The sequence below is a fragment of the Camelus bactrianus genome, chromosome 33 (assembly GCF_048773025.1).
Source record: "Camelus bactrianus isolate YW-2024 breed Bactrian camel chromosome 33, ASM4877302v1, whole genome shotgun sequence".
In the NCBI taxonomy this organism is placed as follows: domain Eukaryota; kingdom Metazoa; phylum Chordata; class Mammalia; order Artiodactyla; family Camelidae; genus Camelus; species Camelus bactrianus.
Window position 1 is genome coordinate 14,853,537 of NC_133571.1, and position 121,896 is coordinate 14,975,432.

General features: G+C 53.8%; 2 protein-coding genes and 1 long non-coding RNA gene across 6 annotated transcripts; 2 read left to right on the top strand and 1 right to left on the bottom strand.

The window, feature by feature from the left end:
• Nucleotides 1-24,761: 24,761 nt before the first annotated feature.
• TRIM29 (tripartite motif containing 29) lies at nt 24,762-50,224 on the bottom strand. Of its 3 annotated transcripts, none has more exons than XM_045515556.2 (10): nt 49,217-50,224; nt 41,502-41,597; nt 40,491-40,724; nt 39,166-39,364; nt 36,486-36,587; nt 33,969-34,052; nt 31,814-31,909; nt 30,400-30,501; nt 28,808-28,884; nt 24,762-26,004 (listed from the first exon to the last, which is right to left on the bottom strand). In XM_045515556.2, the coding sequence occupies exons 1-10, from the start codon at nt 50,021-50,023 to the stop codon at nt 25,942-25,944; spliced, it is 1,860 nt and encodes a 619-aa protein (XP_045371512.2). In that variant the 5' UTR covers nt 50,024-50,224; the 3' UTR covers nt 24,762-25,941. The 3 variants fall into 3 exon arrangements, with proteins under 3 accessions (XP_045371512.2, XP_045371513.2, XP_010951700.2); XM_045515557.2 differs by having other exon boundaries at nt 24,763-26,004; nt 30,400-30,498; nt 49,217-50,223; XM_010953398.3 differs by lacking the exon at nt 30,400-30,501 and having other exon boundaries at nt 24,763-26,004; nt 49,217-50,223.
• A 31,887-nt stretch (nt 50,225-82,111) lies between these two features.
• Nucleotides 82,112-91,898, top strand: LOC123616432 (uncharacterized). Its single transcript, XR_006724414.2, has 3 exons — nt 82,112-82,430; nt 84,126-84,243; nt 86,138-91,898. It is a non-coding gene; the product is annotated as an uncharacterized LOC123616432 (long non-coding RNA).
• A 10,737-nt stretch (nt 91,899-102,635) lies between these two features.
• Nucleotides 102,636-120,239, top strand: OAF (out at first homolog). Of its 2 annotated transcripts, none has more exons than XM_010953397.3 (4): nt 102,636-103,456; nt 116,855-116,989; nt 117,839-118,019; nt 119,179-120,239. In XM_010953397.3, exons 1-4 carry the CDS (start codon nt 103,184-103,186, stop codon nt 119,442-119,444), a joined length of 855 nt encoding a protein of 284 aa, XP_010951699.3. In that variant the 5' UTR covers nt 102,636-103,183; the 3' UTR covers nt 119,445-120,239. The 2 variants fall into 2 exon arrangements, with proteins under 2 accessions (XP_010951699.3, XP_074213129.1); XM_074357028.1 differs by lacking the exon at nt 102,636-103,456 and adding an exon at nt 103,881-104,257.
• The last annotated feature ends 1,657 nt before the right edge of the window (nt 120,240-121,896 follow it).

Consider the following 121,896-nt stretch of genomic DNA (forward strand, 5'->3'; position numbering starts at 1 on the left):
TGGTTTGGGCCTGTTTTATATCGGCCCAGCCTCTCTCATAGCATTGAGATCCACATGGTCATTCCACTAGTCCATCCATGCGGATTGAGATGTTCCATCTCATGTGGCTGACCTGTCCTTCCTCTTACAGAGCAGGAGTCTGGACAGGAGAACACAGCCCTGGGGCCTATCACCAACATTCCTGGTTTTCTGGATCATGGAAGAAGCAATAAGGAGTAGTCAGGTCTGGCGAGTAGGGCCTGGGACTCTCGGATTAAAACTCCCAAGGAAACCAGGGAGATGGTAGGTGCTGCTCACCTCTGAAGCTGGGATGCTCCAAGTGGGCATGGAGGTCACGCTAAGATCAGAGAGCCATGATCCCTGACCCTCAGACAGATGTGAGTTAGACACAGGGAGGTTTTTGCTCACACTCCTGCAGTTCAGAAGCAAGAGCTATAATCCAGGCCTGTGTGGCGAGCAGCAGCCCTGAATGGGGCCCCACGTGGTGGCGGGGAGACGCACCACGGCGACCGGAGGTGACTGTGGGGCACCAGAGTACAAGGGGGCTTGGGCAGCTTTGACCAGGGCAGGAGCCTGGGTGTCAGAACTGGCCGTGTTGGCGCTCCTAACACCAGGCCAGGTAGAAAAGGCCAAGATCATATCCAGATTGGGCCAAATTGGCCTCTCTTTAACTTTGCCCATTGGTACAAATTTGTGACACATTCAATTCACTGTTTTCCTAGAAGTATTCTGGTCCCAGTAGAGTTTAATCTGATAGTCATGTAGACCTTCTCCAGTCCAGTGATAAGGACATAGTGAAGACCTGATCTAAGGAGACAGGGTCTAAAATTTAATATATTCTCAACACAGCAGCCAGAAGGGTCCTGTAAGTGTATCTACATATCTGTAGATATGTAGAGCCTGTAGAGTATATCTACACATCCCTCCCCTGTCAAACCTCCCCGTGGCTTCCCATGGCATCCAGAAAACTCTTACAGTGGCTACAAAACCCCAGTGATCTGGCTCCCTGTGACTTCTCAGGCATCGTCCTCTGTGATTCTCCCCTTCATCACCCCATTCCAGCCATGCAGGCCTCCCCCGGTACCCCCAGCACTCTGGGCCCTTGGGCTCTGTGCCTGCTGTTCCCTCTGCCTGTGTCTTCTTCCCCCAAGCATCCCTATGGCTCTAACCCTCACTCCTGCACTTCTTCACTGAAGCATCGTTTTCTCCAAAAGTCCTGCCCTGACCACCCTGTTTTAGGTTGCAGCTCCCCATACTCCCTCTGCCCCTTTCCTAATGTAGCCTTATTACCATCCGGCACACCCAGTGTTTAAATGATCTGCTTACTATATGAGACCCCCAGTGGAAAGTAAGTCTCTATTAGGGTTGGCATTTTGGTCTGTTTCACTCACGACTCACTCAGTAAGGTCTTAGAACAGTGCCTGGCAACTTGTAAATACTCCAAATAGGTTGTGGCCTGAATGAAGGTGAAGAAAGTGAAGACTACTGGCTTTGAGCCTGACTGCCTGGCAGCCTGGGCCCCGAATCCCACCACCTTCTCACAGGGCTCCTCCTCCAGATTTGCTTGGCTCAGCCCAGGCTTCTGACTTCCCTACCTGCCGTCTGCCCTCACTCATTGCCACTGAGCCAGCACGAAGAAGAGCCCCTCTTTGAGCCTGCTCCCTAAATCAAAGGAACGTTTGCTTTCAGAATCATAAGGTACATGGAAGGGAAATTCAGCAGACACCCGTCCCATTCCGTCAAGGCAATTCTTTCGAGGCTCACGGATGTTAACAACCAGAGCTGGTGCCTGAACAGCCCCACAGAGACGCAAGGATTTCTCAGAGCAATAGAGCAAAACTGAAGTGCCGGTCCTCTGTCTCTTGATGTTTTCAAGAAAGGGGAACCCCTTAGCTGGGAAGACACATTAAGGCAGGTTTCACATCTGAAATACACAAGCCAAGCTGGGGTAGCAGAACTTTCGAGAGGCCTTCCGTTGGATGCTGTGAGTGTGAAGAGGGCAGACCTCCCACTCACGGCCGGCCCCTCCTCCCCCAGTGGTCACAGCATTTCTGGAAACCCAGTGGAGGGTAGGAGGATGCTGATGGCAAACCCTGCCGAGCAATGTTCCCAGTCACTCTGGGCCAAATGTAATTGAAATCAGACATTTTTCAGAAACAATTTCTGAGTAAGTGGTGGAGAAAATAAGATCACCATGAACATGTGGAGGAAAAGAAAGAGCAGTGTACCCCCCCCAACACCCTGCCCCCTCCCCCGTGCGGAGAGCTGGGTCCTCGTCACAGGTGGGGCAAGCCAGCGAGGTTCGTTCTTCACACACCTTAACAAAGAGGCAGTGGCTGGGACAATGACTTGTGCGGGTTGTCATGACGATGAAATTGAAACAGGGATAAACAATAGCCACTCAGCCAGCCACCTAACCTCAGAGCTGACCTGTTATTACGATGGCAGCCGCCTGGGCCTCACGCAGACATCAGGAGATGAGCATCTCTGGGCAGCTTTCATAACAGGTGGCAAAACAGGAGGCTGGAAATCAACTGGGTCTTTTTGCCCTTTCCTGAGCAAAACTAGGGAATCGAGCGGCACCCTATGAAAGAGCCTGTGGAGGAACAGCAAAGCCCTGAAAGCTAATGGAATGGACCCGGAGACCCACAGCACATCAGCAGAAAAGGCTAAGCACCGATCCTCCATCTGAAGTTCAGATCCCTCAGAAACCATTGCTCATGGAGGGTAGCACTTCTAAAGCCCAAAAGAGGCTTCCTGGTGTTCCTCACCAAATAGACCAATGCAAAACTGAACCATTGTCTCTGTTAGAACTTGAACGTGCCTTTGTAGCTCCAAGTCACATGCAAATTGCCCAGCTCCTGTGGCACTCCTTCCCACCCTCCCTTCCATCTCTGCTGCTTCAGACATGGAGCCTAAGCCCTCTTCCACAGCTGCAGAAGCAGAGGACCAGGAAAGAGAATAGAATATGCCCCAAAGGGCTCAACTTGGCTTTAAAAAATGGTATTGTTATTTATATTTAATAGCAGCTTCAGAAAAAGCTGCAAATCCTAGGGCATGGCAGAGATGTAAATGCTAACTGATTGTTATTCTTACAGAAACTTAGAATTCAAAAGTTTAATCATCCTCATTAGCATAATTTGGGCGACTCTGGTCCATAACCTTACCCTGGAGTTGATTATTTATGACTCCCCTGAACAGAAGACGAAAATTAACTTTGATTTAATGTAACAATTCCATCCCCAATATAATTCTAATGCAGATACGTTTGTCAAAAATAAATCAGGCTGCTTCGCCCATCTCAGAACAGGAAACCAAGAAAGGAATAGAAAGAGAATCCCTAATCTTTCGTTTCTGTGGCTGTTCCCACTCTCCCTTCTCCGTCAAGTCTGTGCCTGCCCAGGGACTGGCTTTGGAGGCTGCTGAGAGCCTCAAGAGTGCGGAGAAATCTGTGGATCAAGACAGACGGGTCAGGAGGGAGTGGGGTTCCCCAGGGATGGACTTCTTGCTTCTCCTGAGGGTTTTATTCAAGTAAGCAGCCTTCTAATAAAATCGAATGAGACAAATGATCACAGGGAGCTAGTCTGGTGGAAGGGCTGTGTTTGAGGTTTCTCAATTTGCCATCACCCGCATTACTGCTTTCAATCCTCACGACGATAGATGGGGCCCATGGAAACTGAGGATCGGGGAAGTTAAGCAGCTTGTACACGTCTCATGGCTTGTGCAAGGCGGTGCTGCCCTGGAAGGCGGGTCTCATGGCTCCTTACAAAGTCCTTTCCTTCTGCCAGTGGGTGGAAAGGAAGGTGCCTGGCTGAGAAGTCTGCCTCCCGGCCAAGGAGAACAGAGTCCTTATGGACTCCATCAAGGGCTCGGGGTGACAAGGAGAGACAATGATCCTAGGACAGGCAGGAGACATCCTCAAGGCATCGCCAGCTCACCAGTTTCCAACAGCTCAGAAATGGCATTCATCACTCCTGCTGGAAAAGCTCTGAAAGCGGATAGAATGTCCCAGAAGGAACCTCCCCAGATGATGAGGTCATAGCCATGCTGGGATTCTTTTTACCCCTCTTCACATACACTTGCCTCCGAGATGTACCAAGCTCTCTGCCAAGGGAGAGATCTCCTTCCATGGGCAGCACCAAGGAGCCAGACTGGCAATGCCATGCAGGCTCTTCCTCTGTGCTATATCTCTGTCTGGGCTGCAAAAGCCACCCAGACGTGCCAAGTTTTAGTGGCAACAGGTTTGTCTGCCAGGAACCAGCATCTTCGGCCTCCTCCCACAGGCACCTACCAGCTGGGCAATGCCAGCTCTCCCGTCCCGCTGCCAGCAGAGCGGATGTGACTTCACGAGGGGCAGCAGAGCCAAGTGCCAGCAGCCAGAGGCTTGACCAGTGGCTGGCAGGAGAGTGACCAAGCTCAGACTATGCCATTTGGCTTTTTGGCTTGTGCCATGGAAAAGGACTGGCTGAAAAGAGGTAAAAGCTGTTGGCAAAAATATAAGGTTTGGGTTTTCTTGGTCCCAGCTCAGCAGGAATAATCATGAGCTGGCTTGGCTTCTGTGTGTTTGTGTGTGTGTGTGTGTGTGTGTGTGTGTGTGTGTGTGTGTGTGTCTTCATGCTCAATCACATATTTTTAACAGTTAGAAAATGAAGACAAAATCAGGCCAAAAGTTTCATTGTGAAAGAGAAAACATCCAGGACCTTGGATAAAATCATGGTCAATCTTAGATGGGGTCACCAAGATGCCAGAACAATTTGATTCATCCAATTAGAACAACCAATTGGTTCATCCAATTTAAACAACCACCTGATCCCACCAATGGAAAAAATAAATGTCAGTTGTTAGAGCTTTTGTTGACCAAACACTCAAGGAGCTGGCTGAACTGAGGTTTTACCAACTAAAGGTTGTGATGCGGTACAGATACAGCTTTGGGCTCAACTCTTCCAGGTTGTCATTTTGCTGGAAAAAAAAGATCTCCTGCTTCTATTTCTGAATATGTAATATTCATAATAATAATAACATAATGAGTATGTGGGTACATCCACCATGAGCCAGTATTCCATTGTGTATTTCCTATGCTTTCTTTCAAGTAATCCTCACAACCCTATGAAATAATATTATCATCATCCTGACCTTAAAGACGAGAAAACTGAGGTTCAGCACAGTTAAGTAACTTGCCCAAGGTCACACAGCTAATAAATAACATACCCTAGGTCCAGACCCAGTTCTATCCAGTTTTTCCTCTTTATGCTTGCTCACTTGTATGCAGCTGTCTCCCCAACTAGATTGTAAGCCCTATAATAGAAGGGAGCTGGATTCCCACATCTGAAACAGTGCCAGCATACAGGCACAGAAGAGGCTCTCAATAAAAGCTATTGAATAAGTGAATGATAGAATGAATGAATAAATCAGCATCACCATAACTGTGTTATGAAACCAAACAGCTCCGAATCCACCTCCTGACCTGAAGCCCACAGCACAGAGAGTAGCCAAGGATGGGCGTTGGGGCGTGGCACTCCCAGAGGGCAAGGGTGCGGTGTGCCCAGGCTCTTTGCTGTCAGCAGGGTCCAGGAGAACAGAGACTGCCTGCCTTCCTGTCTCCTGGATGTTTATTTTACCTTATGCCAGTGCAAGTTTCCCATAAGTCACGTGTCTCCCTGATAGGCCCCTGTGCTGGGAACACCTCATGCCTCTGGGTACCCATTACCATGACATTGGCATCCATGCTCCATCTTGCTAAACAGCTATCAGAGCCAGGCAGTGGACGGCCTTGACAATCTTGGCAATCCAGCCAGACGAGTTTCTACCTGAACTTTGGCTCTGCCAGTGACTAGATGGAGGAGACAAGGAGATCTAGATGAAGGAAAGTGCCTTCTCATTTCTGATTCTCAACCACACAAGGCCGGGGGAAAGGGACATGCTGGTGGTAGTGGGGAAACACCAATGAGAAGAGACATTCTTTGGGCTGATAGGAGCTCAGATCTCTCATTCATGCCCTGGCTGCCAGGCATGCCTGCACACAGCTCACCCGGGACAGACCTGTTCTTCCACTGCCCCCAAACAGGAAGCACCTCTAACATCGCATCTGATCTGCCACATTCAGAACTGCAGGCCCTCCCGATAGGCAAAGGCACAAGAGTGGAGAAAACCAACAATCTGATGATGTCCCAGGCACAGCATGGAGAAAGCACCGATTCTCAACCTAGCCTCTCAAATACACGTGCTGTTACTGCAGCTGTTTCCAAAGGCCCTGGCCCTATTTAACGCCTTGTCCCTTGCTCTTCCTCCTAGGACATGAGAAACTAAATAAATAAGAAGGCAGGCTTAACTGGTCCCTTGGCAGGGATCGGAACTTGTCAGAGATGAGTAGGAGTGAGAGTTTGCAAGACAAATACCTCGGGCTTGCAAAATGCTTTACATTTTAGCATTTGAGCCTTACAGCTGTGATATAAGTAAACAGTATTAAGTCCTTATTACAGATGAGAAAACAGAGGCTAGGCCAAGGCCACAAATGTTGTTCTGAGCTTCTTTTCCTCTCCTCCTTACCAGGGTTTTAGGTCCCTAGGTTCTAGGACAAGAGAAATGGTGGTGCTAGCAGGGCATATGACTGGCAGCCTTGCCCAGCTGTTGAAGGTTGTGTGTCACTCAGGCTGCTGCATCCTGCTCTCCCTGTGAGGGCTGGGACAGGTGAAGGGCCTGGGATGGTTCATTTGATATGTCGAACTGACTGGGCCACAGGGTGCCCGGATATTTGGACAAACATTATTCTGATGCATCTGTGAGGGTATTTCTGGATGAGATGAGCATTTGAAGCAGCAACTGAATAAGGCAGATTGCTCTCCCCAGGGTGGGTGGGCCTCACCCAATCAGATGAAGATCTGAATAGCACAAGAAGACTGAGCAAGAGGGAACTCCTGCTGCCTGGCTGTGGAACTGGGACACTGGGTTTTTTGAGGTTTTTTCTTTCCTGCCTCTGAATCTGAATGGAAACATCGGGTCTTTCTGGGTCTTAAGCTCACTAGCTTTCAGACTGGAACTACACCCCCAGCAGCCCTGGGTCTCCAGCATGCCGATTTCAGGTCTTGGGACTTGTCAGCCTCTGTAATCACTTGAGCCAATGGCTTATAATAACTCTTCCTGTATCTATACAGCTACACTTATAACTCTGTGTTTATCTATTGGTTCTGTTTCTCTGGAGAATCCTGACTGAGACTGGGCCCCAGACAGGCTCTGATTTGGGAGATGGGCTGGAAGCGGGCTGAGCTGCAGCAGGCAGGCCTCCCATCCCTGCATCAATCAAGAAAAGAAGGGTTTCCTGTTCTTTTGCACAGACTCCTCTTGAGAAGCTGTCTTTCTCCCACAAAGAATTTCTTCAAAAATATTTATTGACCCGGCCATGTGGTAGGTGCTATCTGGGGAGGTGGGTCTATCAGTGAATGAAACAAAGATCCCTGCCCTTATGACACTCAGTCTCCATTGCAGATGTAATAAGGTAACTAGATAATCTATTACAGATGAGAAATACAGTGAACAAAATAAAAAATTGCTCAGGGGGTGGGGGGTCAGATATATTGGGGTGAGAGTGTTGAATTAAGGAAGGCCTCAGTGGGGAGGTGGGATTTGAATGGACTTGAAGGAGGTGAAGGAGCGATGTTTGGAGGAAAAGCATTCCAGACAGGGAACAGCCAGTGCAAAGTCCCTAAGAGGAGAGGTGCTGGTGGGCACAAGGAACCACAAAGAGACCAGCCCGGCTGGCACAGTGACTGTGGAGAAGTGGGAGTACAGGGGCTGGGGGTGAGGGAGCGGGAGGCTGGAATCTGCAGGGCCAGGGCCATTGTAAAGACTTGAAGGAGTCCGTGGCAGGGCTTCTGGCAGAGGAGGACGTGATCTGATTTAGGCTTTTACAGGGTCCTTCTGGCCACCTGTTGAGAATAGACTGTATAGGGGGTGAGGATAGAAACAGGGAGACCAGTTATGAGGCTTTTGTCAAAATCCAGACAGAGATGATGGTGGCCCTGCCCAAGGTGGTGTCAGCAGTCTGATTCCAGATGGAGTCAGGCAACATATGGAGACAACCCCTCAGAGCAGAGCAGGCAAGCTCCGGGGCCTCCATCTTTCTGCTCTCTGCCCAGGGATGTTCTCTAAAAACACCTTCTCTCCTGAGACCCCCAGTGGGCAATGCCTAGGCACAGCTAGGAATAGTCTTTCTATGGAGAGGGTTGCAGGGGTATGGGGGGAGCGGGCAGGAAAAGGTCACATTCTATCCCCTCCCCATACATCTGGTACAGCCATTAAGGGCTGATGACACCATACAAGTCTTAAAGCTGGGGTGGGGGGCAAAGAGGAAGGGGAGGGTAGTCTCCTCTGTGAGTACAGTCAGTGGTGTCCTGGTAAATGCTTAACAACTGGCTCTCCAGGAAAAAAAATGTGCCTGAGTGTGTGTGATTTTACTGGTATAAAGGATGCATTGCATGTATTTGACAGACAATAATAAAATATTACAACACCTTTTATTGTGAATTCCATATAGCCAACTGGTCCTCACAGAATGCTTCTGGTGATTTTTGCAGAATTCTTATATCCATAGCCAACCCATGGATGCAACTGACAACAAGCGTAGTTCCCATGTGAATGTTGGTTGATATTTGCGTTTACATTAATGGGTAAAAAGAAAGTGAACCGACGGAGACATTTGCAGGAACTTCCTTCATCAATGATGTGAGTGACGTCTTTGCTGCCTCAGATAATAGCCTTCAATTACTGCAAGAATATTTCCTCAATTTTGTGTGCTATTTACAATGTAATAGCTACACACACTGCATACTTTTAAGTTTAATCTGCATCATTAAGACTTTCTCCATCACTGTTTTAAGTCTAAACAAATAACAAAAGAATAAATGAATTCCTGACTTAATGGCATTTGCCAATTTTCGTATTACAAATACCCCCACCCTGGCTGCTTTCAGGCTACCAAGTTGACATCATTGAATGTGAAGTTGGGAAGAGATGCTTAGCAGCGAGGCGTTATATAGTATTTCCAACAGACAGATACAATCGATGTAAATAACCTCAAAAGAAAAGATAATAGTAAAATAATTAGGAAGCAATGAGTTTTGAGTATTTATTAAATTTTGTTTAATGTATCTTATTTAATTGTAAGTTTGTATAATTTAATTTTTAAAAATAGCCTTGTTTATCAACCAGCTTGCAAAATCACTGAAAGTTTAACAATCGGCTCTTGTGAGCTGACACCAGCCAGCTCTGGCACCCCCACTCGCTGTGTGGGTGCTTTCACAGAAATCACCCATCTTCCCAGCTGGGATACTGGGTAGCTACATCTACCAAAAATGGGGAAACTGAGGCTCAGAGGGGTGAGGTGAGTTGCCCAAGGCACCTGGTAGCTGATGGCCTTGCAGGAGGGTGGCCTTCCATGTCTGGTGTGGAGTGAGAGGAGGGTGATGGAAACACCAGAGAGTCAGATGTCGGTTCATACAAGGGCAGGGAGGGGCGATAGAGGTTGTGGATGTGAGGAACCCTTGAGCCCACACTCGCTTCGCCACCACCGGCTCCCACACCTGCCCGGGCCAGCCTCTCAGGATGGGACCTTGGTGGATCTTCAAGGAAAGACAGTCACACCCAAGTTGCAGAGGCTGTGGCTGATTAACAGATTAGCTGAAAATCATTGGCCAATCGACGTAAGTAATGAGTTTGTCCCTAGGATGGAAGGTGTGCCAGTCCCAGCCTCCTTGGTTGGGCTAGTTATGGAGTCAGCATGTGGGGATCAGGCCAAAGGGTCAGGTGCAGGGTCTGGCCCCCTAGGCCCAACGCACTAGTGTTTCGTTGTCCCAGAAATGAGGGGTTTCTGGGAGGGGCCAAGAGAGGCATTGAGAGGCAGGAGGTAGCCTCCAAGGATCCCAGACTTTTATTACCTGCTTTCCCCCAGGATAGCTCCCCTTACACTCTTAGGTCCTCAGAGTCCTGGTTTGGTTCTCCAAGTCCCTTCTCTACCAACCAGTGACTCAAAAATGACCACTAGATCCTCTTGGTCCCAGAAATGAGAGTTCTGATAGGAAGGTCTCCTCGGCCTCCACAGGCCCACCCAGGTCCTGGACGTGGAGGGAGGAGCAGTGGGTAGTCCTGTACCCCAGGGAGGCTGAGCGGTGGCCTTAGTGTGGTCACTCTGAGGGCAGAGCAGGCGTCCTGAAGTTGGTGATGCTGTGAGGGGAGAGGGCAGCAGGGGGAGTATAGCCAGGCACGGGCCAAAGAGTGGCCCACATCCTAGCTTCGGTGCTCAGGAGAGAAAGCCCACCCAGCCCAGAGCTGTCTTTTCTGAATCTATTAGCTGTGTGACCCTGGGCAAGTTAAAGAACCTCTCTGAGTTTCTGTTTTCACCATGTTAAACAATGAGTTAACAATACCCATTGTTAGTGTTAAATGGTTTTCATAAGCTTACTATTCGGCTGTTTGTTGTTGTTTTTAACTGTTTAGTGATCTGCATACTTGCCTGGGCAGGGCCCCATCAGGGGCCCCGTTTGCCTTCCCAGAAGTTCTTGTTCTACTGCTCCACCAGCCCTGATGAGAGCTTGGAAAGAGGATCCAGTGTCTGCTTCTAGCCTCCTGTCCTTGACTTCTCAGTCCATAAGGGACTGGTGGCAAAGCAGCTGGACCTCTGCACAGGGGTCTGCGTGGCCCTGCGGGGGCAGCTCTGCCCATTGTCCTGGTGTCCAGGCTTTGTCAGTCCTGGGGATGGGGATCACAGAGGCCTGGGAGTCCCACAGACCGAGGCTCAGAGCTGGTTCTGCCACTGAACAGGTGACAGGAACAGAAGCTCCCAGGTCCCCTTCCTCCTTTTCTACAAAGGGCCTCAGGGAAGCTCTCCCAGGGACAATGGGAGGGGAAGGTGGGGGGTCAGGGAGCTGCTCGTCAGCACTTCCCCATCGGCCCGCCCCACCCTCAGATCTCCCGGCTGCTAGTGACAGCTCAGTCCCAGAAAGGAGCTGAAATTAGGCCCAGCTCAGCCTTGGGCAACTCGGGGAGGGGAGAAACGGTAAGAGGTGAGAGGCAACTGGTGAGAACTGCACATAAAGGGGGGCAGAGCCCAGAGTGGGAGGCAGGAGGGGAGGGAAGAGCTGACAGCACTCACTCTGCACATTGTTGCCGTAAATCACTCTCCTGGGAGGCCTGGGAGGCCTGGGAACCCTCACAGCGGCAGGACGCAGAAGACATGGAAATCCCGGATTCTGAGCCCAGGGAATGTTCATTCCCCTGGAAGCCTGGGGGACCTTGGGCAGCCCTTTGTTCTTGCTGGGGGGGGGGCTCAGTTTACCCTACTGCAAAATGGGAGCATGACCCCCTCTTCTTAGGCCCTGTGCAAAGACTGTGTCCTGGGGACATCGAGGCCCCCATGCAGAGATGCTTGGACAAGCGATAGAATCATCATTAGCAATTATCATCCCTAAAAGTACTAATAAAAAAATTGCATGGAGCCCTGGAACACGCCTGCTCTGGGCTGTGGAACAATAACTAATGTTTGTGTAGGGCCTCAGCATGAAAACCAGTGTGTATTTTTCTCCTTCAATTCCCACAGCACAGAAATAACGAGGGTAAGGTTCTCTTTGTTTTACAAACCAGGACTTTCCAGTTCAAAGAGGCCCGGGGCTGCTCTGGGCCACAGAACCAGGTAGCTGGGGGAAGTGGAAGCTAGGCCCCACCCTTGCCCTTCCCGTGGGCTCACGCTGGAGAACCGGGTTAGCATGACTGGGTCCTGGGAAGGAGAGAGATCGCAGGGCTTCCCAGTCTGGCTCCCAACTGCGCCACTTACGAGTGGTGTGGCCTCAGCTTCTTCCTTCTTAAAATGAAGATAATGCAGTCCCCACCCCTAGGGTTGTGGGGGCACATCAGGGGAGGGAATGGGTTCAAAGGGCTTAGCAAAGCTCCTGCCATGGAGTGAAGTCTCAACACGAGCAATGGATTTATCATTCCTAAGATTCCAGGAAAGGGGGCTTTGCCCTTCTGGTTTGCCTGCCACCCAATGAGCCAAGAGATGGACATGGTGACCCCCCAGAGATCCCCCAGGGTGAGGGGCCTAGTCATTTCACCTGGAGTCCCCGTCCCGTGCAGCCTTTAGGGCTTAGACGCCCACAGCAACTGGCATCACCAGACAGCCAGGGGTCATCACCAAGGTGATGGGTGTCCTAAGCTCACACCAAAAGGCAGGGATCTGGAACCTGGGGAGTTAAGTGGGTTCCACTCTGATCTTGGGCTTGGAGCCCACCTGAGCCAAAGGCAGACCCAGGACAGATCTGCTCCTCAGCAGAGCCATGGTTTGGGAGGAAGCTTGGGGCATTGCTTGGGGCTCTGGATCCCAACAGATCTGAAGCCTAATTTTGCCTCAGTTTCCTTAATGGTAAACTGGGGTTATAATAGCCATGGTGGGGATTAAATGTGGTTATCAGGGTTAGGAGTTCCCTGTCCCCTCCCTTCCCTCACCGTGGAGGCCAGAATAAGGCCCGGGATGCCAGCCCACTAGGCACAGCCACCTGACTTCTCTGTGTGAATGCCCTGAGGTCAGGTTCCCTCAGGAAGCAGGACTCTCCTCAGGCAGGACTGGCAGGTGGGGTGCTGGTCACAGGAGCATCCGGACCTCTTCCTTTTCTCTAAGACTGGCAGCTGCCCCAGGCTTCTAGGATGTACCCACCACCCACCTGATGCTATGGACCCTCAGAGACGGCCCTGTCTCCCTTGATGGCTGCCTGAGTGCCCTGGCCCCCAGCCCTCCTCCAGGGTTCCCTTGAACCCTGAGCCGCACAGGAGCACCACACGCAGCCTCCTCCTCCCTGCCCTCACCCCTGCAGCGGGCGAACAAGTCAGGTGACGCGTTTGGAGGTTTGGAGGGCTCGGCTGTTAAGTGGTGTAATTTAGCATGGGTTCTGTGTTTTGATTTTGCCCAGCTGCATCTGTGTGCATTTAGATTAATCCTGTTAGCTAGCGGGAGCAGGGCTACCTGCTGTTTATCAAGAGTGCTTGTGCAATTCCCGTTTAATATGCAGCCACCTTCCCTGGGCGGAAAAGTCTCCTGTCTCCTTCCTCCCACTGGAGCAGGGAGGGGCGGAGGGGTCCAAGGAAGGGGCTGCCGGGGCCACCCGGGCCACCCATACTCGGCCTTGCACAGACCCACCTCTCAGCCTCTTGCCTCCTCAGAGTCTCCCCTGGGCTCCACTTTAATCACAAGACCTTTGATCTGCTGCATCTTGGAGTTTAGAAGGCTCCAGGATCATGGGTGTGGCTGCTCTAAAGCCAGCAGGGGTCTGGGGGCTCTGAAAAATGTTTGGAGGCCCGTCCCTGACTCAGTTTTCCCACCTGTAAGATGGGGCTAATGACACCCACCCTACTTATGCAGAAGCTTGTCCTGAAGGTGAAATGGGAGTGTTTGTCGACAGTGCTTTGCGAGGTGTCGGCCCTGCTGCCCTGTCAGGTGCAAGGCATCATTGGAGGCTGGAGGCAGCGTCCAGTTCTGCTCTCCCTCTCAGCAATGTGTCCTTTGATGAGCCACCAAGGTCCATGGCCTCTGTAAGGCCTCCTAAAACCTGCCCCATCTACTCACAGTGTTGATGCCAAGAACAGCTGAGATCAATCTTCACCCATCACGTGAACTCTTACCACGTGCCCACAACACAGCATCTAATTCCATGCAGGGCAACCCAGTGAGGGGGAAATGACCATGAAGCCCACTGACCAAGAGCCTGAGGTCAGAGAGGTCTGCAGCCTCCCAACTCATGCTCCCATCATGTGTGCTCCACTGGTGGGGATGCTCACTGGGTCAAGTTCTGTCCCTCTGCACAAGGCCACATCTTTGGCAATGAACAGCTGGAGGTAGACCAGTGGGCAGGGCCACAGCCCTCAGAGCTGCAGGTGCTTCATCAGAACCCGAACTCCCCCCACCCCAACACCGACAAGGCCTCTCCTGCTGGAGGGTTTGAGGGCTGCCGGAGGCCACCGGTTCAGTCCTCCCCACCCCCACGCCAAGACTTCTCAGAAGTACACCCACCTGAGTGGCACCTCCTCCCCAGTGAAGGCACTCCCCCAGGTCCATCCATCCATCCCTTGGGAAATCCTTCCTAAGCAAGGTCACCCACTCTCCTGGTCTCCAATGGCAACTACCCAGTCTCTGTTTTGCCCCATACCTCCCCTCTCAGCCTCAGATTTTTTTTTCTGAGTTTATTTCTCTTTTTTGAACAGCTTTATTGAGACAAAACTCAAAAATCCTCTAATTCACCCATTTAAAAATCTGCAATGCAATGGTTTTTAGTTTATTCGCAAGCATGTGCAAGCATCACCATGATTTACTTTAGAACATTTTCATCAACTCGAAAATAAACTCCATACCTTGTAGGCATCACGCCTTTATTTCTCCAGCAGCCTGGCCAACTCCCTAAGCAACCAGCCACTAACCTACTTTCTGTCCCCACAGATTTGCTTATTCTGGACTTCTGTAGGAACAGAATCACATGCTGTGTGGACTTTGGTGACAGACTTCTTCCACCTAGCCTAAAGTTTTCGAGGTTCACCCACTTGGCAGTACATGTCAGTACTCCGGTCCTTTTGTGGCTGAATACACACATTTTGATTATTCATTCATCAGCTGGTGAACAGCTGGCTTGTCTCTACCTTTTAGTTATCATGAGTAAACGTTAGCACACAAGTCTTTGTGTGGATCAATGTTTTCTAGTCCCCTGAGTACATACCTAAGAATGGAATCACTGGGTTATACAGTAACTCCACGTTTAACCATCGGAGGAACTGCCAGGCTGTTTTTCAAAGTGGCTGCACCGTTTCACACTCCCACCAGCAGTGTCTGAAGGTTCCAATTCCTCCACATCCTTGGCAACTCTTGCTTTTGTCTGTCTTTCCGATGATCACCATCCTGCGGGGTGTGAAGCCGTATCTCGCGGTTCTGACTTGCGTTTCCCCCGATGGCCGACGATGTGGGCATCTTTTCATGTGCTTGTTGGCCACGTGTTTATCTTCCTTGGAGAGACAGACATTCAGAAACTTTGCCCACTTTTTAATTGGGGTGTGTTTTTATTATGAAATTGTTGAAGGGCTCTTTATATATTCTAGGTAGAAGTCTCTTGGTCTCAGATTTGAACACCTAACTGGGCCCAGCTTTATGGTCCAGGAAAGGACCATGGCCTCTCGAATGAGACCAGCTTGGGTTCAAGTCCCCATTCAGACACTGAGCAGTGAAGAATTTATTTAACTCTTCTACGGAATAGAGATAATAGCACCGGGGAAGTGACACACGTTCCTCGTGTTTCACTGGTGCCAGGCATGGGGCTGACAGTCCTTACAATGTTCCTCTAAGACAGGTTAGGAACTGTTAGCATTCCTGTTTTGCAGGTGAGGCCACGGAGGCACAGAGACCTTGCTAAAGGCTAGGGAGTGGTCAGTGGCAGAGTGGGGAGACCCCCACAGCTGCAAGCCACAATGGTGGATCACCTTCCCAAGGGAGACCATCAACGTGTGTTAAATGAATGGGTTCCCTGACGGGGACCTCACTGCTCACAAAGCGGTCTGGTCTACCACTGGATACTTCTAGTTACTACAAAATCCTTTCTTTCATTGTGTAAACATTGCCTGCCCCTCATCACAACCCTCTCCCACTGGCCCTGCTTCTGCCCTCTAGCTGTCCTCTAGTCATCACTGCTGACTCCAGCCCTGGTCCAGAAGAGGTCCCCTCTCTCCCGCACTCTAACACTCTCACACGAGTCCCAGCTCTGCCCACCAGACCCCAGGGCTGAGTTTGGGGAGTGACCACTCCCTCTGGTCTCTCCGGCCCTCCCACTGGGTGCAGAGAGAGCCAGACTGCCCTCCCCAGGAACTGGGGGCTCAGGCCTCCGCAGGAGATGAGGCCCCTTGGCAAAGGTGATGTGGGAGCCGTTGGATGCTGGCTTTGGGATCAGGTCAGGTTAAGGCAGGCGCGGAAGCGTGAGAGCCATAGGGGCCTGAGGCTGGCTGATGGGAGGGGTGCACGTGGGGGAGATGTGCTTTCTAGCAACCTGAGCAATCCCATGCTTGGTTAGCTCTGCAAGTGACGTTGCTGCAGAGCGGACCCGTTGTGGCCCCGAGGCTGACCCAACCAGAGGGCCGTGAGACCCAATCCAGACAGCCTTGGGGGGCAGTGAGGGGTACTTCAGTGCACCAGCCTCCCCCGCCCTCCCCCGCCCTCCCCTGCGGAGCGCAATCAGCCTGCGGTGCAGTCAGGCAGGACAGCGCACCTGAGTCCCTCTGCCAGCCCCCCAGGCAAGCAGGGAGCCCCACCTCTGTCTACAGGAGGCAAGTCCCTGAGCCCCTTCACCCAGCAGGGGTCCTAGGGTGGGAATCCTAATGCCTGCCCTTGAGAATTCAGGCTGGGCTGGGCAGGCTGGGTCTGTGACCCCCGACAATCCAGGACCAGGACCTCCAGCTGTGGATGTGGAGGGAGCCTCTCTGACACGGAGGGGCTGGAGGGCCGTCGGTTCCGACGATATCAGCCAGTCAGGGTTAGCTGAGAGGATGACCTGAGCTTGAATCCTGCCCCTGCAAGTTACTCACTGCTCTGGCTCCACCTTGCATTTCTGTGAAGTGGGATGGTGATGCTCACGTTGCCAAGGTGTTGTGAGGATTAAGTGGGTCCTTCAAGACCACCCCCAAAGGTTACATACCCTATGATGCCATTTATTTGACATTCTTGAGAACTAAATGCTAGAAATAGAGAACACATCAGGGTTTGGCAGGGGTCAGGGAAGAGGGAGGAAGGGGGAGGTGAGGGAGCCTATAAAAGGGTAACAGAAAAGACCCTTTTGGTGATGAAGATGCTCTTTGCATCACACATACCCTGTCCACATCCTGGGTGTGATACTGTACTAAGGCTTTGCAAGACATTACCATGGGGGGAACTGGGTACAGGGTACACGAGATCTCTCTGCATGGTTTCTTACAACTTAATATGAAACTACAATCACCTCACAATTACAGGTTTGATTTTTTTTTTTAAAGAGAGCTATCTGATGTCTGGTGAAGAGTAAGCATCCACAATATTAGCTATTTTTGCTCTCCGCTCTCCTGGGTTCTTCTGTGAACTGGTGTAGCCTGCGAGCTGGCATCATGGAAAGCTGTCACAGCAAAAGAGGGGAGGGGGTGAGAAGAGCCTGACTATGTGTTAGCATCCTTTGTTTGTGTCTGCCATGAGTGCCTAATAAATGCACAGGTGAGTAAGGGAATGAGTGAACGGCCACTACAACCAGTGAACCATTGACCTCCCAGGAAGTGAAATGGGCTTAAAGCAAGAGATACTTGGGGTAGACACAGGGCCCACCTTGCAGCCGCTAGCTTGGCCAGCCCAGGACCCTGCCTTGCCTCGTCACCCCGGGCTGAGTGGTGGGGTGTGTCGGGTGGGGGCAGGGACAGCACTTTAATTAGTGCAGGAGTCAATCCCATCAGACGAGGATGCCCCAACTTCTCCCAGCGGCGCGGAGGAAATGGAAGCCTAGCATTTTCAATTTAAGGTTTAGTTAGCTAATGCCTATTGGTGCCAGTAGATTACAGAGTAGTTATTAAATCCTGCAGGATTTGGAATCGCAGCGTACAAGTGGAATCCATAAGTAGGGGGAAGGAGCTGGCCCATCGTCCACAGCTAAAGCCTCTGTGTGAACGAGCAGCTGGCACAGACCTGGATCCTGCAGCTTCCACCAACGGCTCCAGGACCGCGGTGACGGGTTGGTGATCACTGAAGTTTTAGGGGCTGGAATCGCTTTCCTCACTGGCTCCCTGAGCAGACTCTTCCCATGTTTATAGACAGGAATGCTAGGGCCCAAATGCACCCCTGGTTTTGCAATCAAAATAGGAACTCACACTTCAACTCTGTCCAGCCCTTCCCTCTCCTCTCCATCTGGTCAACTCCTTCACTACCTTCAGAGTGGCCCAGGCCTGCCCCCTCCAGGAAGCTCCTGAACTACTCACTGGGATTGCTCCGTGAGCCCAAGGGCTTCAGGGCACTGTGGTCTGTCATTAGCACCCAAGACTTTCCTCGCTTCTCCTGCCCATCTTTTTTTTTAGGTATAGTCAGTTTACAATGTTGTGTCAGTTTCTGGTGTACAGTATAATGTTTCAGTCATATATATATATACGTACATATATTCCTTTTCATATTCTTTTTCATTATAAGTTACTACAAGATATTGAATACAGTTCCTTGTGCTATACAGTAGAAACTTATTGTTTATCAATTTTATATCAATTTTATAGTTAGTATCTGCAAGTCTTAAACTCCCAATTTATCCCTTCCCACCTCCTTCCCCCTCAGTAAGTTTGTTTTCTATGTCTGTGAGTCTGTTTCTGTTTCATAAATAAGTTCTTTTGTGTCTTTTTTTTTTTAGATTCCACATATGAGTGACATCATATGGTATTTTCCTTGCTCTTTCTGGCTTACTTCACTTGGAATGATGATCTCCAGTTTCATCCATGTTGCAGCAAATGACATTATTTTACTCTTTTTAATGGCTGAGTAGTATTCCATTGTATAAATATAGCACCACTTCTTTATCCAGTCATCTGTCGATGGACATTTAGGTTGTTTCCATGTCTAGGCTGTTGTAAACAGTGCTGCCATGAGCATTCCTCCCGCCCATCTTTGAAGGGAGTGTCAGGACTTACCCTCCAGCGTCTCACTCCCAGGCACACAGGGGTATCCAACAAACATGTGGATACAAACAGGGTTTTTATATTAAATTTGTATCTGTTATGAACAGCTTTTTGAATATGTGATTCAGTCACATCGTTCAAGACTCAAACGAATAGGAGGATTAGGGAGAAAGTCTCCCTCCACCCGCCTTGCAGCCCAGCCTCCCTGGGGGTAGCCAGTCTCCTGTGTATCCTCCAAGCAAACTTGTGACTCTCCCTTTCTTAACAAAACAGCAGAATACAGCACACATTATTCCCCCTACACTATCTTCACTTCACCGCCTTTCTTGGAGGCTGTTTCTTATCCCTGCACAGAGGACGTCTTTCTGTTCCCATCATCTTTGTACCAGACCCTGCAGCTTCAGGACAGGGAACCAGTGGGGCTGGGGGCTGCGAGGATGGACTCCCAGCTCCCCCTTTACTCCCAGAAGGTGGTGAGGTCACTTGGGCCCCTTGAGATGGCCTCTGAGGTTGACCTGGACCAGCAGGCTCAGAAGTGTGGACTCAGGGCCTCAAAGCCTTGGGATCCACAGGATGGCAGTGGGGAACATGGGGGCTTCCCTGGGACCAGGATGACATCTCTGGAAGGCCCAGCACGAAGGCTCAGGCTCAGGCTCTGTAGAGAGGGAGGATATAGAAGCTTATTAGTTTAAGCAGGATGAAGTGTGTAAATTAATTACCCCGGTCACCCGTGCATGGAGCACCAGCCCCGAGTGCCGGGAGGAGGCGCATTAGCCTCCATCCTTCTTGTAGGTTGCCTCCCTGCCATATGCAGCTAGAGGACCCGCGGCTGCACGCTCACATGGGGAAGGAGGGGTCCAGGCTCAGCCTGTCCCCAGGAACCAGAGCAGTGGCTTTGAGGGATGCACAGGCCCTACCCCAGATTGGCGAGGTTGGATTCTGCCATACCAGCAGCAAAGGGAGGGTCAGAGGAGAAGAGCAAAGGCTGGTTGCCCATTCACCTATTTATTGAGGAGTACAAGGTGCCAGGAACAGTGGTGACCCTTTCCTTGCTTCCTTTCCTTAAATCCTCACAAAACATTCAAGTGGTTGTGATTACTTCTAGCTCATTTTCACAGATGAAGGAAACTGAGGACCAGGAAGAATAAGTAACATGTTCTGTTGCCCCAGTTACCAACTGGCAGAGTCAGGATTCAGGTCCAGAAAGGCACACTGCCTCCCACGAACGCCCCCTCACCCCCGTGAGGGCAGACAGACAAGGAGCAACTTCTGGGATCCTGTCACCCAAACGTGCCTTCCCTGCTTCCACACCCCATGACAGAAGTCCCCCCTCCAGAGCCAGTCCAGCCAGAGCCTCAGCCTCCCTCCCCGTGAACTCCGCCTGCAGCTGGGACCTGCGCTCCCCCAACCTTCCCCGCCCCCAGGCCCTCTGCTTTTACCGTTTCCCAAACTGCCACACCCTCCTGTGCTTCTTGCCTCCATGTCTCCCTCCACCTGGGATGCTGCCAGCACTTCCACATGCCACAGTAGACCCCTTTGTCCGTACCTCCAGGGCCATCCTTGTGCACCTGGACCACCACTCCTGCTTCCCCCATGTCCATTCCAGAGCCTGCTTCTTAAAGCACTAATCTAATCTCTGACCTTCCCGCGGAGGCGGGCCTGCATTCCCAGGAAAACCCCACCTTCCTCTGGGACCCTGTGTGATCGGACCCTGCCTGCCTGGATGCGGGCTGTGTCCCCGACACACCACCCTCCAGCCCGGCTCGGCCCTGCCCTCCTCACGCACACAGAACTCACTCTCCGAGGCAGGTCCCTCTGTCCAGACATCCTCACCCCAGACCTTCTCACCACCATCATCAGAGGAGTCCCCACCTCCCCACCCCTCTCGCCACTTCACCATGTGCTGTGCGCTGGGTGGCACTTACCGCCACCTAAGTCAGCCCGCGGGGTCCCTGGCGACTTTGTCCTCCCCCTCCCGTACTAGCTGTAAGTTCCATGAAGAGCGGTGACTTGTGCCTCTTGTACCCACCGCGCCCAGATCTTGGGACACCACGAGTACTGGGAATGAGCGAAGGAGCCCCCTCCAGTCCTGCTGTCACAGGAATCCCTGCTCTCACCCCCTGCCCTCACCTGGGCCTGTACCGTGGACCTGATCTTGGGCTCAGGTCATCTAGTCCAGTCTCTCCCTCTAGGCAGGTCCCCACCTAAGCCACCAAAGACCCACAGCCTCATCTCTCGAGGAATAACAGTGAATTCTATGCCTTCTGCTTCCAGATCCGCCTTTTGCAAGTCGCCAGTCAGTACTTAGGTTTGCAGTCCATTGAGAGTCTTCATATGAGGACAGAATCCAGTTTGCTCCCCAAGGCCAACTGCAAGGCCAGTGGGGAAACAAATTACCAGTCCACTTAGGATTAATTTCTTAGTAACCGTGAGCTAGCTAAAAGCCAACTCGTCCTCCCTCACCTGGCTCTTTGCCCTCCCTGGAGAGCCTCAGGGATGGAGGGCATCATTCTCATCCCCTGACTTCCCCTACCCACTGCCTCATCCTCTTGCAGGAGGGTCTAGTGGTCCAGGGTCCTGACCCCACTCCCTCCTCCTTCGCTTTGCCTCTTCTCAGCCGCAGCCTTGGTGAGGTGATGAACTGGGGACCAGGAGTTGGCACATCCACCCAGCAATTAGCCTTTATCTCTCTTGTTTATGTGGCTGAACAACAGTTCATTTTCAAACTTAATTGTTAATACTCAGAAAGACCAAACTGCCTGGGTCACTCCTGGGAGGTGATGAGAGGGTTTGTTGGAGGACAAGGATGGGGCAGGAGCTCAGCCCACATCTTCGCTTCCAAACGCCCACCCCTCTGCAGAGCTACTCCCAGGCCTCAGACCTCCCAGCACAGCCAATCAGGAGGAAGGTACAAATTCTTCCCATACGTAGGCAGGAAATCTGAGGGTGATAGAAGTCAAGGGACTCTGCCATTTGCAGCCCCTCGGTTTTTTCTCACCTTGAATTTCCCCTTCCTCAGGCCCACATGCCCCCAGAGAGAGCCCAAGGGCAGCAGCTCCCACCTGGAGGGGACCCTCCCAGGCCCCACCCTGCAGCCTCCGTGCCAGGGTGGACAGGGTTTGGTGGGGCGAACAGCAAGGCCCTCCTTCCTGCTCAGCTGTGGTCACACATTTCACAGCCTAGGACTACAGGGTCTATTTAGCTAACACAAAAGGAGGGGAGAAAGGGGCTCCGCTTGTGGAAGGGCTGTGGGACCAGTCTTGACTGCTGGGCCAGCGGAGGGAGGCCGAATGCCCAGTAACTGCGGTGAAATTCTGCCACCTGCTGGCCATGCCTCAGAACTGCAGGGAGCCCTGGGGCTGGTCCTGGGGCTGGAAAGGAGCCAGGAAACTGCCCAGTGGCAGGGGTCCCTCCTGTCCAAGAGCGGAAGGTTCAAAGGACTGGAAAACCAAGCTTGGTCCCAGGTTTGGATGTTGTTGATTTGCCAATAACAATCATATTATCATGTATATATTATCATGTATCAATTATTGAGCGTTTGCTGTGCCGGGAGCTTTGCATACATTCCCAACAGTCCTATAAGATGCCCACCTGGGATTTACCCTCCTACAGGCTGGGTAGCTCCCCAAGGTCCCACAGCTGGTGAGCGGCACAGTCAGGACTCTCATTCAGACAGTCGCTCCAAACTCTGTACTCCAAACTCAGAAGCCCACGTCTCAATTCCCCACATGTTGGAATGTCCCAGATACCCCCTCACTGGACCTCTCCCCAGCTCCCCTGTGTCTTTCACCACCACCCCCGCCACTCCCTCTCCCCCAGATAGCTGCTTCTCAGCCCTCATTCTTCTAGGAGGACAAAACAGAGTAACCCCTGATATCCGGGGTCCATATTCCACTGGATTCTGAAGAACCAGGCCCAGAGAAGAGCTCAATGCTTCTGAGGCCCCCAGCCTCCCCTCTTCTGCACAGGGAAGGCATCTCCTCGGGGAATGCCCAAGCCCCCTACAGTCAGGGTCTAATTATGACATGGGGCAGTCGGGCTGGGTAAGGGTAGCCTCAGGGAGTCCAGAGTCCAATCCGCCTGGCTCTTAACTGGGTCCTGATCACAGCGCCCCAACGTGGGCCCAAGCTCCATTTTCCAATCCCTTCCAACCACCCTTGCTGTGGTCTTTGCTGCACAGACTATCAGAACTGGGGAAGGATCTCAGGATAAGCCAGTGAAAACCCCTCATTTTGTAGATGGGGAAGGTCAGGACCAGAGAGGGCAAGCAGATCACACAGCCCAGAGTGATGGAGTCAGGAATCGCCTAAGGCCCCGAGCTGGTGAGGACGGGGCACCAGGGAACATGGACCTGAGAGGAGCAAGAACAGAAATGGAGTCTTGCTTCTTTCCTCCTCCCGCTCTGGGGTGAGACGTTCCCTGCAGTCGTCCTGATGTTTTCCCTCGTGCTGAGGAGGGAGCCATTCTAAGAAGTGGGAAGAAAGGATTCCCCTGACTGCTTTATGATCACAGCTCTGATGGTTATGGAACTGGTGGGGAGGGGTGGGGGGAGCACGGTGCTCAGGGGACATCCCCACCCCAGCCCCAGCAGAGGGCCCAGGGCCCCCAGACCCTGCTGTCCTGTCTTCCCACCTTGCTGGCCTCCAGGCTTCAGATGACTGCATCCTGTGACACCCAGGCCTCAAACAGTCAGGGGCCCAGCTGCCCCCATGGCTCTCAGCCCGGGGAATTCAGCGGGACCTGCGTCCCTGTCCCCTCCTCTGGAGCTGGTGGCTTGGGGAAGCGCCCCTCATATGGGGAACCAGGGCCTTTCTCAGAGAGTCTGGGCATCCCTGGAGCCCAGGAGAGCGACTTTCTTTACCATCCCAGCCACAGGGACTGCGGGTCCTGCAGAAGGTCAGGGAGGCTGCAGAGCACTGGCTGCCCACTGAGAAGGAGCTGCTAGGGATGAGGGGACACTCCTCAGGGGGAGTTGCTCCTGGAACCAGGACCCAGGGCTGCAGGGAGCAGCAGCCAGCCCCAGGGATGCTGCCAGATCTCTGGAGGGCTCTGGGGGTTGGAGCTCGCCACTCCCGCTCCCGGTAGGCCCTCCTTCTTGCCGAAGCTGGAAGGTTCTCCACCTTCCCTTCCTTCCTTCCTCTGCTTCCCTCTGTTCCCATTCTGGGAAGTCTGGCTGCTGGTTTGCATCTCCAAATTCCTGGCCTAGCAGGGTGGGGAGGGGAAGAAGGTGTTGCCCTCCGTGATGGACCAGCAGTGAGCTTATTAGGTAATTTTACTGGGTGACTGGGGGACGGGGTGCTGCTTCTCTGGTGTCATTTGGCCCCTGGTGGGGAGCAAAGAAGGACCTGAGAATGGAGGGGCCCCAGGGTCCCTGCCATACCAGGAGGAAGGGTGTGATTTCATTGCACCCTCTTTCCCTCCCTGCCAAGCCGCTTCCTTCTGTCTTGCTTGCCTCTTCCAGGAAGCCTTCTCTGACTGCCCCCCAGGCCTCTCTGGTTTCCCAGGGACTGGAAGGCCTCGTCTTGTTCCTCCATGGCCCAAGCGCAGGACGGCCCCATCCTCGGGAGCTGGACTCTCCTGCTAGGGCTTGACTGTGACCCCCTTGCCCAGGAAATCCTCCTACTGCTATGAAGACTCTCGGGTCTGAAGCCTCTGCTCGGCCTTCACCTCAGCCTCTTTGTAGCCGCTCCTGGGCCCTGCTCCCCTCTGGGGACTCAGGGTAAGCTGGCCCGGGGGTCAGAGTTCTCACAGCCCTCAGGGTATTCAGCGTATCCCCCAGACTCTACCCCGCTGTCTTCCTTTCTGCTCACTGTTAACGGAGGCCTGTTTCAGAAAGGTCCAGTCTCCTGCACTGCCCCCAGGGGTCAGGTGGGGGTGGGTGGGGAGGGGTGGGAGAGAAACCCAAAGGAGCCGTGTCTCTGGAGAAAAGAGGAGAGAGGACCACCTATTCAGCAGAGGTGGAAAAAGTGTGTCCAGAAGAACTGCAGCCGGTCCCTCTGGTGACCCTCCAGGAAACGCGTGTTCAATACAAAGAAGTGAGCGACCAATGGTTTATTCAGGAGGGGAAGCCCAAAGCTGAGTGTCTCCCTCCCCTCCCACCCCTCCCACCCCTCCCCCTCCCTCCCCCGCACCCCTGCTAGCTGGCCCCTCTCCCTGTAGCCCCCATGGGCCCTTGGGAGGGGGGGCGGTGAGAGGAGAGGTGACCCCCGCCTCACTGCTGCTGCTTTGGGCTCCTCTCCAGCCCCTGGGCCCTGTGACAACATGCAACATGGAGGGTAGGGAGAGGGAGGAGGAGGAGGACCATGATGGGGGCAGTGGACGAGGGCACAGGCAGGGGCAAGGCACCCTTGTAAATAAGCACCGGTGGTTACCAGCCCCACCACGCTCCCACCGGCCAGCTCACTTCCCATTGCCGAGGAGAAACAAAATTATAAAACTAATGGAATTCCATGGGTAAATTCCATTTCCCTCAGGGCACCTGGGCCAGTGGCTGCTTTCATGGGTGGAGTAGATCTTGTCAAGGGAACATCTCAGCAGGTAGAAGAAAGGTGTATTTTGGTGAAGATCATCCTGCCAGCTGGGAGAGCGGGTCCTCAGGGACCGTGGACTCAAGGTGGACGTGGGGGGACCCGAGGCCAGGCAGGATGATGCCAAGACACTGAGGTTTCCCTCTGCAGTGTCCAAGAGCTCCAGGTGCTGCCAGCCTGGGCTTTGGTGGGGGGACCAGAGCAGGGCACACGGGGCCAGTCTTCTTCCTGGGGGGGAGCGGGCTGCTGGGAAGAAGTGGGCCCATGTGGATGGGACATGGGCAGCTGTCGTGGCCAGGTTCCTACTGACCGCATCGCGCAGTCGGGGCTTGGAGAGAAATGGCCAACGGGCCTGAAGACCGCAGGGGCCTGGGCAGGGCAGGCAGGCTGGTACGATCTGGGCCCCCACCACTGGCCCCAACCACCCCAGCCAAGAGGAGAGGGTGGTGAGTTAGGGGAGAGAAGCCCGCTATCTTGCATGCCTGTGAGGGTTGGCCTCTGAGCGCAGGAAAGACGGTGACCGTGAGTCACAAAGCAGTGGGGCGTTCCTGGATGGAGCGTGGCTAATGGGGAGGAGGGGGCAGGCCAGGTGGCCCTGAGAAGCGGGCTGAGGGCTGGGGGAGGGCAAGTGCAGGGCAGGCTCCCCCACCACACACAGATGAGAAGAGTAGCAAGAGCCACAGGGCCGGTGGGGAGGGCGGGTGGCGGCTCCTCGTTCCCGCCTTCCTGGAACTCACGGGGCCTCGTTGGACCCGACCCCGTTGCCTTTGTTGACGTAGAATGGCCGGTAGTGTGACTGCGGGGGAGACAAGAGCAGTTAGGGAGGTGGGATGGCAGTGGAGCAGCCAGCCAGACCCCTGCACCTGCCCCTCCCCTGGGAAGCAGCTGTGGTCTGAACCCCAACAATTCTAGGGGCCCGTGGCCTCCCGCAAGCTCCACCTCCCCTGTGACTGGGGTCGGGCCCCAGTGCTATAGAGTCCTGGGCTCACATCCTAATTAGAATTCATTCCATCAGTCAACTGGCGAGCTTGAACCTCAGCTTCCTCACACTGTCTCTCCCCTCCCAGCATCCTAGCTCCCATTCTGTATTAATATTGGTAGCGTTTTCTGCTCTACAGAACTACACTCACTGGCTTTATGTAGATGGTCTCGCTGAATTTTTACAACCACCCAATTAAGCAGGTTACTATTATCATACTCATTTTATACATGAGCAAACCAAGGCACAGAGAGGCTAAGCAACTTGCCCAAGGTCACCCGGCTGGTAAGCAGAGGAGCTGGGATTCGAGCCCCAGCAGTCTGGCTCCAGAGCTCAACCCCCACCCCCACGTGTCAGTGCAACACTTCTGAGTTTCAAGTGTTGGCCTCTGCTCCCTGCATTATCCTCCCTGACAGAGGGGCTGCAGGGGGCACAGACCACCATCCCAGCCCAACACAGACTGAGGGGCCTCCCACCCCAGCCCCTCTGCTTCTTTCAACCCGGCCTCCTCATCGGGATTCAGGGAGCATCTCTGGGACAGCGCCGGTGACAACTTTCCTGCCAGCCCTGTGTATTACGTCCCACAGCAATTTCACAAAATCAGAGCTCCCCTCTCCTCCCAATCACTTCATCAGGGCGCTGAGAAATTGCTTGCCAGGCTGCGACGGAAGAGCACATCTGAGCCACCACTTGCCCCCGCAAGCACCCTTGGCCTCTAGGGAGGTCTCTGGAAGTGGCTTTGCCCCTGAGCTGGGTCAGAGCCTGGGCCCACCTCACATCCCACTGGTTCCAATACAGGAGACCCCCAAGAGTGATCCCAGCCCTGCCCCTGGCCCTGCCTGCCTGGAAATTTGTATCTATAGTAGCTCCTTGCCTACGTCTGGTCCACAGCAGGACGACGGGCTGAGAGTCCTTAGCTCAGACCTTGGTTAAACCACCTATTAAAACAGTGGAACTGATGGAGACCCAGGGAGGGAAAGACATAGCCAAAGTTACACAGCTCCTCTGGGGCAGACCAGGGCCTGGACCAGGTCTCCTGAGCCCTTACTTACAGCCTGGACCCCAAAGTAATCAATAAGGCAAAGTGAATAGACCCAGAAATGGCTGAAGGCTTTCCTACAGGAAGGCTGGGTCAATAAAATGGATCGCAGGTCAGTGAATGGTGCAGTTTTGTTAAGAGCCCAGGATGGCAGGTGGGCACAGCATCAGGGCAGGCTGTTTCCTGCCCACACACACACACACACACACACACACACACACACCCCTGCGTCCTCCCTGGCTCAGGGTCACAGCACATGGAAGTTAGAAAGCTATGAAATCATCTAGGCCCTCCTACTTATGTTACAGATGGGGAAACTGAGGCACAGAGGAAGAATGACTCATACAGCAAGTTGGTGAGAGGGCTCGGGCCAGGCCCCCTGCGTCCTGACTCCCAGGCTGGCATCCTTCCACATTAGCAGTGCTGGATGCCAGCTGAGCTCCCCTGAACCCTGCCCTGCCAGGTGTCTCAAGGTGGTGATGAGCCTTGTTTCCTGGGACCCGGGTTCTGGGAGGGTGGGAGAGTACGTGGGAGGGAGGGGAAGGACCGAACCCAAGAATAGAAACCTTCCTTTTCTCTCCGTATCTGCTTTTTGCAGTCCTGCTGTTGCAGTGCCCCTGGGCCCAGCTCAAATTACACACACCATCACTTAGCTCCATCGCCAGCAAATTAACGAGTCCCTCCAATTAAGCCAGCCCAGTCACCGCAGCCGGGAGCAAATCCCCACTCCCTGCTCTGACCTCCAAGTGCAAAGAGAACACTGGGCTCCAGCCCCCGTGCCCAGCTGGTGCCACCTACATCCCAGGGCAGCTGGCTGACTCCTTCAGCAGGGCCTGGCCTTCAGGAGAGAGCTTTCGGGGAGGTGGAGTCATAGCACGTGAAGAACAGCCCCTGATCGCCGAGGCCTCGGGCAGGGCTCAGACGAGTCTACAGGGTACGAGAGATCGCCTCATCCCTCATTATACAGTAAAGAAGAGTCCCAGAGAGGGATCTGACTCACCCGGGACTCCGCAGCCAGCAGGTGGCTGGACCCCCAAACCGTGCTTCCCTCTAGCGCTGCCCTTTCATGCCCCCAACTCAGGGTCACTAGCCATTGAACCCTAAATATATCTATTCCTAATTTTGCAGCCAATGCCTCACCTGCACTATCATCCAGATGGCCTCCATGCTGTCAGAGCTGGAGACTCGCCCCCAGGAAATGGGACTCATCTCCAGGATACCTGTCCCCTGGACTCAGCTGGTGTTGCCGGGACACCATTCCATAAGCATAGGGGCCCAACAACCATTTGCAAATAAAAAAAGAAACCAGGGCTGCCCACTTTACAGATTAAATGACTAAGGCCCAGAAAGCATGTGCTTACCCAAGCCCCTTGCCTAGTAGCCCTGGGTCTTTCTTTACTGCTCTTTGGAATACCCAGGTGTTCAGGCCACTGCTGCCTCCTCCCTCCATCCCAATGGCCCAGAGACCATCCTCCCACAGGCCCTGGGCAAGTGGTGGCCGGTTGCCCCTGGGAGCCCCATTCAATGCCCATTCTGGACATGCTCGTGCCCAGGCAGGCTCTCTTGGTGGCCCTCACTCACCAGAATGGTCTGCTTGCCAGATTTCCAAGTCTGAGGCTGGGCCTTGGGGCTCTGGCTCCTGATGAGGGAGGGGTAACCTGGGGAGACAAGAGGCTGGGGTCGGAGAGAGCACGGGCTGGCGGTCAGGGCCCAGGGCCGGAGCAGCACAGACGCCATCTGCAAAGTGGCCGCCAAGCTCCATCCAGCCCATCACCAAGTGCAGCCATCCCTGAAGAGGCGTGCAGTAGCCAGGGGGGTCGACATGAAAACTCCCAGGGAGGCGGGCCAAAGGGAAGAGGCACCAAGGCAGACAGAAGGAGGAGGAGCAGGCCAGGTGGGCCGGGCCAGGCAGCAGAGGACTGTCACCCCCAAATCCAGGTCAGGATCATACTACTTGCAAGGAATTCCCCCCTCTCCCCCAAGGCTCACAACATAGACCCCTTCCCTCCCCAAAGTCCTGGAAAGCCACTTTATAAGCACAACCTGCCAGGATTTCCACCAGGAGGTGCTCATTCCAACTACCCCCCAACCCCACTGCCCACCTCCCCGACCCCCGCACTGCATAGATGACGCCCCCTATTCACTGGCCCTGCTCGTGCCAAACACCATGCTGGGACTCCACATGGGCTCTCCCTGTTTCTGTTGCCCTGAGCTGCACAGCTGATAATCAGTGGGCAGCATTTGAACCCAGGTTTGCTGGACTCTAAAATTCATCCTCACATTCCTCCTGCCCAGTTCTGCTTCCTCTTCCCTGCTTCACAAGCAGGAGGCTGGGGCCCAGAGAGGGGGAGTCATTTGTATGGCAGCAATCCAGGGTTAAAACAGCAAGCCCAAGGGCTTGGGAGCACGTGGGCACTGTCTGGGCCTGGTCCCGAAGGCGCTGGTCTTGGGCGGCGCTGCCTGCGCCCACCTCCCCGCCCAGTGGGACCTGTAAGCAGCCCAGTGGGACCTGTAAGGAGCTCCGGTCCACAGAATTGTGAAAAGTCCTCTCCGTGTCAGCGCTCAGCTGCAGACACCGGCAGTGGTGCCTGGGAGGGAGCAGGCTGTGACCTGGATTTAGACAAGCTCAAGAAAGAAACAGGGTCTGTCCTTGGCAGGAGCCGGCTGGAGACGCCCTGGCCTGCTGTATGGTGGACGAGCTGGTCAGGCCCAGAAACCACCTGCAGCGCTGCCAGGCTGCCAGCAAAGCTGGCCCTTCCCCGGGGCTGGCACTTGGCAAGACGGGGAGACAGAGCAGAGAACCCAGTGTCTCCCTGCTTCTAGGGGTGGGAACAGCCTTGAGAAGAGAGGTTCCTCAGGTCCTGATGGGAGGTTGAGAGGGGAGAATTCAAGTCTCACTTCTCAATTCCCAGAAAGAAAATCCCAGGTAAGCCATGAGAGAGACGGGGACAGGGATGGGGCAGGGGAGTGGTCCAGGACACCAGCCTATACAGCAGGCAGAATCCAGGGGAGGGTGGGCTAAGGATGGCAGAGTGGGGGCATGCATCCTCTTCCAGGAGGCTCTGGGAGGAGGCACCAGGACACCCTAGAAGTGGCAGAGAGCCCCATAGGATGTCCCACTTGCCCTGCTGTGGGAGAGAGAAGGGTTTGGGGGATGCAAAACAGGCAGGTACCAGGATTATTTTTAAACAGCCCACTGCCGTCCAGTGGTTTGGAAAACTCTGTGGTGGCCTGTCCCAAGGTGGTGAACTGATAGGGGACTTTCCCAGTGCCTGCTGGGAGAGAGAGAGGCATTAGCGCTGGTCCCAGGAGGGGCCAGAGGGAGCCACACATTCCGTGGGCGCTGCTGCTCTCAGAGCCCTTGCTCAGCCCTCCCCAGCGCCCTGAGCATACTCCCTGCCTCCTCCCCACCCCCAGAGTAGATGCAGGTGGGGTCAGTCCTCCCATACCGGTGGCCCCTGCCCAGAACCCCCATCCACGGCCACCCCCAGCGGATCTGGTGAGCAGATCTGTGTGATGGTGACAACAGATGTCCCTGGGCTATTCCCAGGGTCCTAGTGTATTTGAGGAGGGCAGACCTAGGCCAAAGCCTTCCCCTTTGGAGGCTCTGCAGGCCAACAGGGAGATTCTGGGGAGCATTAACACTCCAATTAACAGCTAAGGGTGGCCGTCCTCCCTGCTGGGTGGCCTTTGATCCAAGCTTGACCAGAGAGCAGAGAGGATCTGCTGGAAGCCACACAGGCCAAGGCAAGTCCCAGAGCTTTCCAGGCCTGGGAATCCCGCAGGCTGGGACCTTCTCATCTTATCCCCCTGCTGGTAGTTCCAAGAGTCCCCATGCTGGGCATCGGCTGGGATCCAATCCGGAAGGGACAGCTGGATGATAAAGCCATTGCCTGAGGCCACTGCTTGGGGGTCTGTCTGCCCCGCACAGCCCTGTTCCCACTCCCTCCCCCTGAGCCCACCCACCCGTGGCCAGATGTCTTGCGGGCTAGAAGACAGACAGGTCTTCTCTTACCACAGCCCACCAGAGCTGCCCCTTGGACTTTTCGGAAGGAATGTGGGACCCAAAACTGGGTCTGGCCCAGTTTTGACCACTCAAACGTGTCAGAATTGCTCTGGGGGACAGAATCAGACTTGGGAGATCGTAGAGGTCATGCAATCTGCCTGTCCCAAAGGGCACTAGGCAGGACTCTGGCTCCGTGGAATGCTGATAAATGTGGCCACAGGATTCTAGAGTCAGCAGAGGCTGGGAGCCACTGGGCGACAAAATTAAAGATTTCTGCAGTTGGAAGACTCAGAAGTTAAGCCTGATGGAAGTACCCTGGGGATGTCTGGGGTGGGGAATGTAGAGGCTGTGGCATGTCACCACCTCCCTGACCCTGAGGCCTGTATCACAGTGCATCCTGAGAGACCAGAGTGTGGTGGTCAAGCTCTGAGAAATGCTGCTGTGGTCCAGCCCTCCTGGACAGCAGAGATGTGATGGAGGCAAGGCTCTGACTCCTACAAGGTGGGACTGGTGATCAGAGACCAAGGCCCCAGGGCTTGCAGGGCACCTGGAAAAGCAGAGTCGGACAGAGGGGAGCTCACCTTTCAGGGAGAAGGAGGAGCTGCCTTGCACGGCAGGCAGGTCATCGGAGTTCTGAACAGTGGAGGAGTATTCCCAGACCCGGGAGGTGTAGTTACCTGGTGGGGAAAGAAAGAGGTGTCAGCCCTCAGCAGCCGGGCATGGGGGATGACAGAGGCCGGGAAGTGGCCATTTCTGTGAATCTCTCCAGCCCCCACCATGTCTCAAGCCAGGATGCTGCTGGGCTGCCACCCATCATGCCTCCAGCCAGTCCTTCCTGCCATCTAAGCTCTCCCTCTAAACTATAAAGTGTCATCCTGTCCCTTGGATTAAGGTACAATGTCCTTAACACAGCCCTTAGCTCTTCAGTGAGCTGCTGCCCCACCCCTCACCACTGCGTCTACTTCTTGGCTTCCCCCCATCTCCTCCTCTCCATCACTCAAGTTTCCAACCAGGCTGCGCTGAGTTCCTGACACACACCAGGCTCTCTCTTGCCTTAGGCTTTTCCCACAGACCAGGTCCTCTGCCTAGAATAGTCCACCTGCTCACCCGGCTCAGCAAGTTCTTGTGCCGGGTCTTCAGGTGTCAGCTTCCCAAGTCTGCGTGTGTCTCAGCCCCCTGCCCTGCATCACATTGTAATTGCACGTTCAATGGTCCGTCTCCCCCAGTGGGCTCCGTGGGGGCAGGTGTTATGCTCGTCTGACCCAGCATCACACCCAGAGCCTGGCAGCCAGCCTGGTTCCTGGAAGGTGCTCATTGTACGGCTGATGGATGAACCGATGAGCAAAGGAACAAGTAAGTACAAACGCGCTAGAACTTGGAGACGGCGGCAGCTGATACAAGCCCTGAAATTCTGTTTGCCAAGTTGAATCGGCTGCACGTGTCCATTTGCAAGTACGCCCCTGCAGTCTAGAGGGAAAGAGGCTGCGGGGACGACGTGGAAGGAATAGCAGGGGTACCACCAGGGCATTCCATGCAGCCCCCAGCGCCTCCCTCTCGGCAGCCCAGAGTGTGGGGGGCTGCCCTCAGTCAAGCTCACTCCACACCGGAGCCCACCAGCCCTGGCGATCTTCTGCAGCTGCCTGCAGCGGGCCGGTGGTCAGAGACGGCTGGGGCTGGCCGCCTGCCCCATCATGGACCCCCTCCCACAGGGATCTCAGGCCGGCTCTGTAGCAGGAGCCTCACAGAGCACTTCTAGCCAAGGCTCCGAGGGCCCATACACCTGCCGTTTCTTTCACCCATTCATTTGTCCCCTCTTCCTCTCGTGCAGCAAATGTTTGCCGAGTTCCTCCTTCTGGGCCTTGGGGCCACAGCAGGGAACAGGACAGACCCAGCCTCTGCCCTCGCGGAGCTCACAGCCTGTGGTGGTAACAACGTGAACCCAACCCTGGACACAGAGGCCTGGCTACGGTGCCCGGAACTCCAGACCTCCGGGGGCCTTGTCCTCACTGCAGAGCACCCTCACTCCCTTCCTCGCCTCTTCAGACCTCCTGCTATTGTGTCTGAGGGGGGCCCTGGTGGAGCTCACCCAGTCCCTGCCCTCCCTGCACGTGGCTGGCATGTCCCAGGAGCCCCTGAAATCTGGGCTTATCCAGGGCTCAACCCTGCCCCCAGCACAGTGGTGCCCTCAGTGCTCCGGGCAGAGGGGACCCTGTACTTGGCAGCTCTCTTTGGGGAAGCCGCATCTCCACCCCAACGTGACCTCTTCTGGGTCTTAATGGCTTGTTCCCCGCTCGCCTCACTGGCAGCAATATCTCCTGGGTTTCCAGGGACAGCCCACTTCGTACGGCTCCTGACTTCTCATTTACTGCTGCACTGGTCTGTCTTAACCACTGTGTGACTTTCCGACACAGGAATCCCACCCAAATCAGTAAAGGTCCTGAGGGTGGTCCCCACATCTAACCCCGGGGTCCACCTTCCCCTGACTCATCCTTCAGGGAGAAGATCGTGTGGACTCAGGGATTTCCAGTGGTGCTGGCGTGCCCGGCAGGCTTTCCTCAGCCTAAGGATGTCACACACATGTACACACACAGACACAGACACACACGTGCAAACCACACACACACACACCTGATGCTCGTAGGACCCCTCCCCTCCGCACCCCATCCCAGCTCCCCACCCCTGCCTGCGGGGCCCCCACACAGGCCCTGCCCACCCTCGAAACACGCCACCTCCTACCTTTGGTTCCATAGAGATTGTTGAAGTTCTTCTCCTTGGTGAGGCGGCTGGGGGATGCCGGCTGGTACGCCGTCCTGGCCCCACCTGTGAGGCACACAAGGAGGGGCTGTCATCACAGAGAGGTGGGCCTGGCTCAGCTGGGGGCCTGTGGCTCTAACTTGAGGGGTGTAACACCCACAAACAGCCCCTACTGCCTATCCCAGGACCTGGATTCTACCACCAAGACAGCTCCCTTGGGTCGCGGATAAGGTGACCGCGTCATTTACCATTCAAATCGAGACGCTTTCGAGAGTGAAAGGGGTGCTATTGATAGTTATGCCAACGGGGGAGGGCATGGCTCAGTGGTAGAGCACACACTTAGCATGCACCAGGTCCGAGGTTCGATCCCCAGTACCTCCGTTAAAAAATAAATAAATAAACCGAATTACCCTCCCCACTGCAAAAAACAAAACAAAACAAAACAGTTATTTCAATGGCATCAGTAAACCTGGAAAGTCTTGGAGTGACCGAGATGTGTGGTTACCCTATCTGGGGGCTTTGAGGGTCACCAGAGGCTGGAAAAGCAACGCTTCCCTCCTGAGCCAGGCCCTGTGTGACTGACACCCCAGAGGCTGGGAAATGGGGTGCCCGTGAGGAAGGAGGGCCATGGCCGCCGTTGGGGAGGAGAGGCATTGTGCCCTTGGAGAAGTGAGGGCCGCCACCTGCAGGCACCTGATGAGCTGGTGCCAGGAACACCTCCTCCACCATGGGGACGCTCCCGCAGGGACAGCCCCCAAACAGCACAGGTGTCTCCCTCCTCCCCCATTCGAGCTCTACAACAGCCTTGGGAGGAAGGCAGAGTGGGCTCCACACTTCCGCTTTACAGATGAGGACAACGCGCCACCCACAGGTGTCCGAGTCCTTCATCGGCTCCCCGCCTCCTGCCTAATCCGCCCTCACTCCCATCCTGGCCGAGGTGCTGGTCCTTCTCTAAACCTTTGCACCTGCTGTCCTTCCTTCTGCCCATCACAGCCATGCCCTCTACCGAGCACATGGCCCCTGCTTCAGGGAGCCTGGACACTAACCTCTCCTGGAAAGTCTCACTGCCCAATCCCACTGTCCTAGGGCTCCCAGACTCAGGCCACTGGCCTTCGGTGGCCCTGATTCGTGACTCCTCGCTGACTCTCCTTGGCCCATCCCTTGCTTCCATCCCCAGCCTGGGAGCTCCCAGAGGGCAGATTTCCTCCTCCCTCCTGTCCCCAGGACAAGGGCGGAGACACCAGAAGAACCTGTTTTTTCTTCTACCTACAAATGTCACAGCCTGACTTACAGTGACAGACCTGGAAGCTCTCCTAACAGCTGAGTCCAACCTCCTCCTTCTCAGACGGAGACAGTGAGGGGGCAGCTACCAGCCCAGGGTGTCCGGGCCTTGGCTCTCTGAGTGACATCTGGGGGAGCTCCACGCTCTTTCCTCAACCCCTCATTATTGCTCTGCTCCCCTCCATCTTCTGCAGAGCAGGCGAGCCAAGCAAGGGCCAGCTGGGGGGCTCAACGCCAGGTCAAGGTCTGGAACTCAGAAGATGAGGAGCCAGAAGGGCCCAAGCCGGGGCCAGGGACGCTGGGATGGCTGGTCAGTGCAGCTCAGCCTCTTACAGAACAAGGCGCAAAACACAGCACCTGGGGGAGGAAAGGGGGTAGGACTGGCCAGCCCGGACCTGGCCCCAACCAGGAATGTGGGGCGGGGGCCCTGGGGGCCAGCTGCCTCCCCGGAAGCCCAGGTGTTGTTTTCAAACTGGGTGGGGCAGCTGAGGTTCCTCTCTGCTGAGCTCATCTCTCCAGATCCCCGGGGCCCTCCCACTGTGTCTGTGTGTGAGTCAGTGCGCAGGACCTCAGGGCTCCCCACTCTTGGCTCCTGGCATCTCCCCCGTGTCTTCTTTCTCCCCTTTCCCTACACACCCTCTCTTCTTCTGATCCCCTCCCAACACACACACCTGCACACACCCCTCCTTCCACCGGGCACACCCACCCTTATGTAACGGACATTGCTGTGGTTTGTTTCTGGCCCCAAAGAATGTGACAGGCTGCCCCAGGGCAAGGACTGGCAGGCGCTGGTCTATACCCTCACCTGGCCGCCGCCCCCCAGGCTGGGCCTCCTGAGAGGGAGGGCTGAGGAATTTAAAAGACCAGCCATCCATTCTCCTGTCTTGAAGAGCAGGATGGTTCTGGAGGAGCCAGCCCTACCACAGGACTACAAAAACCCAAGGGGAAGTGAAACACAGCTCAGTCTGGCGGATGGGAGTGGGTGAGACCAGTAGCCAGGAGACCCTCTGGAAGGAGAGAAGAGGGTGTGGGCTGAGGGGACTGCCTGAATCACAGGTGAGCAGATGCTAGACTGAGGCCGGAGGGAGGAGCTGTTCATTACACTGGGAAACAGGTATACACCGGGACCTCCCCGGGGGCATCCACGAAGGTCACCGTGGGGGAACCCAGCTGAGCCTCCCCGTGGACCACGCGGCATGATCCTCTCCCTTCCTTTACCCTTGGGCGTGAGGTACATGGAGTATCTCTTCATGGTGTCCGGGGCGCTCCACTCGCTCGTGTAGCTGTTGCTGTAGCTGTTCATGAAGCGATGGTCACCCCCTGGGAAGTACAGAGGTCAGGTCAGTGGAGGGGCAGGTGGGGAGGAGGGGCTGACCCACAGCAGGCGTCGCTGGGCTCCACTGAGTCAGCCCACAGCCCCTCTGTCCCAGTGAGAGGCGAGGTCCCCAACTTCAGGGCACCCTGCCCAGCATCCCCTCTGCCCCCGAGCTCCTGAGGGGTGAGAGAGGGTCTGCGGTGGGCCATCCACCCTCCCTGGGACTGGCCCTTGTGTGTGGGACAGTGTGCACGGCACTCTGCAGTTTACAAGGCGCTCCTGCGCTCCGTCTCTTGTTTGATGTGTACATCAACCCTTGGGCTGGTATGAAGATCCCCACGTGATAGATTAGGAAACTGAGGCTCAGGAGGTGAATGGAACCACTGCCCAATGTCACATGGCCAATAAGGGCAGATTTGGGGTTTGAGCCCCCATCCCTACTTCCTGGCTCTGTCCCAGCCACTGCTGGCAGCCCAGGGGGTGGAATGGGGACTCAGAGTTGGCCTCCATGCCTAGAGATCAAGCTAGCTGAGCCTCTGCAAGGGGCGTGAGCTGCTCTGGAGGGTCACTGCTCCCTCCCCGCTACCCCCACCAGCAGAGCCCTGAACTCAGACAAATCTGTGGCTCCACACTTGCCTCCCCCAGCCGCCCTCCACCCCGTTCCTTTCTCTTGCTGCTTCCTCGTCTGCTTTCCCTCTGCCCTTCTCCCTCTCTCCTAGGCAAGAGGAGTGAATGACTCCAACCCCTATCCCACATCTCCAACACGTGGGCCGAGCAGGGGCCAAACAAGTGTCCTGCTAGGTGTGGGCCCAGCTCCCTCCCTGCCAAGCCCAGGGTGAAGGTGGTCTGGTTCCTCTCGGCCCCTGGGGTCTTTGACAGTGGGGTTGAGTCCTGGGTCTGGTGGGCAGGCTGCCATGAAGGAAGAGAGGATGGTCACTGCGCGGTCTGATTCATCCCCCATCTCCCACAGCCAGACACACTCCCAGTGACACAAAAGTGACAAAACACCAACACGGAGGCCCAGGGTCCCAGGCAGAGGTGTAGGGCAGCTGACATCAGCTGCACCCACACTGCTCCTGGCGGCCGCCTCCCTGCACACCGTATACAGGGCACAGGGCCACACCTGCGCAGAGGACCCCGCCAACACAATCATGACCTAGAAATGGCACAGTGGGCGGGCAGCAGGAGGTGGGGGGTCTCTGCAAGGCTCACAGGCCACCCCAACTAAGTCAGGGCCATCCTCACCGGTCTGGCCAGACCTTAGCCAAGGGGATCCCCCACCAGGTTTGTACCCCAGGGGCTGTGATCATCACACTCTCAACTCCTCTACACGGCCACCAGCCTCAGCAGCATCTCGGATATGAAGATGCAGGGGACTGAACAGCAGTGTGAAACCCAGCTCACCCTGCTTAGCTCTGTGCCCTCTGAATAGCTCCTCCTCTGAGCCTCTGCCTTCTCATCTGTGAAAGGCAGTACATCCTGCAAGGAGACTAGGGTAAGGCAAGTGAGGAGCTCACACGGAGCCTGCACTCAGGCCCGTCACTGTGGGCCGTCACCATCAGCATTATCCCCACTGTCATCAGGAAGATTTCAGGATCTGAGTGCTACTCAAAGCCAAATGATTATCTTGATGCAATGGCTCATCTGCCCTTAGGTGTGACTGACTGTCCCCCACATCTTACAGGGACGCTCTATGGTGTCACCATCACCAAGATGTCCATACACCCCCTGAGCCCTAGCCTGTCTGTGCACGTTACCCACTTCTCAACCCCCAAAGAATCACATGCTCCTTTCAGAGACCAAAGACAGGAGTTACTTCCTTTGGGGTGTTGGAGTTGGAAGTCATTAATTAGGCCATATCCTCAAGGCCTGGGCCACCCGGTGGGGTTTGGGGAAAGTGCCCAGCTTCAGGCCCTAAAGGGACTGGGCTGGGACTGGTGGAAAAGGACTTAATGGGGACAGTTTCTCATGTTAGGAGGCTTTCTGGGAGATGATTCAGTTGGCTTTGCAGAAGACATTGTTATTCAGAAGAGACACTGGCTTCAGGGGAGCTGGTGAGTCACCGAGACACACTGTGCCCCAGCCTGGCCACTAGGCCAAGTCCAGCCTCTGGGCTCAACACTGCTCAGCACAGTGATGGTTGACAGGCAAGTTCTCCCTCCAAGCAGGTGCAGTTCTAGGTCATGTCCACTGGAGCCTGCAAAGCCACCAGGTTGGAGTCTGGCCCTTACAAGTGGCAGCACCCACACAGCTGCTGGGTTGGGGCCCCCAGTCAGATGCAGATCTGAATGAAACCAATCCCTGAGTTGGAAGAACAACCCATGGGAAAAAGACATTTGTGCAGCCAGTGCCCAGGATGCTCCCTGCCCTGGGGTCCCCTTCTAATAGCTGCATAACTTTGGCAGTAAGTTCAAGGGAAGGGGGTACCATCCCTGTATCCTAGTCCAAACACCCTTCAGTGGGATGGGTGGCTGGGGACAGCGAGGCACCAGCTGGCTGGATGCCAGCCTGCACCAGGCAGCAGGAACTGACCTGGGAGAAAACATCCATGGCCCTGGGGCCTGCCCACCTGCAGGGCCTTACCGTTCTCCATGTGGTTCCTCTCGATGAAGTTACGGCTCAGGTCCGCCTTGCACATCTTCTCAACATGGCGCATGCACACGTTAAGCAGGTCGTCCTTGAAGTTGCCCAGCGACTGCCCCAGGCCCTCCCCCTCCAGCAGAACGTGATAGGTGGGCAGGGGCGGGGGGAGGGAATAGTTGCTCATCAGGGCACCAAATTCCTACCAGGAAAGGAAAGAAGCCATTAACCTTCCTGGTCTTTAGGAGCTCGGGTGACCCGTGTCTGCAGGGGCAGACTCAGCACTGGGCGCCAGAGGAGCTGGGTCCTAGATCCAGCCCTGCCCTTAACTAGCCCCACTTTTCCTCACTGGGCATTCATTTATTCTTCTGTAAAATGAAAGGGTTCAACTAACATCCACTGGATGCTCATATCCCTGATGGCACGAGCATCAGATGTGTGACTCCATGGCTCCCATCTCTTAAACTGGGTGCATCATGCCTACTTCGTAGGGGTTTATGGGAGAGACACCAGCTGTGAAGTATTTGGGAGTGAAAGAAATGCAAGGAGCTACAGCGTCGTGGGTCGGTTGTGGCGGTACCTCCCCTGCACACGCACTCAGTCCTGCCTCTATGCTTTGGCACTTCTCACTTTCCTTCCCCGTCCCAGGAGAATCCCTCCTCCTTCTCAAATCCTGACAGGACTTCAAGACCCAGTTCAAATTCCCCCTCCTCCACAGAGCTTCCCTAGATCACCCCAGCCGGCTTGCCCTTCCCAGAGCTTCCACTTATCTCCTGAGCCACACGCTCCGTCACTTAATTACACACACTTCTATATTGTTCTCTAATTGTACGTGTCTTATCTTCCCAGCTGGTATGCAGCTCCTTGAGGGCAAAAACCATGTCTTACACCTTTCCATTCTCCACAGCACCTAATAGAGTATTGGGCACGCAGTAATACAGTCTAGCAGAGGGAAGGATGGATGGAGGAATAGACAGAGCAAAGATAACAAATATTCAGCACTTATATGGCCCCCCATACCCAAAGCAGGCATCACAAATCAGGCACAGAACTTTTTCTTTCTGAGCCTAGAGCACTACTAGTACATATCAATTGAAGTTGGTACAAGGTGATACTTGTGTGCCATCTTTAAAGTAGGGAGGGAAATGGCTTGGATGGAAAAGTTAAATGGACAGATGGAATGGAGCTTGGATGGAACGAGTGGATGGATAGATGGCTGGATGATGGATGGTGGCTAGATGGATGAATGGACAGACGGACACTGGATGAGGGTCTGGGTAGCGGGTGGAAGGAGTGAGGGACTGAATGGCGGAGGGGTAGATTGTTACCTGCAGAAACAGCACCGAGTCGCTGATGCTGTGCAGCTGCTCCCTGGTCTGCTTGTCCTCATGCAGCAGCTTGGCCCTCTCGTCCAGAGCATCCACAATCACCTTCACTTGGTCCACGGCATCCTGCTCCCGCTGCTCCAGTGCAGCCCTCACTTCCTCCTTTTGCTTCTCCAGGTCCCGCACCAGATCCTGGAAGTTCTGTTCCAGGATGGCCTTCTCATTGGTGGTAAAGCTCTGGATCCAGAGTAATTGGAAAGAGGAAGGAGGGTTTCAGTAATTTAAAGACCTCCCCAGTGGGTGCATCTTTAGGTTCCCAGCACAGAGTGAGGGCATTTCTACCACCTCGACCCCACAAGCGTATTCAGGCAAGAATCTCATTCAAAGACATCACTGAGGTATGCCATCTATTGATAGAGACAGCCAGGGGCTTTTACAGCCCACCTTTCCTTAATTATCTGAAGCTTCTGCCCTTTGGTGGGTTGACGTGAGCCATCATTCCACCTTTGGACAACTCCATGGACCCAGAAGTTCCCACTTCTGGGAGTTAGGAAAACCTCAACTAGAACCAAACATCATTCTGAAAGTGAATTGATGGGCTGTTTCTGTAGCCAGGGTCAAGAGTCAATGATTTCAGATTGTAGTTTACAAGTATCCAAACCATGGCAGGCGTACATCTAGCCACACAGGCACAAGTAGAGGGGAAATGGCAGGTGTTCGGTGGCTGGGTAGTCTGGTGGGCAGCACAGACAGCGGAGGACACTGGAAGACACACTGGAGGACAAGCTGGTCCAGGGTTTGATGGGATGATATAAAATGAGCGTAAGGTGCTGGACAACATCTCGCCCGGATGCCTGGCCCAGACTTAGAAGGGGAATTGGTGGAAATGCCGAAGGGGGTAACAGCATCCAGAGGAAACAAGAGTGCAGTGTAAAGGTGGGCCCGGGACCGCGGACAGGGCCCAGGCCCACCTCCTCCAGGCTGCATGGCAGGGGGTGCCTGGGGGCTGTTCACCTTGATGCGGTCCTTCTCCTTCTGCCACTTCTCCGCTTCATCTTCGATCTCGATGATCTTGAGCTGCAGCTGCTCCTTTTGCAGTGACAGTTCCGTCTGCAGGGAAGGGGTCAGGGTCAGGGTCAGAGGAGAGGTCAGGAGGAGGGGGTGGAAAAGAACCAGAGAATCAGGGAGCGGGCCCACCCAGGGGACAGACTGGGGGAGGGTCCACCACACATCATTTCAGCCCTTCAGTCAGCAAACACTCATTGGGCCCTCGGATATGCCAGGCATCATGCCAGCCACCAAGGATCCAGCAACAAGTCAGATGCCATCTCACCACAAACTCAGGGCTCTGGGGCTGGGCAGCCCAGTTACATCTTTATAGGGGCTGATCCTCTGCCAGGCCATCCACCCAATGTGAGCAGGATGGGAGCTCTGAATGGGGTTCCCACTCCTTTCAATGGATCTGGAGCCACTGCGGAACAGCTTAGAGGAGAATGGGGACCCAGCCCAGCCCAGGGAGTGTCCGGTGGCAGTAACAATGTGCAGCGTTTCTATGACATGACGTGAGGCCCGTGTTGCAAGCAGAAGCCTGCGATGCTGCCAGCAGGGACTCCGCCTGGACAAGCACGGCTATAAACCTGTTTGTGAGAAAGGAAGTGCAGTCGGCAGTTTGGGCAAGACCGGGACTTTATTCAGGGCCCCTGGGGGAGGAGAGAGGCTAGTGCATGAGGCGGTGAAGATGGACAAGAGAAGAGAAGGAGATGTTCTAGGAACCTCGGCTCAGGAAGAGGACATGGGCTGTGAGGTCCGGGGTGGGTGGGGAAAAGGACTTACCAGGAGTGCGCTGGGATGCGAGCTCTGATGGAAATGAAAAAATAGTTTCCTTCCATTGGAAAAATGCCCTGCTTTGAAAAGCAGCTATGACAGAGTCAAAGGAAAGGCATGAAGCTAAGGCCAATCCAGTTCAGCCAAGAGGCACCCCTTCTGTTCTGTAGGTTCCCCACTGGTGCTCCCAAAGCAACTTTCAGATTAGAAGCCAGGTGGGTGATCTCCGTCTAAAAGCAGGAAGCACAAGGCATCTGAGAACACCCCAGAGTGCTCAAGATCTCCTTGCTATGCTGGGTTTTGAAAACAGAGTCCCACCTCTCTCCAGCCATCTCCTTGAGGAACCCACAAGAAGAGTCAAGCTGTGGAAACCACAAACCACTGGGAATGTGAGTTCCGCTGGCAAGGAGCCCTGAGCAGCTGGGTGCAGACTTCACCACACATCACACCCACTGGACGCTCTGCCAGGCCGGGGTTGCTGATGGGTCCCTGGGGCGGACAGCCAGGGAAGTGGACTGATGGGAGAGAGAGCTTCCTGGCTTTCTTGGGAAAGTGCCCAGAGGGCCAAGGAGCTGGTGGAGAACCGGGACAGAAAGCCCCGTGTTCCAACCCCTGCACCCCCCACTCGCCCACACCCCGGGCTCTCCAGGCAAGAGACTGAGTTCTTCTCAGGAAGCACGTGCCCCATCAGCAGTGGGCTGGAAATTCCGCCACACGGAAAATGCCATCACCAGAGACGCAAAACGGTTGTCAAGAAGAGGGGAATAGAAGTAGTCGTGGATGAGGATTTGGCCTGGTCTCTGGACAAGGGCTGGTGATGTCAGCTGTCAATAGATGCGGTCACGGGAGGGTTGGGATCAAAGGCAACCAGACCCACATGGGACAGAGCCAACAGCCCAGAACACAGAGGCTGGCAGAGCCGGTAGCCTAGAAGGTTCCTGAGAAGCCTGGGCTCGATAGGCAGATCTGAGCCTCACCCTGTGGGCCCCCACATCAGCACCCAGAACCAGGGAAACAGAACAAAAGCACATTCACTCCCACCCCCAGGCCTTGGGGGGCGGGAGGGTGGGCAGGGCATTCCCTCCATGAAAGGAGCCTGGGTCATCTAGGAGGGAGACCCCCAGAGCCCAGAACTGGGAGTCCAAAGGTGTGAATCCAGTGACCACCGCCTCTGGGGAGATGACCTTTGCAAGTAACTTAACCTCTCCGTGCCTCAGTCTCTCCATCTTTCATGGAGGTGGTAAGAGGGCCGCCTCCCAGCAAGGTTGTGTGATGAACTGGGAGCAGGCAAGTGAGGCTCTTAGAAAGAGCCTGGCACAGAGAAAGCACTGACCAGTGGTCCCATCACCACTGTTGTGTGGGGCACTTTCCATGGACCAGGAGCCAGGTAGGGAGGGGAGATGACGGGGTGGTGGGCACGCCAGCAGGGCACAAGGAGGCAAGGGGAGTGGGCAGGCACGAGCAGGTGAGGTCTTGGTGGTGGTCGGTGGTAAGGATGGCATGTGCCGCGGTACTGGGTCCAGGTGTGCTGTGTGCACAGTTGGGATATAGAGTGAGGTGTGCGTGGCAGGGGGCAGGGAGAACAAGACTTTAGGCTGAAGATGCAAAGTTGGGGCTTAGATGTTGGATAATTGAAGATTGAAGGATACTAGGGGAAACAGAATGAAGGTAGGTTAAAGTGGGTGTGGGCGGGTTAACCATCTTCATGTGGGAGGTTTGCCTAGAGAAGGTGAAGGAGGAGCCAGCCTAGTGAGCAGAGATGCTGGGTGGGGGGACCTGCTGGCAGCTGTTGGGGGAGGAGGCGGGGCTGGTTTGGGGCCTTCAGGTAAAGAAAGGTCTGATGTGAGCCAGACTCACTGGCCAAGAGGGAGGAAGAAGGCACCGAGTACAAGCGGTTTAGAACAATGGAGAGCCTAGGCCAAGGGCAGAGGGAGTCAGCCCCTGGGGTCCAGGGAGGGAAGGGGGAGGCTTGCAGACAGGAGCCAGAGGTCAGTGACCTGGGAGGGGCAGAGGGAGAGGCGGCTGATCTGGAAACATTCAAGGGCAGGCTCAAAAACGGAGACGTGCTGTCTACAGCAGAGGGTGGAGGCATCAGTCAGGGCAGAGGAGAAACTGGTCTCTTGATTTCTCTGGGGCGCTAGGGAAGTCAACACCAGCTGAGAGCGGGCCTTGCAAGCCCAGACCTGCAGGACACAGCGGGATCTCAGGAGGGAACTTGGGCTGGGAAATCTCTGCTGCTGGAGGGGTCCGTTCTCACCTCTGGGGTGAGCGCTACCCTGTCAGGAGAGGAGCGTTTGGGGTGAGACCTCTGGGGATGTGTCCAGCATCCATTTGGCTCCTGGCAATTTTCCCCTGCTGGCAGGGCTGCACAAAAGCTGGAAGAGGCAGGATATAGGAAACAATATAATGTAGGGAGCCTTCAAATACTGGGCTCTCCTGCAGCAGTGGGAGAAGGAAGGATGCTAATTGCCTTATTGAGCATCTCCTATGTGCCGACATTTCTCCTCTCATCTGCAAAAGCCCCTGTGGAGATAAGCGGTTTTATCCCATCTTACAGATGCAGAAACCAAGGCCTAGAAAGATTGTGTAGTTTGCCTGAGTTCTCACGGCTAGGAAGTGGGAAGGCCAAGACGCAACAGGACTCAGCTCCTGTTCTGTGATCTCAACCTCCAGGCTACTCTCTGTATCTCCTAGGACACTGACTGTGCCATTCACTCCTGCCCAGGCTCTCCTACTTCACAGAGGGTGCAACCTGGTGATTCTGCCTCTTTCCCTGTCACCCCCTTTCCTCCCTGCACCCTTCCCATCACCCCCCGAGGCCCCAGCTTTCTCCCTCTCCCTCCTCCCTTGGAATCTGATTAAATCCCCTGATGTCTGACTGGGCCTCAGCTCCGCCCTTATCTACACCTCCCTCCTGACTTCCTCCTACCCACTGTCTCCCTCCCTCCACCCTGCCCAGGCCTGTCTCTCAATGCCTTCTTTGTTTCCTTCTCCCACACTGCTCCATGTCGGATGCCTCTAGCTCCAGTGCCTGGGATGGGCGCTGGGTAGACCACCCAGTCTTGAAATCCTTCCAGCCTTAGGGGAGGAGAGGTCTTCCTGAGAGCAGAGGGGAGGCCAGAGGCTGGTGATGCCTCAGCCTAGACGGGGCCTTCAGGTGCAGACACACCTGAGCATTCACCTGGACACGTGCACCTGCGCTGCTCCCAGGGGAGGGGAGATGGAGTCGTGATCTTCCCCTGGCCTGAATTAACCATGCGGGCCGTTGACTGTGACATTTGCTAAATGAGCCAGTTAATTGCCAAATTTGTACTTTAAGACAAACGGTAATTATCTGGATAAGAATCTGAAATGCTGGATAGATTTCCCCATTTCCACCCAGACATCAAACAACCCAGGATTAATCTGCTTAATTGGGGTTCACTGTTCCTTCTGCTTCCTCGGGTGTCAGGACGGGGAAGGGGCAAGATGGGGTGGGAACAGCAGCACACAGGCCACCCCCAGACCCGCAGTGGGCCCTTGAGAAGCGACTCCACCCCCCAGGCCTCGGTTTCTTCCTGGTGAAATTGGCCAGATTCCCGATTTCCAATCTGGCTACACGTTAGAATCCCAAAGGGAGACTGAAAAACACAGATCCCAGACCCTGACCCCCTGAATCAGAATCCCCAAGGAGCCCCTGCCAATTCTATTTAAAAAAATTTTTTAATTGAAAAAACTTTAAATTTCTTTTAATTAAAAAAGTTTAAAATGGTGGAGAAAATACAGCCTGGTCACACTGAGCCTGAATGCCAGGTCTGCCACTCTCCAGCGGTATAACTTTGGGTAAGTCTCTTGGCATCTCTGAGCCCATTTCTTCACCTATGAAATAGGCGCCGTTTCTCCCACCCCATTGGACTGTTGCCGGGAGTAACCGTGCAAATGCCTAGGCCAGCGCCCGGCACATAGATGTACTCCCCAAGGACTGGGGTGTCTCTCACCCGCCTGCCCATCACTTTCCTTCCCTGCCTCCTGTCTCCATACCTCTTCTGTCTCATTGTTTCCCCTCAACGCCCACAGATGTCATTCTACCTCCTTCCTCACCCACCCTGTCCCACAGCAGGAGTTTCCCCCTTAAGATCTCCAGGGAAGGTGGTCCCAGCCCTTTAGCCTGGCTCCTCTCCCCGACTCCTGGCCATGGCTGGCCACCCAAACAGCTTTCCTGCCCAGACCGGCACAGCTCCCAGAGCTCAAGGACAGGCCCATGCCCCGCAGCCCAGCAGCTCAGCCTTCATGGAAGAATTGGGCCATGAGACGAAGGGCAAAGACCCAGGCCATGGTGCCAAAAATGACCTAAGCCAAATGATGGAGTCGGGAAAGTGGCCGAGATGCTGAACCTGAGCTGCACTGTTGAGCTAGGACCTCACTCTTGGGCTGAGTGCTCCTCCACACGCCTTGCCAGGCTACCAACCCAGAGCCCACTCGGACCCACGCCTGGCAGGGCCACCCATGGGTCCAGAGGTCAGGTAGGCTCCCCCACAGCAAGCAGCCTTCTGCCAAGAGTCCTCCACCCCGACCCGTGATGCAGCAGAAGGCACTCGGGATGGACAGAAGGAAGGGCCATGAGACACAGAAGGGATGGATATGTACATGGTAGTCGTATCAATCTAATCCAGCCTAGGAAACGTCCAGCGGCAGAGGGGTGGACCGCAGGACAGCTGTCAAATGCCTCGTGGCTTTTGGAGTGGAATTGGAAACATTCTGACCTGGGCCAGCAGAGGAAGGATCGTCATGTTGGTACACCATTCTCCAGCACTGCCTCTGCTTGGAGTCTAGGTAGAGCTCAGGCCCAGGAGGAGAGCACCGCAGCCCTGGGTGTTGTCTACAGCCCCACGCAAGTAGCCAAGACAGGGCAGCGATCGCCTCACCTGTGCCCCACCAACCAGCCTGCAGAACAGGTTCTGGACAGGGTTCCTTGCAAAAAGACATGTGTGGGCTGAGGTCTGGGTCTGCAGGGGATGCCTCCAAAGAATGCCAGGATTGACACGCTTGTTCACTTTGATCCGTCAACCCACCTGATGCTGCGCTGCGCCAGCACCCCCCACGTCTGACATTCCAGCAGAGCTGGGCTTGGACAATGTGCTCTGCTCCATCTCCGTCTCCACTGAGCTGCTCAGCACCACCCACCCCTGCCTACCTGTGCTGCTGACGCACACACACACACACACACACACACACACACACACACACACATCATCTGAAGCTCCCACCATTAAAGTCACTCCAGTGGATGAGACATTTTCCCCTGATAATAATAATAATACACACACCTCCTGAATCCCATCCCCCTCAACGCCCTCCCCCCAAGTTGCTCTCAAACACTGGAAGAGACTCAGGGGTCTTCTTCCTCAAGCACTGAATTTGGACAGGTCCCTTCCTTTCTCTGAGCCTGAGTCCCCATCTGCAAGGTGGAGAGGAGACGGACGAGACTGCTGATTCTCCATCCAGGCTGGCATTCTGTCCTCTGCGAGTTGGTGTTTACTTACGGCCGCTGCTATGCAACTGGGCGGGTGCGCCTCAGACTGGTTTGTGCGTCTGCTCTGTCTCCTGACCTACATCATGAGACCTCAAGAGCGAGGACTGTGTCTTTGAGTCCTGCCCCAGAATTAGAACATGAACTCTGAGTTCCAGGTGCCCCATCTCCATCTCCCTGCATGAAGCATGAAGCCAGGCTGGGGTCAGGGAGCTGGGGAATTAGGGTCACCTTTTTCCTGGGCCAAATGAGGCTCCTAGAAAGGATCTTTGAGTCTGCCCCCTTCTCTGACTCATCCCTCCTGCCCAGGGGTGTGGATAGGGGGTAAAAGGAGAGAGTGATCCACAAACTCCTGGTCAGGAAGGCTGGAGACAGAGGAGTTCCTGTGCTGCCTCATTCTGAGGGGTGCAGAAATTCGAGTCCCCTGCACTGACCGCCAGGAAGGTTCGTGCCGGCGGGAGGCTGCCCAGGCCAGGGTGCTGTGCTGCTGTAGAGCAGAGAGCAGCCCAGCCCCTCCAGGGCCGGGGGCGGCAGCCACAGCCGAGCCTGTAGCCCCGCACACCCTCTCCAGGTGAGCCACTTTCACAAGCCTCCGCACACCTCCGCTCCTCCCCACAGAAGTGCAGGCGTAACCACGTACACAGGACGCACGCAAACCCACGTACGTATCACATATACAATCATGCAAACATCCACATACGCACATAAACACCCACGTGCATGTAAAACACACGTGTGTACATACGCACATCCCCACACACACACACTCCAGCCCTCGCCAGGAGTGTCCACCTACAGGCTGAGGCACGTCCACATACAACCAGACGCACAAAGTGCCAGGGCCCGGCTGAGGGAAGGATAAAGGAGGCCACTGGGGGAGTCAAGAGACTGGCTGGGGGATCAGACAGAACAAGAAGAAGCCACTGTACGGCAAAGGCCAGCTCTAAAGCCAGAAAAAAGGACATTAAAGTGGTCCCCAAGTTCCCTCCTGCTCGCCAGTGACCCATTCCCCAGGGGCCAGCCTTACTTAGGTGGGAAGAATTCTCTCCCCTTAAGTAAAACAAAAAAAAAAGGAAAAAAGAAACACCCAGCCAAACACAGAGCCCAGGATCTAGTGCTGATTCCCTGACTGACTGAATTTATCCTATGACCTTGGCCAAGCCCCTCATTTTTTCCAAGCGCCTATTTGCTCATCTAGAAAATGCCTGTCTCCTGAGGCTTAGAGGACTGGCAAACCGCCTCTGACTCCCGGCCTGAGGGTGTAGAGGGGAAAGAACTATTTTCCAAAAGAACCAGGGACAGCAGAGATTTAAGCCCCAGACCCTGGGAACCCACAGTGGAGAAGATGAGGTCGGAGGACACGGTGAGGGAGGAGAGCCTTTAGGAGAGTCTTTACCTCCTTCTCGGCCTTGGCCTCTTCCACCGTCACGGTGCTGTGGTTCTTGTGCTCCTGGAACATGCAGAGGTAGCAGATGCAGGTCTGGTCCGTCTGGCAGAAGAGTTCCATGGTCTTTCCGTGCAGGGGGCACTTGCGAGCCTCGAAGTCCCGGATGGGCTCAAGCAGCTGGTGGTCGCGGAAGGCGGCACCCTCCAGGTGGGGCTTGAGGTGCAGCTCGCAGAAGGAGGCCTGGCACACCAGGCAGGACTTGACGGCCTTCTGCTTGTTGCCGATGCACGAGTCACACAGGACCTCCTCGGAGCCCGACTTGGCGCGCAGGAGGATGCCCGCGTCGCCCCGGGGGTAGCTGTTCCGCCGGACCTCCCCGGGCTCCACGATGGACACCGTGGGCTTGCGGGGCTCCGCGAAGATGGACCTGCGTGGCTCCCCCTTCTCAGCAAAGGTGACAGGCAGCTTCTTGGCGGCCCCCAGCTGGAGCCCGGCGTAGGGGGACCGCTTGCCTTCCCCGGAGTCCATGCTGAAGTAGCTGGAGCTCTTGTCGTCCACGGACTCGACAAACTGGATGATGGGCCGCCGCCACTCGTTTCCCGAGAAAAGGGAGCCCTTCCCCTCGCCCGGCTTCAGGGCACCGCCCAGACTCTTGCCCTCGGCCGCCTCCCCGCCGTGCCCGTTGGTGGTCTTGGCCTCTTTGCCTTCGGCCTTGGCCGCATTCTCCAGGCTGCCGCTGGGGCCCGGAGGGCTGCGGGCATCCCTGGCTTCCGGGCTGGCCCCATTGCTCCTGGAGGCATCTGCGGCTTCCATCATGGGTCACCGGGCTGGTCGGCGTCGGGCTCGCTGGAGGTGAGGGTGGGTGACCTCTCGGGCGGCGTCTCAGCCGGGAGTGGGACAGGCTGCCACAGAGCCCGAGACACACCTACAGGGACCAGGGAGGAGGAGGAGCGGAGAGGAGGGGCCGCAGGAGAGCCTGACACAACGGGCCAGGGCCGGGAGAGGCAGGCGGCTCCCAGAGCCAGCAGAGTGCCTAATTATACAGGGGGCCACGCCCTGCACATTCATACCTAACCTGATTTTTTAAAGAAGTGGTTTTTTTCTCTCCCCTGGTTTAATTATTTTCCACAGCTCAGCAACCAGTTGGGCTGCTTTCCTTCTGACGCAGTTTCTTCTCATCAGGAAGGTGGGCGCCTCTGTCCTCACAGGTGGGCAGGCTTCACTGAGCTGAGTGGTCCCTGGGGCAGGAGGTGAGGTGTCTGCAAGGGCCCATGGGACAGAGGGCTATTAATTGGGTCACACAAGCCAAATAGCCTTGTAATCTGCGGGCCTGGGTTTCAGAGGAAAATCCCCTGCCTTGAGACAGTGGAGTTGCTTCTCATCTTAAAGGAAATGATGTGTTCGGTTTGATTTGGATTTTAACGTGGAGTGAAGTGGCTGCGGGTTGTTGAATCCTGCATGCCAACTTGAGGCACTGTGCTAGGTACAGAACTGACATGGGCTCACTTAATCCTTACAACAACCTGTTCAATTAGCCCTATTTAATAGATGAGAAAACCGAAGCTCTAAGAAGATAAGTCACTGGCCTAAGCCAAGTGGTGTAGCTGAGATTTGAACCCAGGGCCTCCAAGATGCTAAGGCCCCTTTTTTCAGTGTGGGTGTCACAGAACCACCTGAATATCTCAATGAAAGGTGGCTTTGCAAAGTCATGCCCGTCCCAGCAGCCCTAACAAGATGCATATGGATATGGCGCTTATGTGTTTCTAGCAGAGCAGGTTACAACCTGCTTGGATCCAAAGGACAGAGAAACAGTAGCAAGGGGCAGGACTGCAAAAGCGCCAGGCCAGGTGGCTGCGTCCTTGGGGCCCAAACACTTCCCTCTCATCTGTCTCCACAGTAGGTTTGCTGTGTGACTCAGAACAAAACCTGCCCACCAGGCCACAGGCAATACCCTCCAAAAAGAGGCCAGTGAAGTGTGGACTCAGATCATCTCAGAAGTGAGCTGTTTGGAGTAGGACTGTCCTATAAACCCGGACCTCAGCGGGAAAAGTGAGAAAAACAGCTCTAGCCACTTTCTCTCTCTGACCACTTGCAGGAACACTGGGAACCCTCTGCTCCTGCCAGGACGTGCCACCTAGACCCTTCCAGGCTGTGACCCATTGCCATGGTCCTGGGAAGCCAATGCCCCCACACCAAGAAAAGGACTGTGCCTCTCCCAGGCTGGGCTGGCTGGGGCAGAGCAGGAGGTGGGTTTGGCTGGGGTGGCAGATCCTGGGCTGCACGTAGGGGAGTGGGTTTCCCTTCCTTCTGGAATCCAGGTGCCCTCGCTCCCTTTGGCTCACCAGACTGAACAGCTAATCCTCTGCAATAACAGCCCCTGGGAATGAGAGCAGAGGCAAGCCCAGTTCACAGAGCAGCCGGAGGTTTAAGAGGAGGTGCGCTGTGGTGCTGGCGGGTGGGGAGCGCTGCTTCACAGCGGGGAGTCCCTCTCACCTGCCGTCTCCACCCTCAGGTCCCACAGGAGCCCCTTTGTTTGACCTCCCTGGTAAGCTGGCTAAGAGCTCATGGGGTCTACTGGGGTGGGAAACCCTTTCTCAAAGGGATTGCTCCCTCTTCTGAACCCTTCTAACATCCCTGTCTGTCCTACTCAGGGGTATTTAGCTCAGACCACCTGATAGTGTTAATTACTCACTCATTCACACTGACTCTCCAGCATCATCCTACCATGGGCCAGGCTCTAAACAAGGGACTGATCACACAGGCATGCATGAGTCCCAGAACTTGTGGTTGGGGAGCTCACAGTCCAGCGGGAAAACAAACCAGTGAGCCAATCATTTGAATCTGGCATGGGCCGTGAATGAGAGGAATCTGGGTGAGAGGCTCGGGCTGCCCAGAGGAGGGAGAGCCCAGGGCGTGCTGAGAGAGGCTGGGCCCTCCAACCAGGCTGAGCGTGGTTCACTTCCCATGTACAGAAGCATCCTGCCTGGCCAGACAGAGGCAGAGTTTGAGTTGACTCAGCAAATATTTATTCGGTTGAATTCTCAGTTGGCGCTAGTTGACTGTTGTTTTGGTCCTCCAGGACAGGGGCCCAGACCCTTCCTTCCCTTGCCGGGCTGCTCCCCCCAAACGCATGGTGGACTGCGGTCTCCTGGGGAGCCCCAGAATCCAAGCGCTGAAAAGACCCCAGGGGAAGAAGCAAAAGAAATGTCTGTCCTTCCAGAGACACCACTAATCCGTGCCCACCAGCCCCAGGGCTGAACTAAAGAGTGAAGGATTTCTACCCTCTGGAGTACTGAGGTCTAGGGTGGGCACTGAGGACCATCCACAGGAAAGTGATTGCCCCCCAACTTCTCCCAAAACCCTCACTCCAGCTCTGCCATTGTGCCCCCAAAAGTTACACTCAGCACCATCAGCTAGGGTCCAGCTGCTCTTCAATCCCAAATGCAAATGCAAAAGGGCATTTCCTGATGGCCCAGAGAACCTATGTGTCGCTTGCAAACTGGCAAAAAGCCCCCAAAGGCCATCATATTCATCAATGTGGCTTGGGGGTGGAGGTGAGGGAGCCGGGAACAGAAGAACCTCTTTATTTTAAAGCCCTTGAAAGAGAGGGGTCCCATGAACCCCCTCAGTCACCCAGCTCCTATCTTATCCAGTTCTCCCTGTGGTCTAGCTTAAAGCCTTCCTGCTGCAGTGTTTCTCCTTATACCAAGTGGTGGTGGAAATTGACTGGCTGCCAGCCCCTACCCCATCCCTCGCAAGATTTAGAAGGAAAGAGAAACTGGCAGGTGTGGCTTCCAGACAAGGACTCGTATGAAGCAAGGGTGAATCCTGCCTCTTCAGACTAGACATGCCCTGCCAACCAGCCCCCACTGAATCCCTTCCTCCCACGCCTACCCATCAGCCAACCCCAAGCCTCCTCCCTGGCTTCTTTCATGAGGCATCTCCAAGCCGTTCCCCTCCTGGAAGCCTCCCTTGATTCAGCGGGTGGAGCAGCCTCACCCACCCACCGCTGTGGCCTGGCAACACCAGATTCCCTCACCAACCACCTCGAGAGGAAAAAGGAAACCCCTTAAAGGAGAACACTCTTCCTGCTCCCTTGGAATCCCAAGGTTGAGAGGGAGCAGCCCGCTAGTCCATCCCCTGCCTCTGAGCAAAACTATATCTAGAAATGTCCTCTAAAAGACCTGCAAAGAAAAGGATTTCTCAGCCTCCCTCAGCCATGCAGTTCCAAGCTTTAGAACTATTTGCTGCGGGAACATCTTCTTTGAGTCTTTCTGAGCCTCGAGCCCTGCAAAGGACAAGATAAGGGGCAACAGTGCCTGTGAGAGGAGCGCTCTGCTCCAATCTTAGTGCTCGCATGGGTGTCTTTTGACTCCCTGCTATCTCTGTCCTTTGGTGTGCCTCTAGTTGCAGACAGCAGCAAGAAGGCTGTGGGGGTTTAAAACTTTCCACAAAATGTCTGAAGTCTAATTTACTCATTTCTGCTCTCCTAATACTGCAGTTTGTCCTGAAATTGGAGGGGTTTTGGTTATACACTAAGAAGAACTCTAGACTGAGAAGTGCAATTTCTGCTATCATACACCCCCTTCTTGGAAGACCTTGGTCTGATTTCACATAGGAAGAGAACTGACGATTACCAAAGGGGAAAGGGAGGGGGGAGGGATAAATTAGGTATTTGGGATTAACAAATACACACTACTATATATAAAATATATAAACAACAAAGACCTACTATATAGCACAGGGAACTCTATTCAGTATCTTGTAATAAACTGTAATGGAAAAGAATCTGAAAAAAAGATGTATGTATAAAACTGAATCACTTTGCCCTCCACCTGAAACTAACACAACATTGTAAATCAACTATACTTCAATTTTTTAAAAATAGTATTTTATTTAAAAAGATGCCTGATTTCTACCTGCCTAGAATATTTCAGGCATCTACCTGGGAGGATGATGGAAGGGAAAGAAACAGGCATATGTATGTAGCACATTTCCCACGGGCCATGGTCCCAGCCCTGGGGTACAGAGAAGAAAAGGCATGGTCCCCACCCTCAAGGGCTCTTGGCCTACAGGGTCCCTCAGATTCAAGCAACAGTCCTCTTGCTCCTGCTCCGAGGTCTGCCCTTTGCTCCTCCCTCTAAGCCTTCTGACCTCTGAAAAAAACACTGGGTCTTAACTACAGCTCTCAGGTAAGCAGAAGTAAGGCAGGGCCTTCCCAGGGGAAAAGGGAAAAGTAGTCAGGTCTGGACCTGGTGGGATAACCCGGACCTATGACACCTTCATAATGGGGAGGTCCGCAGAGGACTCTGCCATCCTGGCGCCTTCCCAACACTTGCCTGGGACTCTGGGGAAATTACCCATTGGATCAAGCTGACTTCTCCCCATCAACACACATAAAGAGGGTGTGATGGGTAGATTTATGCGTCAATTTGCCTAAGCTGTAATACCCGTTTATTTAATCAAACCCTAATCCAGGTGTTGCTGCGAAGGTCTTTTGTACATGTGGTTGTATTACAGTTAGTTGACTTTAAGTGAAGGAGATTACCCTTTTTAATGTGGTTGAGCTTCCTCAAATCAGTTGAACGGTTTAAGAGTAAAATCTCAGGTTTCCTGGAGAAGAAGAAATTCTGCCTCAAAACCGTGCCATCAACTTCTGCCTGAGTTTCCAACCTGCCAGCCTGCCCTTTGGGTTTTTGACTTACCAGCCCCTATAATTCCCCTACATATATAATTAAAGATATATAAATGAATCTCTTTGTATAAATATACACAGATATATAAAGACAGAGAGAGAAATAGAGAGAGGTCTATCTCCTGTTGATTCTGTTTGTCTGCAGCATCCTGACCGATTCCTGCCTCGGCCCAGCTCTGGCCTCACTGGGGCTTGCCAGACTCTGGATGGCCTGTGGGAATCGGCTCTCTGTGGGAACCACTGGGACTGGAGTGAGGGCAGCAGAAGGGGGCAGTTTGGGTGGAGGATCCCTGGGACTTTCTTTGAGTGTGAATTTGGGCAAGTTACTTAATTTCTCAGAGCTAGTTTCCTCGCCTACAGAATGAGGCTCCCTGGCAGCACTGTGGAGGAATTAAGGTGGTCTCATTCTTGAAAATGCCTAGACAGGGCTCAGCTCACCAGAACTGCTCAGTAAGTTTTTGTTTAATTTATCTCTTTAAGGAAAACCGAGCAGGGCTCTTCTCTGCTGGAGGAGGGACGGGGAAGGGCTTTGGGAAGGGGAACTGACCAGGCTTTCTTCCCATTCTGACGGCTGGGCGGGGCGAGGCCCTAACCTTCTGGCCTAGCTCTCATCCATGCATCTCCTAGGTACCTTCCAGCTCTGAAATTCTATGATTATAGGGTGACATCCTAAAATCCAGAGAGGGCAGTGAAAATAATTAAAGACTTGGAAAACAGAACCTGAGAGGAAAGGGTTAAAGGCACTGGGATTATTTAGCCTGGAGAAGGGATGGCTTAATAACACCCTTCCTAACCTGTTTGGATGTAGGCTGGCCAGCTTCTCTCCGCCTCTCTGGAGGGCAAAACAAGAGGGCACAGGCTCACAGCCCAGCTAGAGGGACTGAAGTCAGACTGCAGGGTGCCCGCCTCCCCTGAGAAAACATCTACTCCTTTAGAGGACTTGAGGGGGGGCAGCGGGGCGGGGCGGGTGGGGGGATAGTTGCAGACCTGCCTTGTGGTAGGAAATGGGTTGTATGACCTCCAGCTTTCCTCCCTGCTGTTTGAATTCTAGAAGCGAATTTCTCCAGAATTGTGAAAGAGAGGAGGAAAGGGAAACAAACAAACAAAAAAAACCCCAAAAATCCCTGAGAGCAGACTAAACAGGTGTGGTGAGGCTCGCCCAGCAACACTCAGCTGCCCTGCAGGGGGCGCCAGCCAGAGAGGCCCAGAGATGTTGCAGGGGTCAGTCCACAGGAGCCTCATGGCGGGGGGGGGGGGGGGGGGGGGGGGGGTCGGTTACAGAGAGAAGCCTCTGCTCTGGGTTTGCCCCTAAGACCTCAGAGGGCACCTTCCTTCCCCATCTCCTCCACACAGATTGAACGTGAACCTGCCCAGGTTCAGGCAGGGCCAACATCTCACAAAGACATGAAGGAAAACAAGATGCCCTTCTCTTCCTGAGGCTGCAGTAAGTAGCTCTCTCTCCCAAGAACATGCAGAAGGGACCAGTTCCCTCCCAGTCCCCTGAACTTCTTCCCCAGCTTCATCGCCAGAATAACAACACTAGTTACTATTTTTTACTGAAGGCATACTCTCTGCCAGGCACATTACATCGATTACCCCCAATTTCACAACTCTCCCTGGTACATGGTACCGGGTGACAGAGGCCCAGAGAGGTGAAGTAACTTGCCCGAGGTCACACAGCAGAGCTGGGACTCAGCCCTGTGCCATCCATGCATGCCATTACTAACTTTGCTACTAACCAGTAAGGAAGCATTAGCCCCATCTTACTGATGAGAAAATTAAGACTAAGAAGACAAGCAAAGTGCCCTCAGTCACTCAACTGTTAATCAATGAAGCCATATATCCCAGCTGCCAAACCTGAACATTCCCCACTAAATGAGGACGGTAGAGGGCATCCCCATTCTGCGGCTCTCTCCTCCCCATGGAGGAAGGGAGTAAATCTCGGTGAAGCCCCCAGTAGGTGGTAGGTAATGGTTTCTCGCTGTTCATCAGAGGGATTGGATAGAATAATACCAATAAATACTATTATTATTATTATTATTACTATTACTTTTATTATTATTATTATTATTATCATTATTATTTATTAAGCCATAACCATGTAGCAAGCACTATGCTAAACCCTTAACACGGCTTATCTGACTCAGCCCTCCCATAGTCTTATGAGGCGGGTAGTTTCATTCTCACCATGCTACAGAAGAGGAAACCGACCACAGAGAATTTAAGTAACTTGCCCAAAGTCAAAAGATTAAAAAGTAGCAGAACTGGGTTTTGAACGCTACGCAAGCTGACACCAAAGCTCTACTTCTAATCCCTTAAACTATACTGTTACGTTTTCCCTTCTGAGCCAAGCATGCTGATTTTAAGAGTCTAATAGCTACCTTTGTGATCTCTCTAAAAATCTCTTCCTTGTCTTCCATGAATTTCCTGTCTCCACTCCTGGGAAGTTCATCGGCCATTTGTCTCACCACCCCTGGCCACTCCTGCTCCCATCCTGGCTCAGGGATGGAGGAGGCCCCTGCCCAGGAGGAAGCGATGAGGTCAGACTCTGCTCTCCTGGCCCTGGCAAGTCCTGGCTCCCAAGTATAATCTCACCTGTGAGCACAGTTGAGCCCAGAACCAGCCAGAACTGGGACCGGAACTAGAATTAGAACCGGAACCGAAGCCAGAGCATTCTCTGAAAGGCAAAGGGGGCAGAGGAGGCTGCCTGATCCCACAGAGGCAGAAGGCGTGAGTCACATGGAAGGAGATGAGGTCAGCTCTGCCTGAGTCACTGCCCAGCCTGAGGGCTCGAGGCAGGAGGGCCGCTGAGGAGGCAGGGGAGCTGGCTGGGGAGCACCCGGGCCCCACTCTGCACTATCCCACTCACATGTGCTGCGCCCTGAGCCCCCTGATCCAGGCCAACACACCACTGCCCTGCGGTGGGGTCCACAGGGAGGCTGCAGGGGAGCTCTGGCAGGGGAGCTGCTGGGCTCTCCAGACCTCAGCTCCTGGCCGGACCCACCCCTCACACTCAAAGTCTAACCAGAATCAACTTTCTGCAGTTCGCAGAAGGTCCTGCCAAGCAGCGCTCACCCTGGGGCTGATTCACATGCTGTTTCTTTGCCACTCCGCCCACTTTGGGTCTTAGCTTCTTTGGCATTTCCTCCAAGAATCACTTCTTGACACCCCCCACCCCAATCCAGGCCAAGTGACCCCCCCCATCCCCCTCCCAGCTCTTCCTAGTTCCCCAGTGGCTGCCCGGGTCACGCTGCATTGTAACCTTTTACTCCACTCCCACCACCAGGCCATCTCTAAGGCCATCAGTGTTTCACACGGTGCCCAGCACACAGTGGGTGCTTGGTTAGTATCTGTTGAGTTAATGGATGATTGAAACAGAACAAAAGAAAGAACAGACTGTGGCATCTTCTGAGTCCTGCCCCAAAGCCCAAAGTTTCCGGAGCAGTGCCAGACACTCAGCTGGATCTTGGCAAGAACAAATCAGGGTACAAGGGCTGGGATGTTGACAGCAACCATGAGGCAGTTACCCAGTGGAAGTCAAGGTGGGGCAGGGCGGCTCCAGAAAGGAGTAGGCTGAGGTGCAGCGCTGGGAACCTGGCTCAAATTTCTGTCAAATCTGACGGTTTTCAGAGCAGCCAGGTAGAGGAGACGTGTCAGGGCAAAGGCAGCCTGTCCATCCGGTTACAGCGTGCTGGCTCTCAGGCAGCGATGCAGCAAGGTCAGCCTGCCTCTTGCCAGGGGAGACATTGGGTGGCAGGGCTGCGGGGAGCAAGAGAAGAAGAAGGGCAAGAAGCAATGACTGCCCTGACCTCCCTGGAGCAGACTGCGTGCTGCACAGGCATTGCTTTGACACCGCCCTCACCCAGCCTGCAGCCACCAGAGCCCCATGTGACAGAGCTGGATCCATCAGAAGACAGGGCAATGGGCGGGCAGGGGAAGGGAGGTAGCCAGGCAGGTGGGAGAGAGAAAAGAAGGGAGAGCTGCAGGAAGGACAGAGCAGAACAAGCATGCAGCAGACAGCAAGAAGTAGTGAGTCAATGAGGAAGGGGAAGGCAGATCCAGTGGAGAAAGCTCATGTCAAAACGTACTTCTCAGCCTACAAAATCCTTTCCCCCAACATTGTCTCACGAACGCACAACAGCTCCAGGAGGTATAATGATCCTTTTCTTTCCTTTTATTTTATTTCACTTTTTATTACGGAAAACTTCAAAAAATACACAAAATAAACATACTGGTATAATTTAAATCCCTATGTCCCCATCACCCACTGCAGCAATGATCTCACTGCGCCATTCTTCTTCCACTATATTTTCACCCACTCAATTTTGATTATTTTTTGACATGACTATTTTTTAGGAAAATTTACCTACATTAAAATGTACAAATATAGCTGTGTAATGTTGATAAATGTTTATATTCAAGTAACCCCTAGTCCCTGTCATAATACGGCATATGACCACCTCACTGGAAAATTCTCTGTTTTCATTCCCAGTCAATCCCACCACCCACTCCACCCCAGATGAATCTAATTTCTAGCTGTAGATTAGTTCTGCCTAATCTAGAGCTCCACACAAGGGGAATCACGCAATACGTACTGCTGAGCACTTGGCATATTTCTTTTGAGACATCTATCTTGACATATACATCAGCAGTTGGTTTCTTTTAAATTGCTGACTAGTACTGCAGTGTAGGAACATATCAGAATTTGTCTAGCCATTCTCCTGTTGATGAGCATTTGGGCTGTTTGCAGTATGTGACTATTGTGAATAAAACTTCTATGAATACTTGTTTTTGTGGGCATGTGTTTTCATTCCTCTCAGATAAACACCTAGGAGCGGAATTACAGAGGCAAAGAATAGGTGTATGTTTCACTTTGTAAGAAAGCGTCCAGCCTTTCTCCAGAGTAGCTGCGCTGTTCTGCGTTCTCTCCAGCAGTGTGAGTGTGTTCTAGTTGTCCGACAGTCTCATCAACATTTGGTGGCTATTAGGCTTTTAAAATTTAGCCATTCTGGTTGGTATGCACTGGTTGTAATATGCGTTACTCTAATGACCAATGATGTCAAGCAATGTTTCATGTGCTATGTGCATTCCCACATCTTTGGCGAAGTATCTGTTCAAGCTTCTTGCCCATTTTTAATGGACTTGCTTGTCTATTTATTATTGAACCCTAGGAGTTCTTTGTTTATTCCGGTAACAAATCCTTTGTCAGATACATGTTTTTTGAATATTTTCTTTGAATCTGTGGCCTGCCTATTAATTTTCTTAATGGTGTCCTTGTATCAGATTTATCAAGGCATAATTTAGGTAAGACACCAATTTTAAGTGTACAATTCAAAGAGTTTCTGATAAATGTGTACAGTCATAACCAGCATGAGAAGCATGATCTACAACATTTCCGTCATTCCAAAAATTTCCCTGTGTTCCTTTATAGTGGAACCCACACCCCTAGGCCCTGGGAATCACAGATCTGCTTTCTGGCACTACGGTTTTGCCTGTTCTAGAATTTCTGGAAACAGAGACTTGCATATGTAATCTTTTCTGGCTGGCTTCTTTCACTTAGCATAATGTTTTTAAGATTCATTAACGTTGTTGCCTATATAAATAGTTCCTTTCTATTGATGAATAGGATTCCATGGTACGGATATTCTACGATTTATCCATTTGCCACTTGATGGATATTTGGGTGTTTCCGTTCGCAGCTATTTTAGATGTAGTTACTGTAAGTATTTATATAAAAGTCTTTTTGTGTTTGTTTTTATTTCCCCTGGGAAAATACGTAGGATTGAGTTTGCCGAGTCATAATAAGGAGATGTTTAACTTTATAAGTAGCTAGCAAACTGTTTTTCAAAGTGGCTATGCCATTTTATATTCCTACCAACTCATACCACTTCCAGCTGTTCCTCATCCTGCCAACACATGGTAAAATCAGTCTTCTGAAGTCTCAGCCATTCCGCTGGTTGTGTAGTGGTGTCTCGGTGTAATTTTAATTTGTGTTTACTTAGTGACTAATAATGTTGAGCCTCTTTTCACATGCTTATTTGCCGTTTGTATACCTTTATTGGTGAAATGTCTGTCCAAATCTTTTGCTCACCTTTTAATTGGGTTATTTGTCTTTCTATTGAATGGAAAGAGTTTTCCATGTATATTCTGGATCCAAGTCCTTTATTAGATGCATGGTTTGCTGTATTTTCTACGCTGCTGTGGCTTGCCTTTTCACTTTTTAGCCATGTCTTTTTTAAAACAGCAAAAGGCTTTCATTTTGATGAAGTCCAATATACCGATTTTTTGCTAAGTCAAGATCACAAAGATTTTAGATACTTGACCCACCATCTCAAGACAAGGGCTGTTGTTTTTTCTTATATATTGACATCCAATTATTCCAGCACCATTTGTTGAAAAGACTGTAATTTCCCCCACTGAATTACCTTGCCACCTTTGTGAAAAATCAATTAACAACATATTTGTAAGTCCGTTTCTGGACTCTATTCTATAGCATAATGCACTGTCTTAATTACTGTAACATTAAGTCTTGAAATCAGGTCATAATTCCTCCAACCTCGTTCTTTGTATTTTATAAATTTTTAGGCTATTACAGTCCTTTCCATTTCCGTATGAATTTTAGGATCAGCTTGTCAAATTCTCAAAAAGCCTCCTGGATTTTTGACTGGGAATATACTAAATCTATAGATTAATTTGGGGGAGAATTGACATCTAAAATATATCAAGTCTTCCAGTTCATGAACATGGTCTGTCTCTCTATTTATTTAGATCTTCTTTAATTTCTCCCAGCAATATTTTGTAGTTTTTAGGGTACTGCATAAATTTTGCTAATTTGTCCCTAAATATTTCATGAGATTGTCCATAAATATGAAACTGAGAAGATTTGGGAACTTCCAAGTTCAGCCTAAGTAACCAGGTGTCCATAGAGAGGCAGGACTGGACTCTGATCATTAACTAGAAATAAAAAGCCCAGTTGTATGAGGATTAGGCTGTCTGGAGAAAGACTGTGGTAATCAAAAAGTGATGGAGCAGCAGGAAGGCAGAAAGAGAAGAGACAGAGTATTTCCATGACATCCAGCAGTTCCTGGCAAACCCCTACCATATATCTCCTGGGGGTGGGGAGCAGGGAACAGGGACATTGCAGGCACCAGGGAGGTACATGCCGTTGGAGGACATGGGGAATTCACTGGGCTTCACTAAGGACATCCTGGTGACACTTCACAGTGACGGATGAACCATTATGTGTTCTGAAAACAAGTTCACTGAGAAACCTGAAGACTTAATCAGCATCCCAGAGAAACACCATATTCGCCCAACCCAAATATCACACACTCTTTACATTCTTTATAGAACTAGCTAGCATTCTTGGCACAAGCACTGTTCTAAGTCTTGTGTGTGTGCGTGTATCCTCAATATTTGTGTCTGCCAAATACGGTGCGAGTTCCCACACAACCCTGTGAGAATCTTATATACTGCATTGACATTATGCTTTTTCAGTCTCCTGTAAGTTTGTTTATCATGAATCAGTTCCCTGGACAGAGACTGTTTTGGGGCATACTGACAGATTCAAGCTTCAGGATCTGAAAGCAGTGACAGAGTACAAATGTGGTGACTCCCCCCACCACACATACACACACACACACAGAATAGGTACTGCTCTCTTTTGAGGTCCTTGCACAGGGTCCAGCCAGACACCCAACTGGACATCTCTGCCTTGGCTGTGGCTCAGTGATGGTGGTTATTGTCACAACTTACCAATAATGTGGCAAACCTGGATCAAGCCTCAGGACATGCACACCCTAGGGTAGTGGAAGGGGCCTCGTGAGGGGCAGGGTCTGCATGCCACCATCAATGACTGGAGGTGTCCACTCTCCCAGTGAGGAGGGGCTGGGCCATGGGCTGCATTTGTCTAACCCTGTCCCCATCACCCCATCACTTCTCAGGAGCCTCCTGCTGCTCTCCCCACCATGACTGGCTACTCTAATTCGTTCTCCATGAAGCAATCAGGGGTCTTCCTGAAGCATAAATTTGATCTTGCCATCACCTCTCTCCTTCACAAGCTTGTCCCACCTAAATCCCTCCAGTGGCTAACCCGCTGTACTCAGGACTAAGACCCCAGTCCTTAAGATGGCCCAGCGCCCCGCAAAGTCCGGCCCCACCCTCGTATCCTAGGAGCTTAGCACACAGCAGGTGCTTACTGACCAAATAACGTCACTTGACAGCTCTGAGTAGCATCCTAATCCGTCTGAGTTCGTGATGCAGATTGAATGAGTCAGCTGCAGTGGAAGGTGCTCCCTAAGCTGTAAAGTGCTACCCAAGTGGGGGCGTCCTCGTCACTGAAGTTAAAGGTGGGAGGACGGAAGCAGAGGCAGAGGGCGAGGACGCACGGCACTCATGGGAGCCGTGGCCGCGGTGGGAAGCCAGCGGCACTCAGGCTCTCAGTGCTCCCGGGCCTGCCCCAGCTCGCTTGGCTTTGATGGCTGCTTCCGCCCCCAACAAAGGCCTGTTTCATGCCCAGCCCTGGAATGGGCTTGATGTCAGCCCTCAGGTTCCCCGCAGGCAGTGATTCAGGGACCTGAGTTTGGTGTCCAGTGAGCATCTGGGGGTGGCAGGGGCCTGGGCTCCAGGATGGTCCGTCTGGCCCCCCAGGGCTTGCGGTGGCGGTGGGGAGGGAAGGACCAAAGTGAGCAGGGAAGCAGAGGGCTCTTCTGAAATCCACGGCCAGCAGGCCATCAGAAGGATGGGACTCAGCCTAAAGGGAGGTCCAGCAGGTTTACTGGCGGTGCGCTGTTTACGCGCTCTGTGCCCAGCCCTGTTCATTAAGTACCTCGGTTTCTGTCTCTGGGTCTGTTTCCCTGACCTTGAGGTACCCCCCTCTCTCTGCATGCAGGCACTGCATTGTTTTAATTCACTTCCTTTTCCTGATACCAAACACCCGCTGGCCCAGAGCAAGATGGCAAAGGCTTGCTGAACAGGCACATGTGCTCATTTAATACTCACAAGTACACTCAGAGGGGGCATTTATTGTTTTCATTTTCCTGATAAGGAATCTGGGGCCCAGGGAGGTCACCTGCCCAGAACCATAGAGCTAGAAGTGAGCAGGCACAGCGGCACTGGATGCATAAAATCAGCTTCTCACAGGAGATTCCCTGAGCTTCGTGGGCTTTAACTAGCCAGCTGCAGGGCAGAGAGCCCACCTAGCAGCTCATCCCAGCCCACCCACCCCTCAGGGCCCCCGAGCGCTCGAGGGTGCGGACAGCTGTCTGTGTCTGGCACCAGAGAGATGGTGGTGGCAGCAGCTGAAGCCGCGTCTGCTGTTCTGAGCTCCTGGAAGGATTCAGAGACCGTGTGAGCACCTGTCTGAGACAGAGCCCATGAGAAATGACACAGGTCATGGCCCACCGAAGTAAAGTGAGGGGCTGCTTTCAGCCAGAGGCCACAGCTCGGGGAGGGGGCCGCAGATGCTTCCCAAACCATCTGGAGGATCTGGTGGGGGAGCGCTCTACGTTAACACACCTGTAACCCATTCTTGGCACACCGGTGTGCCCTGCCCACAGGTGGGAACTCTGCTGTCGGGCAGGTGGGACTGTACAACCTCAAGCCCTCCTGAGCAAGAGTGCGCAGCCTCTCACAGGGGGACCCAGTGATGCAGCTCAGTTTTCCCTCCTCACAGCCTGTCCCCATCTCCCTAAGCCCCACTGCCCTCCAGGATCTGGAGCCCCTCTTGCTGCCCCAAATCTACCTCTGCTGACCTCACAACCCCACTTTCGGTCCAGCCCAACCGTCCTATTCCTTATGCAGGTGTAATGGACAAGTGTGGGCTGTGGAGTCCGATTGTCTGCATTTCAGATCCTGGCTCCACCATCTTCCTACCGTGTGACTTTGTGCCAGTTCCTGAATTTCTCTGTGGACCTCTGTTAGGAAGTGTGGGCACACTGCTGCCGGCACCAGGAGGATGCACGGTGAATGTTAGATCTTGTCACTGTGACCCACCCCACAACCCACATGGCTCAGGACCTTACCCTCACCCAACATAAGATGCCCAGCTTGCCCCTTACAGCCAGCTCCCAGCCTGAGTCAGTGCCCTTGGCAGGCCCATGGCGCAGGCACAAGGCAGAGCCGACAAGAGCCCGGGGGACGCTCACTGGCTACAGCAGGTAGGCACTGAGGACAGCTGGGATTTGGCCTGGAGATTTAAGAGCTGAGAAGTAAGCAGAGCCTCCACGCCCGCTGTGTCCATCTTGTCCATGAGGACAACGGTGTCAGGCCACTGACCCATGGGACCAGCCTCTGAGGTGGTCATCTGAGCACCCTAGGAAACAGGCTGTCCCTTTCTTTTACCTTCTGTCACTGAACTTGGCCTAGGCAGATGGATCTCTGTGCCACCATGGAATCATCTTCCACTCAGTAAGTCCCTTCTGGTATCCAACTACAATCCCTTCTACTGTCATTAGCTCACTCACTGGGCTCTGGCCTGAAAGGTGAAGGAGACTGGATCCTCACCCTCCTCCCTGCCCTTGGCCCAGGGAAGGTTGTCTGAAAGCTGAGGACAGAGGAGAGGGCATTTCGGGGACTCAAGGGCCAGCTGACCCTTCCTTTGGGGTCAGGAGTCTGGCATGGGAACCAGGCACCCAGACAGATGGATGCTCTGCAGCTCAGCCAGACCAGCTCTAGATGTGGCCCATCAGGGTGAGCTGCCTGGCCATGCCATGGGCGCATCCTGGAATCTCTTCTGCATAACAGACGTGTTATGTCAGACTGCCAATGTCAGACTATGAAGGGTCCCAGCAGTGGGGAGCCAGGGGGCTGAGGTCCCACCCTTCTTCTTGGGGGACAGCATCCCAGCCCAGCAAGGCCACACCCACACCCAGGATCCTGAATCAAACTAGGACCCAGCCACCAGCTGCCTATTCTCCCGGCTGACTCCAGAGAAGGGAACAGTGCTGCTGTCCCTCTCGTGGGCGAAGGGAGGAAACAAGGAGCCGGTGGCAGCAGTGGCTCTTCCGTACACAGCTCGGGCACCAGTGCACCGGCTACACTCTCCCTCACAATTCTCTGGAGGCCCTCCTTGGAGAACCAGGAGCAGTGGCTGAGTAAGCAGCCCCATGAGGAGCCTCCCACCGCAGTGCAGGCAGGACAGGGCAGGGCCACACTGGAGGGGCCTTGGAGGAGTCAAAGCACAGCACACGCCAAGCCCTAGGCTGGAGGGGGCGGGCTGAGCAGTGCCCGAGCTCAGAGACGGAGAAATGAGCCCCGCCGCCCGCTCTCAATGCTGCCCTTTGTCAGGTGATTCTTGCCTGGGTCACTTGGATTCTCCAAGCCTGTGACCTCCTCCTTAAAATGGAGAGAGACACCCCATGTCTGCTGCAGGTGCCTGGTCCTGATGGAAGGTGGGCCAGGGAAGCGGGAGGGCTGGCCCCGCACCTCTTCTCACTGCCTGCTCTGCCCCGTTGGCCAGTGCGGGGCTCCCAGAAGCCAGGTGGGACCAATCCGAGCCCCCTTGCCCACCTGAGGTGACAGTTAGCTCACACCTTCTCCATCCCAGGAATGAACGTGCTGTGAGGCAGGACACTCAACAGTCCCAACTCTGCTGCCTGTTGGGAGGGAGTGAAGAAACCCGAGTTCAGTCCCTGCTGTGAGGACCCCTCCTGGCTGTGACTGGGGGCAGGAGATAGTCTGTATGAAAGGCCCACCTGTATTTGGGTCTTATTCCGTGCCAGACCTTGGGAGGAGCACCTTGCCGCAACCCCTGAAACAACCCCAGGAAGTGTTCCATCTCACAGGTGAGAAAACTGAGGTTCCGAGGGGTGTGTAAATTGCCCAGGTCACACAGCTGGTAGGTGTAGGAGCAAGAAGGCGGACAGGGCCACCCTTCCGGACCAATGGAGGCATTGGAATGCCCACCTCCCAGAGCCGCCGTGAGGACTAAACCAGAGCTCTCAGCGAGCTAGTTGCCCATCTCAGGTGTGATGTCCAATGAAGCGAATTCCCGCTTTGCCCCATCCCCTTCCAGAGGGAACCAGCCTGTGGTTCTTTGTTCCCACCACAGGGTGTCTCCACGCCCCTGTTCAACCAGCCACCCCAGGCCTGGCTGCCTTTGACTCAGCCCTTCAAGGCTCTGGCCTGTCCTTCCCGCTACCATTTAGCACGTTTCCTCCTGTTTTGTCTTCACAGGAGACAGACCCTGACTGTTGGCAAGCGCAAGGCCAGTCACTGCCCACACCCCCGCCCTGGTGGGCTAAGCTGAGGGGCTTGGAGCAGGACTTACTGTCCCTGGGTGCCCACATCCCGCCGGCCCCTGGGTGGCGTATGACCTCAAGTCCCCCCAGCCCCAGTATCTCGGCAGGGTGAGGCATTTTTAGGAAATCCTGGCCCCTCCCACAGAGGGCCTTGACAGCCTACAGAGAGGCCCATGCCACCCGCGGTGGGGACCCCTCCCCAGTCTGGCAGAGTAACTGGGTTGCCACAACCCATGTTCTCATGAACTTTTCTCATCATAAGGGTAATTAGAAGAAGCATAATTATCTCCTTTTGAAAGATTAAATGAGGCTATGTAGGTGAAAAATATTTTGAAACTCTTTCCTAAAATATAAATGTTGCTTGCTGGACATAGGGAAACTGAGGCCACACAAGGTTAAAGGACTTTCTCGAAGCCACACAGCAAGTCAGCGGTGGCCCCAAGGGAGGGCCCTAGCCTCCTGATCCCAACCTACTGATCCTCCCAAGAAACCACACTTGGCTTTGGAACAGGCTCCTCTGTGTGACCCTAGCCCGGGGGGTTGGAAGGGCAGCAGAACAGAGATCCTGGGGAGAGAGAGGGAGCCAGGGATGAAGGGGTTAAGGGGGCCTGGAGCCAGGATGGCTGAAGGCTATTAGCAGACCAGTGGAAGAGGAGGAGGCCAGGGCGGGCTCTGGCTTTGATTAGGTCCCAAGGCCATCTGGAGAACCGGACTCTGGAGATTGGTTGGTTTTATGGGGGGCAGATGGCATGCATTAAGGGGGCTTTAATGGGGCAGCAGGGCTCTCTCCACAGCGCCTTTGGAAGGGGTTTGCGGTGGGGCCTCTTTCCCAGCAGCCTGGCCCCTGCTGGGCTTCCTGCCCACTGTGCAGCACCACTTCTCCACACGCCCCACAGACCCCCTTCCCCCCAGGAGTCTTGGGGGCTATGCCATCACGCAAAGGAGAGGGAGCTCTTTGCTCGGTCTACAGAAGCCACATCGGGACCTGGCACCAGCCTGGAGCCACTGTACAATGGGTGAACCGTATGGTCCAGCAAATCATGAACAGCCAGCTTGCCCCCAGGCTAACTGCAGGCCCTTTAATGGTCATCACATCACATCCTTGATGGTGAGGGGCTTGGAGACCACCCTGTCCAAACGCTTCAACAGAGGCCCAAGGCCACCGAGTTAACACCTCGGTGCTGGGCTGGAACCCTAGACTCCCACCCAGCTCTTCACCCAGTACCTTTTCATGACCACACTCCATCACACAGCCTCTCTGGGTCTGTTTCCTCACCTAACCAACAATGTTTGTTTGGCCTCCCTCACAACTGAAACGGAATGAAACGCTGGCTGCAAAAGGCTTTGAAAAGCTAAGTCCAGCAGGCAGGCGAGCACAGCATTACTGCTGTTTGGTGAACAGAGCTGGGAAGCCTGCGGAGTTCCCAGGGGCGGACTAGCTCGCCTGCCCTGGCCTGTGGGGGAGCCCAGCTGACACCCGCTGCGCCTCCCAGTCCCTCTTCAGTGTGGCTCTGCTCAGGGAAGCAGGTAGCACTCAGCATGAGCAAATGTCATTGGGAGGATGGACTATCCTGCAAAAAAAAAACCCCAACAACAATAACAAAAAACAAACAAAAACATTTCTCCTCCTGCATCCCAAAGCCAAACAGAGATGGTTTCTCAATCACCCCTCAGGGAATTATCCCATCTTGGGGTCACATTGTTCTGGGATGGGGTGGGGGTGGGGGTGGGATGGAAGGTTGACAACGAATTCTCCCTCCACTTTGGATGCAGTTTCAACCAGAAAACAACCTGAGCAACACCTGTCAGCTTAAAGGCTGTACCTCTGACATGGCAAGTCCTCGTCTAGAAATGCACCCCTCAGTTACATTTGCCCAGATGTGTCTGTATGAGGCTGTCTAGGGCACTTTTGTTTGTAATAACTAAGGACTGAAAACAACCTAATTTCTATCGTTAGAAGATGGGGTAGATAAATTATGATACATCCCTACTATATAATAACAGACAAAGAATAGGGTAGATATGTGTGTATATAAAGAAATACATGTGCGTGTATGCAAGTAGATTTATATGACGAATTCTAAGATAATATCAAGAACAAGTCATACACGGAAGAGTACATATCATACGTTCCTGCTGATGGCAAAAAAAAAAAAGATGCATTTAAGCATAGAAAATTTCTGAATGATACACAAAAAGCTCTTAATAGGAGTTTCCAATTTGAGAGGCAAGTAGTCTGCATCAAGGGGGACATGCTTCTCCATATATTCCTGTTTTAGCATTTATATATGTGCTAATTTTTTCAGTTAAATGAAGGGGGAGTGAAACAGTCTAGAGAAATAACTGCTTGGGCTCAGTCACATTTCTCAAGTCCATTCACCTTCCAGCTTGCAAAGTCTTCCCCCTGCTTCCTTCCCGCCCCTCGCTGACCTACGCCAGCCTCCAAGCCTGTCTGCACTGCAGCCACAGTCCCCGGGGGCGGCACTCTTCACCCTGGGAGGACCAACGCCTCCCTTTCATGCCCATCTCCAAGTAGCTGACTAGGGCCTCAAATGCTTGGAGGAGGGGAATGGCCCCAGGTAGGGGCCCTGTGAGCAAGCCAAGGGGCTTGGCTTCCTATTAAGTGTGCGGAAGGAGTGGCAGTTAAATACCAAGCTTCAAAGAGTCCAGGATTTTCAAAACTTGCTTTTGGGGAATATGCATCTTTTATTGGAGGTGTCAGACATTAATGAGAGTTCTGGATCTTTCCCAGCCTCCCTCTCTTCTCCCCGACTCCTTCCAGCAGCCAGGTAGCCACCCCCCACCCAACTTGGATAATCAAGAGAAGCTCAGAGCTCGAGGGGGTATTCCTGTCCCACTCCGCAGCCCACTTCCTCCCCCATCACTTGTCTAAGAAAGTGTGGAAGCTGAGAGGCTCCCAGGGGAGGGCAGTGGGACCCCAAGGGAAGGGCAGGGAGCAGGTTCAGACAGAGGCACAAAAGGCTGGCTGCCCTGCTCCTTTGGAAAAAGTTTCATAGCCAATAATTAGGAATTCTGGGGCCATCCCCCGCCAGATGGGATGAACCCTTAGCAAACAATTGCTCCCCTGGAAAGTGATCACGCTTTTAGATATTTTGAGATCATTAAACAGAAGGAGTGGTGAGAGCTCCATTTTGTCCAAAAAGGTAGTTATAAATGAGCCTTACTTGATCACATGTGTAATGCTGGTTCATCTCCCAGCCTCGGAGATGTGAGCTTGAAAGGTAAGTAGCATGTCCAAAATACAGGGATATCTTCCAGTGTGCCTGGAACAGAGGACACACTCAACAATGTTAGTGAAATAAATGTATACATTCATGTATGCATGAGTGAATGAATAAATGATGCTGCTTTATCTTTATCTTTTTTTATAACATGAAGACATTAGATATTAGAAATCAGATGACATCAGACATTTAGATTAGACATTAGAAATGATTCCTTTTGGATAGGCACTGGAATCGCTGAAAAGACTGTACCATGAGTTATTAAAAGGGAAGGATCCCTGTCTTACTCATCTTTCAAAACATGGCAGATGGATGGATGGATGGATAAATGAATGAAGGGATATGTAGTACCATGATTCCTGGAGATGAAGAGGAATATAAAGACAACCATATATCAAAAGTTGATCAGTTCTGCCTAAGGCAAGAGGAGGAACAAGATGACCTATTGGGTCTGTTTCTAACCCAAGTGTCCACAGCCAGAGTGAGTGTTGAAGGATATTTGTCTCTAGACTCTGAACATATGATGTTACTCAGATTTCTCAAAAGTTATTCCTTACTAACCTATAAACAGCCATCAGGGAATTCAGTCTCTCCTCTGAATGGGTAGGTTAGAGTGGTCATCTCCACCACTCCTGGACCCTGGATCCCTCTTCTGCTGCCGGTAACCAGTAATGGTGATTCCACTTGGTAACCCATCAGGAACCTGCAATCCTCCAGTCCCATCTCGGTGGAATCCCCTGCAAGAAAATGGGGAAAGAGTTCCATGCACTTCTAAATACGTTTTTCCCAGAGAGTATGTCCCAGGTCAAACATAGAGAACTAAAAGGGAGATATGCAAAGTTTATTTGTTCATTTCACTCAAGGTCAGTTAGATCTTTAACAGCAATACAACACTGAAGGAGAGTTAACTTGCTCACCTCTAAGTACCAGCAAAGAAAGAAGGCCCAACAGATGCTGGCCTGGAGACAGAGATCTGTCCCCTTCCCCTGCAGACCTCTTTGTCTCTTCAATTTCCCATCATTTTCCTAAAGTCCTCTCTTTCAGGTTCCCTGGACCAGTGTCCCTAACCTTTCCCTCCCCACAGGAAGTGCCCTTATTTATGACCTAGAATTTGGCCAGATGCTCATGGAGACTCTGCTCTTGGCAGCAGTGGCTAGCTCAGGAGAGCAATGCTGGGCTCCCTGACTCCACTCGGCCTCCCACCAGAGACCTCTAGCCAGTGTCCTCATTAGCCAAGAAGCAAGCATGGCTCCAGTCATGGCGAGCACTCATTTTTTTTCCCAGCGCCAACACAGCCTGGTCTCATCCTGGGAAGGGCTATTTCTCCTCTTAGACTGACTTGGACCCTGCCCCTTATAAAACAAGAACTGAAGCATTAATTCATCTAAGAAAGCATCACTTGTTCCTGAGCTTGGCTCACCGTAGAAGCGTCACTACATCAGTTGTTAAGTGCTTTAGCATCAGGAATGACTCTAATTAGATTTGTCCTCATTCCTAACATGCCCTTGAAGAAATGGGGAGAGGCCACCAGGTAGCTCATTCTGCCATAGTAAGAGTTATCAAGAATGGTCCATCCGAGCTCATACAACTTAATAATTTAAAAAAACAAACAACCCAATCCAAAAATGGGCAGAAGACCTAAACAAGTAATTCTCTAATGAAGACATACAAATGGCCAATAGGCACATGCAAAAATGCTCAGTATCACTAATTATCAGAGAAATGCAAATCAAAACTACAGTGAGGTATCACTTCACACATGTCAGAATGGCGATCATTAAAAAGTCCACAAACAATAAATGCTAGAGAGGGTATGGAGAAAAGAGAACTTTCCTGCACTGTTAGTGGGAATGCAGTTTGGTGCAGCCATTATGGCAAACAGTATGGAGAGTCCTCAAAAAACTAAAAGTAGACTTACCATATGATCCAGCAATCTCATTCTTGGGCGTATATCCAGAGGGAACTTTAAATCAAAAAGATACATGCACCCCAATGTTCATAGCAGCACTATTTACAATAGCCAAGACACGGAAGCAACCTAAATGTCCATTGACAGATGACTGGATAAAGAAGTTGTGGTATATTTATACAAAGGAATACTACTCAGCCATAAAAAAATAAAATAATGCCATTTGCAGCAACATGGATAACATGGAGAATGTCATTCTAAGTGAAGTAAGACAGAAAGAGAAAGAAAAATACTATATGATATCACTTATATGTGCACTCTAAAAAAAAAAAAAGACAAATGAACTTACAAAAGAATGGGCCACCAGCTAAAATCCTGTCTCTGACAGAGGTGTGGAGAGGGCGCTGTTCTCCTGATGTCACCATTAAAATCCTAGGGGGGAGTGTGTCCAAATATCCCTTATTTCCCGGTTGACATTTGTGGACGACTTGACCCTTTGCAGTTTACCAAGAATGTTAACGTGCAGTATGTCTTCTAATCCAGCTCCTGGGAGGCTGGTAGTGTTGTAATCCCCACCATACAGTTAAGGACACTGAAGTTCAGAGGCTTGCCCAAGGTCATACAGTCTGTGAAAGGCTGAGTCAAACCTAGAACACAGGCCCCCTGACCCTCCTGCTTTCTCCACTTGACTTTTTTTTTTTTTTTTTTTTTTTTTTTATATTTCAACCTAGAAGCCAAGACCGGTGCCAAGACTGCTGCTACACCAGGGAAGAAATACAAAACCACCTCCATCTTCCCGAGAGAAGGCTAGACGCTGGGTGCCCTGAAGCTGTAGAGAGACCAGTGCAAGCATTTCTGATCCTTGTAGGCCTGGAAAGAAAACATGTCACGAACAAAGTCAGCGCATTACATCATTTAGAGGGGAGAGAGAGGCGAGGAGGGGGAAAGGAGGAAGGAGGGAGGGAGGGGAGGGGAGAGAAGCCAGTAAACAATCCTCTGAGGACTTCTGGGAAATCATGCATACTTGAACACACAAACACACACACACCCCACACATCTGTACAAGGGTTTAATGGAATGAGCCCTGCTTTGGAGCCAGGTGGACCTGGTCAGTTTCCCAGCTCTGACATTACTGGTTGTGAGTCTCTGAGTAAACCACCAGATCTTTCTAAGTCTCTGTTTTTTCATCTGCAAAATGCAGGAATTGATATGTATCCAAAGACTGCAAGGAACTCCAGAACATCGTTGAGCTGGAGGCTAGGGGAGCGGGGTATATAGGGGCATCTGAGCAGAGGGAGTCAGGGAGGCCTCAGATAAGGATCGAAGAAGTCGTACTGAAGAAACCATTCTCCAAAACACACAAACCCCAGAAGAAAGTTCAAATTCCTTTCTCCTTACGATTTTGATACCAAGCCCATCTCCCCTCCCTCTTCAGAGCCCTTTCCATCCATCGCCACCCTAATGTGTCCTCCAGACTTGGCGAGGAGTCTCTCCCAGCTGTCCTGTCTTCGGCGGTGCTTCCTCCTCCCCCGCTCCTAGCTCCTGTGCCAAAACCAAGTCAACCCACCACGGCCACACAGGCCCGAGGCAGACCAGGGCCTCCTGGTCCCAGCTGGGCCTCTGAGTGGCACACTGCAGAGGCAGCAGCCCAGAGGAAGAAGCCTCACATGTAGGGAAGCTAATGGCAGGACTCAGAGGGGTCAGCCTGGAGCCAGGATTTGAAAAAGGTCCAGGTGGGGAAAAGGCCAGGCCCACCGCACTCACTTTGCCGGCCCCCATGAAGACCAAGGGCAAGACAGAGGGTCAGATACTGACGTTATTGTGCAGATACACGTGACTGAGTCCAGAGCCATGTTCAAAGGCAGAGGGAGATGGAGCTGGTGGCTGAGGCGGGAAGGCAGCTAGGGCCAGAGATGGAAGCTTGGCATCGATGAGATGGATGGTCTGCAGCCACAGGCATCCCTGGACATCAACTCAACGGGCTGAGTCAGCCACCCAAGCTGGAGGCCTGGAAAGGGCAACTGGGCTGGAACAGGCTTCTTCAGAAACAAATGCAGGCAGTGGGCTGGGTAGGAGGGAAATCAAGGCAGCTACATCAAGCAGGTCCTATGAGAATCTCAGGGGTTAGTGGGCCCTGCACTGTTACCCCGTTCCCAGGGAATGATGCCCAGAGCAGCTTTGATCCGAGCGTGGAGCATCATCACGAGAGCGGGCAGCCTTCTGTCCAGGGAGCCAGCCCTCTCCTCTTTGGCTGCCTCAGTAAAATGGACCCTCCCTCCTCTCCCCGCCACACTTCCTTGTGCAACATCCAGATTTTCCTCTGCCCCCGTCTTCCCCACGACACCCCACCCTCACACTCCCTCTCTTTCCAACCTGCTGAGATCAATGGCTCAGCCTTTCTCCCTCTGAGTCAGCAAGCGGGCAAGCTGCCTCATCCAAGCCTAGAAAGACAGGAATGGACGCCCTTTGAAAGCTTCTCCTTGACGGCCTAGGTTCTATTCCTGGCTGTGTGACCTGGAGCACTCCATGTCATCTCTCTGTGCTTCATCCCTGGAGGAAAGGGAAAAGGGATCTCACCGGCCCCTGTGCTCTGCAATTCTTCCCTTCACAATATTAGTCAGGCTGGGATCTCCTGCATTCTAGATACTGAATCCAGGAGCCAATTGCCAAGGAAGCCATTGAAGTTCAGAGAAGTTAAAGCAATTACCCAAGGTTGCACAGCTGGATTTAGAACTCCGATCTATTTATCTTGGGATGAGTACACAAGAGCCCAACAATTGCTGGTTGATTTGCTACAATGAATTTTCTGACAATGAAAGACTAGAGACACTCAGTGTTGCCAGTTGCTAAAACCACTTGGGGTTCCCAGGTCCTGGGGTCTTAGTAATGTTTGCCCAGGATGGAAGAACTCCCCAAAGCCAACTGAGACTACTCCCAGAGCCTCTGTGTACCACCCGTCCTCCCTCCCTGGTAGAACAGCACAAGATACACAGGGTCCCCTCTAGCAACACTGATGGGAGGGGGCACCCACTGCATTGCCCACTGGGAAATTCCAGCTCTGCAAACACAGCCTCAGAAGCCTTGTACAGAACCTGGTCCCTGCACTGTGGAGGGACAGGCAAGGGCAGATCACCCCAGCTCGAGCTCCGTCTACAACAAGCTTCTGAGCCCAGAGCTTGGGGCAGAGGCCTGGGGTTAGGAGACCCCAGGTTCCCTGGGTAACAGTCAAGGCCTCCTTCAGGGGAAAGTTGCCTCCTCCAAGCTTGGGCCCCAGCTTTCTCCTATTAATTGAGATCATGACCCAACTCCCAGGACTGCTGCAGCTTGAAAGGGGCTTTGAGATGGTGCGATGAAAGGCGCTGGGTTGAGCACAAAGCACAGTGCGAGTTGTCCTGGGAGTGGGAGGCCTGGCCCTGGGCCTTCCTCAGTCCCCGTGCTGAGTCACTTCCTCCAGCCTGGCTGGATTTCACCTCAGTAATCCAGAGACACCAAACCCTCCTTTCAGGACAGCTCTGGTGGGGTGGGGGCGGGGAGGTGTTCCCAGAGAGTGTGTGCAGGACACAGGCCAGGCATGAACCTCCATTCACTGGGAGGGGAGGGAGGTGCGCTGGTCTTGATGCTGGTGGGGCTGCTACCACACTTTTACAGCTTCACGACTCCCCCTCGCCAAGGCCGGGAGAGTGAGCCGGCTCAGGGACGAGCATCCTTTTTGTTACACTTGAAGAGACTGAGGAACAAAGAGCTGGGGATATTTCCCAAGGTCTCAGGGCACATCTGAGGAGAGAGCAGATCTGAAGCCTTCTGCCTCCTGGTGTCCTTCCCCCAGAGGGCAGCCAGACCCTGGTTACTCATTCCTTTAAAACTGAGGCTCTCCTAGGAGCTCCACAGCCGTGTGCTTTGTGTTACCGGGGCTACAACAGACGCACCAGCAGGGGCATGGCCTTAAGGAATTTCTTCTTCTGCTTAACTAGTACCTCTTCACTGCCTGGAAGATTCACTAGATAGGTCAGGGTTAAGATAAAGAACCAGAAGCTGAACAAAGGAGTGAGGTGTTCTGCAAAGTTAGAGTGGAGAGGTGAGGGCTGCCAAGAAGGGTTCCCATGTTGGCCTCTACCAGTGGGTCAGAACTACCACGTCCTCCTGGAAAGGCCCCTCCTGCTGGTTGTCAGTTGGCCTCCCTGAGACAGAGCTCCCCAAACCACCTTCCCCTGGATGACCTCAAACTTTCCCCGTTCCAAGGGACCAGGGCTCCCCATTCAGCATTCCGACAGGTAGACAAGGGTTAGCCCGGCCCCAGCCCAGGCCAGTCGTGTGCCTCGGGAAAGCAAGACATGGTTCCTGCCCTCGGAGCAAAGATGTGCAGCCACCCAGACTGAAAGGGACATGAGCTGAGACAGAGGGAGGTCCAGGCAACGTGCTGCAGGCCTGGGGCGGGAGGGCAGGTCTGGGCAACTCAAAGCAGAGGGGCTGCTCACTCGTACTTCCCGGGTCCATTGGTGGGCATCGCCCCCGTTCAAGTCTCATTCCTTGAGCTAACCAGACCTGGCTGAGCTCATGTCAAGCAGGTGCCTCCTCCGGGAGCTTTCTCTTGCTGGGAAACCCGAAAAGCAGGGGTGAAGTCTGAGAACAGCCCAGCCCAGAGCGGGCACTTCAGGAGTACTGGGCGCTTTACTCCTGGTGCTTTCAAATCTGCGCTTCTTAGAAAGCGATGAGCAGTGTTGTGGGAATCGTGGAGAACTCCCCAGGAACAAGGGTGGTTAAACCGCAGAACCAATTGCAGAGGGAGGGCGACCTGCAAGGCCTTCACTGGAGGGCTTCAGTGCGGCTGGGTTGCTTGATGGTTTGGGTGGAGTCTGGTCGGAGGCAGGGGGCTCCCTACAGTGACTGCTCAGGTTCCCTCTCAGCTGGGGCAGATCTGAAGGCCCAGGGCGGGTGCAGGATCTAGCAGAGCTGGAGGGAGTGTGATGATGAGGAGCCAGTGACGGACAGGCATGTTTTTCCTACTTTTCCAGGCGGGCGCAGGGCTCGCGCCTCCTGGCACCGGTCCTTCCTGGGGCCCCAGCTCCAGCTTGTTAGTTTTAACTGGAACAATTTCCTTTGAACTCAGCTTGAATTAGCATCACCATGGCGATGGATCAGAGTTTTCACAAGTCGACCTGGTCTTCACCCCTTAAGCAATTAGTTCGAAGGAGAAAAGCAGGAGGAGGAGGAAGAAGAGGAGGTGAAGGTGGGGGTAGAATACAGGCAGGAAGGGAAAGGGTGGGGGGAGCATTGCAGCAGGAGAGGGGAGGAGAGGGGAGGCGCAGGGAGAGGTGGAGGAGGAGGAGGAGGAAGAAGGCGACAGGGTGCAGGAGGGGCCCCTCTCAGCCACGCCCCAGGGGACAGAGTACCCGTCACAGCCTTCACCTTCCAGCCCTTCCCACATGAGCACCAGACCTTCCACAGGTAGCCCAGGAGGAAAGGGGCACAGGTCCCCTCTCTGAGGGGAGAACCAGCAGCCCAACCCCACGAGCAGTCACCCCCGGGCAGCAAACCCACCTCCTGCAGGGACCAGGCTGGTAAGAGCCCAGAACAGGGGCTCAGAACTTAAGAGCTGAGGAGGGGTCACAGATCCCCTACTTACTTGCCCCATGACCTTGGGCAAGCCACCAGCCAATGTCAAATGGCTGTGGGAGAGGGTCAAGTGAGAGGGTACCCTGGCTCTGGCTCCAAGGTGGTCTCCCCAGGGGTCATCGCTTGCCTGTTTGTCAGCTCTCACTTACATGTCTGGGAGCTTCCAGACAGGCGGTGACTCGGTCTTTGTCATTGCTGAGCTCCCAGCACTAACTCGGTGCCTGACACACATCAGGCAGACAGTAAGTATTTTTCAAATGAATTAACAAATGAATGAACTATTTCTTTTTTTAAAAAAAAGTATGGTAAGGGTGGGGAAAGGGGGAATAGTAAACCAGAATCCTCCAGAATTTGATGGAGTTGAGGATCTCTCTTCAAGACTCTTATCTGTTCAAACCTCCTCCAGGAAGCCCTCGGGGACTTACCACTCCTCCCTCTACCTGCCCCACGTCCAGGCTCCGCACTCACTGGGGCCTCCACCATCATCTCCATTTCCAGGCTGTGTAATCGCTGATTCACTCACCCCTCTCCCCTGCTCTGTCTGGTGCCCCAAGAACAGGGACTATGTCTTGTCCCCAGCCCATGCTCCAAGCATGAAGCGGTGAACGCAGGGACCTGAGTATTTATGGAAGGCCTGCGTTATCATTCAGCTGTGTCCAGCGCAGGGCCAGGTGTCGGGCTTCCAGTAAAGGCAGTCCCTGGGGAAAACAAATGTGTGAACAGAGTCCTGGCAATGAGGCATGCTGAGGGGAAAACAGGGGCGTGAGAGGACAGCGTCACGAGGTGGGAGGCGTCAAAGATGCTAAGGAGGAAGGTAGTTTCCTAGGCTCCTGAGGGCACAGGGTATTGGATGAAAGAGAAAAACAGCCTCTTCTCAAAAGGAGTCAAATGGCAGGGGGCGGGCTCGCAGGCAGGAAGGAGATGGTGCCTTGTGTCGAAGGCTACCTGGGACCTTCTGAACTGACCCTGAGGAAGGACCTGTGTCTACAGCTAGAATATATGTATCTTCTCAAGTCAAGAGGCTGCCGCTTCTGCCTCCCCTGGTTGCACCAAGCCTCACCCAGGGGCAGGAGGCGCCCGTGAGCTCTGTGGGCTCAGCGCCAGGCCACCGCTTCTTAACTGGCTGATGTCACACTAGGTACCAGGCAGGTGCCCACCCTCTCAACGTTCCTGGCCTGCAGAGTACGGATGATGATAGACCCGCAGCCTCACATGGTTGTCATGGGGATTAAACCAGGTGCAGTTAGCGAAGCCCTTGGTTCGGTGCCCAGTCCGGGCAGAAGCTCGGTCAGCTTGGCTCCCGGTGCCTTCATCCCTTTCGAGGCCTGTTTTTCCCAAGTGTTAGATGGAAGTAAACCCCTTTCTCTCCACCTTCATTTCATCCACCCCTCTGCGTCCAAACATTAGCACCCTTTCTCTAGATCTCCATTCAGGTGACATCGAAATTTCCACCTGTCCGAAGAATTGCCCTGCTCATCTCTGTCTCCCCCTGTTTCTAGAAATTTGCCTCCTCTTAATTTTTCCATGTGCTCTTACAACCTCTGTCTCCAGCCCACACCCCTCCTCCTCCCCTCTCTTTTCCCAAGTCCTGCCTTGGGCCTCTCTGTCTCTCCCTCCCTCCCCTCTCCCCCTCTGCTGCTCATTATAAAAAAAAGAAATCTTTCTAAATACGCCAAAAATGCACTCATCCCCCAAGGACCCCAGTCCAGCACAAAGGGCTGGTTCTTTCGGGCTGCTCTGGGTGGCCTCCTTCTTGCCCACTGCCTTTGACTCATGGCCTCATTCACATAGGTCTGGGAGGGCTAACTGGGGATTTTCCCATGTGGCTGGGTGGGGAGGAGGCTGGGAGGCTGGGAGCTGGATGGAGGGTAGAGATGGGCCATTTAGAATCTTCCCAAAGTTTGGTTCATCCTCAGTGGGCAAAACAAGCTGCTCACTTGATATCATGAAACCTCCAGGATTCTATCAGATTGGCTGGAAAGACTCAGGTTAGAAATCAGGAAGAGTGTGCAGAGCAGGATGGCCACCACGTGGAATGTTCGGTGTGGAGGACAGACAGGGTTGGCCTTCTTCCTGGAGTGGGCGGGGAGCCCCTTGTCCTGCAGGCAGAGGAGGGGCCGCCTGATCCCTGGGAGACCCTCTGATGTGAGCACAGTGGGGTTCTTCAGGGAGCACTGTCCCCCGTTGCTCTGGGCCCCCCCACCCCCCATACTCCTCCCCACCCCCAGTGCTCTCTGGCCAAGTCCCTGGTCCACAGGGGCACTGACTTAGAGGGTGCATAGCTCCTCCCCTCCAAAGCCAGCGTGACCCTCGCCCCAGCCCAGTCCAGAAAGATAGGCATCTGACACACTTGGGGTTGAGGGGAGGGAGCCTGGGGCAGAGGAAGGGAACACCAGAGCCCTTTCAGTTCCACAGGAGTCCCCCTTCTCAGACAGGTGCTGGCCAGGCTGTGGCATTGCCCAGGCTGGAGAGGAGAGTTGGGAGAAGGCCTTGGCCACAGCCTTCCCTGCCCTCACGTCCTCCCTAGATTTCTGAATTTCTCAATCTCCCGTCTGCACTTTCCCTCAGCAACATCCCCGATCCACCCCACCCCGCCCGCCGCAGCTGGGCGGCTGGAAGGCAGTGGTGTTCCTGAGTTAATCAAAAACTCCTGTACTTTGCCCTTGAATGGAGGCCATCGTTCCTTTGTCCCAGGGCAGTGAGGTCAGCTTGCTCTCCTCTGGTTTAAATAGTATTCGAAGTGTAAGCGGGGTGGCGGGGGGGGGGAAGGAGAGGGGAATTAACATTGATCAGGGGCCTCCTGCTGTTATCAGGCACCGGGCTGGGTGCCCAGCAGACACTGACCTCACCACTGGCCTGCTGCGGGGGTGGGGGGCCCCCATGTTGCCTTTAAGAAACTGAGGTGCAAACTTGCCCCAGATCTCACAAATATGAAATGAAGGGTGGAGAACGCCTTGAGGCTTCCAGTGGAGTTTTGAGGGGGGTTTTAACCCATGATTGGGTTAGAAAATTCCAGAATTATTCACAGAGTATGGACAGAAAGCTGAAACTTTCTGGGATGTTCCAGCTCAGAGAATAGTGAGGGTCTGTGTGCAGCCTGGGCTGGTATGCACAGCGAGGGTCCCAAGGGGCTGGAAATGCCTTTGGACCCAGAGGCCACCAAGATGGCCCTGTGTATGGATGGAGGGGTGTTAAAGAGCACCCCAAGCCCAAGACACCCCTGTAAGAGCCCCGGAGACTCCTGATCTGGCCTGAGAAGGCCAGGCCTTTGGGATACATTGCTGGAGAGGCCAAAGGCATAGGTCTCGTCCCCATCTGGGTCTGCTGGGGCCTTGAAATGGTTGCCCAGCAAAACAAGGGAACTTGGAAACTCTATCCTTGTCCCCGCCACACCTCGCCCCGCCACCCGCTCGCTGGGCATCCTGCAGCCACACTAAACTCGTCCCTCCTTCCTTCCTACACCTAAGCAAATGTCAGTTCTCTTCTGTATCCTTCCACTTTCTGTTTCTCATCTGCCCTCTCCCCCTCCCCGCTTCCAGGGCCTGCTCCCCGCTCCCCTGTCTGCCCTGAAGAGCAAATTCCTATCCTGACCAGGAAGCTCTGCTGGAATCTGGGAGGCCTGGTTTGGCTAAGGGAGAAGAGGCAGTCATTGCCGATCCAAGAACAGGCCTGAAGGAGTGAGGGTGGCAGAAGGAGGGGTTAGCAATGAGGGGAGATGAGCTCCTGGCAGGGGCAGAGGGGCTGGGGAGAGAGTGGTCCCAGAAGCCACAAGGCTTTTGGAGTGATGTGGGTTTCGCAGGATGAGGGGCACTCAGGTCCCTTGCCCTGCCCTACAGAGGGGGCCGTGGTGGGGGGAGAGCTGGGGAGGCACTCCCTCTACACCAGCCCACAGTCCCAGCTCAGGGCCCCCAGGGCGTCTGGCTTAGGCTGCCATGGGAAGCAAAAGTCCAGAAGAGGGGCCCAGCCAGGGGGAGGCTGAAAAGTCAGCGGCAAACAGGCCGCCCTGGGTCTCACCAGGCATGGCAGCCACCAAACACACGGCACTTGCTGGGGCCCTCACCCTCTCCAAGACTGTGTCTGAGAACAGTCTGAAGCCCCAGCAGCAGGGCTGGCTGCCTGCCTCCCCGCCAGCCCAGGTTAACCCTTGCACAGCTGGACAGCTTTCCTCTGGTTTTAGCTCCCCAGTCTCGCACAGTGCCTAGCATCCCGACACACAGTGGCCCTCCTCTGCCTGCCCAGCCAGCTCCCAGGGGATGACCCCTCCACTCCTCCAGTTTCCTCCACACAGGCAGGCCCCTGCCTCTGGTCCTCAGAGAGCACGGCAGTTCCTGCCTCCCTGGATGGCCTGCACACTCGGCCTGGGAGGGTGGGTTGTTCCCCATTCAGTCATCCCTAGAGAAACAGGCGGAGAGTCCAGTGACAGACTGGGCGGGCCTGAGCAGCCCTCCAGCCCAGCCCCTGCTTTACAGGAGAAAACTGAGGCCGAGGACCACCCAGGTGCTGAGGCTGCTCAGGACCACCTGTGAGTAGGAGATCCAGGGTACCTAGGGCCAAAGAAGAGGGCAAGGGCAGAAAAAGGGAAGGACAGAGACACTTGCCCTCTCCGGAGTACCCGGCTCCCCCAGGGGAGGGCGGGCCTGTCCCGTTACCTGAAAGGGCAGGTGTTGCCTGAGGCTGGGTGTGGGGGGTTTCTGTAGGTGGCTGGGGGTGAATCACACTTTCCTGTGTGCTGCGTGTCCGCGTGTGGGTGTGCTGCATCAGCGTGCGTTGTCCTGCGTGTCTGGGGAGGCAGGCGTTACGTGTGGGACAGGCCCCAGGGTGCCGGCTTCTATATTTTGAGGAACCTTGCTTGAGATGGCTCTCAGCATGTGCAGGCTCACCTGCGTGCTTGTGTGTCCTGGCGCGGCCTCTGTCTGTCTTACCAAAATCGGGCGCGTGCAAGAGCGTGTCTGCACGTGTGGGTGTGCGCGCACAGGGACCCAGGAAGGGCTACATCTGGAGGCACGTAAATTCACTCCTCTATGCTGGCTGCTCAGAGATGGGGAAACACTGATGTGCTCCAAACTCCAGCCAACTCCGGTTCCTGAGTTTCCAGCTGTCCCAGCTGAGCTGTGCACAGATGTGGGCTGCTTTGCTGCAGTCAAAAGCAGACCTCCCAGGATTTTTCCAGAGGAAATGCAGAAATATTTTGGTGTCTGCTCTGGGCAGTAGGATAGAGAGTGGGGCTGGGGCTTGAGGATAGGGCTTCAAAACAGAGGGACCGCAGGTCAAAGGGAAACTGAGGAGGCAAGACCATCCCCCAAAGGCCAGTGTGGGGCCAGGGGGTCTGACGGCTTCCAGTTGTAGGGTCCTCAACATGACCCCGGCTACTACCTGGGACAGCGACGTACCAGACACCAGGGTTGCTGACCTCCAGCACCCAGCCCACCGCCCCTCAGCCTCTCCCTGGCCCCTCTCCTGGGCAAGTGCCCCACTGCCTTCTGTGAGAACACATCAACACACCTCCATCCCCTCCATCCTCCACACCATGGGCAGCGTGCCAGGGACGCACCACACAACACACATGTGCCCCAGCCACCACGGCACCGCCACCCACCACACCTGACCGCACGCACGCCATCACCACCACATTTGAACACACACGCACACACACACACATCCTCCCTCACATCCTATGCCAATATTTCAGAACCACAGTCACAGATGACACACAAACACCCCCACCGCACACAAACTCCAAACTATACACTCCCACCACCACAGTGATTCTGTACAACCATCCTGGACTCTTCATCAAAGTGCCCGTGCCCGGAAAATTTCCCCCGCCCCCATACACAGTTCCAGACCTTTCCAGGCCAGGGAAGAGGCCTGATACTGTTCTTAGGCTCCTCGTCAGCGCAAATTATTTAAAGCTTTAAAAGAATTTGACTTGCTCCTGTCTCACAATTACCTGGGTTGGCTTAAACCACCTCTCCCCCAAGGGATGAGTTCTCTCTTTCAACTATGCCCCTTCTTCGTCCCTGTCCAGGGCACAAAAGTGCCTCTCTTCTGAGCCAAAGGCCCCGAGACTGGGCCCCACCTGCCCTTCATCCTCTGAGGTGGGAGAGATCCTTGCACACCTAGCCAGCAAATTCTCGTGGAAGAGTTACCCTGTGCCTGGCATGTGTGGGGCAAGTGGGAGGCCTGGGGCTGACAGAGATGTTTTCTCTACCCATAGGTGGCGTACAGCTCAGCAGAAGACGGGACTTGGACTGCACTAAAGCCACATGACACCCTGCCAGGAACGGGGGGAATGTCCAGAGGTGGGAGAGAACACAGCCATCCCCTAAGTGCAGGTGGGCATCCAGGGGCAGTGGCATGTGGACAGGCCTCCCCCGATGCCCTGCATTTACCTCTGCTCCTCATGGGGGTGGGTCAAAGAATCTGATCTCACTTCCGCCCCCACAGAACTCTCTAGCACATCGCCCTGCTTTATCGCATGCATAGCACTTATCTGGATTTACCTTGCGTATTTGAATACCTGTTTTTATCTATCCCCACCCCGTATTAGCGAAGTGAAAGCAAGAACGGGGTCTGGTTTTAAGTCGTGGAAGGAAGGTAGATAGGGAAGGAGAGAGCCTCGTGCCGGGTGTGGGGACACGAAGCTCAGTGAGGAAGGAGGAAGCTAATGCTGGGCCGTGGAGGCCAGGCTGCGGAAGCCGTTAGGTTTGGAGCAGGGCACCGATGTGAACAGGCCCCTAGGCCAGCTACTGAGAGTGCAAAGGGCTTTTGACTATGGCGCATCTGGGTCTCAGAGGCAGCTAACTGATAGGTAAACTGCGTGTAGTACAAGATTCAAGTGTATGACCTTTAGCATCAGATTTCTGTATAAACCTATTAAAGCATTATAACTTACATTGCAGGGGTGAGATGGAAACAGATCGTCAGATAAACAAAAGAAACTCAGATCAGTCTTCTCTCCTTAGAGTCTCCCTCAGACCAGCTGACAGAAATCAGTCCTCGGTGGAGATGGGTTATTATGCAAAAGTCCGGTCCTGGAGAAAACATGTGTATACGGAGCCGCCATCTGCTTGCCTTCATCCCAAGCGCAGGAGGAGCGCTTGGTCCTACAGGCCTGAGAGGACAGTGGCTTAGTTACTCACCCTTTCCTAGGAGCCCCCTTCCACCCTTTAGAGTGTGGACCACCAGCACACAGGGTCTCCCTCTTGCTGGGGAACAGCTTGATTTTAGAACCAAAAAGGTAGGGGATGTTGAGAGAGAATCCTTTCACGAGCTACCTGCCCACTTTCCCTAGCGGGGCAGGATGAATACTATGGGGAAGTTTCACTTCAAACTCTTTCCCATTGGAGGGAGGTTTTATCTCAGCAAATATCCAGGAAGGCCAGGAGGTGTGGGAGGGGCGCCCTATGGCACCTTTAGCACCTTCAGAACCTTCAGCACATTCAGCTGCTGTCCTGTGTACCAGAGACTCAACAGCCCCCCAGCTCCCTGTCCTAGAGCCGAGAGCATCAGGACTGTGTGGGGAGGCCGCACTGTGCAGAGCCGGGCCCTGAGCAGGGAGGAGGGATCCTGGGCTGTGGTCTTGACCCCCGGGGTTCCCTTATGAAGCAGGGCATCTCGCCTCTCTGTTGGAGCCAGGTCAATTCAGAGGCCCCAGGGTCCTGGAGGGAAGGGTCAGAGCAGCAGAACGGACTTGACAGAGTGGTGGGTCAGGGCATAGACTCTGAACTCATTGCCAGAGAAGGAAATTCAGCCCGCCTCTGCCCCTGACCAGCTCTGCTGCCTTGGGCAGGACAGTTCCCCTTTCTGCACCACAGTTTCCTCATCTGTAACCTGGAGATAACCATCACCGCTCTGCCTGCTTCAGAGGGATGCCGTGTGGGTCAAAGGAGACAGGAGAAGAAAGTCGTTTGTGCTGCACACAAGGGGAAGATGAGGCCGCCCCCTCCTCCCTTCCTCACAGGATGTGGTAGCAGGAGGGACTGGAAGGCCCCGCACCCAGAATTAATTAGGAGGCTCTTGTTTCTCAGCATATGCCGGGGTCTGAGTCCCAGCTCCAACACTCACCAGCTAGGTAACCTTGAACCAGACAGCTCAGCATTCTGGACCTTATCCTTGAACTAGGAGAGAAGAAGCTCGTACCAGATGACCGCTAAGGTCTGCATTTGTCCCCTGATCCCTCCATCCCTAGACTCCAGAATTCTCCCTTCTGTCCTCTCTTGTTCTCAGCCAAGGGGAGACTGGTGGAGAGGAGACTGGGCTCCCAGAGAAGGTACCGGCTGGCTGGCTGGCAGCTGAGAATAGCTGCGGGTGACGCAGGGGAGGGGACAGCAAAGGACCGGAAGTGAGCCTTCAAGAGCTCCTTGTGCAGATGGGCGAGAGAGGTAAGTGGGGGGCAGATGGCAAAAGGGAACCTTATTTGTTACCCTGGCACATGCCAGGCACCATCCTGGACATGGGGAATACAGAAGTGAGTACGTTCAGAGCCTTGTGCAGGGAAACAAGAGATGTAAACAGACGGTTCCCCAGGCATCAGAAGGGCTGGGGGAGCAGCCCCCAGCAGGTGACTTGGGGCACGAGGAGGGCCTGTCCCCAGCCACATGGGACAACTCGCTCCCAGACAGGCAGCCGGCTTGCTGCGATGATGGGAAAACACAGAAATTGCTCGGTGCCCAACAGCTCAGGGGTGGTTAAAAAAAAATAAATGCCCGAGAGAAAAGTGACTGGGTGGGGTAATGAATGTTTTGTTGAAGAGGAAAATATTAGTTTGTGCAGCTCAGCATGCAAACACCTCAACTAACAAAACGGCTCAGAGGAAGCAAGGGGCACCACGGGCTTTTTCTCACAAAGATTAAAAAAGAAAAAGACAGCAGTCACAAACAGACCTCCTCGGTGGCTGAAAGCACATTCCCCACCAGGTGAGAAAACCAAAGCCCGGTGCTGGGCAGGGCAGGACCTTGCTGCCACTCCATCCTGAGTGAAGACTGACCTGCATGCAAATCCCACACCGCAGCTCCGGACCCAGTGCCTTCTCGTTTCAAGGCACTCATTTCCGCTCCTGAGGTGATGGGGAATTTCTGCACACATGGGTCAAGCAACTGAAGGAACCAGAAAGTTCCACTTCCTGAGGGTGCATTCAGCAGGTGTCACTTCCAGACACAGGAAGGGCTGTGTCGTCTGCAGTTTATGTTTACAGTGGAAGGACCGGGTTAATAGGAGGAGATACGAGTTATTTTTGTTTCTATGACTATGAATTGTAAATAAGCGTTCAGAATCTCCAGGCAACTGGATGGGCCCACACGAGCCTCTCTCCAGACAGATGCCTAACTGACAGCAGCTGCCAATGAGTGCTAAGAAAGTCCTCCGGCCCCGCGTTGCCTGCTCTCCTCCCGGGTGCAGTTCCAGGCCTGCTGTCCCTCAGGGAATGGCTCTCACTTTAGACCCCCCTCTAAAGTTGGGACCAATAACAACTTTAATGTCCAACAATAGGGGCTTGTCCAAATAAATAATGAAGCAATTATATGATGAAACACTACATAGCCATTAAAAATAAAGTAATAGGGAAATTTTTAGTGACATGAAAAAATATTCGCAATTTATTAACTGAAAAAACTGAACTATTTATGGATAAAGTGATACAATGTCTTGGATTTGCTCAAAAAATAATTTAGGAGAGGGGGAAGTGAAGGAGGGTTTATATAAAACAAGATGGATCACAGGATGATAATTATAGAAGTGAAATAACTGGGAAATGGAATATCATTATACTATTCAGGCCACTTTTGTATATTTTCAAGATTTTCCACAATAAAGTGCTTTATAACTATGTACAATGTAGATGCATTGAAATATGGAGATGAAGTATAGAATAAAAGACATATATATCAAAAAAGAAAAAGAAAGAAAAGTTGGGACCAGGTCTCAAAAGACAAGTGTTCAGGAAAGATCCATTTCCCACTGTGTCTCCAGAATGCGCAGGGGCTGGGGCCCGAGGGAAAGTCTCTGACAGGCCTGTTGCAGCAGCAGCAAACTGACCTGGGACTCCCTCTTCCGTCCCTGACTACAACCAGATCAGCCCCAGAGTCCAGGCTGCGGGAGTCCTCAGCTGCGTAGGGACCAGGTAGAGCATCAAATAGCCAGAGACATGCCAGAGATCGCTGGGACAGGATCAGGCCTGGGTCTGGTGACCCCTCTTTGTAATCCCAGGGCAGATGCAGAGACAATAGGCCCCACCACGCCCAGCCTGTGGGGAGGGGGTTTGGGGTTTGCGGTTTGCTACCGGCAGGGCCTTGGCAGAGTTTGTGGCTCTGGCTCCAGGACCCTCAATCAGCCTGAGTCTTCCTGCACCAGAGCTGCCTGCTGCCCCCTTAGCCATCAAGACGGCCACATGCGGCCACTGTTCCTCCTACCTTGCTCCCCTAGGTCGTACCCCAGGTGCCCCTCTCGTGAGTGTTGACATCCCTACTTGAGCACCATAGGCAGGTCTTTGGCCAACCAGCTCTTTCCACTGTAGACCCCAGCGGTCAGGGTCAGGGCCTCTGTCTGTGGGTGCTTTCAAGGCCAATGTGGACCTGGCTTCGACTCCCAGCATTGCCCGATACAAACTCTTTGGTCTTTATAACGTTTTCACCCTTTCCTTAATATGAAATAGCAAAAATATCATTTCACAGATGTATTGTATTAAATGAGACAGTCTGGAAAAAGAAAAAAACCAGAACAGCATCCTGTTGATGTTGTCCACTTCTTCTTCCGTCTTAAGTTCCTAAGAAACAGACACTAAGGGAATGGCATGCCCTGACTGAGGTGCTCTTGGGATGAAGCCGGCTGGGGAGAGAGGGAAGCAGGAGTGGGTAGGGGGAGAAGTTGGGCTGCGATGCAGTCGCCACCAAGGTCTAGGCCAACCCCACCGGGAGCTCTGGAGCTGGGGTGGCCCTGCAGAGATGTCCTGCACTGAGCCAAGAGGGCCAAGCCTTGTACCCCGATCAACCAGTCATTGGATGCAAGCGATCCCCAACCTCAGGAGGGGGCATAACCTTGGGCAATTCTGCAGGGACACCGCTCTGGACAGTGACGAGTGCCTCCATCCTGAAAGGGGCTCTGGGCGTACCCCAGCACCCGGTACGACAACCTCTCCTCTCTCTCCTCCTGCCCCAAGCCTAATACCAGTTTCCAAGAAGTGAGTTAAATTCACTCTAATAGAGACACTGACTGGGAATGAGAAAGCAGTCCTTCCAGTCTGGGCCCAAACTCTTAGATGTGGGGCTTTGGGCAAGTTCTTTCATTTCCTTTACCCTCAGTTTTCTCATTTTTAAATAGGATCTAATCACTTCTCTGCCTTTCTTAGGGGTTGTGAGGAGCTCAGAAGGCCATCATGAAATGGTGAGATGCTCTGAAACCTGTAGGACTATCACAGCGTGGTCCCCATGCAGACCATCGATTCAAAGTCAGCCCTAATTTGAATTGCTTCCTCGTGTGCCCCGAGAAGTTCACTCCTTCCTGTCAGGCTGGACGTTCTTTTGTAAGGGGAGGAAAACGGATCACCCTAGCCCATGGCCCACCCAGAGGGCCTCAGAATGAGAGAGCTGCTGGTGAGGGGACCGGAAGTGGGGCGGGCGTGCCAACAGCAGGGGTCTGAGCCCCTGGGCACCGACCTTTGATGAGGGGGTTGGCTTTTCCAAGGGACTGAAGAACAGTGTTGGGGGTGCCTGGACTGGAGACGGCACACGCCGTGCACTGGGGTGCTTCCTCTGAGTGGCTCGTTTGTTGTTTAACCACGTCCTGGTGGTGGAGCAGGTGGCCCTCCTGGTCGGCCCCTGACCCTTAGGAAGTCACAGCTGCCGCATTCATCCATCACCAGCCTCCCTCCCTGGGGTGAGATGTGCCCAGAAGCATCCTTTAAATCAGCAGGCTGCCTCTGCCTGCTCTGTGTGGGTCTGGCCCTCCACAGAGGTGAGTCATATTGTCTCCCCCAGGCCCAGCTTCGGGCATCATTTCTGGGTGTTTCAGAAGACGGCTTGCATTGCTTTTCCCTTCAACTGATTGCGCTGGTGCGAGTCCTCCCCCTAAACCATTTTACCCGATTTAATTCCTACTTTTTCCTCTCCTCACCCCCTTTTTCTCTAAGTCTTTTTGGTGGAGAAGAGTGAGGGAGGCCATCAAAGGAAACTGAATTTCCAATAGCAGTGCCCTCTGTGGACGCAGAGCTGGTTAAAGGTGTGAAGTCAGTGTTCCACTAAGACCCCCCACACCAGCTCTTTGCGCATCTGTGAATGCTGGCCTCACAGGGTCCCAGGCGACTCGGAAGCCTGCACACCGGCCTCTTGGAGTCTGCCTAAGCCGCCCATTGGCTTCAGCTGCTTTAATAAAGAAAAGGAAGCCTGAATTCTGGCAAGACCACTCTAGCCAGCAGCAGCAGCAAGCAGCAGCTGAGAACTTGTTCAAATTCTCAGGCCCGATCTGAGACCTGCTGAAACAGAACCTGGGGAGGGAGACCCCGCCACCTGTCACTGAACAGACTCTCCAGGTGACTGGGCCGCCCACTGCAGGGCACGCAGGAGCCCCCTTCATCCAGCTCAGGAGAACGTGGTTGGCCTCTGCCTTCCGCAGAACAGGCCACTAGCGCCACCGAGACCAGGACAAGAGGGCAGAGGCGGGCGTGGCAGAGTGTCCGAAGTTCCTGGTGCAGCTGGTGAGAAGGGAGTCCAGAAGGACCCCGGGGGGAAGATTCTGGAATGCAGCCCAAAGTTCACAGAGGCCTGGAGACCTGGGCCGCTCCACAGACCCCAGGCAAAGGGGAGTTACTTCCGCCTGATGTGGCACCGTCCACCCGAGTCCACCTCTGACAACCCCTTCATTTCCCAGGAGAAAATCCCGAAGCCCTGGACAGTCAAGTCACTTGTCCGAAGTCTCTCAGAAAATTAATGGCTAAACCCAGACTCAGGCCGGAGGGAATGGATCTGAAAGCAAACCCCAGCCTCTGAGGTTACAGGGATTTGTTCAGTCATTCAACAAACAGCACATACAGACCACGTGACAGGGTCACAAGCTTATCCACACCCAAGCCTGTGTGGTAGGGGTGACTGTGTCCGCTGCTCTGATGGAGGGAAATTGAGGCTCCCAAGGGAGAAGTTGCTCTCCCAAGGTCCACAGCTTGGAAGTAAGTAGCAGAGTCAGATTTGGACCCAGGTGGCCAGCTGCGAGCCCAGAGCTTGACCCACGGCTGATTTCTCCCACGGAAAAAAAATCTTAATGATCAATGCCAACAGCTCCTCTTGTCCCTGGGAAAGCCCATGAACAGCGATATGTCCCCGGCAGTTCTCCCGGGGACACAAGCCAGCTCTGCTCCCAGAGCGAGCCCTGGAATGTGCAGAGAAGGCAGAGGAGACAGAACTGCAGGGAGGGGCTTTGGCTGCGCCCTGACCCTTCAGAAGGCTGAGCGCCTGCCTCAGGACCCCCACGCCCTCCTCTGGCCTGGAGTCCCTCCCCACCCCCAGTTCAGCACGGCCCTGGGCCAGGCCCCACCATTAGTTCCAGACACCACGTCTCCTCTATTTATGGGGTTTTTTTCTTTGCTTCTGCGGTTCCCCCTGGATGAATGCCCCCTTTCCCTGGATTTACAGCATCCTCCTGCGGTGGGGTTGATGTCACTTTAATGAGAGTTACTGCTGCCTTCAACTGTGACTGCTGCATTCCGATTTATGGCCTCTCCTCCAGGAGCCCAGCAGGACTTCTCCCTGGCAGGGAGGGTGGCTGTGCTCTGGGCTAGGGCCTGGGATGAGGATGGATGCTGGAGGACTGCAGCTCCCCCCACGCTGCCCCTGCCCCACCCCCACCGCCACCCTGGCCCCCTGCCTGGGGACAGCCAGCCCCAGCTCTGAACCAGGGCTCCAGGCTCCTCGGTGGATCCTGAGCAACGGAGAACAGTAAGAATCAAGACAACAGGGAACATTAAGAATCCAGGGGGTTGGAGGGGGACAGTGTGTTCACTGTAGGTTTGGGAAAAGAGATCGCTCGGCTTTTCCGGCCCCTTCTCCCCCATCCACGCCTGTGAGAACCAGTTCTGAACTGGAGGACCGAGGGCAGAGGAAGGTGGAGGCATTCACAGAAAGCCTGTTGTTCTCTAGTTGAATCCAGATGTGGATGGCGGGAGGGAGGGGCCCTGGCAGCCAGCCTGGAGGGAGGAGGGGAGAGAAGGAGGGGGAACTGGGAAAGCAGAACTCCTGGCAGGAACACCAGAGATGCCCTGGAATCATTTCTGAATTTCAGTGCCCCCTGATTGGGCTCTAAAAGTGTCCCCCCAAATTGGCCTCCACTGTCTTCAGTTAATAGATAGGAGGCAACGTTGCCAATGGCTCAAGCAGCTATGGAAAAACTGCCAGGGTGTGCAGAGCACTTACCAGGCAGCCCTGCCTATGCAGCCTGGGCCTCCAGCTACGTGGACCTCCCCTCTGCCCAGCACCTCTGCCACAGACCCAAGCACGGAGGCCAAGGCCGGGCCCTGACCACGAGACAGGGGTGGAGGATCAGGTTACCACTGAACACAGTAGTTCATTCAACCATCACATCAACCCGATGAGATGGGAATTCTCAAGTCCATTTTACTGACAAAGAACCGAGGGGCTCTGTCTTTGAGGGTTAGCCACTAGTCCAAGGCAACACAGCTAGAAAACAGCAGAACCGTGGTTCAGACCCAGGGCAGTCTCATTCCACTGCCCCAGCTCTAGTACCCATTTTGGAGCTATTGCATTCGCCCAAGGCCCACCCGTTCCTAGAAATCTGAAGTTGGCTCAGAGTTGCCCCCAAGTCATGCTGAAGCCCAGCTCCCAGGGCAAGCAAGCTCTTGGCCATGTGTTAGAATGCTCCAGCCGGCTTCGCCCTCCCCTGTGCCCTCCTGGGAGATGGGATCTTCTCTCCAGTGGCCATAGAGAGGGCGGCTGCGCAGTCCAGGAAGACCCAGGTTATAGATTCCCCTAGAGGCCATTGACCCTGGAGAGGGAAGGGCCTGTCCCTGCCCTACCCCAGCTCCTTGTTCCTTATCCTCCCCAGAAACAGGAAATCCATGATCAGGTCCAAAGGCTGAGCTGGGAGTAGGAGCCAAGGGCCGCAGCAGCGCGGACATCACCCCTGCCCGCCCCACGTGGGACCCAGCACAGAGGGAACACCTCGTCCTGGTCAAGAGGTCATGGCTCAGGTGGGACCCAAAGCCGTGCAAAGACAAAAGCCCCTGGAGAGCATAAAAGAGCCCAGACTTTGGATCAGACTGTGGCCCTAGTTCTGCTGCACTGGCTGTGTGACCCTGGACAGAACACCGTGTCTCACTGCCCCCCTGTAAAGAGGGGGAGGGCATAGTTCCTATCTCCTGGAGTGCAAGCAGGATGCTGTACTTAAAGCCTTTGTAGTGAGTGCTCTGGAAATGTTAGCTGTTACTGTTCTAGATTCCATTTTTCATGCCACTGCTGATTCCGGTTTCAGTCTCCTTATGTTTATTGTAAGTAGAAAGATCCTTTTGGATGAAACCATGCAATGAAACCATGCAGTTTTCCCAGATCTCCCCAAACCTCTCATCCCAGGGACCCAAGGGATGACAGAGGTATTAATTAGCAAAGCCTTGGGACAGGCCCAGGCAGTGAGGGAGACTTGTTGACGTTAATTGGTACCATCAGATCTTTGCCCAGTCAGGATGGAGCAGTGCGGGCTGTGACAGCGTTCCTGCCCTTGGGGTCCACCATCTGTCCAAGACTTCATCCCCAGAGAAGCCGCAGTAGGTGGATGGGCAGGCAGCTCCTCCCCTCCCTTATCTTCATGGGGCCCAGCATGTGAGAAGGGCGGGGTGACCTAGGGAAGAGGTAGGGTCGGAGCTACTACCTTCTATGAAAAGAAAGGGTAGGGACCATGTTCTCAGGCCAACCAGCACTCCCAGTGCCACCATGATGCGAGCACTTCGGACGTACCAATGCCCGGGGCTGTGAGGATGCCAGTCTCTGGCAAAGACTCTCAACTAATTTAATGAGCCCTGGGAGTTTGTTTGAAATGCATAGTCCCAGGCAATGCCTTCCGTGGTTGAGGTCCAGGGACCTGTATTTTTAACAAGTACCCAGGGGATGCTAATGAGGCTGGCCTGCAGGACCACACTTCAGGGAACACTGGTCTGACATTTGTATGTCCAGTATTACTTAGTGCAAAGCCAGGCACATAGTAGGCAACAATAGTAAATGCCGACTGATGAAAAAACGTGAATGAGTGAGTGAGTTGGCAGAATAGAAAGAGGCTAAGAATATCTGTAGGATCTAGACCAAAGATCTGCCTTCCTCTAGGAATTCCCTCCCTCAGGGAAGAGTGGGCCCTGCATCCCTGGCTCACTCCCTTTTGTGGTTGGGACCAGACTTCTTCCAGTTGCAACGGGCCATGTAAGTTCAAAGGGAATTTCTAGTCCCCACAGAAGGAACCCCACTGAGTCCTTTTCCCACCTCAAATCTAACCAAAAAGGTCAGGGATCCCTGAAGATTCTATTTTCAGAAAAATGCAAATACACAGGAAGGTTTGCCTATAATTTCCAGAGTTCTGGACCCTGAAGCTATCCGCGGTTAAGGATTCCTGCTGGAGCGTCCTTTGATCTGTGAGTCATCCTTTACTGCAGGGAGCTGGACAAAGGTGAGCCAAGTACCCGGAGGAGTGTCTGGGCAGAGGGAGAGGCAGTAAGAGCTCTGCCCCCGGGGCAAGAAGCCAAGGTTTGGCCTGGGTTTCTTTCCTCCCTTCTCTGGCTCTCCAGGAAAACTGAAGGGCAGCCCAGACAGCAGGGTCATGGCTGGAGGTCTGAAAAACATGGGGCAGGAAGCAACTGAGGTGACCCAAGAGTGTCACAAAGTGAGACTCCACACTTCAGGGCGCAAGGGGCAGGGAAGGCAGTAAAGGAAAGAGAGGAAAAGAAGTTTTACTGAGCTCCATTTGGTGTAGGCCCTGGGCTGACTGAGCATCATCCTCGGTATAACCTGCCAGCAGGAATTAATATCCCCTTTTCACATGTGAGTGAGCAGAGACTCACTGGGCAGGGCCAGGGTACCACCGGGCCAATTTCATACAGCCAGTAAATGGCAGAGCCAAGATTTCAAAGCTGGGAACCCCCTAAACCATGGGGTTGGGATGGGCTCAAACTGCAAACCCACTTGGTCCCAAGAAAGTTTCTGCTCTCTGTCCTCTGTGGCCACCGACAGCCCTTTCTCAGGTTTCCTTCTGTTATTTGCAGGAAATGAGAGGGAGGTTCCAAACAGATGGAGAGAACCAGATTCTTCCCCTTCTGCCTTCGCCCTGATGGACATGACCAGGTCCCTCCACCCCCAACCACCCAAGGTCTTGGGTTTGAAGGCTGGCTTAGTCTCCTCTGACTTGTTCAAGGGCATCTGGGCAACCGCGCGCGCGCGCGCACACACACACACACACACACACACACACACACACATACACACACACAGACTTCCAGATTCCCAATTTCTGGGAGGAAGCAAAAAGTTACAAGCAAAATGAAGAGCTAGTTTCTGTGTAGATGAGACAGATGTCAGGACATTTAGGAAGACAGTGGACAGAGCACGAAGCCCAAGACCTTGGAGCTGAACTGGAGTTCCAGGTTGAGCCCCACTCCTTTCCAGTATGAATTTGGACAGGTACCTTCTCTTCTCCGAGCCTCAGGTTCGTCACCTATTAAATGAGTAATGATACCTGCCTCCCGGAGATACTGTAAGAATTAAGAAAATGCATCCAAAGCTCCCAGGCTCACAGTAAGCAGTCGACGAACAGTCACACCGCTTCTTGCCACTTCAATTTTAGTAAGTGGGGTATTTGGAGGGAGTAATTTAAAATTCCAAAGAGGAGACATTTAAAATGAGAAATAATTTTTAAAAGCTGGGAGTTGATTGGATCATCTTCATTTCTCACCTGTTAAGTAGAAATCATAATAGTATCTACCTCTAAGTGTTGTTCGGGATTTGATGAAAATTCACGAAAAGCCTCTGACATTCTCCAGCAGAATATTAGCACATATAAATGATTCCTATTACCAATCATACTCTTCTGATTTGCATTGGGATGCTATGCGCAGGTCTGAGAAACTGTCCACGCTGAGGAAAAGGCAGAAAGCTTAAATTCAAGTCAAGGAGATTTGTGTTGTACGTGAGAAAGAACTTTCTAGTTGAAAGCTGGCTAAGATCCTATATTTACACGGTAGTAAATAAGTCCCCTCAGGACACTGTAGGATCCTTTCCCTTCACAGACATTAAAAGGGAGATGGAACACTCTGTTTTAGGGCCTGCTAGATATGGCCCTGGCTGGAGACATGAATTATAGTGTATTTCCAGAGAGTCAACCTTGGCAAAGAGCATTGTTGTTATTTATATTACAAAGATGCATATGAGAATCATATTCATATCTCCTTTGAAATCTTTTCTACAAGATAGATCATACAGGACAAAAAAGATAACAAACAAATGATTAGAGTAAGCTACCAACTGTGACAATGGCATGCTCTGTAACTATTAAGAATGACATGTGAACTGTGTCAAGAAGAGATGTAACCCCCAGTTCCGGCCCCATCTAGGACCTGACCCTTCCTCTCTCCCATCTAATAGGAGCCAGGGAACCAGAGATGCTCAAGGCCCCGAGCAGCACCTGTGATGGGAAAAGCTGATGGCTCAGGTCAGAAATGGCCTCTGTCCAGGCCCAACTAACACATACTCGGCTTCCTGATGAGTAGCAGGACCTCTCAGTCCGAGCCATAATGGGTACATTTATTTTTAAAAGCAGTAAAAAGCTTGGCTAAAAATCTAACTGAATTTTTTTTTAGTAATAAATTTCCTCCGGGCTTTGCATAAAGAAAAGGACATTTACTCAAGAAAAATGTAATAAACACAAGGCATACAGCCCTGCCAGGTCCCCTGCTCTTGCTGCAGGCTTATTGTCCAGGGTCCCTGCTGGAGTTGAGGGCATGGCTCCACAGAGCAGGGGCAATGCCCTTCTTCTCCAAGGTCTCCAAGAGTGCCCCATTGTGATGGAATTGCTGGTGCATGAGGGGTCAGGACGCTCTCGGGGACACACATCTATATTACCCATGGTCTGTGCTATATGCTACATCTTTTATGGTTTCCCAGAGGTAGAGAGCAGCCTCAGCCTCTGCAAATGGGCTAAGGTCTTCCATTTTGATGAGGTGGCCCAGCCTGCTACCCAGGGGGGTCCCTGTTCTCTGTGGACCACATGACCAATGAGATTCTTGAGGGCAGGCACTATGCCTCAGGTCCTCACCTGCACAGTACAGTGTCAGGTACACACGGCTACAGAAAACCTCGTATTGAAACCCTTCCGTATACAAGATGCTATGTTGGGCTCAAGGTGGATACAAAGATGGGCCAGACCCAGTACACCCCGCCCCAGGCCATGAAATGGAAAACCCATGTGGCATCATAGAAGAAGCTAAGGCTGGCTGCAGAGTGCCAGGCTTCTAATCTGAGCGGTGCCACTAACAGCAGGCTTCAGTTCTTTCGTAACTTCTGGTTCAAACACAAATGCTGTGAAATCATTAACACTAAAGGCACAGGGTAAAAAGTACCTGAAAAGCTACCCGAAAAGTAACCTCAGGGCTTCTCCCCCAGGCTTTCCAATCTCAGTCCATGGTGCCACCCAATAGCCCGAGCCAAAACCAGGAAGTCGTCCTTGACTCTCACTCACCCCTGAGTCCAAAGAAACATCAAATCCTATTTCCAAATTCTACTTCCAAAGTGCAGCTGAACTCCAACACTCTCACCTGCTGTTGCCACCGTGGTCCAAGCCACCATTATCTCTTCTCTGAATGGCTGCCACCCTCTTCCAGAGTGAGCTTTTTTAAATACAAGTCTGATCATGTCACTCCCTTACATAATACCTTTCAGTGACTGCCCCTTGTTCTTAGGAAAACAAAACAAAACAAAACTCACATCCTAACATTGCCTGCAAGGTCCTGAGTTACTTCTGGCAGCTCTCCTCCCATCACCCCTCAGGTACGTGGCAAAGTTTCTGAGAAGCCCACCAGGCTCAGACCGGTACACAAGCTGTTCCCTCTGCCTGGGGTATCATTTTCGCATGTCAATCCTGATTCATTTTTTAAGTCAGCCTAGATATTGTGGGTGTAGGCTAGAGTCTCTAATTTTCCATGGTTCCAGCTACAATTGTAATTTTTTTAATAAATTTTTATTGAAGTACAGTCAGTTTACAATGTTGCATCAACTTCTGGTGTACAATGCAATATTTCAGTCATATAGGAACATACATATATTCATTTTCATATTCTTTTTAACCATAAGTTACTACAAGATATTGAACATAGTTCCCTGTGCTATACAGTATAAATTTGTTGTTTATCTATTTTATATATAGTGGTTAGTGTCTGCAAATCTCAAACTTCCAATTCATCCCTTCCCACCTCCTTCCTCCCCTGGTAACCATAAGTTTGTTTTCTATGTCTGTGAGTCTGTTTCTGTTTTGTATATAAATGTGTTCGGTTTTTTGGGGGGGGGGGTGTTTTTTTTTTTTTTTTCTAGATTCCACATGTAAGTGATATCACATGGTATTTTTCTTTCTCTTTCTGGCTTACTTCACTTAGAATGACATTCTCCAGGTCCATCCATGTTGCTGCAAATGGCATTATTTTATTATTTTTTATGGCTGAGTAGTATTCCACATAATTGTAATTTAAATAGCTATCTCTGCAGTTTTTAATGCCTTTGTAATGCCTACTCCCCTAGCAGCTATAGTTTGCATCTCAGGATAAGGAAATGCTGTTTCTGCCTCGTTCCACTGCTGTGACCACAGCGTCTAGCAGAGTGTCTGACCAATAACTAACTGGCTGCCAGATTGGATGAATGAATGAATGCATGAATGAATGAAGAGATGGATGATTGAGTATCCAGGTAGGAGAGCAGGAAAGGCCTCCTGGAAGAGCGAGCACAGAGAAGAAGACGGTTATGTTTGGGAACTTCAAGGGCCACAGGTCTGGAATCAGTGAGCGGAGATGTAACTTCTCTTGCAGTTCTGATCATTCAGTCTTCCTATTCCTTCCTAAAAGTCATTGATTCAGCCCAACTCCATCTAAACTTCCCCTCAGGCTGATTTTCTGCCAGGGAAGAATGGCTGCTCACTCAGCAGTCCCTGCCCTCTGTCTCTGTCTTCTCTGTTCTAGCCCAGCCCGCTGCCTCTCCAGTCCGCTTTCCCACCACGCCCTTGGATTTATGTACCTGAGTAATTGTGTGATGCTGTAAAACTAATTTGCACTTGTGCTTGGGTAGGGAAGTGACTGGAGCTTTGCCGTGGCCTTGGGAGCAGAGGAGAGTACCCCACCCCATCCCCAGTTCCCCCCCAGACTCAAAGCATGAGCAGCCAGCCCCATCTGCAAGGGCCCAGCACTGGGAACTGTACCGTAACCCAAGCCAAACACCAGTCACATAAAGAAATGAAAAGAAAAATCCTTCCACTGTTGCAAAGACTAGCGCCCTGTCACATTCTCCCCATCTCCGGAGAGAGCTCACCGGTTCAGTATCCCTTTCTACAGGGCTCTGTCAGCACCTGTTTTCTTGGTCACAGTTTGGGAGATGGTGTGGCATTTCTCCTCCCGCTAAATTGAGGTACACTAAGACCGAAAAGCAAAGGGGAGGTTCCTGCCAGGGTCTGGCAGCCCACTTCCCAGTTTCAGAGATCTCAGCAGCATAAAACTGGAAGACCAAAAGAGAATAAACAGAAAAAGCGTTCCTGAAAGAATCATGCATGAGTGTGTGTGGAGGGTGGGCCAGAGGAGGAGGGGGGCACCTGTAGGTCAAACCGACATTAATATTGGATATAAAAGGGGAGAATGATCTGTTTTAAATAATAACAGCCACCATTTCTTGGGCCTCTACAGTGTGCCAAACAGGTGTTTGTATGTAATATTTCATTTAATTTTCAAAACGACCCAGTGAGGTAAGCATGTATGCACCCATTTTACAGATGAAGAAACAGGCTCGTTGAATCACACAGCTCGTGAGTGGCCAAGCTCCAGGACTGAGATCCTGACACGCTTGCCTTGAACCACTGCTTGCAACTGCTTTCCTAGGGCTAGAGATCAGAAAGGAAGGAAATTGGTTTATGGGGTGGCACAGGGCTTGCGATTAGACACAAAGAATGTTCTGACAATGAGGGCTGTTTGGTTGTAGTCGGAATAATTGGGCTTGTTAGAGCTCTTCCTTGGAGGGCCTTGAAGGGGTGCTTCCATGCCTGGCTGGCTTAAGCGGAAGCACTCTCTGTTCCCAGCACGGGGCTGGCCTGTTAGAACTAACTGACAGCCTCACTGGGGTTCAAGATTGCCACACGCAGAACCGTTAGATGACAAGAGAAGATAGCACAGGATGTATGTCTGAGTGGCGCTGGAAGAAAGCAAAGGCCATAAGCAGACAGATGCTACTGTGGTTTAAAAAAACGAGAACTTTGTGGTCAGGTGGCCTTGTGTTTGAGTCCCTGCTGGCTCCCCTCCTTGTATGTTACTTAACTTCTGGAAGCCTCCATTTCCTAGTCAGTAAAAAGAGGCTAAGAATAGAAACTACTTTGGAGGGTTGCCATGAAAATTAAATAAGATGATACATGCAAAGTGCTTGGCACAGAACTTGGACATGATAAGGATACAATGAACTGAGAGCTGCTATAATAATTGTTATTGTTGGAGTCCAGAGCGGGGAGAGAACAATGTGGGGCTGTAGGTCAGTAGCTGAGAAAGTCTTCCTGGGAAATTCGAGTTCTATCCTGGATCTTGGAGAGCTGATCAGGTAAAATCAAAAGGAAGGAACAGGGACGGGGTAGGGCTCACAGAGTGGAATGAGTCTTCAAATTCTCTATCTTGAAAGAAAAATCTAGTTTGATCTGTGGTGGAACTCAAGAAGGGCACTGATTATGGGGAAGAAATAGTGGAAAGAGATGAGGTCTTCTCTATCCCTATTTCCAAACCCAGAATTTGAATAGAGACAAAGACAGCCTGAGGGACCTAAAAAAGAAACCAGACACACAGGGCTGCTTTGCTTACTTCTTCTGTGATCTGACAGACAAGGGGACATGTCTGGGGGCAGAGCTGATGATGGATGGGGGACAAGACCTGAAATAGAGGAAGTTAGGAAATGTGGGTGAGGCCCTAACTACAGTGTGGACTGACTCACGTGGGAAGAGTTGAGTATCCTGAGTTGAGTTAAGCATCCCGAGTTGAGTTGAGTATCCTGTCAGGCAGGAGGCCAATTTTGAGACCCTGGACATCTCTCCTCTTCAGTCCTGCCAGTTCAGGGTGGGAGGCCCTAGGGGAGCAGTCTTTGTGCTAATCCACTGTTCTCTGACAGCCTGCCTTATCTCCCTAATGAGAAGATAAACTCCTTAGGAGCCGGGGTGTTTCCCCAAGAAAGCTGCTGTTTGTTTTAGATCCTCTAGGCTTAACCCTCTGTCAAGTACCAGCTATCAAACCCTAACATCAAGCATACTGGGTGTTTGTTTAAAATGCAAAATTTCAGTTCTTTTCCCTAGGGAGTCTGATTGTCTAGATTCAGGGATCCAGGTATCTGTGTTTTTAACGAGTACCCAGGCGATTCTTTTGATAAGGCAAATTTGGAAAACACTGAGTTAGATAATCTCTTGAATCCCTTTTCGTCTTAAATTCAGGCAACAGAGCATCGTAAGAAGAGAACTGGGTTGGTAGTAAGGAGGTGGGTTCTGGGCCCGCGCCTGCCGTTCAAGGGCTTCTGGCTCTGCTATCAGCACCCTCACAGTACCTGGGTGTCTGGGTACCTGCTGTCATCTTTGGTATTAATAAGAACTCTGTGCTGGGGAAAGCCTACACTGGAAGGAGGCTGCAGAACAGAGAAGGGTATTCACGCCCTGCCATCAAGATCTCTGGAAAGAGTAGGAGACCTAGAATAAACAGAAGTGAAGTGGACATCAGTGAACAATGGGTTCTGAGCATGCCCCTGGGGCTTTCTCTTCCACAGGATTGGCAGGACGTTGTAGTTCTCAGCAACTCCCATTATACCCAGGGGGACACTTAGATCCAAAGAATTTTTTAAATGTGCCCGATGCACACTGCTAATCAGAGGAGGAGGGAACCCAGCTCCCTCCTGCCCTCGCCCAGATCATTGCTGGGGTGCACGGCATGGCCGTCATATTTTCTTGGGGCTTGCGGGAGAGCCTCTAATGGTCAAGCGCATCTTGAGTCCCTGGACATTCTCCAGAATGGCCTGGAATCTCACATTTCCCTGATTTTGCTGAGTCTATTCTGGTAGAGAGAACGGGAATCTGGGGAGGTGGGCAGGACTCAGGAAAGGTCGTGAATTGGGAAAGTGAGGGCCACGAGCCTGGAAAGAAAAGTTGCACAAGTACTCAGTATGCTGACGCTTTGAGGGCCTCGTCCAGAGGGGCGGCCTGATTGATCAAGAGCTCACACCTGACGCATGTAAACGCGGGCAGAACCCCAGCCCCTCTCTCCCCACCTGGGACATTCAAGGCTGAATGCGAGGTGAGGTCCGATTTTGCTGAAACTTTGTAGAAATTCCCTACGTGAGAAAAACTAAAAGACCAAACAAAACGCCTAAAACACCAAGCCCAATTCTTTCATCCACGTGGCACAAGAACAAGCCAAAAAAAAGGGGGGCGGGGGAAGAGTCACCCGTCCCGCCCCTGCTGGGAGGAAGGGATTTGCCGGGAAAGCCAATTCCTGACCCAGTCCGGTCGCTGCCGGGACGCGGCGAGGAGGGAGGTGGATTGAGAAAGCCCTGTTCCCACAAAGCCGCCGCGCGCCGGTCCCCTCGGCCCACCCCGCCCCCGCCCGGGCCGCCGCCGAGCGCGGGGAGCCGCCGCGGGCCCTTTAAGGGCCGAGAGGTGCGCGGTCTCTTTAAGGCAGGTCCTGGTGGTTTCTGTTTTCTGAAGGAAGTGACGGGGGGTGGGATTGAATGAAAAGTGCAAAACAGAGTCTCGCAGCGCCGGAGTCAGGGGCCGCGGGAGCCGCGGCGTTGGGCCGGGGTCGGAGGAGCGGACGGGCCCAGGGAGCGCGGTGTCCGCCTCGGAGCCGCCGGGGGGCGCACGGCGGAGGGCAGCCCACGGGCGTGGGCGCCACGTCGCGGGCGCCCCGCGGCTGAGACCCCCGGGGAGCCGCGCCCGCGCGCCCCGAACTAGCCTCCAAGTTTGAGCGAAGTTTGGCCGCTGCGCTCCCCGCCCGCCCGCGGCGCGCGGGCACCGCGAAAGCGGCAGCGGTCTTCGGGGATGCGCCCGCCCGGCCGCCGCGGGGTCCCCTCGGCGCCCCTCGCCCTGCTGCTGCTGCTGCTGCCGCTGCTCGTGCCGCCGCTGGGGGTGCCGCGCGGCGTGGGCGCGGGGACCGGGGCGGGCGCGCCTGCTGAGCTGCGGGTCCGCGTGCGGCTGCCCGATGGCCAGGTGACCGAGGAGAGCCTGCAGGCGGACAGCGACGCCGACAGCATCAGCCTGGAGCTGCGCAAGCCCGACGGCACCCTGGTCTCCTTCACCGCCGACTTCAAGAAGGTGAGGCTCCTTCGCTCGCCCTGGGGGACCTGCTAGCCTGAGCGCCCCGGGATCCCCGTGGCACCGAGGCCTGCAGAAAGACTGGGCCAGGAGAGGGACGCGTCTTAACCAATGTCATCCCTAGCTCTTCTCCACGTCTCTTGCCTGGCTCCCTAGCGTCCAGACCCTGCCCCTCATTCTCCCCTGCTCTGCTGCCCCTCCGACTACCACTCCAGCCATTCACCTGTTTGTTCTGGGTACCCAGGTCCCCAGACCAGCTCCCCACTTCCTCTTCCAGCTCTCCCAGAGCCCTCCAGGTGCTGACCTTCAAGGGAGCTGATGTTAACGACCCCAACTCCCTATTTGGAGAAATTTCCTCATGCTCTAACAGGGAAAAGTCCTGGCCCAGGAGTCAGAGGACCTGAGTTCTTGCTGTGTGACCTAGGGCAAGTCCCTTTCCTTCTCTGGGCCAACTTTCTCACCCCTATACAGGACAAAAGGTGACTTCAGGCCTCCCAGCCCTGACATCTAGGAGTCTCTGAACCACCTCTCCTTGTTTCACTTTCCTGGGCTGAGGAAGAGGACTTCTGGGCAGAGCTTGTCCCATGTCCCTCCCAAACAAAGGAGAAGCCACCTCTCCTCTTTGGTCTGGAAGTCTGGGAGACTTGCTGCAGAAGGACCTGGGAGAGGCCCTAGATGAGATTCCTGTGCTCTGAGAGGCGCCACCCCTTACCAAACCCCAGTTTTGGCCCAGATTGCAGGGAGTGGGGTAGAGACCAGCCTCTCCTCAGCGTGCCTGTATGTTGTGGAGGGAACCAAAAGGTAGGCCTGGCCCCCGAGACCATGGCGGCAGGGAGGTGGGGGTTGGAGAATGGAGTTGCTGGGAGTTTATCAGGAAGTGGGCCTGGAAGGGCCATGAGTGACTAACGGTAACCCAGTAGCAGGAATCCTGGAGGGAAAGAGAGTGGGTGAGCTATAGGTACTCAAAGGGAGTCTCCTGATCTCCTAAAGCCCCCCTCCCCAAGTCCCTCTCTTGATAAAAAGAGGCCCTTTGAGGCTGTCTCTGGGAAGTGGAGAGGTGAGGCCGATTAGATAGCTGGGCAGCTGGGGAAGCCCAGGTCTGTGGGACTGTTGCCTGAGCTACTTCTCTCCTTCCTCTTAGAGACTAGGAGCTTGAGAGGTATTGGAGCAGAGTTTGAGGAGTCAGCTAGGGACCCAGCAAAACTGCCATCCATAGCACCAGGCAGGTGGGGGTGATCCAGTGGACAGTGGAGGCGGGGCTTGACTATTGATCAGTCCCAGGACTATTGAGTTGTCATGACAAGGGGTGTAGGTAGACCAGTTGCAGGAAGGTGGGGGGTGATGGGGCCAGGGCAGTTGGCAGGACTCTGTGGTCCTTCCTTCCTTCCTCCCTTCCTCAGCAGGCCCAAACTAGGTTCTCAAATTCAGGTAGGGGCAGGTGAGTTTATGTGTGGAGAGAGGGAATCTGATAGGGTCAGAACACCTCCTGCCTCTCCACCTAAACTCCATGGGAATTTTGTCAAGTATGTTCTTCTGCTGGAAAACCCACGTAGTGGCTGGAACCCCCAGGAGGCAGGGATCGAATCTTCCCTCTGACCTTCCTTCGAAGCCCTTTGTCCTTGTGAGTGAGCCTCAGGCCAGCCTGTGAGTCTCCCACCTTCCTGCCGGCTGCCCATTGTTCTGTGGCTGTGCTGGAACCCTAGAGAGACTTCCCCACCCCTGGGACCGCTCCAGCAGCCAAGGCTGTGGCTAGGACTTCGGTGAAAGAGTGAGCAGGTAGGGCTCAGCTTCTATAGCCTCTAGCTGTAGCATGAAAGATTTTATTGCTCTACCCTGAGGGCGAGGGGAGAGGAGAGCCCGGGTGGCAGTGGGGTGGAGGACTAGGGATTGGGGCTGAGGGTAAAGTGGGGGAGAGAATCCATTCGGAGCTGAGTATAGGAGCCTCATTTTAATCCCCAGAGCAGTTCACCTCCACCCAGGTTTCCAAAGTCTGCTTTTCAGGCTAGCCTCTGACCCAGAAGCTGGCATTTCACACCCGCCCCTGGCATCTCCAATTTCATCAGCAAGGGGGGGGGGAATTGGGAGTAGAAGGCACCGAAAGGGAACCAGCTTTCCGAGGTCCCCTCCAACTCTGGGTTTCTCAGCTAGCCTGGGGAGGGGTGGAGCTGTGGGAGGCTAAGCTGGAATCCGCACCCCAGTCTACTGTCTACATTGGCCAAAGCAGCTTTTATACAGAATCCAGGCTCTCTTATTGCCCACCCAGTCCTCAAAGTCTCTGCCTCAAAGTCTTTGGCAGATTTCCACGAGAAGCTTCTATCTAGAAGTAACGACTTTTCCTGTAGGAAAAAGTTCTGGACTTTGTGTTTCTGTTGTTTTGTGTACATTTGGGGTGGTTTGGAAATAGCCCTTAGTCCACTTGGGAATATGACATTGGCCATTTTATCACCTTTGGGAGACAAACTTGGTTTAACCCTGAGCAAGCTACTCAATCTCTCCAAGCCTTAATTTCTTCATCTGTAAAATGGGGATAGTAATGGTACCAATCTTACTGTGAGAACTAAACAGGGTCATGCGTATGACATACGCACTGTGTATTGGCCACTGTGCTAAGCGCTCCAGAAATAGTCACCATTAACTTTCACAGCCGTGGCTCACGTTGCATTTCAGCATGGACCCTCCCTGCTAAGCTTAGGGTCAAAGAGATTGAATGACGGACCCAAAGTCACACGGAAAATCAGCTCTGAGCCTGGAGGAGCCTTAGTCCCAAATCATAACCTTGTCTTTGAAGCTCCATGTATCAGTCGGAGTTCCCCCGCACAACGGAAATACCAGGATAGAAGTATAAATCAATAGAAAAAGATCTTATTATGAGGCATTGGCTCACGTGAGAATGGAGACAGAAGTCCCACAGTCTGTCATCTGCAAGCTGGAGGCCCAGGAAAGCTGGTATAATTCCAGCCTGAGTCCAAAGGCCTGAGAACCAGGAGCATTGCTGTCTGAGGGCAGGAGAAGATAGATGGCCTGGCTCACGCAGAGAGAGCAAATTTGCCTTTCTTCCACCTTTCTTGTTCTGTTCACACCCTCAGTGGATGGGGCGATGCTCACCCACTTGGGTAAGGGCCACCTTCTACTCAGCGTACTGATTCACATGCTTTCTTTCCCAAGCCACCCTCACAGGCACACCCAGAAGTAATATTTTACCAGCTGTGTGGGCCTCCCTTCACCCAGTGGTAGTGAAATTAACCATCACACTCCAAAACTGCTGGGCAGCCCCTCCGCAGGGAGCAGCCGGCCCTGTCCTGTCAGTCTACTCAGGGCAGCAGCGCGGCCCCTTGTGCTGGGTGCAGTGCAGCCCTCTGTCCAGCTGGTCTCATCCTCTCTAGCCCCCTCTCTCCAGCCCTTCCCACCCTCTCTGTTTGGCTCTGCTGGGAGACAGGGCTCAAGCGTGGCCTGGCTCCCCCGCGCTGCTACGCTGAACCCAAAGCTGGCGAAGCAGTAACAGTAATCATCCCGCTGTAGGACACGTAAGCTGGAGCCCAGGCAAAGGAGACAAACTCAATGAACAGCTTGGAGCTATCAAATGACCATCACACGTTACTGTAAGCCCTGCCCAAGGGCTGCTGACCACCAGGCAGATCAAGCTGCAGCTCTCAAAGAAATGCTGCAGCTCAGTGGCTCCCAACCTTTGCTGCACATTTGAATTACCTGGGGAGCCTCAGAAAACCCCACATCTGGGCTGCCCTCCATCCCACTTAAGTCAGAACATCGGACGGGGGAGCCAGGCAACACTATTCTTAAAGGGCCCCTGGTGATTCCAGTGAGCAGCATGGTTTGGAAAACACTGGCATAGCTGCTCCAGGGAAGGAGGGACTTGGAGGAGGGACCAGGTTAGACTGTTAAATGAAGATGGAGCCCAAACTCCTATTCAAACCTATTTGAAACCTGTCATTCACCCACAATAACCCTAATATGTTTTAAGCAATATATAGACTTGAGGCCTAATTCTTTATGCCCTCAGTGCAAGAACTCAAATTCATAATACACTCTTAATAGACAATGCTCTTCTTTATAATCCAAATCCTTTATATATAATTATACCTAATGTACATGCTCACTGGGCATATCTAATAGCAGGTGTGTCACCATTCCCAGTATCTAACTTGGTTTTGGTCTGCCAGCCCTCTTGGTTCCCCTCCCCCAGGCTGCTGTCCCTGTCCAAGTTCTCTTTCCCCTCTGTCCCCCGGTGTGAGTGTCCAAAAGCTGCAGGAAGGGATGAGTCACGTTCAAGCGGCTTGGTGCTTGGTTTGGTGCTGACCAGATGGATGGGGAGGGTGGGGCTAAAAGATAAGAGAAAGTCATGTGCAGCTGTATGGCGGGGATCCTGGCTGCAGCTGGAGAGGGGAGGAAGGAGCCACAGACTCCCAACCTGTGGAGGGAGGGGTCGTGAGGGGCTGTGGGCTGGAGCCGAAGTTAAGGGAAGCCCTGTGGCAGGCTGGGTCAGCTCAAGATCTCTCCAGTGGACCCAGGGAGACTGGAAACTTGAGCCCTGCCCTGGGCCCCGATGGGGGAGTGAGTGGGAGCCAGAGGAAGGAACAGTCCAGAGAGCACCAGCCTCCCTGCCTTGAGGGCTCCTCGTCTTGGTCAGGGGAGCAGCTGCAGGCTGTGAGAGGTAGTCAGGGAAGATGTGGAATTTGCAAATACATTACTTCCTGAGGCTGTTTGTTCTAACAGGATATCAGATCATGCAGATGTCAGGCAGGACGAGCCTTTAGGGTCCAGTCTCCCCCTACCCTGTCTGTGTTCTGTCCCTGCAGGTCCCTGCAATTCAGTGATTTGGACTAGAGGCATGTGATGGAGAGGACATCTCAGGGAACAGAGGGCAGCATAGGTGCTTTCAGGAGAGGCCCAGACCTTTTTGGAGTCCAGGGCATTTCCCCACGGGAGTTTATGAGAATTCACCAGGAAGAATGACCCAGCTCATGTCCATGGGGCCCTCAGGTCTAACAGCGGTCCCTCTGCCATGTCTAAGGAATTCCTCCCCTAGTCAGGGATCAGTGGCCCTGCCCTAAAGTTCAAACATGCTCCCTGGAGCCCGGCAATCATCTCCCACCCCTGAATGCCCATGCCCAGGTGAAGTCCTAGCCAAAGATCCCAGGTGGAGCTGTGAAAACCGCCACCTGGGACAAGTGGGTGGCCTGGTGGGAAGGTGGAGGGAGGCAGAAGTGAGGTTCTTCCTATGAGGCTCCCCAAGGTACAGAGGCCAGCCTTGTCTAAGAATCACGTATCCCTGGGTTTCATGCACTGAGCAGTCACTCACCTCACACACTGGGCTCCTGGGACCCTCACCCCTACATCCCACGTGCAGATGTGCACACTGAGGCTCAGCGCTATGAAGTGACCTGGACAAGATCGACAGCTAACAGTCCAGGATTGGGACCCAGGGATCCTCCCACCACATTCTGACCGCCTGTGCTACTGCGGCATCTGGATGGGCTCCTTCCAGAAGGCTGGCGAAACCTGAAAAGGGGAAGGAAAAGGGAAGAAGGAGGCTGAGAAAAGCTCTGGTGCAGAGGAACAAATCTACAGAGAAACGCTCCTCATTAGAGATGGGCTGGGCCCCTCCCCCAAGCTCATCACGACCCTCTCCACCCCCTGCCAACCCCACTTTGTAAATTTTGAGTTTTGACCCCTTCCCTTCACAGCCTTGTGCCTGAGACGCTCCCCTTTCCCCTCCCACCATGGCCTCTGGAGAGACGGAGCGGGGTAAGGGAGCCACTTTTAGAAGATCTCATAGATACTCTGGAGTGCTCACTGTACATCCTTCTGCCCTTAACCAGCTGTGTGACTTGACAAGTCCCTTAACCTTTCTGAGCCCCAGGCTCAGACACAACACAAACCCGACAGGGACAAGAATGCGATGCTTGTAGGCATGCTGTGAGAGGTGAATAAGAGGCCTTAGCGAAGCAGAGGCCTGCGAAGGCACGTGAGAGGCGAAATCGCAGTTCCCGCCCCGACTCCCGTCTGCCCGAGCCCTCATTCCTCGCGCCCTCCGCTGGCGCCGCCGCCGTTATACACATTGTTCCTTCTCTAGGGACCAAAGCTTCATTAGGGCTCAGTTGGCCAGTGTTGAAGCCGCTACACTAGGGGTTTGGATAAAGGGCAGAGAGCGAGGGGGCTGGGAATGTGGGTGAGCGGGGAGCACAGAGCCCCATCTCAGGAGCGCTGAGTCAGCAGGACATTGGGGCGCATTTCATCCACATAAAGTCTCACATTGTTCTGGGGCAGTCAGGACAGTGGTGACCTTTGGGATTTGGCTGACGGGGCGCTGGGGGCACTGGGGTGGGGGGAGGGAGGGGGCCCTACCCACAGCTGGTGGTTGTGCTAATGTCCCGTAACAAGAAGCCTCTGTCTGGGCCCAGGCCTGAGGCTCTGGAAGGTCTGCAGGCAGCTGGTGATGGGGGCAGCCTATGTCCCTGGGCACCGGCCTGGGAATGTGCTTGGCCTGGCTTTGGATTAACTCCAGTCACCTCTGTTCCTGCTCAAGGAGCCTGGGCAGAGCCGCCGGGGTGCTCCTGTGTCTGCCCCGGGGCAGCCAGCACGGGGTTAGGAGGGCATTGGTCCCTGGCTGCTCCTTCAGGCCGACTCCTCACCTCCCCAGCCCTTCTCCAGCCATAAAGCAGCCCCAGCCAGGAGCAGAGCAATAAATATTTGGATTGGCTCAGCCCAGGCCTCAGAGTCACACACTCCAGTGTGAATGGAAAGAAACCAAAGTGGCAGAGGAAACTCCCAGGAGACAGCGCCAGCCGTCCCAGGGCCAGGAGGAGAGGGGAGCTGGCGCCCCACAGGGACCCTGGAGAGATGGCCTCCAGCCTGGGCCGCACGGGCACCGTGGTCCAGAGGCGGGCTGGGAGGGAGGCTTTGAGAGGGGGCAGCTCCGCCCTCTGGCCCTCTTGGTTTTCGGTTCCCCTGTGGTGGAAGGCTGGGCTGGCAGTGAGGCCTGAGGCAGGGGAGCCTCACCACCGCTCCCCAGGGTGGGCTGGAGGAGAAGGGGGCTGAGGAAGGGCGCTTGGAGGGTGGGGGGCTGGTGATGGGAAGGTGGCCAGGAAGGCAGAGGAGGAGAGGAGGTCTGCCCGGTTGGGGCTGTGTGTGAAGAGAGCTGCACTCGAGAGGGTGTGACTGCTGGAGGCAGGTGAGGGTGACAGCATGTGTGTGGAGGCTGTTCGACTGTCGTGTGTGCGAGATGGAGTGTGAGACGTGGTGTGTGAGAGGCTTTAGGGGAATTCAGGGGTGGGGAGGGTGTGGGAGAGACTGTTGGGGAGAAGATAGGCGTGCGAGACTATATGTGAGGGATGCTGTGTGTGACTGAGAGAATGGGGGTGAGGTGGAGGCTCCCGGGGAGAGACTGTGAGGGAGGAAACGTGCTCATATGAGCAACACATGTGAGGGAGGAGGGACTGCGCAGCTGAGCCGCAGTGCGAGCCCGGGCAGGAGGGGGCCTGGGGAAGCGGGGTGCTGCTGGGTGGGGGGTTGGGAGATTGTTCCAGAATCAGCAGATCTGGGTGAAAGATTATGGACATGTGGCCCGTGAATGGGGAAAGCAAGTGTACGTCTGTGTGTACAGTTAAGATTCACCTTGGCTGCTAGTAACATAAAACCCCACAGCGGCTGAAGCAAGAGAGAAGTTCGTTTCCCCTTTCAGTCTTACCCAAGGCTGGACGTCGCCAGCCAGGGGCTGGTGTGACAGCGCCACAATCATCAGCGCTCCGGTGTGCTCTGCATGCATGGGTGGGTTCCCTCCTGTTGCCAGCACCCCCGGAAGGCAGCATCAAGGGCCTGGCACGGGGTGTCTGCTCTTGAAGTGCAGAGGGCTGCCCCCTGCTTTTCCCAGAACCAACTTCTCTCTGTGAGACACAGCAGATCAACAAGCAGCGGGACAGGGAGTGGACGCAGAGAAGAGCAGCTATCTGGACAAGGGCTCGGGGGGAGTTTGGAAGCACATAAAGATCACGGGACCGAGTCAGGAGGTCTGGGCTCTTGGTCCTGGCTCTGCAGCTGTGTGACCTGTGAGGTCCACGTCCCCTGCTGGGATCTCACTGGAGCATGAACTAAATGATCCCCTCAACCTGTAGAAGCCAAAATCACAGCTATAGGACTACCAGCCCACAGGAGCCCAGCTGCAATCAAGCCCAAGAAGAAAGAGCAGTCTTCTTGTTGGAGGAGAGGGGGGCGATGGAGGCCCTAGAGCAGTCATCCGTTCAATGGGCTCTGTGTCGTGCTCCGGCGGACACTGAGGATACGGCATAAATAAGGTGGAGCCGCCGTCCCGAGCCAGGAGCAGAGCACGGAGGGCCTGGCTGACTTGTGGCCTGGACAGAAGACACCACATGAGGACAGGAGCCCTCTGCCGAAGCCTTTAGATCAGATGAACACTGGCGCAGCACAGCTCAAGTTTCTGATTCAGCTCTAAGCCAGAGTTCCATTCATGTCACATCCAGGCTCAAAACTCAGCGGTGACTCCCAGTGATCTGCTAGATTAAGCTCAGACTCCTTGGCTGGGCACTCAGAGCCTGTACCCTGCCCCTCCTGCCAGCCTCTTCCTTCAACACTCATTGCCCTCCCCTCCCCAGTAGGTACTCTCATCACTTTCCCCAGAACCTTGGCCTGCTCTTGTCTGTTCCCTCCATCCTTCACTTATTCATTACCGGATACTTACTGAGCACCTGCTGTGTTCTAGGGGACAGGGATACACAACATGCAAATATGCAAATATGCAAATAAGATACTATCCCAGCCTCTAGGAGCTGAGTCTGGAAGGAAAGACAAGGGACGAGATGATTGCAAACACAGTGGCGTTGGTGCTGTGGAGGTTAGGGGCCGGGCCTGGTCAGCTCTGCTGGAGGGTTGGTGAGGCCAGGGGTGAGGGATGCATTTGAACTGAATCCTGAGGGGTGATGCACAGACCTCATGGAAGGACACACTTCCTCACTCAGTCTGGGAACTGCCTGCTCTTTGGCTCAAAGCTCAGAGCTGTCATCAAAGATCTGGATGCCAGCCTCTGGGGGGTACACTTTGCAAGGACAAAAGGGGCCTAGGCAAGACATTAGGCAAATCGTATGACAGCAGCGTGGAGGGTTGCATGGGGTGGGGGCATTAAAAGACCCTCATACCTCCCTATCTTCTGTCAATGCCTCTCTGCTAGAATGCCCCCCATTCTTTATCCGGAACCACTGAAATGTCCTTCACTCTAGGAAGTCTTCCCTCCCTCCACCCCTCCCAGTCCCATCCCTAACGGGACAGAAGCACTCCCTCATCCATCCTTTGCCCCATAGCACTTAGCATAAACCTCAACCCTAGGCCTTATCATGGGGCCCTGACTTCAGTTGTAAGTCAGCCTCCCCCATGAGCCCCTTGAAGACAGGGGCCTTGGCCTTCGTCTTGCCCTGGCCCCTCCCCTCCTCATGCCTGTGATGGCCCCGCCCCAGGTATGCTAATCAGAGCTCTCTCACTGATTTGCTGATTACCTGCAAGCTCCAGCAGTCACCTGCCTTCTCTGGGCCTCAGGTGCGTCTCTGGGAGAAAGTTCTTCACTCCTGCCTCTGCAGGTCCGGAGGAGATCACAGTTGGAGCAAGGCCAGGGATTACAACAATAGTAGAAAAACTTAAAGAGTCTAGCCCACTCTGTCCTGAGACCTTTCACTCATTCCCTCCCACCAGTCATCCTTTGAGGTGCAGGCACTGTTAGCTGCACTCATTTGACACATGAGAAAACGAACATACAGGGAGGTGAGGTAAATCCCCAGGGTGACGTGGCTCGGATCAGCAAAGCCAGGATTTGAACACGGGCAGCAGGCGCTCCAAAACCTTCGCTCTTAACTACCAGGCTCTCCGGAACCTTCACTCTTAACTACCAGGCTCTCCAAGAGCCTGCCTGTGCCTGCTCCTGAAAACCACACACGAAGGACTTCAGTAGACACTCACTAGCTCCACTGCACGCTCGTCGCACGCTCTGCGTGGTACAGATTTCAACCCTGGTGCAATACGGTCCACTTCCTCCTTGCAGCCTGCTCCTGGTGTGCTGGAGGTTCCTGGGAGCTCGTGGGAGAAGGAAACTTACAGAAACTGCCCATCTCGGGAGCCCTAACCTGAGCCCTGGACCTGAGGAGCCTGCCATGGGCTCTTCCCCCACTGTGTCATCTGCCTTGGGCCTTTGGCCACATCCAGGTGAATCATCCCAGAGGACTTTCGGGCAAGGGGGCAATCTGGGAGCCAGGCTCCCATCTGGCCTGGTCTTAGCATCTGATCAGAGGTTCCCTGAAGCAGGGGGAACTCTGCCCTTGCCCTGCCCTCTGTGTGGGAGGGAAAGGGGTCCCTAGAACAGAGGTGAGAGTCTGAGGCGTGCAGAGTAGAAGGCAGGCAGGACACCAGTCATGATGGAGCCAGAATGATCCAGGCACTCAGGCTGCCCTCTCCCTCCCAGGGCTCAGCATGTAGAATGTGGCTTTCTGGAGACAGGATTAAGAAGCCTGGAGAATTCAGGGTTTAAAGAGGCTCTGGGCTGGGCAGGCAGGCGGGCGGGTTAGAAGGGTGGTCCTGCGTCACCTTACCCTCATGTTTGTGTCAGATGCTGTTTGTTGTCTGTGAGCCACTAGTCACGCAGAACCATGAATAGGAGCCGCCACACTCCCAGGGCAGGTCTGCAGAGGACAGACAGACCACTGCCAGATGGGCACAGCTGGAAGAGGGCGCTGCTTTCCCATTCCTGGCTCAGCCACTCACCAGCTGTGGGACCTGAGGCAGAACACGCTCACTCTCTGGGCCCGAGCTTCAGTTTCTTTAAATGGGCATCAGGGACACCGGACTTGTTGGCCTAGGAGGCAGTTGTGCATTGTGGTTGTGAGAACTCAGATTCCGGAGTTGGGCTGCCTGGGTTAGAATTCCAGCTACATTTCCTCTTAGTCCCATGACTTTGAGCAAGTTATCCTTTCTAAACTCGGTAATAATCATAGTTCCAACCTTGTGTTGTAAAGATTTTAAACAGGATGGTATATCCTCTTTGACTCATGGTGACAGTGACTTGTCCCTTAAAGTTACAGACTTCAATAAATTTTTGTCCTGCACAGACAAATAGGAGATATGGAGGAAATCTATCTCAACAAAAAAGTAGTCAGCCCCTCTCTTCACCCCTAGTCAGGGTCCCACTTTGTGGCATTTTGTTGTTGTCATTGACATTGTTATTTAATACAGAAGCAGTGGGAAAAAATCTCCAACAGATTTCCTTCACCCCTGGTCTGCTCCAAAAATTCAAATACTTTCTCCTGCTAATGGTGGAGGTCCAAGCAGGATGTCTCCTGCTAAGGTAGTGTCCAAGCAATGAAGCCACTTGGGGCCAGCAGACTGCAGGCTATGGCATGTGTCTGTGGTATTGGAGAGGATGCTGTGACTGTCCCAGATGGGATTCTTTTAAAGAGTCATTGCTGAAAATCCAGGGGGTGGATTTTGGATCCTGCCTGGGGGTCCTGCCAGGGACATCTGCCTGACTCAGCCCCGGGGAACGGAAGTCTGGTATCAAGTCTCACCTGGCAGGAACTGAGCCCGGAGTGGAAAATGCACAAAGTGTACCAGCCTCCCATCTCCCCTCAGCTGACCCGAGGGAGGGGAAGATCGTGTGGCCCTGGCTGGCTGGGCAAGGAGATTCCAGCCTCATGGCCCCGGGACAGATTTCCTGTTGAGAGGAAGCTAAAGTTGCCCGAGCTCTGATTCACCTTCCCGGCAAGTCTGGGGCCATGAGGAACCTAACAGAACCCTTCTCACCAGCTGGGCCTTAGTTTCCCTTTCTGCAAATATTGGTGGAAAATCTCCCCATACACTCCCACATATCATTGTTTCAGAGAGCATTTACAGCAACAGGAAGTAGGGAAATGTCCCTGCAGAGTCAGAGGGCTTCCAAAGGGCATGGGGGTTTGTGGGATGACAGCACTCACCAGTTTCAGATCACCGGCAGTACTTGCTGGTCACCTGCCTGGTGATAATGGTCACAGCTGTCACCGCTGAGCACTTCCTCCGGGCGGGTTCTGCTGTGTTCCCTCCACACTAACCCAGTTAGTTGTCACCACAGTCCTGCCAGGTAAGAGCGTCACCATCCCCATTTTACGAATGAAGCTTAGAGAAGTTGAGAGAGATGTCTGGGGGCCAGCCAACACACTGCAGACTTGGAGTGGAACCCCGGGCCCCTCATTGCCTCATTACCAGAATCTAGGGGGTACCCTCAGACCTTGTTCTCCGAGCATTTCTCTCCAGCAGATGGACAGTAAGTGCTCAGTAGCTGGGGGCGCTCTTAGTGGGTGGGGCCAGGGCGTGGACATTGATGGATGCAAAGTTACGCAGAGCTGTACACCACACCCCCCAGCCCCCCATACTGGTGCAGGGCCATCGGGGTTCCTGGAGGAGAGCCATCCTTGTGGCTGGGGTCCTTCTGGGGCAGGCAGAGGTCTTGACAGATTTAGGCTTGGGACCTGCTGACTTCTCACTGGGAGCAATGAGCCAAGGCACAGAGATGGGTGGGAGCAAGGACCACCACAGGTACACAGGGTTCTGGCAGCCCGACTGGGAAGGGACCCCATCCCTCTCCCTTCTCCCTCTGCCCCCACCCCTGGCCTCCCAATTGACTTGATTCACGCAGTGAGTCACTAACAGGAAGGAGCCCTTGGCCTGCTGAGAATGCCTGTTAGTAACCCCTGTGGGGAAAGGGGAAGTGGAGAGAGAAGGGGAAAGGTGAGCCATCCTGGCTCCCTCAGGCCAGAAGCCCACAACGGCTGAGGCTGTGTCTGCCCTTGACCCGGTCCTGACCCCAATGCCTCCATCTGGGGTGCGGGTGGGCTCGGAGCCTGGCCGACCAGAAGTATCAGGGGCGTTCTCCCCAGAACTACTGAAAGGGAAAGTCGGCGAGAGAAACTGGGATCTGTACGTGCGAAAAGTGCTGCCCTTCCCCCAGTGATGCCCTGGTCAGGTGGTCGTAGGGGCCCTGACTCACCCTGATCGGGGGGGGGGTGCCCCCCAAGTGGGGGGCATCAGCTGTGAACAAGCCAGGTACCAAAACGGGGTGTTGTTTCTTTCAAGGTGAAGTTCTTTACTTTTACACGTTTTGTTTTGAAAAGCTTTCTAGCCTTTCACTCTGTGAATTTTCCAGGAGGCTTTGGAACATCTGGGGTGTGTTCTCTTAAGTCACGGGGTTTAAATGGGAAAGATCAAAATTCCCAGGCCAGCAGGAGAGAGGTGTCTACTGCAGGGCAGGGTCCAGGCGTGTCCTCTCCAGGGCCTGAGCTGAGCACTGGGGTCGGGGCTAGTGAGGAGGCCCCACCCACTCCAGCTGGTCCCCATCCATCTGCCCTTCCCCATCAGGATGTGAAGATCTTCCGGGCTCTGATCCTGGGGGAGCTGGAGAAGGGGCAGAGTCAGTTCCAGGCCCTCTGCTTTGTCACCCGGCTGCACCACAATGAGATCATTCCCAGTGAGGCCATGGCCAAGCTCCGACAGGTGAGTGCCCACCCCAGAGCCCCCACCCCTGCAGCCAGCCTGACCCCTAGCCTGCACCCCACCCCAGCTTCAGTCTCCCACCCAGTCCCTGACCCACCGTAGCCCTTATCCCTGGCACCCACCTCTCGCACTATCATCTTGAACTCCCTGATTGTGCCCCAGACCAAACCTGACCCAAGAGCCCCAGATCTCTAGTCTGCATTGAGCCCCCAACTCCCAGATTCTTCCAGTCCCCTAAGCTGACCTTCCCCCAACTTATGATGGAAGCAAGTCGGATCTGCCTTCAGACCCAGCACCACCACTCATCATCCAGGTGACGCTGGACAAGTCATCTTACCTTCAAAGCCCCTATTTTTGCACTGAGAGATGCATTATAGTGAGAATTAGGTGGGATGGAACATGTAAAGTGTTCAGTGTAGTGTTGCAAACCCACAACCTGTTGCCCTGCTCCCAGTCCCTTCCTGGACCCTGGGCCTCTCCCCAGCCTTATCCTCAGCTATCCACAGGACCTGTCCTAGGCCCCTCTCTTTTGCCTGCTTTACCCAGAGAGACTCAGTTCCCTGGATGTTGGAAAGTATGGGATCCCAGAGGTCATTGACCCTGGGACAGCTTGCCGGGCCTGCCCGCCTCCTGCACCACCCCCAGCATGTCAGAATTCTCCATCAGGCCCCAGAGGGTGGCCCCATTTGGAGGGGGCCTGGGTGCCCCTTGACTGCCACCCTGCAGATGGCCCCAAGGATTTGAAGGCAGCCAGCCTGGGCCTGTCTGACTCTCAGCCACCAGGGTTCCCCTGGGAGCGGGCAGGGAGCCTTCAAGGCCCGGTGAGAGTGGCTCGTCTCCTCTACACAGAAAAATCCACGGGCGGTGCGGCAGGCTGAGGAGGTGCGGAGTCTGGAGCATCTGCACATGGATGTCGCCGTCAACTTCAGCCAGGGGGGCCTGCTGAGCCCCCATCTCCGCAATGTGTGTGCCGAGGCTGCAGATGCCATCTACACCCGCCAGGAGGACGTCCGGTTCTGGCTGGAGCAAGGTCAGCTGGGTGCTGCCCACTGCTGTATCATCTCAGATATGATGGGCTGCAATGATGTGATATGGGAGTTCAGGGAAGGCTTCCTGGAGGAAGTGGTGCCTGTGAGGTTCTTTAGTGAGAAGAGTCAGCCAGATAAAAGAGACCAATTCCCAGGTAGGCATATACAGAACTGTGACCCTGCTGGGCCCTGTGGAGGGAATTCCCAGACAACTCCCACCTCGTCTCTGCCCTTAGTGAGAACACAGATGGGACCCTCTGTCATTGAGAGGGACACAGGCACCAGGCTCCGGATGGAGCCCAAACACCCATTTTCACCTGCTACCTCTGCTGTCACCTCTCAGAAATCAGCTCCTCTCCTTCCCTTCACACCCTCCTTGGTGCCAGCATCTCTCCTCCAGGATCCTTGAGAACTCCTCCCGTCTTTGCGTGGTCCCTGCGCTTCCGGCCATGTGACCTCATTGCTGCCCATCTCTGGGTACCTTTCCCAGGACTGTCCTCAGGTCCTCTCTGTAGAAGGGACAGGGAGATGTCACCATTCTGACTCCAGGTCCCTGGTCCTTCTGCCCACCCGGCTGAGCATAGGAGAAATGCCTGGCCCTCCCAGGGCATCGCTGGATTTAGAAATGCCCAGGAGAGCTGTGGTCATGCCCTCCACACACACCCCGTCCCCAGTGGGCTGCCTCCCAAACCGAGCTGCAACCTGATGCCGTCCCCCAGAGGCTAGTCCCTTCTGTGGCCACTGAGCCAAACCTGGGGCCAGGTCACTGCTGTGTCCCCCCAGCAACCTTCATGTGCACACTCCGATATACCCTGCACCCTGGCCTCCCTGAATTCCCCAGCATGTTTGTGCTGGCCTTTCCCAACCTGGCCCTGCTCCAGTACAACCTCCTCATTCTCCCCACACCTCTATGCCATCAACGTTCCAGTATAGAGACGTTTTAAAGGGTGGCAGCATGGGCGAATGGAGGCCTTGGAGTCAGACAGCCCTGGGGTCCAGTCCTGATTTCTGCTGTGTGACCTCAGCCAGACATTAAACCTCTCTGGGCCAGTTTTCTCATCTGCAAACCAGGGATGATAACACATAGCTCACAGGGGTGCTGGGATGCCCAAAGAAGCCTTGCAGGGAGGCCCCCTGCCTGACCTCTGCCTCCTCCCCCAGGTGTGGACAGCTCCGTGTTCGAGGCGCTGCCCAAGGCCTCAGAGCAGATGTGGCTGCCTCGCTGCGGGCAGGCGGGGGACCGCGGGAAGCCCTGCGTGTGCCGCTACGGCCTGAGCCTGGCCTGGTACCCCTGCACGCTCAAGTACTGCCACAGCCGCGACCGCCCGGCGCCCTACAAGTGCGGCATCCGCAGCTGCCAGAAGAGCTACAGCTTCGACTTCTACGTGCCCCAGAGGCAGCTGTGCCTCTGGGACGAGGACCCCTAGCCCGGCCGGGTGAGCGGTGGTCCCTGGGGCCACGGCTCTGGGCCGGCCTCTCCGCCCCCCGCCGCCGGAGGGGGACCAGCCCGCAGAGGCCTTCCTGCTCTTCCGCCCTTCCTCTAATCCCTCAGCCCCTGACCCCCTCACTCACGACTGTGAAAACGGGTGTAGCAGGGCAGGGGTTAACTCATGAAGGCAGCCCCCACCCCCACCCAGTGCCTTCCTTGGGGACAGAGGGAGAAGGGGGCTCTCCAAGTGTGGCCCTCCCTTCATCTCGCCTGAAGTGTTCTCTTTCAAGCAACCAAAATGTGATGGCCTGTGACTCTCCTGCTTAACTCTTTGAAGGTTTAGACCCTGGAAGGCGTCTATGCTGATTACACCCACCTCCCCACACACCCCCACCCACCACTGCCCTACCATCTGGAAGGAGCACCTCCCCCATCTTCCCACTGCCCAGCATTGAGGGGGTCATTGCCCTGGAGAGGAGGCTGTCTGTCGGGAAGATGCCATAGCCCCTACAGCGGATCTCAGTGCGTCCCTCTCAATCCTGGCCTCCAACACCCTCCGGGGGACAGGTGGGTGCCTCTCACCCCACCACCCTGAGACAGACCACATGTGCCTTTCCTCAGACCTGGACTTTGCCACGGAGCAGGCGTTGGCTTCCCCCCTCCCCTAAAACAGAAATATTTTTGTAAGGTTCTGGGGCAGGGAGGGAGCATGAAGTATGAGGAAAACTTGAATTCCAGATTTTTAATGCAAAGTATTTATCATTTGTACCAGAAATAAAAGTTTAAATTTTTACTTGACTGACAGCCGCTCTAGACAGGGAGTTCTGGGAGAACTCTTGGCCAATGCTGCCACCTGGTGTCAGAAGAAGTGTCCCTGTGCTGAATCAGAGACAGTCTTGGGACAACTTCTAAAGCACCTGCTGTGTGCTGGGCCTGTGTGGTGGGAGAGGATGGGGGAGTGGGGATTAGTACCAGGAAAGGACATACTAAAACTTCTGCACTTAAGAAGATGAGACATACAGAGGTGAGCAAGCCAGGCATTACAAGAGTGTGAGATAGACTGAAGCAAGAGATAAGGTGAAAACTCCAGAACCAGACTTCCAGGGTTCAAATACTGACCATGATTCTTATTTGCTGTGCAACCTTGAGTCAGTTACTTGACCTCTCTGTGCCTCAGCTCTCTCAGCCATAAAATGAGCCTCATTGTGAGACTTCAGTGAACTCCTACGTGGCATAGTGTGTGCTCACCGTGTTGGCTGTTATTAGTATTGTTACTGTGAGTGAAGAGAGCAGACATTTTCTCATCTAGAAACCGGACACAACTAAACCAGACATTGTGAAGGCCTCTTCACCTCAAGGGTGTCTTCCAGCACAAAGAGGCTGTGGTGTGAAGTGCTGGGCTGGGCGCTGGAGGGCGTCCCGGAGGGAAGGATGTGCAGCTGAATTGAGTGGGGAAGGTTTCCTGGGCGCGATGGGACCTGGAAAGAGGCTGAAGGATGGTAAGAATTCAGCAAGGTGGAGGGGACTGTGTGAGCACAGGGCAGAGACAGGAGTGTTTCAGGAGCTGGGCAAGTCCCAGGGGTCCCAACTTCTTGGGAGGGAGGAGGCTGGAGTCAGATCCTTCCTCACAGGCCTTGGAGAGGGAAGCGGCTTACAGGGCAGTCCCGCCCTTACTCTGCTCCCCGGCACCCCCAGAACAGGCTGCTGCTGCCCCTTGGACTGTGCTGCCCAGAGGGTTGTGGTGGGAGCCAGGCTTGCTTGGCTGGGGTCGAGTTAGCAGTTGGAGGAGAAGACATCCTTCTCAGGTGGGCATGCCCTTTCTGACCCTGTTTTCAGGGACCAGCTTCAGCCATGCTGGGGGGCAAGGGAGGGAGGTATTGCTCCCCAGGCCTTGTCCTCCTTCACCTCCTGCCCCACCCCTGCTCCGGGTTGGGGAGGGGACTCCTTGGAAAGGCATCTCCCACCCTATGTGTGTGCCTTTATTGCTGGAGGTGGGGGTCCCCCAGTCATGTACCTTGCCTACTTACTTCCCAGTAGCTAAGAATAATATTTTTTAAAATAAGTAATGTTTTCAAGACTTGGAGTGTTTTTCTGCTCTTCCTTCAGAGTGACTAGCCCCTCCAAGCCTACTTGTCCCCTGCAGGCTGGGGGCTTCTGGACACTGTCACTTCAGACCACCCTGCCTGGGGCTCGTACTTGCTCTTAGGGATGTGGATAAGGATGAAGATGCCCTGAGACTCAGACGAGGTCCACGCCTCTCATCATTCCAGACGACACCCCCTTGCTTCCCCAGCCCAGCTCTGGCTCTTTCACGGTGCCTCCAACTGGGCACATCAAGTTCACGTGCAGCAGAATCACTTAGAGCTTGTTAAACAGATGCAGACGGTCAGCTATCTGAGAGACAAGGTGCTCCTTTCCTCAAAAGGCCTTTGTGGACGTGTGAGAACACG

Coding starts and splice junctions, on each gene's coding strand:
- OAF (XM_010953397.3), top strand. CDS start 103,184: ATGCGCCCGCCCGGCCGCCGCGGGGTCCCCTCGGCGCCCCTCGCCCTG. Junction 116,990..117,838: donor CCATGGCCAAGCTCCGACAG/GTGAGTGCCCAC, acceptor TCCTCTACACAG/AAAAATCCACGGGCGGTGCG. Junction 118,020..119,178: donor CCGGTTCTGGCTGGAGCAAG/GTCAGCTGGGTG, acceptor CTCCTCCCCCAG/GTGTGGACAGCTCCGTGTTC.
- TRIM29 (XM_045515556.2), bottom strand. CDS start 50,023: ATGATGGAAGCCGCAGATGCCTCCAGGAGCAATGGGGCCAGCCCGGAA. Junction 40,725..41,501: donor AGGAGAAGGACCGCATCAAG/GTGAACAGCCCC, acceptor CTCTGGATCCAG/AGCTTTACCACCAATGAGAA. Junction 36,588..39,165: donor GAGGAACCACATGGAGAACG/GTAAGGCCCTGC, acceptor TGTACTTCCCAG/GGGGTGACCATCGCTTCATG.